We start from the raw sequence: 112135 nt of genomic DNA, 5'->3' as shown, positions 1-112135 counted from the left end.
CTCCAAAAAATATATATATATTTACAAGTCTTCTCCCTTGTCAAATAATGCACGTCTCAGCATTCTATTTTGAGAGGAGTCCACCATAATTGGCCACATTCAGGGTACCAACGGAATCCAATGCTCTCTCTTTACCAGGAAAAAAAACGAAAGACAAATAAGCAAAGAAAAAGATTTCCACAATCCAATAAAGTTCAATAGCACAGGCGTCATGTCAAATAAGAAAATAGCAATTGTATCATATGGTTAAATTAGAGCTAATAATGAATTGATCTTGCCGTTTAATCAAACATTCCACTAATATTTCCTAAACGTCATATGATATCAACAAATTAAGGGGTGTTTTTATGTTTACATCTGAAACACTTGTTGCATCCGATCCAATTTTATCTACAGACAACTATGACAACTTAATTGGTTTGAAAGATGTTGTCCTTAATTTGGAGTAATATAAGAAGAGCATATTAACAAGCTTAATGACCTATCAATCCTTGTTTAGTATGAGGGAATTAACAAAACTCAGCTGCCCCAAATTAAGTAATCACATCTTTATTCTGCCATCTAAGCAACTCATCTTGTGCACTTGTGTCCCCCTCTTAGTAAAAAACAGATAGTTCAATTGAAGCCATTGAAACAAGTTGTCCTTAGTTGGTGAGGCAGAAGCTGAAGTAGTACATCACATTTTTATCATACTTTCTGATATATTTGTCAGTCATCAGCGTTCGTTAAAACTTTAAATTGATAAAAAAAAAAAAAAAATGTAATTATTTAATTATTATTTTATGAACATGTCTTTTCTGACCATTTCAATAAAAAATGTGAAATAAGAACCAAGTCGTACCATTCTATAAATTAAGAACAACTTGATTAGTATTCAATTATTATATATACATATATTCTTTTTCCTGGGCAATAGTTTAAGGGCGACGTGCTTTCCACCACTTTTGGCTTGTTCATTCCGATACAATATAAATAAAGAGCAATTTGATTGTAACAATGATATTATATTTGTTATCGATAATGATTTCACCACTACCAAAATGTTGCTACTGCCCTTGACGAAGACTTATGCCAAATTATGTAATTAAGAGTCTGGTTTGTTAAAATATCCCTTTCTGCATTTCTTATTGGTTAGGTAGGAATCTCTGACAAATATGACACCTTAATTTGTTTGATTATGTTGTCCTTAATTTAGACGAGTTTTAAAAATGTAGTTAAGCATTTAGTAAAATCTAAAAAAATAAATTATTTAATTTTTTGTTGCGCGAAATTGTTTTTAGAACATCTTCCACACACTTTCGAACAAAACACATCCGAGGTTTTTGTTTAAAGACGTGTGTTTCGCCTGCAAAATCACAAGCCCAAACAAACTCTAACACACGCTTGACCACCGTGCCCGGGGGTTGGGGGTTAAACTTTTGTTTAAAAACTCGCTTATCAATATTCTACTATTTTTGTTTGATCAAATGATGTCTTTGAAGAAGCTAATAGTGTCATAGAACATGTTGTTAGTTCTTGTGTTAGCTTAATTCAGTTCAAAAATGTAGAAGTTACTGTTCACACGCTCAAACACTGATATAGAATGCTCAGAACCCAATCTCCACCGTTCATAGTGTAGATTAATATGGTATGAACGTCCCCGCAAAATTTCAGCTCAATCGGACCACAAACGCCCATCGATCGGAGCTGTTGATCAAGACTGGACAGCATTTCCAGATTAATGCTGTTTCACCCATGTCCGGACATGCCTTCCCCGGGTCTGGACCACATTTCTAGAAACTAAAATTTTGCTCCTCAAAGCCGTGTCCGGACAGCCCATTAACATGTCCGGACACCCCGTAAGTTTTAGGCCCAAAAAAGTGATTTTAAGTGGGTTAGGTCTAGGATTTTGTCGGGGGTATATATACATCATTATAGAAGAGAGATGTATGAATTTTCACCCCCAGAGAGTTCGTCGGAGGCTGTGCTAAGAGAGATCATATGTGGTGAGCGTTAAATTGAATCTCTTAGAGTTTTAGTTATTTCTTTGATAAATCTACGGTTGAGAAGTCTATCGGAGTTCCAGTAAAAGGAAATCATATAGAAGAATTGTGCCAGATGTTCTGAAAATGGCTACTGCGGTAGAAGTCAAGTGGGTCGCTTGTCGTGTGCAAGGAAGTGTTAATTGCAAAAGTTTTGTAATCATTCTTGTATTCCTTATTCTTCTTATAGTGGATTGATTTCCTGGGTTTGGCTGCTTCGAAGAGGTTTTACATTTAGAGAGTTCTCTAAATGATTTCCTCTTCGTAACCAAATATCTGTGTTCTTGATTTTCATTACATATCTGTATTTGGTTGATTATTTACTGTTAGGTTAGATCTTATTCCGCATAATATTTGTGAATCACCTAGACATTTGAATAGGTGTCGTTTGGAGTCGTAGTTATATTTTTTCAATTGGTATCAAAGCGGGTTCACTCTGTTTGGATTAAATTCCTAAGTGAGATCTATTGACTCTTGTTTGCTATGAATACTTCTCAAGAGGAATATGATCTTATAAACTCATTCAACAATTTGTTGGAAAAATTCACTCTTTTGAGACATCAATACACAAATTGTTTGGAGGATTTTCAAGATCTTAAACATGTGAAAGAATCTATTGTTACTAAATTGTCTAAATCACATGTTTTAATTGATTCTTTAAAATCTGAAAATCTTATTTTAGGTTCTAAAGTTGATTTGTTAGAAAATAAATTAAAAGAGTCAGAAACTCAATTGGAAAAATTCTCTAGCAATTCCCTTGAGAATATGTTGCATACTCAGAATTCTGATTGTGATAAATCTGAGTTAAGTTTTGATTGTCATGCTGCTTTGTCTTCTAACAATGATTCTACTTCCGAGATAATATTTGTTGAATTAGAAAAAGTAGAAGATTCTTTGGTTAAAAGAAAAACAGCAGCTGCCTCGACCTCACAAGGTAAGAAAGTTAAGAAAATTCATATTAAACCTTGTGTATCTTACCCCAAGTATAGAGTCGTCCATCCTCCTAGGAATCTACCTCCTAAAAGGTTTATCCCTACTTGTCATCATTGTGGAAAAGTTGGTCACATTCGACCAAACTATTTTAAATTGAAACCTCATATGCATAAAAATAAAAATTTTGTTTCTAGGAAAGAACCTTTGGGGTTATACACAATGATGATGTGAGGTTTGTCTAGATTAGACAAGATTGAAAATGTTTACGTCTCTACACCTTCCTTCAAGAAGGTTTGGGTTGGGAAGGATTATACCATTCACCCATTGAAGGGGAGTGGCAGTGATCTCACCTAAAGTTAGGTGAGTCAATAACATGCATAGGATTGATTGTTTTGCTTATTTTTGAATATCCTAGAGCGTGTTATTTTTCTTTGCTTTGCATTTTTTTTTTTTTTTTTGCTTTTGCTTTATTGTTTATGCACTGCATTGTTTTTGTTGTTACACTTTCTGTATGAAGAGTGTCTACATGGTTGTTTTGAGATTCATGTTTTGAGGCATATTCATAAAGGATTTTTCAAGAAATTTATATATCATGATCTTTGAAAAGCTTATAGATGAGATGTTGTGTGCGGACCAACAAGATTTTTGTCTACTTGCTAATCAAATGTTCAGGAATGTGTAATGTCTTGTGAAGACCTAGAAGTAGTTATTAAACCAAATCATTATTTTGTAGTGGGACCTATATGATGTGATGAAAGTTTAATGCTAAAGGACATTCATGTCTTGCCTGTTGTAATCTCAATTCAAGCATGTTGTTTTATTTTGCATTGCATTTGTTTTTCGTTTGTGTGCATTTCTTTTGTGAAAATTTTCAAAAAGACAAAAATATGTTACTTTGATTGTTTTCTTTTCTTTCTTTTGTCTTATGCACCTAGATAATCCATTAATTTCTTATGTTGCTTTTTATGGATTTAATTCCTTGCGTCTTTGAATGTTCTTAATATGCATGAGATGAAAATTTGTATCAATGGACTTGTTTTTGTGGTTACCTAAAGCCTGAACTTATGTGGTACATTTTGCCTATGCTTTATCCCTTGTGCACATTTAAGCTTAAATTGAGGTTTTGTTTCACTTTATTTGTGACGTTTGTTAGGTAACCATATGTGGTTTTTGACTAATCATATTCTTCAAATTGACCATATGCTAGTTGAACCTATGGCTTAAAAATTCCTGCTTTTTCTTTTGTGATAAACACCAAAAGTTTAAGGACACTTTCTCAAAGAGAAAAATAAACAAAATAGTGAAACAAATAAAATCAAAAGCTTATATTCCAAAAGGAATTTATTTCACTGTGTCAAACTTGTGCAAAATGTTTTACAAAGAGAAATGTATAGGATGAGAGTGGCTAGGCCCTAGTATGATAAGGTTTGACTTTTGATTTGATATACTTGTCAAAACCTCATGGTGGTGAAACTTTCTCCTCATTTTGTAAGTTGAAAATTTTTCTCTTTGAATGACTTACACACACATCACACAAGCATGGGTTGAATGAAACATTTTCTTGGCTTGGGTTAAGCAATATGAGTTTCTAGTCATTTCTAGTCTCATGTATGTTTTGCATATTTGGAGCATGTTTGTGATATTCATTGTGCAATACATAAGTCATTAATGTCTTATCATTTGTGGTCATTTGACTTTTGAGGGGGAGAAACATGTTTTGCATTTTTTAGCTTCTTGTTGATTATTGAGTCATATGTTGAGGGGGAGTTTTTGGTGATGTGTGTTCATGATCTTGCATTCTACGTCATTTTTTTGTGATCATGAGTTTTATTTATGTATTCCTGTTCCACATATGCCTTGATATATTTTGTGAAGTGTTTCAGGAAATATGAAGACCTTTTGTCATTCTGTGACAAAAAGGGGGAGTAAATATGAGAAGATGATGGGATTGGCTCGGTATTTTGGTTTTGTCACTGAATTGCCAAAGGTTAGTTTGTTAGTTATTGTGTTGGCTTAATTCAGTTCAAAAATGCAGATGCTACTGTTCACAGGCTCAAACACTGATATAGAATGCTCAGAACCCGATCTCAACAGTACATAATGTAGATTCATGTGTTATGAACGTCCCTGCAAAATTTCAGCTCAATCGGACCACAAACACCCATCGATCGGAGCTGTTGATCAAGACTGGACAACATTTCCAGAATGCTGTTTCACCCATGTCCAGACATGCCTTCCCGGGGTCTGGACCGCATTTCTAGAAACTAAAATTTTGCTCCGCAAAGCCCTGTCCAGACAGCCCATTAACATGTCCGGACACCCCGTAAGTTTTAGGCCCAAAAAAGTGATTTCAAGTGGGTTAGGTCTAGGGTTTTGTCGGGGGTATATATACATCATTATAGAAGAGAGAGGTACGAATTTTCACCCCCAGAGAGTTCATCGGAGGTTGTGCTAAGAGAGATCATATGTGGTGAGCGTTAAATTGAATCTCTTAGAGTTTTAGTTATTTCTTTGATAAATCTACGGTTGAGAAGTCTATAGGAGTTCCAGTAAAAGGAAATCATATAGAAGAATTGTGCCAGATGTTCTGAAAAGGGCTACTGCGATAGAAGTCAAGTGGGTCGCTTGTCGTGTGCAAGGAAGTGTTAATTGCAAAGGTTTTGTAATCATTCTTGTATTCCTTATTCTTCTTATAGTGAATTGATTTCCTGGGTTTTGCTGCCTCGGAGAGGTTTTACATTTAGAGAGTTCTCTAAATGGTTTCCTCTTCGTAACCAAATATCTGTGTTCTTGATTTTCATTACATATCTGTATTTGGTTGATTATTTACTGTTAGGTTAGATCTTATTCCGCATAATATTTGTGAATCACCTAGACATTTGAATAGGTGTCGTTTGGAGTCGTAGTTATATTTTTCCACATGTCTTCATGTCAAAGCTGTTAAATTGTGTCACTTCTATTACATGTAATTTAAGTTAGGAAGGGTGGATAATGACGAATTATATTTGGTTATTTTCTCAAGATTTTAGGCCGATTCCATTTTGTTATCATCATTGGCATGCACAAATATCACAGCTTAGTTGGTTTGAAAATATTGTCCTTAATTCCCATGTCCATCAATGTGAAGAAATTCATAATAAAATAAAATAAATAAATAAAAAATGGAGACGAGAAAATTTTGGGGTAGTTTTATGTTAGTCGACACTCACGTCCATGAAAAGCCAAATAAGGTTGCATTTTTGCTCTTATTACTTAGTTGATTTACATGACAAACGATTCATATTTATAGAAAAATTGTACAGCTGTAACATGGACTATACTAATTGTACAATAATCCAAGTTTATTAAGATCCATCGCCTTATGAAAATGTCTTTTCCACCATTTGTAGCGCCACAGATTTTAAAAACCACATTAAAGAGATTTATTTGATGACAAATGCTAATTAATATTCATATTAGGCAATAATATTTATTTATAAGGATTTTAGAGATCATATGAATATTATAGGAATGAATATTGATTTGGGGTTATTATATCAAGAGGTGATCATCAAAGGTAAAATTATCTTTTATTAGGCCTTGATTCTTGTTTCAATTGGGTAACACCCCGATTTTCATCTTCCTTTTATTTCTTGTAAATTCGCGAGTGCTATGCTAAAATTATCCTACACAGCGGAAAACTGTACAATATTCTAGAACTTATAATTTATCAATAATATAAATTCAACCAAAATACTTTTGTATTAAATAATTATATTTATTTTTGAGGAATTTATGAGATCATATGAATATTATAAGTATGAATATTGAGTTGAGGTTATTATGAGAGATTATAATATGATAATATTATTGGGTGATTTGAGAGATATAATGATTTAATAAGGCAAATAGAATTTTAATTATTAATTTAGAGTATGATTAGAAATAATGGAGGATTGATGATCGGATTTTGAGTGGGATTAGATAAGTTTTTAATATGTGATAGTGGGGTAAGATTGGTGCAATAATAATACTTCAACCCCTTTCAAACGCACATTATTTCTCCTTTTTCCTTCTTTTCTTCCTCCATTCGCGCTAGCTGTTGTCCCCCGCTCGGTTCTTCTTTTCTTTTTCTTTTCCTTGTCTTTGCCGACCACTTCCGTTTCTTTATTATTTTTCTTTTCGTTATTTTCTTCCCCCACTTCCGCGCCGCCGTCCCTATCTTTTCCTTCTTTTTTCCTTTCTTTTCTTTTATTTATTCTTTCTTTTCTTCACACGTTTTCTCCCATTCAACCTTCATGCGTCTTCTTTTCTCCTTTAATTATTGGTTTCTTGTTTTACTCTTCCCTTCTTCTCTTCATCACAGAACAGACAAACACAGAGCGTGAGAACGAGACAGAGAGAAAGAAAGAAAGAAGAAGCTCATTGGTTTTACATATAGACAGATATCTTAATTTTTGTTCTTGATGAGCTTCTCATAACAGTTGAATAAACAAGCTACATAATTATCAATGTTAAGGTCTCCCATTGTTGGAAAGCACAAATCCATGCACTCTTTAACATGAGCATAAAATACGGCGTCCCTAAATTTAATAATAACAAGTGATTGGAGCTTATAAGTGCAGGAAAAAATTATAAATGAAATGCTAATTAAATTCTACGCTTCTAAGTGCATAGTTTCTTATACATTTTCCAAGGTCCTTCCGAATGCATTTCTCTAATACTAATACACCCCTACGACCCATAACATCAAGTTGAGAGTGATGAGAAAGGCAGTTGGGAAGTGAAGAGATGTAGAGAGAGGGTAGGCCAAGGTCAAGGTCATTAGCTTGTACTTCAAACGCTATCAGGATAATCAACTCCATTATCACCATATATTTTCAATTTCTTTCAATCAAAATATTATTCGTGCACTTGATCGCTCCTTCTAAATCAATGTCCACGAAGTTGCTCTCTTCCTTTTTCCTTCTTGTTTGATTTACATTTTCTCCTTTTCATTTTGCTACGAAAGGGCCTTATTTTTTTTCTTAGTTGTTTTCTGTCTTTTTTACAAAGAAATGTCCATGCCACCCCATCAATTGTGTTGGGTGGTCAGCGTAGAGGTAGAGAACCAAAATGGAGTAGTGGTAGAGAACCATCGGATCTACCGAATGAAACGAAAATGGGCGTATGAGCTTTCGAGTTGACTGGGCTCTAGAGTGGTTTTACTTTTGGAGAGACATTTAGAGGTGCCTGATATTGTGTCATGGGTCGCTTAAAATTAGAGTTTTAAGAGTATGTTTTTTTTCACACATTGTTTCAAAGAAAGTGTTAAAACCATTAACATATGTTTCAACAATACAAAACGTTGCTAAAAATAAAAAGACACAAATCCAATCCCCTGTCTCAAACTTCTATGAGACAAATTGCTTTCAAAGCAATAGGATGGTAGTGGTTTTGTTCAACCACTCAAAAGAAAAATGTAAACAAAAACTACATAAACAAGAAGTTATTAGCAGATGAGTATAACGCATAACCAAATAAGATTAGCATACTCTCAATCACCCTAAGAATACTTTAATAACATAAATAACTCCTTAATTACCCAATTCTAGGCCCATCGTGCCCAAAAAACAAAATTATAATTCAAACAAAATATCAAATAATAGTGTCTTTGCATCTTCATATCATTATAACTCAACAGAGACAAACAAAAAAAGCTATTAAACAAAGAGTTGTTATATATCTACACCAAGTCCAAGATCCCTCAAACCTGCAATTCCATCTTATTTCTGACCCTCAAATTAATCATCAACACAAATTGAAGGAGTTAGACAAGCTTAATTTATAAATTAATTCTGAGAAATGATCTTATTAAATGTTAAATGATTTATTCTGAGAAATAATCTTATTAAAAGAGCTGGCTGTTTAAAAATTGCGGCCTTCCAGATTTTGATAATACTCCAGTTAATTGACTTTTCATTCAAGTCATGCCTTCTAAGCAAGATCAATTAGTACACCCATAGCTTTTCTCATTTACACTGCTAATGTGACGGTCTACTGTAAAGAATGAGGCAGAGTGCTTTTGCTTTCATCAACAAGCTTTAGGACCTAGGAATCCTTGTTTAGTTGGAGAGAATTCACAAAGCTCAGCTGCCCCAAACATCTGCTTGTAAGCATCTCCTCTTGTGTCCAAAACAGATGGTGGAAGCTAAAGTGAGTAGGATAAAGGAAAAATTACCAAATAAAGTTTCTGTTTGGTGAAAAGTCCAGTTCTTCATTTAAAATTAAGTCATATGTTGAAATATATACTCAGGGAATGTAGACCTGTAGATGAAAGAACCCAGTTCTACAACTAGTATATATAGACCATATTCAAATTTTCAAATGGTTCTTTCATTACTAAAACTCAACAAACTTAATACGTTAAGGAAAAGAACACATCCAAAAATAGATAGATCTTAACTTAAGGGAAATTAGTCACCTGATTGTGATTGAAGAACAGCAATGTTCTCGGAAGATCATATCCCTCTAGAATTTATGTTGTAAAACAGTACAAGGCCACAATACGAAAAATTTGAGAATGCAGATTAGAAAGTAACAAAGCACAACATCATATAAAAAAATGCAGGTCAAATAAAACACAAGGTAAAAAGTTTATACTCACTATACATCTCTGTGTTCGCCTATTAAAATAGCAAACAAGACATTCATTAAAAATTGTGCCCAGCTGTGATATTGGGAAAATCTTTTTGAGTATTGTACCCATTCTTCATCCGAAATTGCTTGATTTGAAACCAGGACATTCATATTTTGGAATGGAGGGAGAAATGAAATAATCACAAAGTCGTCATGATTACAATCTCCCACACAACATTTATATAAACGTTGACATACTTTTCACAAAAATGCTTAAGCTGTTTTGATGCTCTCAGCAGCTTCGGAAGAACTTTGGCCCACCCTCGATGATCTAAAACCATTAGCTTTTCAAGTCCACACCTCTTACAATCTGCAATTTTACACCTAAAAAGGTCAGGATGATCTAAAAAATCAATGATAATCAAAAAAATTCACACAAACAGATATAAACAGAATATGATATAATGAAAAATCAAATGCATATTAGAATATGTCATATAAGCTACAAGCTAGTTAATCAATATTATTTTCCCTCCAGGAGAGTGAGCCATGTCATTAAGATGCTATTTATTCAAATTTTAATTGATAACACCAATGCAATGGAATGCGTTTGATTATTTCGCAAACAGATGAAAGACCAGAATGAGATATTCTTTCATTTTTCTGGTCCAAATCTCAAACATATTGGAAAAAAGCTTGATAATATGATTTTCTCTTCCTATTGGCGCAAAACCACTTACAAAAAACACTTCACCAAACTCAATTCACTAGAAAATTATTTACTATTCTTGTATCCATTAATGTATTCTTGGACTGAGGAAACAATACAGACAAGAAAATATCACGTTACATACCTTTTTGAAATGATTTGCAAATCTGTAAACTGTAATGATCAGCTCAGTCGCAAGTTCACCAAACCAACAAAAACATCAGCAAGAGGGTCCTTCCAACGCAAACATTCACAAGTCAATCAATTGAGCCTCCCATTCTGGGGATTGAGACCTTGAATGCATTGGAAATAAAAGAAGAGCCCCAATCAAAAAATTGCAATAAAATCAATTACATATTTTAACCAATGAATAAACCAAAAAAATAAAGGAGGACTCATTACCATCAATATTCTTTCCATGATCAAAATTTTCAACATTGAAAACTTCCGCTTCAACCTACAACGGTGTGATTCCAAATTATTGGAAAAAAAAGTACATATGCTCCTGGTTTGGCAATTAGGCTCAGAGTTTGGGATTTACAGGGTTCTTCCTGTTTTTTTCTCAAGGCAACAGATGCGCTTTCTTTCCAATCGAATACTCTGCAAAATGAACACTATTAACTGAGTTAACTGAATATGGTAGACCATTAAAAACTGTTCATAATTGGCTACTATCACAATACAGACTCCAACATTACCAGAGGATCAAAATTCAGTCACTTACCTTTTTCTTTGGGGGTCCCAATAATTCACTATCTCTGACAATCAGCAATATATAGTAATGAAAACTCTGCTTGGTTACTTGAACAATTTAATAAACACTTGTATGCTGTTAAGTGAAACCAGCAAGAAGAACATTAAGAAATAGGAGCAACAAGATCTCTCCAATGCCAACGTTCAGAGTCCAGACACAACGACAAGAGCCTCTTACATCTATGCATCACAAATGGCAAATATAAAATTCCCAAACAGGAAAATTAACAAATATACAAGCCCAAGTTCCAAAACATCCAAATTGTTTCTTAGGCAAATATAAAATCTACTTAATCATACTTGGAGAGATTACAAGTGAATTTGCGTGGAATGATGAAAGGTCTGTGGGCCTGGTTCTCCTGCGCTGCTAATGGTTAGAGGCCTCTTGAACAGAGTGATGAATGGATCATAAACTGTATCATTTGTAAATTGCAGGCATAGACCAATGTATTCTTCCTCAGACGGTGTCTTTAGCTTTGACGAAAATTTTGTGGAGGAAGTAGAACCGTTGCTCTCGGAAAACAAAGTAATTCCCTTTGGCCTAACTAGTGATCTTTTCTTTGATTATGAAATGTACTCTTCCTTTGCTTGACTTGGTATGAAATTGGCTCTGTTTTCCTAACTAATGTACAAAACATTGTTTAACATCAAAGCCTTAAATCTCTTTCTACAATACATAAACTGCTGCTCTCATTTACATCACATCTTTACTCTGCCTCCTAAGCATCTCCTCTCATGCACTTGTGTCTTTCTGCTGGTCAAAAGCAAATAGTTGAAGCCATAGTGAGTAGTATAATCTTAAGGAACATTACCAAATAAAGCTTTCTGTTTTGCGATAACAATTCTTATGCACACACTGTTTCAAATGGCACTCGTTGACTTACTAATATAACTTAACAAAAGAAAGAAAAAGGAACTCACAAGAAGAGAGTAGGAATGGGCAAGAGATGCATATCCAAAAAAGAATGACAACCTCCACTGTAATCTGCGAGACCTGCATTCAAAAATTAGGGATAATACAATTTTTGTGCAGCCAACATGTTCTATAGAAGCACAAATGCAATAGAATGTGCAGTCAGAAAACCATTCGATTTGTGTCATTGAATTCATTACAAACAGAATTGAAATCATGTTGTATAAGTAAACAGACATTTCTCGTCAACATGGATTGACTCAAATGACCATTAGACTTTCATTTTACTTCCCACAAAAACATTCATACCTACATGAGCTGAATTGCAAATGCATCGCTGACTGTCATTTTATCCAGGTCTAGGCATCTCTTGAAAAATTCAACGGAAAAAGAGCCATTAATGTTCTCTGCACATCAAATCCATCCATAATTTCTGTTGCGATTAAACCTACAAGGCACGGGAGAAAATTTGACAACAGTTATTATTAAATTTGAGAACAGATATCGTCGATTCAAAACAGATAATAATAATTCAACCCATTCCAAAGTAGCATGCAGCAAAAATCAAAGGACTAATAATAAATAGAATAAAAAAAAAAAGTTTACAGATACACTATCTAATCCAAAAGGTAAGAAGCACAACACCATATTCCAAATGAAGGTCAAAATAAGAAGACTCCCTATACATCTTTTCGCATAACACTTCACCTTCTTAAATAGCAAATAAGGCATTCATTAAAAAATTGTGCCAAACCTATGATATTGGGAAAATCGTTTCAAGTATTGTACCCATTCTTCATTCGGAATTGCTTGATTTGAAACCTGGACATTCATTTTGGAATGGAGGGAGAAATCAAATCATCACAAAGTGATCATGATTACGATGATATTCAGGACAAGGTTCAATCTCCCACACAACATTTTATACATATGGTAAATAGAAACCTGGCTCTTTGACATACTTTTTATAAAAAAGCTTAAGCTGTCTTGATGCTCTCGGCGGCTTCGGAAGAACTTTGGGCCACCCTCGATGAGATATATTAGCTTCAAGTCCACACCTCTTACAATCTGCAATTTAACACCTAAAAATGTCAGGATGATCTAAATTATCAATGACAATCATAACTTTTCATACAAACATATATAAACAGAATATACACAAAGTCTCTCAAATAGAACTGATTTTATGTTCAATCTCTCTCTCTCTCACACACACAAACAGACTTGTTTGTATATTAACTTTTCGAAGTATGATATAATGAAAAATCAAATGCGTATTAGAATATGTTATATACACTACAAGCTATTTAATAAATATTATTTTCCCTCCAATAAGAATACAGAGAGAGTGACCCATGTAACTAAGATGTTATTTATTCAAATTTTGATTGATAACACCAATGCGATGGAATGCATTTGATTAGTTTACAAACACATGAAAGGTCAGAATGAGATATTTTTCCATTTTCTGGTCCAAAGCTCAAACATATTGGAAAAAAGGCTTGATAATATGATTTTCCCTTGCTATTGGCGCAAAACCACTCACAAAAAAGCAATTCACCAATCTCAGTTCACCGGAAAAATGTTTACTATTATTGTGTCCATTAATGTATTCTTTGATTGAAGATGAAACAATACAAAGAAGAATAAATCCAGTTCCATACCGTTTTGAGATGATTCGCAAATCTGTAATGATCAGCAACATGGCAGTTACTGTTAGTGATGAAAAACTCAATGGTCGAAAGCCTTCCCTCTCTGCTTGGTCACTTGGGCATTTTAACAAGCACTTTTGATGTCGTTAACTCCAACAAGAACAGTCGCCGTTCATCAAACCAACAAGAACAGCAACAAGACGGTCTTTCCAACGCCAACATTCAAATGAGCCTCCCATTCAAGGGATGGAGACCCTTAATGCATTGGAAATCAAAGAAGAGCCCCAACCAAAGGAGCTGACGGACGTTTGGGTTTATATGTAAGGCAACCAAAAGAGTAGTCTTACTCATAAAACACATTAAATAGGTCGGAATCACTCATAGGCTGATTCTGCTCTTCTGGTTCTGGGTCATAGATGAACCTGCCATCAATTGTAACCCAAGGGATGTGGGCTATCTTGAACCAGTCTCGTCCTTGATCTTTCTTGCAGCGTTCTTTTGCAGTTTGTAAATTCAGATACAAAGAAAGTGGAAGATAGTTTCTGCATCATCAAAACTCAAGGTTTCTCATGAAAGATTGTGGTCAGAGAGAGAAGAGATGGGAGTACCTTCCCCCACCACAAAATATCTTGGGACTTGTTTACAAATAATAAATCTTGATGTGTTTTGTTCAAATATTTCCCAAACTCTTTGATTACATGATGAGCTTATGTGGACAATGGGATATAAATCCCATACTCATCATTTCATTCAATTTTTGAAAGCGTCTTGAGGAGCTACTTCTCTTTTGTTCTTATCACAACATTTGTATGAGAAACAGTAAGCTTCTAAAGCTTATATCATTGGAAATGAAAATTCTCTGTTTTGCTTGCTCTTCTATAATCCTAGACATTCTATTAAGGCTTCAAAACTTCCAAGACCTTTAATCTTCTCATTTCCCACCGTTTATGAAATCAACATACGGATAGTTTTATGTTTGCATCTCAAACTTTTTTTGCCTTTTAATGTGTGTCCAATTTTATCTACAAACAAATATGAAGGCTGAATTGATTTGAAAATGTCATCCTAAATTCAGATAATCATGCCATCAATTTCCAAATTGAACTGAACAAGATCGATTGGCTTAGCAACATGTCTTTTCCGACCATTTCATTAAAGAATGTGAAATAAATCCAAGTCCTGACTAAAATACAAAACATTGTTTAACATCAAAGCCTTTTTCTACAATACATAAACTGCTACTCTCATTTACAATATTGCATAATATGAAGGTCCAGAATAAGGACTAAAAATAGTAAAAAAAGGCAGTTGAAAAATAGGAATACAAATTCGTCCACAACAAGATGAATAAGGACTTCAAATAGTTCTAATCCGCCACTGATTTGATTTGAAAACAACTCACGCCACAATATTCCCACTAGCAATTGAACCATCACATCTTTAGTCTACCTCCTAGGCATCTCCTCTTGTGTACTTGTGTCTTTCTTCTAGTCAAAAACAAATAGTTGAAGCCATAGTGAGTAGTATAAAGCTTTCTGTTTTGCGATACCAATTCTTAAGCACACACTCTTTCAAACGGCATTCGTTTACTTGTTAATATAAAGTTAACAAAAGAAATAAAAAGGAACTCACAAGAAGAGAGTAGGAATGGGCAAGAGATAGAAGTGCCGGGTACATAATGACAACCTCCTCTGTAATATACGGGACCTGCATCCAAAAATTAGGGATTTATACAAAATTATTCACCTGATTGTGACTGAAAAATCTAGTTCTTCATTTAAAATTAAAGTCATATATTGAAATATATATACTTGGGGGTAACCCAGTTCTACAAATGGTATAAAACCACATTACATTTTCCAATGGTTCTTTTATAGCTAAAAACTTAAGGTTCCAATACATCAGGGGAACACATCCAAAAATAGAATTTAAGGGCAATTTTCACATCTCTAAGTCCCAAATGCACAATTTTTGTGCAGCCAATAAATATGTTCCTATAAAAGCACAAATGCAATAGAATGTGCAGTTCCCAAGTGCACAATTTTTGTGCAGCCAATATGTTTCTATAAAAGCACAAATGCAATAGAATGTGCAGTCAGAAAACCATCCGATTTGTGTCATTGAATTCATTATGAACAGAACATATTGAAATCATAAGTAAACAGACATTTCTCGTCAACAAGGATTGACTCGAATGACCATTAGACTTACATTTTACTTCCCACAAAAACATTCATACCTGCATGAGCTGAATTGCAGATGCATCGCTGACTGTCATTTTATCCAGGTCTAGGCACCTCTTGAAAAATTCAACGGAAAAATAGCCATTAATATTCTCTGCACATCAAATCCCACCATAATTTCTGTTGTGATTAAACCTACAAGGCACAAGGAGAAAATTTGAGAACAGATATAGTCCATTCTGAACAGATAATAACAATTCAACCCATTCCAGAGTAGCATGCAGCACAAATCAAAGGACTAATAATAAATACAATCAAAAAAATAAATAAATAAGTTTACAGATACCCTATCTAATCCAAAAGGCTAAGAAGCACAACACATATGCCAAATGAAAGTCAAAATAAGAAGACTCCCTATACATCTTTTCGCATAACTCTTCACCTACTTAAATAGCAAATAAAGCATTCATTAAAAAATTGTGTCCACCAATGATATTGGGAAAATCGTTTTGAGTATTGTACCCATTCTTCATTCGGAATTGCTTGATTTGAAACCTGGACATTCATTTTGGAATGGAGGGAGAAATCAAATCAAAGTGATCATGATTACGATGATATACGGGACAAGGTTCAATCTCCCACACAACATTTTATATATATGGTAAAAAGAAACCTGGCTCTTTGACATACTTTTTATAAAAATGCTTAAGTTATTTTGATGCTCTCGGTAGATTCGGAAGAATTTTGGGCCGCCCTCGTTGTGATATATTAGCTTCTCAAGTCCACACCTCTTACAATCTGCAATTTAACACCTAAAAATGTTTGGATGATCTAAAAAATCAATGGCGATCATACATTTCATACAAACAAATATAAACAGAATATGCAGTCTCTCAAGTAGAACTGATTTTATGTTCAATTTCTCTCTCTCTCTCTCTCTCTCTCTCTCTCACACACACACACACACACACTTGTTTGTATATTAACTTTGCGAAATATGAGATAATGAAAAATCAAATGCATATTATAGTATGTCATATAAACTAAAAGCTAGTTAATAAATGTTATTTATTCAAATTTTAATTGATAACACCGATGCAATGGAATGCATTTGATTATTTTGCACACGGATGAAAGATCAGAATGAGATATTTCCGCATTTACTGGTCCAAAACTCAAACATATTGGGAAAAGCTTGATAATATGATTTTCTCTTGCTATTGGAGCATTTCACCAATCTCAGTTCAACAGAAAAATGTTTACTATTCTTGTGTCCGTTAATGTATTGTTTAATTGAGGAGGAAACAATACAAAGAAGTAAAAAATCCAGTTACATACCTTTTTGTAATGATTCGCACATCTGTAATGATCAGCACCATGGCAATTAGTAACGAAAAACTCAATGGTGTGGAAAGCCTTCTCTCTTTGTATGGTCGTTTGGGCATTTTAACAAACACTTGTGATGCCGTTAACTCCAAGAAGAATAGTCGCACGTTCACCAAGCCAACATAACAGCAGCAAGAGGATTTTCCAACGGCAACATTCAAAAGACAGTCAAAGGAGCCTCCCATTCTGGGATGGAGAGCCCGAATGCATTGGAAATCAAATAAGAGAATGCAACCAAAAGAGTTGTCTTACATGTAATAAAACACAGAATTTAGGAGGTCTTGATTTACGGGCTGATTCTCCTCTTCTGGTTCTGGGTTATAGATGAACCTATCATCAATTGTAACGCGAGGGATGTGGGCTATCTCAATCCATGCTCGTCCTTGATCTTTCTTGCAGCGTTCTTTCAGCAGAGGACAGTTTACAATATGTAGTTGCTGGAGTGAGGGAGGCAGACCATCCTCTGTAAAGGATGTGAGCTTTTCACAGCAAACAATGTGAAGATACAAGAGTGAGGGAGGCAGACCGTCATCTGGAAAGGACATCAGCTTTTCGCACCAAGAAATTCTCAGAGTTTGAAGAGAGGAGAGGTATCGAAAGCCTTTGGAAGATAAGTATTTCAAATTCTGGAAGTTTCTGATGGAGAGGGTGGTTAGAGAGGCAGGCAGCATCATCTCTGGAAAGGATACCAGATCCGGACATCCACCTTCAATCTCAAGATATTGAAGAGAGGTAAGCTTGTGCAATCCCCACTCAAGCAACGACTCAATGATGTTGCAATCTCTGATTTGAAGTAATGTTAGGTTGGTGGGAAAACCTTCTTTTGGAAAGGATACAATGCCTGGACAATTGACTATTCTCAATTCTTGAAGAGATGTGATGTTATGTATGCAGTTGGGTAGGGCCTGCATTTTCTCACAATTCCACATCAGCAGCTTTCTAAGGTTGTGTATGCCCATGGGTAAGGATTTAAGGTTTTCACACCGCTTAATCCAAATTGTTTCTAAAGACGAGTTGTGAGGGACGTTTTTCGCCACTGACTCTAACATTTTACAACTATCGATATTAAGGCTTTTAAGTCTTGCAGGTAATTCTCTAGTGTATGTTAAGGATTTGAGGGACGGACAGTTACAAATAGACAAGTCCTCAAGAAGAGAATTGCTGCTACTACAATTGATGGTATTATCCCCGTCCAGCAAAATTTGCATATTCTTGCAATTCTCTATCGTTAGCTTCTTTAGAGTTGGAGGTAGCTGTCCTACTGCTATGTGCGTCAGCGAATCACATCCATTAATAAAAATTTGCTCAAGACACGTGTTGTTGTACACCACTGCCTTGGGTAAAGATTCCATGCCATTGCGTGTGGATGACGTACCCTGTTGTGGCTGCTCTTTCACTTCTTCTGCCACCAAAGATACTAGTTTTTGACAATTCCCAACAATCATATAACGAAGACGGGGGAGGGGTTCTAGTAATCCCACATCATTTGACCACAAAGGCGTTAGCTCCTCACAATCTTTAATAGTTAGACCTTCTACATTCATAAACCCTTCTACTGGACATCTGAATTTTGAAATTGTTAAAAGAGACTTGGAGTTTAGTGAGGTGAAGTCCACCTTACTTTTGCACACCACCCCTTTTGATCCTTCAATTTCTAGTTTGCAGAGCTCTGGAAAGCTTGAAATTGAAACTATCAACTGCTCACATCTTCTTATAACAACATTTTGTAGCAAAGGAAGGTGGTTTGGTAACGTCCCCAATAGCTTTGGACAATTTATAATAGAAAGCTCACGCAGGTGCGACAACTCTCCATTAGGGCTCCAATTCTCCCATTCTTTCATATCCTCGAAACACAAAGTCTCCAAAGATGTAAAGGTCTGTAAGCAACCTTCCCCATAAAACTCATGACCAACATTTTTCACACTAGCCAAGCCTTTAATGAAAAGATCTTTGAGCAATGGTAGTTGGCCAACTGCTGGCAATGTTGTGCACTTTCCACAATTTTCAATCCTTAGGAGCACCATATTAGGAAATGAAGGACCTTTTAACCAAGTTGAAAATTTTATACCACCATAGTGCCTGATAGTGAGCTCTTTCAAATTCTTGTGGGGCAATAACATGTTAAGTATGTCTAATTCACTTGTTGTGTCTTCTGAATCATCCACATTGACACTCCATTCCAAACACAAAGCAGAAAGATTGGGCTTTTCAATTAACTTAGCATCCCTGGCATCCTTGGATTCAGTGACATTCTCCAATTGTGAGATGATGAGTGTCCCTTGAAGATGCAACAAAGAACCTAGCTCTTTTAACGCACAGTAATTGCCTGTTCCCACAATTAAATTAGACAATGTCTGAAGAGACATTAAATTACCTATTTGAGGAGGCATTCCTTCTAGTTTATCTGCTTTGAGAATGTTGAGGTGGCGCAAGTTGACTAAGTTCCCCAACTTTGAAGGCAATTCCTCTAGATAATAACAATTATTCAATATCAAAGTCTGTAAGTTGCAAAGAGTTGTTGTTGATTCAGGTAGACCTCTAATTTGAGTGTAAGAAAGGTCAAGGTACCGTAGATGCTTCAAATCACCAATTGAATTCGGTAGCTCAACTATGCAGTACCAACTTAAAGAGAGCACTCTTAAACATAGTAATTTCGGCAACAATTTAAGAGGAACATCATGAGTCAAATAACAATACCCCTCAGGTAGCATAAGAGGCATGAAGGTTCGTAGACACGTTAGTTCAGAAAAAGCCTCAAACTTTCTAGTACTATCGTATCTACCACCCAAGTAAGAAGAATGTCGAGCTTTTTTAGAAAGTCTCCTTTCATTGCTACCCCCAATTCGATCCTCCATTCTGAAGCAAATATTTCCTGCAACCCATTTGGCCAACTCGTTAATCAGGTCATGCATCACAAATTGTGATTTCGCCGTGCTTGATTGTTGGAAAAAGGACCTTGACAACAACTCACGAAAATACTTCCTACCCAAAACTTCTAGTTGCCTGTCCCCTTGTTGTGATTGAATTAGACCTTCTGCCATCCACAACAAAACCAATTGTTGCTCTTCAAATTCATAGTCCATAGGCAGTATTGAACAATACATAAAGCACCTTTTTAAATGTGAAGGGAGATGATGGTAGCTCAACATAAGAGCTGGAAGAATTCCACTTCTCTCCTCTGGTATATCCCATATCTTGCTCATAAGTACATTTTCCCACTCATCACGAACCTGTGTAGTGCGCAAGAGGCCTCCGAGAGTCTTTGCAGCCAAAGGCAAGCCTTTACATCTTTTAACGATTTTTTCACCAATATCTTGAAGGTTTGTATGTGCACTAAAGTTGCTTGCCCCCAACGCATTTTGAGTAAATACAGACAAACAAGCATCATTTGACAACCCTTGCAAATAATAGGCTGGAATGGTACCTGTCGTTGAAGAAACTCTCTCATTGCGAGTTGTGATGACAATTGTACTTCCTGAAGCCCCTGCTAAGAAAGGAGCACGTAGGATAGTCCAATCATGGTATTTCTCATTCCAAAGATCATCGAGAACTACTAGAAACTTCTTGCCTTGCAGTTTCTCTTTTAGTTTGACTTGCAACCAATTTCGATCCTTGCCATCACAGTTCTCAGAAGCAGGAATGAGAGATTGCAAAATTGTTTTTGTGACTCTGTCAACATTGAAGTCTTCAGAAACACAACTCCATGCTTTCACTTCGAAAGAGCTTTGCACTTTTTCATCATTGTATACAAGCTGAGCAAGAGTTGTCTTTCCTATACCTCCCATGCCAAGTATAGGAATCACAGATACTCCCGCATCACTACATCTTTCACGCAGTAACAATTCAAGTACAACCTCTTTATCTTTTTCCCTACCAAAAACATGAGAATCAGTCATTACAGAAGTTGGCTCCAATGTGCCTCTTATTCTGTATGATCTCCCTTCATGCGCAATTTCATTCAAATTCAGTTGACCTTTCCGAGTCATGATATCATTGAATCGATCTGTGACCTTCTTTATCTTTGACAAAAGCCTACTATTGACCTTAAAATGACTAGAACTCGAAGGAGCAAACCAAGCAGATGGGGTGAGTTTCTGTACCTTATTTGGGCGAGCCTGACTTTCAGCAGCCATGGATGCATCAGTGGCGAGCTCATCCACAATGTCGTCCACATCGTAAGCCAAGTCTCTGAGATCATCCAGCCACTCTTTGACAGCCCTCTCAGTATATTGCTTCTCCTCCACATCATCAAGCATTGCCTGAATTGTTGACAGCATTTTCTTCCACTTTTCCAGATTTTCTTGAAGTCCCGCTCCGCCTACAAAGTCCAGAAGCTCGGGAACCACCAATCGATCACACAGCGACTGAATGAAGGAAGAGACAAGGAGCTCTCCCACTTTCTTGACTGAAGAGACAATCAACTCTTTCACGGGTTCCATGGTAGGAAGGAAGGAATGAAAGAGGAAACGATGCAAATTAAGAGATTGGAATCAATCTTGTGTGAGAAAGCTTGGGCACTCTCAAAACTTGTGTTATTGCTTTGAGGAAGTAGAGACTGTTTATGGTGTACGTGCTTAATTTGATGGGATCTTTCTCAAATTGCATTTTTCTTTTTTCTTTTTTCATGTTTTCGTCTTTCTTGAGTACGTACGAAAATACTGTATAAATTAGGCTTAAACTAGTATATAATTATTAATTATATTAAGGTGCTCTTTAAACTATTAAAAAAATATCAGTGTCTCCGCTAATTTATACAAGATCGACTAATTTGTTCAATAATTAATTATTGGGTTGTGTTTTGCAGTCGATACATTTATTAAATGAATCAAATTTATAAAGACAATTATCAAGCAAATTGTCCAAAAGACCTTTTCATTTATAACGTCGTACTCGGTCGGTACAAAGGATATTTTCACATATTTCACATACATTAGGCTCAAGTCGCCATTATTGTGGATCAAAGTAGTATCTCTCGATCGTACAGGAATCTTGCCTACCCTTCCCCCCTTGCTTGGTAAATCCTTTGTAACGTATGAAACGATTGATGGCAAAGTCTTCTCTCCTTGCCAAATAATTCAAAGTTTCAGCTTTCTATTTTGCTTTTTCTTGGATTTCTCACTACATCACATCACATGCCTGACTACTGCAGAACACCATAAGAAAAATAAAATAAAAAATCATAAGAAAGATAAAGTTTTTTTTTTTTGACGATGCAAATGCACAAGTAATTGAATTCAAAACTGCATGCTTCAAGGAATTTTGTGGCGTGCTTGCTGGGATATTTCTCAATTTTCCTTTTTTTTTTTTGTTCTAAGAAATTTTAAGGATAAATGCAAAATTAGTATTTATGGTTGGCTAAAATTAAAAATCACTCAATGTGATATAAAAAAATAATTTATAGGTCTCTATAGTTAGCATACATTACAAATCATTCATTGTGATATAAAAGATAATCTATGTCTTCAAGTTAGACCAAAATAATAATTTACTCCTTAAAATCAATTTTCGTTAAGTAACTTAACAGAATTCGTTACTTTGTCACATCCGGTGCCGGCAATAATTAGGCAATTGCTTAAAGCCCCCAATAAAAATAGGAAGATGCAAAGTATTGTGGGGAAAATAAACAATAGATGTATATATCTGTTGTTAGCACATGCAGTAACATGCATCTAATGATTTTTTTTATTTCAATTCATATCCCTTTCTACATTTCTTTTCTTATTGGTGAGGTAGAAGCTGAAGTAGTACATCACATTTTTATCATACTTTCTGATATATTTGTCAATCATCAGCGTTCGTTAAAACTTTAAATTGATGAAAAAAAAAATGTAATTATTTAATTATTATTTTATGAACATGTCTTTTCTGACCATTTCAATAAAAAATGTGAAATAAGAACCAAGTCGTACCATTCTATAAATTAAGAACAACTTGATTAGTATTCAATTGTTATATATACATATATTCTTTTTCCTGGGCAATAGTTTAAGGGCGACGTGCTTTCCACCACTTTTGGCTTGTTCATTCCGATACAATATAAATAAAGAGCAATTTGGTTGTAACAATGATATTATATTTGTTATCGATAATGATTTCACAACTACCAAAATGTTGCTGTTGCCCTTGACGAAGACTTATGCCAAATTATGTAATTAAGAGTCTGGTTTGTTAAAACATCCCTTTCTACTTTACTTTAATTTCGTATCTCAATGCAGTCTCGTGCTACATTTCTTTTTTACGAGGAAATCCGGTAAAATAACTTGGTATTCCCATTCAGCCTCGACAATTCTATCGTTCTAATCCAACGGCACATGCAGGAAGATGCAAAAGTACTGTGGAGAAAATAAACAATAGATGTATCTGTTGTTAGCACATGCAGTTAGTCAATGAACTCTGGAATCTCCGACAAATATGACAGCTTAATTTGTTTGATTATGTTGTCCTTAATCCAGACTTGAAAAGAAAGTTTATCATGCCATCCATGTACAGCTGTTACATGGATTATAATAATTGCACAATAATCCAAGTGAATTAAGATCGATTGTCTTGAGAACATGTGTTTTCTGATAAAGAATGTGAAATAAGATCCAAGTCCTAGCTAATATACACAAAACTGCTAAACATCAAAAGCTTTTTTACCATACATACACAAACTGTTCATCTCATTTACAAAGGTCTAGTGCAACCAATAAAGCATATTGCTTTTATTTTTGCTTTCATATATGGAAACACAACATTGAGGACCTATAAATCCTTGTTTAGTTTTAGGTGCATGGTTGGTTTTATATATGTGATTAAGGTCAGGTACTCACCCTCCTACTCAAGATTATCTATGTAGTAGTTGCCCACCGTACTACAAATTAAGATCAACTTGCTGTTTAATATTCAATAGTTTAAGAGCAATTTTTTTCTGCTGGGCAATAGTTTAAGGGCGAGGTGCTTATATATATATATATATATATCAAGTCCCTTAGCTTATTCGTCAGCTTATTTGTACTTTGACAACTAACTAAGTGTATGTCCGTCTAGTTCCCAAGAGGTAGTTCAATCGGATAGGACAACGCCTAATGAAGCGAAGGTCACTAGTTCGAATCTCCCTCCCCCCTCTTGTGCGGACATGTCAAAAAAAAAGAAGTGTATGTCCGTCTAGTTTATCAGTTTGCAACGTGTGATTTAAAAAAATAATGATCGTAGTTTGAAAAATAGCTATTTAAAAATGAAGTTTATTAAAAGATGAGTTTTAAAAATGTAGTTAAGCATTTAGTAAAATCTAGAAAAAAAAAAAATTATTTAATTTTTTGTTGCATGAAATTGTTTTTAGAACATCTTTTGCACACTTCCAAACAGAACACATCCGTGATTTTTGTTTAAAGACGTGTGTTTTGCCTGCAAAATCACAAGCCCAAACACACTCTAACACATGCTTGACCACCGCACCGGGGTGGGTGTTAAACATGCTTATCAATATTCTACTGTTTTTGTTTGATCAGATGATGACTTTGACGAAGCTAAAAAAAGCGTCACATGTCTTCATGTCAAAGCCTTTTTTTTATTTTTCTTTTTTTCTCTAATCAAAGCGGGAAAGGGAGAAAAAGGAAAATGTCAAAGCTGTTAAATTGTGTCCCTTTTAAGCTGTTAAAATCCAAATCCTACCTGATATAAAGAACACTGATTAACATAACAAATAAGATTTGCATACTCTCAAAAAAAACAATTTCAGGTCCATGATGCCCAAAAAACAAAATTACAATCCAAACATAACCTTAAATGATAGTGTTTCTACATCTTCATATCATTATAACCCAACAGAGACATAAACAAAAAGAGCAATAAAACAAAGAGTTGTCACATTTCTACACCAAGTCCAAAGATCCCACAAATCTGCAATGCCATCAACACAAATTGAAAGAGTTAGAAAAGCTTAATGTATAAATTATATATCAGGGAGCTTTGTGAACAAGTCCCGAAGGATAAATTTGTCTACGAAGAGAAAAAGAAGTAGTTAGGAATCTTTTACCAGACCTCGAAGCTCATTGGTTTTACATATAGACGACATCTTAATTCTTCTTCGTGATGAGCTTTTCATAACAGCTGAATAAATAAGCTGCATAATTATCGTTGTTAAGTTCTCCCATTGTTGGAAAGCACAAATCCATGCACTCTTTAACATGAGCATAAAATATGGCATCCCTAAATTTAATACTAACAAGTGATTGGAGCTTATAAGTGCACTGGAAAAAATTATAAATGAAACACTCATTAAATTCGACGCTTCTAAATCTATATTCTCTTATACATTTTCCAAGTTCCTTCAGAATGCATTTCTCTAATACACCCCTACGACCCATAACATCAAGTTGAGAGCGATGAGAAAGGCAATTGGGAAGTGAAGAGGTGCAAAGAGAGGGTAGGGCAAGGTCAAGGTCATTAGCTTGTACTTCAAACGCTATCAGGATAATCAACTCCATTATCACCATATATTTCTTAGCCATTTGATTTTCTCCCACTCAAAATTATTCTCGCTTTTGAGTTTTGTACACAAACAATTTATAGGAATTAAACTCTCTACTTTTTTTCTTTTTTTTTTTTGTATATATAAGAACTAAATGGCTTAAGAAACTCTATTAATATAAAGATATTTTAATTTGTTTATTGTTTTATTTTGAGAAAGGGTCTTCTTAAAAGAGTTGTTTAAGAATTGTGGCTTTTTCGGAATATGGTAATATTCCATCTAATTAACTTTTCATTCAAGTCATGTCCTCTAACCGAGACATAAAGTTAATTTACAAAGGTTGACGTATGATTCATGTGAAGAGTCAAGTACATACACCCATAAAAAGTGAACTTTAAAAGAACAAGTGAAGATCGAGTGTTGATCAAATATATAAGATCAAATCCCCCATTTTTAAGGTAACTTAAGAGAATTTACTGGTACAAAATGAGTAATAAGCATGTAATATTTGAGTATATGTAGCATAAATTATCATATTATTCATTCATTTGAAGGTATTATTAGTAGTGAAAGTTACGGATAGAAGTGACATCCCAAAAACTTTTGGACAAAATTTCTTCCAAACTATGGTAGTGGCCTACAACCATGTTTATAAAAAGTCTTTCGGTTTTCTAACCATGGAAATTCTTCTCAAAAAACTGATTAACCAAATGGATTTTCATATGTGGCCAAATCATTAACACATTTTTCAAAGAAAACTACAAAACTCTTCTCAAAACTCAAAACACTTCCTAAATAAAAATAAATAATAAAATAATAAATAAAAAAACATATTTTTAAAAAAAACAAAACTGAATATTGTTAAAAATAAATAAACAAAAAAATGGTGGTGCTTCTGGGTCGAGGCCACTCTAAAATATTAAAGTAAAAATATTTGGTCGCTTTGACATAACTTTCTTTTTTTTTAATAGCAAAGAATCATTCCAAAGCAAGGGACAGATGCATAAAAGCGTGTAAGTTGAGGTACTCACCCTCATAATAAAGATTATCTATGTAGTAGTTGCCAACCATACTATAAACTAAGAGCAACTTGCTTGTAACTATTATATTTGTTATAGATAATGATTTCACAACTACCAAAATGTTGCCCTTGACTAAGACTAAGCCAAACAAAAAGTAATTAAGAGTAAGGATGCCTCTACATATTAAAATTAGTCAAGATATGTCTTTCTACATTTCATAATGGTTAGGTAGGAATCTCTGACAAATATGACTGCTTAATTGGTTTGAAAATGCAGTCCTTAATTCAGATGTTAAAAGAAAGTTAATCATGTCTTATGAACATGTCTTTCTGACCATTTCAATCAAGAATGTGAAATAAGATCCAAGCCCTACCTAATATACATAGCCCTGCTGTTACATCAAAAGCTTTTCTACAATACATACACAATCTGTCCATCTCATTTACATTGCAGAACGTGAAGGCCTAGTGCAACCAATGAAGCATATTTGCTTTTGCCAAGTGAATTTACAAAACTCAGTTGCCCCAAACAAAGTGAAATATATTCCTACTAGCAACTGAATTGATCACATCTTTACTCTGCCTCCTGAGCATCTCCTCTTGCGCACTTGTGTCTCCCTCCTAATCAAAAACAGGTAGTTAAAGCCAATGTGAGTAGAAGAATAAGGGGGAAGTTACCAAATAAATCGTTCTGTTTGGTGACACCAGTCCTTGATCAACCCTAGATAATAAAAACTAATCGTGAAAAGAAATATGATTAAATAAATTAAACAAACAATTAGTTAGAACTGCTAGAACCAACCACACGAGGAAGGAACATTTTCTTTCAACCAATTAGAGGAGTAGAATGTCACCAATCAGACAGTTGGGGGTGCAGTTGGGGGTCACTAAAGCAGGGTCATCAAAATAACTAGACATGGTAATATCCTTCCACAAATTTTGATGAGCTGACCACTTCTCAAAATCAAACCAGCCTACTTGCACTTAACAACCGAGGCTTTTACACTTCATTTCTATTTTAATAGAGTGGTGGGGTTTTACAGTTCATTTCAACAACAGAACTCACAAGAAGAGAGTAGGCATGGGCAAGAGATAGAAGTGTTGGGTACAAATCCAAAACAGCAATTGCAGCCTCCTCTGTAACCTGTGGGACCTGCATTCAAAAGTAAAGGATATAACAGAATTATTCACCTGATTGTGACAGAAAAATCCTGTTGTTCATTTAAATTCAAGCCATATAGAAATATATACTCAGAGTTAACTTGTAGATGAACGAACCCAGTTCCACAACAGGTGTAAACCACATTCACATTTTCTCATGATTCTTGTATTGCTAAAAACTCATGACAAACTTAGGTTCCAATAAGACAAGAACCCATCCAGAACTAGAAAGATCAAAATTTAAGAAATAGAAAGATCAAAATTTAAGGCCAATTTCCCGTCTCTAAGTACAAGTGCACAATTTTTCTGCAGTCAATATGTTTCTACAAGTGCACAAAAGCAGTTAGTATGTTTCAATAAGTTCGCAAAAGCATTAGATTGCACAGCCAGAAAGCCATAGGATTCGCGTTCAGTAAAATCAATAAGAACAGTATTGAAATTGTGTTATACAAGTAAAGGGTTAAGGGTCATTGCTCATCAACATGGAAATTAGAGCCAGTTTGGTATTTCCTTCCCACAAAACAATTTATACCTGCATGAGCTGAATGGCAAATACATCGCTGACTGTCATTTTATCCAGGTCTTGGCACATTTTGATAAATTCATCAAAAGGAGGACACACTCCAGTGCCTTTAGAGCGGTCCTCGGGCACCACTGCTTTATAGTATTGAGATATTGCTTGGGTAAGATAACCATACTTCTTCAGAGTATCAGCCAAACCACTTGTTCTCTGCACATCAAATCCCTCCAAAATCTCTGTTGTAAAACAACTGCAAAGCACAGGATTAAAAGGTTGACAGGTTGGTTATGATGTTTTGATTTGAAACTGGTAAGAACTAATCTGGCTCTTAGAAATACTTCTAGAAAAATGCTTACGCTGTTTTGATGCTCTCGGCAGCTTCACAAGAATTTGGGTCACCCTCCACCAGATATATTAGCTTCTTGAGTCCACATCTCTTAAAATATGCAATTTAACACCCAAAAACGTCAGGATGAAATAAAATCAATGACAAACATAACAGAAGATGAGTTGGAACAATACGTTCACACCCTTTCGATAACTCTAACATTTTGAACAGAAAATATAACCGGATTTTATCCTTCAATATCTCTTGAATTCTCTCAAATATAGACAAAATATGCACAAAGAGTCTCAAATAGAACTGATTGTTTATTTAATATACTAACCCTTACAATTTCTTTATCCTGATAACTTTTTCATATACTTGAACAAGCCTTTTCTACACACACACATATATATGTACGTGCATGAATTCCCAGAAATACAATATAATGAAAATTAAAAGCATATTAGATATGTTAGATAAACTACAATCAAATTAATCAATATTCTTTTCCCTCCAGTCAGATTGCAGAGAGTGACCCATACAACCGACACTTAATTCAAATTTTAATTGATAATGGAATGCATTTAGATAAATGATAAGAAGATGATTAAATATTGTATCCATATAATATTCTGGTCCAAATTTCAAACATCTTGGAAAAAGCCTAAATAATATGATTTTCTCCCACTGTTGGGGAAAAATAAAATGCTCAAGTACATAGGCACCACAAATGCTGATGAAACCGATAGTTAAATTAACAATTCAAAGTAACTCTTACATTAAAAAAATAGGAAATCAGGATAACACTCTTGTGCTTTATGTGATTTTGACATTAAGACCCCGGTTTCCAATTTGATAAATGCAAGACCCAATTTTGGGTTACCGAAAATGCGAGACCTTCATTCACTTTTCCATCAAATAGCTAACATAAATAACATGAAAATACAATTATGTCCCTCAGAAATTAAAAAAAAAAAAAAAAAAAAAAAAAAGCGAGAGAGAGAGAACCACACCTCCATGGAGGTCGATCCCAATGGCCTAAAAGGCCATGGAGGACCAACCTCCCAGGCCTCCACAACAATGGTTAGGCATGACCTAACCATGACCATGGCAGCGCATGACCCAGCTACAACCGTGGCTGGGTAATAGCCCGATCCACAACCATATAGGTTGGGAGTCCATGACCATGGAGGCACCCAACCACAGCCCTGGAGGTCAATCCTCCATGGCCATGGAGGTTGACCTCCATGTCACCCAGCTCACAGCCTCCATGGAGGACCTCCACAAGGTTGGTCCTCCATGGACATGAAGGTTGACCTTCATGTCACCTTTGCTCAGGGCCTCCTTGAAGAACCACCATATTACCCAGCTCAAAGCCTCCATGGGAAGACCTCCACAGCCATGGAGGTTGGTCCCCATGGCACCCAACCCACAGCCTCCATGAAGGACCTCCACAGTGGAGGTCCTTCATAAAGGCTGTGGGCAAGGTGACAATGATCTCTTTTTTTTTCTTGTCTTTTTTGTTTTAATTTTTTAATCCAAAGGGGCATAATAGTGTTTCTAAGCCATTTCTATTATCTATTTGACAGAAAAGTAGATAGATGTCTAGCATCTACATCGAGTCCAAACTTGAGCCTCAAATTTCTCAAATTGAAAACTAGGATTTAAAATGTCAAAATCACATAAAGCACAAGGGGGTCATATACTGATTTCCCCAAAACAATTGCGGACGAGATTAACACTATTGTAGCCAACTCAGAGACATCCTCTATACTAAACGATACACACTAAACTAGAAAAAAAAAATCTTAATTTTCACGTTACTTCATAAAGGAACTTCAAATGCTTGTCTCAAAAATGCCCACAACAGCAATATTGTGTGACCTTTAAAATCGAGTGTCATATATGAATAACACTCACAGGCATGAATATACATATATACATTTAACATTTAACACCAAAACCAATACTAAGAATGAGAATTAGTACCAAGAGCCTCAATTTTTGATCCCTGTAGCGATTATCCCTGATGGAAAAGCGTAAGTCATCAACATTCTTCCTCTCAACGATAAAATCAAGTACATATTCACTGTCAACATATTTATGGTGAGCTATCCAGATTGCGTCTCCAACTGGTAACCGTCTAACCTGCAGAAGATTCAATATGTGTATCACTGTTACTATCAACTAGAACAAAAGATACCTGTTGAACTCAGAAGAAAATGTTTTACAAAACTCACAATAAAGAAAAGGCATGGGCTAAGAATTAGTAACTATAAATGTAATACAAGCATATGATAACATAGAAATCTACATGTGCATGTGCAGATATTCATGGGCGATTGTGGGTTTTGTACAAATATACTTACATATGTCTATGCAGATTTGTGTGTGTGTGCGTGTATATATATATATGAATAATAATTTATTAGAAGAAGAGGAAGACTCACGTACGTGAAAAGTATACAAGAGAAGCAACCACCCTACAGGGGTCGAAAATCTAAAAGATTAGAAGAAGCAAAATTAGGAATGAAAGTTACAACTCAATCTAAGAGGGCACTCAAAAAGGAGGATTTTAGATTAAGCACACTTGACTTGCGGTCCTCAAAAAGACGAGGATTTATTTTTCTCCCAATGCACCACATAAGTAAGGTAGGGATGACTTTCCATATAGCCTCTTTGGAATGCCCCCATCCTTGTGTCCTCCAACACTGAAGTAGCTCTACAATATTGCTAGGCATCCGCATGACCCACGAGCCTCCGAATAAAATAAGAACCAAATGCCATATCTCACTAGTAAACTCGCAATGAATGAGGAGGTGGTTTATGGTTTCCTCACTCTTCTTGCAGAGGCAACACCAATTGACAAGGGTAAGCCCCCGCTTCTTAAGGTTATAAATCGTAAGAATTTTATCCAAAGCCGCAATCCAAGTAAAAAAAGCGATACGAGGTGGAACCTTCACCATCCAAATGCTCTTCCAAGAATTTATAATAACCTATACCAAGCTATGCTGCTAAGTCACACGCATAGTGCTACATTCTTGGAAAACTCTCAGATAGGAAGGGTACAGAAATCCTGAAATGCGAGGTCATAGATTTAGGGGGAAACCTGAAAGATATATTCCAATTTGAACCCTTTCTAAAAAGTAATAGTTATCAAGCCCTATACTCTTAGTAATTTATAGTAACCACTTCTTTCACACCATTTTGATTCAGGAATGACCTCCGAACCAGGAAGTTTCAAGCCATAACAAGAATAAATGCTCAAAACCCATCTAATGACTACAGTATTATGTAAAAGTTCAAACTAAGAAGCTAATCTGCATGCAAAAGTCAAAGGATAATTACACAGACCAGTACTAAGCTATTAAATCAAGAAATCACTCCTTATAAGTGTTACATCTAGAATCACTGGCCATTTTAAATGAATTTTTTTTATGAAGTCGATATGACACAGCAAAATGTATCAAACAATAAAATACTAATCAAAAGGAAATATAAATGTATTTTTTATGAATTAAAAGGTAATATACATGTATTATATGCAGAGATATGTGAATGTGCGTATATAAGATGTATGTATGTATATCAGTTCACTGACAGGTGACAGGTTTTTAACAGCGGTGCCCATCATATAAATCCAACAATGACAAAGGAAACAGCAACAGTACCCATCAATATACAAGAAAGCATTGTGAACTCATAGATAGAGGAATCAAGAGAACTCACCTGTATTTTGATTTTGAATTGACTACAAATATTCTCAATAATTCTCCTAGACCGCGAACTAAAGACCACAAAATATAACAACTTTATCAGAATTATTATAAACACTAGTAAAGACAATACACTAAGAATAAAAGAGCATCAATAGCACAATAAATTACAAAACTAGCAACAAGCTATTAAAGAGCATCAATAGCACAATTGAGCATCATAGCTAAGAAAAAAAGCATATAAATAAAAATATGAAAACATTTATGTTCAATAGTAAAACATGGAACTACAAGATACTGAATTTTGATAATTGTGTTGCCGATAATCATAATAATATAACTTGGCACAAAAAACAGCTATAGTGCCGGTAAAAGTTTTAAAATTCAATCAAATTGGAGTTACTCTATGCTAAATATAATGCATATTACACTCAATTTTAGTGATGACAAAAGAAAAACTAACAAATAGTAAATATAAAACAGTCATAGCAGAAAATTAAATTTCTCAACAAGAAAAGTAGTAAAATCTGCAAAAACCATATAAACACATATCATCATCTGCATACAAGCAAACATCAGTCATCTTATGTCTAAAAAATTTTAAAAAAAAAATCCCTAAATAATATTTAATGCGTAAAACAAAGCATAATGAGTTTCAAACAGCACAACAAATTTTCCTGAAGCAAGAAGTTCACCAACCCATGAGTGGCAAACTGCTCTCGATCATCCAATATCAAGATCACTTCATATGCATCCTCAAATTTCTCCCCAAAGCTCAGAGGTGGCACACTTAAAACATTCATGTTTGCTTCCGTGCCATCTATCCTTGACTTTTGCACAGGATGATCCTAAGAAATTCAACAGGATAATGAAGCATTGAATTATTAATAACTTGCACAATCTTTAAGTAAATAAACTGTGTTCAACAATAATGAAAAAGGAAAATTTTGGATCTCGGCAAACCGTTTCAGATGGCACACTACTTTCTACACATGTGGCTTGCATATATAAACAGAGCTCATCACCATGTGTCTAACCATACCTCATTTCAAGATGTAACTTCAAATAGATAGGATGGGAAATTTTTATTTTGCAATACAATTTAAGGGGTAATTCCTATCAAGAAATGATCAAATATATTCCAAATGGTAGATTCAAAAAGATTAAAACCGAAATATCACCACAGTCAAGCATTGACGTCTCATAATTCATAAGTAGGTCCAAACTAAAGAGGTTCCTCAAGTACTTAAATTCTTTTAGTAGTCTTCCACTGCTTGCTATGTGCAATAAATCCAGATATATTATTTGAGAATCCATCATAACTATGTGAGGCACACACGTAAGAAGTTTGCAAAAGAAGTATTGGATTCTCACACATACAAATGCTGAGCAAGCTCTTAAGGTAAAAGAGTTTGGTGCAGTACTAGGAGCATAGAACTCTGGCATGTGTCCACCAACATGAGAATAATCGGTCAGTCTACTCTCGCTTCCAACATCTCCTTTACCTGGGCATTTATTTTTTTTATAAGTACCTGGGCATTTATATAAGACTTAAATTAAAATATAATGGCCAGTATCATCTGTTAACATATTAACTTAAGTTTATTATGTAAATATTTCTAGTTTTCATGTTTTCCTTGATTTTTTTTTTTTAACTTCTAGTTACGTTTTTCTCTTGTATGCTTCTTGTGTACATAGGTTGCGAATTTGCGCTTTTTTAATATATTTGTGATTACTTATAAAAAAAAATTTAAAAAAAAAAACATAAGTTTATTACCATTTGGATTGGTGTAAGTATCTGATATTGCATGACAATCCTCTCTTACAGCTTTGAACTCAGAATGCAAACCATAAATTTGATCCTCTCGAAGACGACACAAAACTGCTGGCCAAAGTGATGAGATCTCTTTTTTCTGAGAACTCTCTGAAACTTCAGCAAAAGCAGCAAGAACTTGTTCCTTAGAGTATCCCATGCCCATAAACTACAGCAACATACATTTGAAAAAGATAAACAAAATAATAATATATATATATATGAAGCAAGTCAAAATTATTAGTGATGTTACCACAAAGAGGAATAAATGTGAACTTCCATATTATTCCATAAACATCTAGTCCGCTGTTATGTTAAAAATGAAAAGGATAAAATAATGGACAAGGAGAACAAGAACAAGAAGAAAGTAACATATTGAAGTAGGTGTTTGTCTTTGCAAAAATGTATAGACAATAAGAGGATTATAATCCAAATAACTGGACGGAAAATTTTACATAATTTTTAAGAAGCAATTTCAACATGTACCCTCTCAAGTGATTCAAATGGAACATCAATTGATTTCTTCCGCCTACTCAAACCCATTGATGTGGATGTCATTTCTTTACCCATGCCAAGGCAAGCAAAATCCAGAGCTGCCGTACCATTCGCAACCTTATCAGGAAAGCCTTCTGCATTAGCCAAGCTCTCTGCTGGATCACCCAAACCAGATCTCATGAGACATTCACGTGCTACTTCCTTACCTTCATGGGTTAGCATGTACCTGTAAAATAACAAAGGTTATCGATGCCTGCATGTCAACTCTTTGGGTTGCCATTTTAGATTACGCCAGTAAGTGCACATATTGAAGCCCTAGAAGTTTTTTTTTCGCGGGGGGAATTAATTTAAGAAGCCATGTCATTTTACCAAAAAGCTACAAAAAGAACAAAGAATATATTTATCCTTTTATTAGAATAACTCAGTAGCAAGCTTTACAATGTCAATGATGAAATAAGGTTTGAAACAACCCTTTTTATAAGCTACAAATTCTAAACTAGACAGAAATTCCAAAGTTGCAGGAAGAGAGTAAAAGGAAATTAAAAAATAAAAACAAAAAAAAAAATCCTAAAGTTTCTAGGAAAACCCAAAATATATAGAAGTTTTAGAGTTGATAGGAAACCCCAAAAAAGGAAATAAAACAAAACAAAGGAAACAAAAAGAAAACTCCAACCATCAATTGAATTTAAGGCATATCCCTACTACATTACTACGAAAGAAATAACAGAGGTGAAAGCCATTGCATAAGACAGGTGCCATTCATCATTAGAAAAAAAAAATATATATCCAAATGCAGAATCTAAAGAAAGATACACTTGTTGAAAAGCAAATAGGAAATGTGCAAATGATAGTCTTACTTTGCAGGGCAACTAGACTTCACAACTAATCCCTTGGTTATCAATGTCTTCATGCAGTTCCATCCACTATACCAATCCTTTGGAGAACTACCAAATTGACCTTGTTTTCCTTTTCCCTTTTCTGGCCTAAGAACAAGACCAGTCTCAAAAACATCAATTGCACTATCTGAAACCACTAAAAATAACTGGGAAAGAAAGTCAGAAAACAGATCAAATGAATTAACATACGCAATGGGAACCCGAGAAAGCCCACTTGCTTCAGCTGCATCAATGAGCTCCTGCTTACGCATAAATTCATTCCCATTTCCAGTGCCCCTAACAAAGAAGTATACAATATAACTCACGGTTCAGTAAAAGTTTGAGAAACGAAACAAAATATTATCCAGTTTACCTGTAAAGGGCAATCAACAAGGCATATGCCACAGAATTCTTTTGCGGTACATAGTGTTTGATTCCTTTCTTTTTGTTACCTAAATGTTGATAATAGTTCACACTGAATTTATCAATGAACTTTTCCATGAATACCAATATAAAAATAAAAATGCCAAAATCCCAAGCATTAGCAAAAGTACCTTCTTTTGTCAAGTCTTCTGGTTCAGAGCTGCCTGAACCGGTCTCAAAAAACCCTTGCATAAGTCTCAGAATCCATTTTCCCACACCCCTATAACACAATTTTTAGTCATTTCACGGAAAAACGAATAAATAAAATAACATGGTATTAACTGAAATATACCGTAGGAGGCTTTTGAAACATTAATTTGTTCTTTGGTTGAACAAATTTTTTTTAAAAAAAAAAAAAAAAATCAAACTGCTGCTACACAAATACTTCTACTGGGTTCTCTTAAGTGTAGGTATTTATTTCTATTTTTTTTTTCAAAAAATTCCAAGAAAATAATTTCTCGCTTTACCATTTCCTAGGTATTTTCAGCAACATAAGTGAAAGAAATTTCAGAATTATTACCACAGAGAAACTTTATACAGTAAATTCAATCCCTTTGGCTTATTTTCTTTTCAATTGCTTATGAATCCAATAGCGTCATTCAGATCACAATCAAAGTTTAAATCTTTGCCCGGAAGAATTTTCTACTGGAACAAATAAAGCCTAGTGGCATGAAGTTTTAAGTTCTACTCAATAAACATAACCCAATTCAAGAAAAAAGAAAACCCAGTACATAATTTCTTACGAACACGCAAAAGAAAACCAAAAAAAAAAAAATTGAATTTCCTCTGCTGGATATTGAGCATTCATAAACCAAACACAGCCTTATCAAACTTGTTCCCAATTGTCAATTTACCCAAAAATATATATAAAGAGAGAAACTGAATCCAAAGCGCAAAACTTTCCCAGAAAATGCACACAGGATTAGCATCTTTCCCAGGAAATTGAATTCCTACGAACACTGAAAAAAAAAAAAAAAAAGAGCGAAAAACATGAATTCCCGTTGCTGGGTGTTGAGCATTCACAAACAAAGACAGCCTTATCAAACTATCCCCCAAAACCCCAGAAAGAGAGAGAGAAACTGAACCCAAAGAGCAAAACTTTCCCATTCACGCACAGACGATCAGAATTTTTTCCCGGGAAATTGAGCTTCTTCTGTTTTCAGGGAAACAAACAGAAAATAACACTTTACTTGATATGTGAGAGGTCTTTGAGGGTTCTGATTGGGTTTGCGGAGTTGCAGATGTTGGAGTAAGCCTTCGAGAGAGTGAAATCGACGTTCTCGGAGATCCCTTTGGGCTTCTCGGCCAATTCCTGCCTCTTGCTCCGCATGTACAACACGAGCGCCTCATTCTCTGGGCAAACCACCACCACCGAGCTCCTCTGATTGTCCATTTTGGGTTTGGATTGATTGATTGATTGATTGGTTAGTTGTTAGGGTTTTTGTTGAAGAAGCGACATTGAAGAATGTGAAAAAGAAGGCGAGTAAAATGGCGCTCTGGCCTGCTGGGTATCTTTTTAAAATTGTGAGCAAGCGTTGTCGTTTGGCTCGGCCAGCCTATACGCATTGTCGTTTGGACGAACCGATTCATGCTCTTTTGCAATTCGTCCGTTCCACATAATAACTTTCACATAAGTTCAAAGAGTGAAATATCTCATTAGGGCCTTAAGAAAATTAATTGTGTTGACTTTTTTACATGTAAATTTTTTTGTCAAATTTTCCTAAACAAAGTTTTAATGTTGGTGTATTGGAGAAAAAATTGATATTTCGCAGTCAATAAATAATAAATCATTTTTACACTTCATTAAGAAAATATTAGGTGTTCTTTTAGTATTATTTTGGTGTCCTTCTAACTGTGATGTGTCTTTTAAAATACCAATGGATTAAAAGTCAATAATGATAATCTCAAATTCAACGATAATTTTAAAAGTCATATTATAGTTGGGAAAACATCAGAATAACACCTAGTATTCCCCATTAACTAATAATGACCAATAAAAAAAAGCACATAAATATATAAACTTATAAATTATATACTGTCAAGTGTCATGTTAAGAGAACCGTTGAATTAGGATCTCTTTCATTTTTAAAGAAATAATAGATTTTTAAATTACGCAATTTTGGCTTTTTAAGCATCAAAACTATTGAAAATGTCACCTATTAAAAATGTAGTAAATTACAATTGAAATTTGAGTATATTTTTATAAGGTCCTTGCTTTCTATGTTTTAAAAAAAGCTTTCAATAAAAAAATTATCTTTTAATTTTGTAAGAAAAAAACGTTTCCACAAAAGTAAAGCAAAAACGTTTTGAGAGGAAAACTCCTTTTGGTAAACTTCGATAACATGCAATCTTTTTAGTAGTTAACATTTTTCAGCATATAGCCTACTAAATGACACGCCACAAAGGCAATCCTTCAAACAGGTTTAAGGCAGAAACACAACTATACAGTACTTGTGGTAGCAAGTCCCCCGGCTCTGAGCAAAGGGTGCTCCAAGCTCAAAAAAGAGACCAACCCACAAGACTCAAACACCCAATCAGCTAGAAAATCAAGAGTGCAATCAACCAGCCCAGGTGAGGTCTTTAGACTCTTGAAGCTTCGATCTTCACAATGTCTTCCAACATAGCCAGAACTCCCAAATCCTCTTCCCACCACAGAGCATCAAATGTGACTTCTGTGACAATCACTGCAACCGTCGTTCATCTCCTTCAATGAAGCAACCAATCAGATTCACGAGCCAATGAATCAGGCAAGAGAAGAGCAGCAAATCTCAGTTTTGCTCATCATCCCCAAAATACACCCATATGAAATTCAGGAATTGTAAAAATGCCAAACAGTAATTAGCAGAGTATAAATTAGAGAAGTAGACATGAGCCAGGAAAACTAAATGAAAATATTCCTTTTATAATTTCCCAAGCAAGAAATAAAACAAAGAAAGAAATTGTAGAAAAAAAGAAAAAGAAAAAGCCGTAATATTACACTAATTAAGCGAACTAGGAATATTATTACAATTCAGAAATCCTCATCCAACTTGAACACGTGGGTGTCGGCATTGCCGTTGATGCTGGACATCACGGAGGCCTTCTGGTACTCTCCGACCCTCTTCTCGAAGAAATTAGTCTTCCCCTGCAACGAGATCAACTCCATCCAATCAAACGGGTTCTGAACATTGTACACCTTCCCGTACCCTAGCGAGCCCAGGAGCCTATCAGCTACAAACTGGATGTACAGGCTCATTAGGTCCCCGTTCATCCCCACTAACGCGCACGGCAGAGCGTCGCATACGAACTCCCTCTCGATCTCCACTGCGTCGCACACGATGGCCTTCACGCGCTCCTCGCTTAGTTTCTTCCTTAGAAGCGAGTAGAGCAGGCACGCGAAGTCGCAGTGGAGGCCCTCGTCTCGCGAAATCAGCTCGTTGGAGAACGTCAGGCCGGGCATTAACCCGCGCTTTTTGAGCCAAAATATCGAGCAGAAACTCCCGGAGAAGAAGATCCCCTCGACGCACGCGAAGGCAACGATCCGCTCCGCAAAGGACTCGGAGCCATCGATCCAACGGAGGGCCCACTGGGCCTTCTTGGCCACGCAAGGGATGGTCTCGATCGCGTGGAACAGGCGGTCCTTCTCGACCGAATCCTTGATGTAGGTCTCCAGCAAGAGGCTGTACATCTCGGAGTGGATGTTCTCAATGGCGATCTGGAAGCCATAGAAGGCGCGTGCCTCGGCGACCTGGACCTCCTTCATGAAGCGTCCGCCGAGATTCTCCAAAACGATGCCGTCGGAGGCGGCGAAGAAGGCGAGCACGTGGGTGATGAAGTGGCGCTCGTCAGGGGTTAGGGCTTCCCAGTGGCGTTGGTCCTGGGAGAGGTCGACCTCCTCAGCTGTCCAGAAGGAGGCCTCCGCCTTCTTGTACATTTCCCAGATCTCCGGGTACTGGATCGGGAACATACAGAACCGGTCCGGGTTCGGAGCGAGCAATGGCTCTTCGGGAATGGCCGGCATTTTCGTTGACTTTTGTGATTGGAAAGCGAGAAATTTAGGATTAGGGTTTTGAATTCTGGATATGGTTGCAGAAGAATTGGAGGAAATGGTTGGATTTATATAGGGAGAGATGGGGATTTGAAACAGAGAGAGAGCGGGGAATTTGAAATTTTTTGTGCGAGGGAGAGAAGCTTGCGCGAGACTGAACTGGTGGGGAGGGTATTTTAGGGATTTTGTAGTTTTCGTGTGTGAGAGAGAATGAACCGGCCCAGGGGGGGTAGTTTGGGGATTACGAAGCCAAATTGGGATGCTTCAATTTCAAATCTTTCTCTTACGAACGTAGACTTGGATTTGGTTTTAATTACATATGGAAAAAGTGCATTTGGTGAGTAAATCTGATTGAGTGGGAAGGGTTTATTGGGAAGTTTGAGGAGCGTTTATGGCAAGGGTAATTTAGCGAAGCTTGAGAGGGAAGCTTTGCATTGGTGGCGGGAATTTCTTTTAGGCGCTATTTTTTGAACTTCCACTCAATTTACTAGGAAAACAACCGCATCATGTTTTCACCTTGGCTCCTTAATAATGTGTGCCGGGTCTAAAGTTAGGTCCTTAAATTGACTTAAATGGACCCCCCCTCCCCAAAAAAAATAATGGCCTCTGTACAGACTGTACTCACTATTCATATGTAAGATATTTCTATTTTTTCGTTTGGTATATTAAGAATATGTTTTAGTTTGTGTTTGAGAGGTTTAAAAGTGCGTTTAACATTTAAAAAGTTTGTCTTAAAAAAAAATACTCATTTAATAAAAAAATTTGAAAGCGCTTTTAAGGGTCCAAAAGGCTAAAAAATTGCCAAAACGTACTTTTGACAAAAGTTTAAGAGCATGTTTGAAATTGAGTTTGAGAAATAGACCTTTTAAGTAAAAAAAAACGTTTTTGGCTAAAAGCTTCATTTTTAAGTTTTTGTCAAATATGCGTTTTAGCTATTTTTTATGGTTTTTTAGACCCTTAAACGCGCTTTTAATTTTTTTTACTAAACGAGTACTTTTTTATTCAAACGGATTTTTTAAGTGTTAAATGCACTTTTAGACATCTCAAACTCAATCCCAAACAAGTCCTAAAAATAAAGCTTTTGGCAAAAAGTGTTTTTTAATTTAAAAACTCAGTTTTTCAAACGCAATCCTAAACAAAACCTAAATTAATGTATTTGTCTTTAAAAAATATGATTATTATTATTATTATTATATATTAAAATCATATGCGATAATCACATACTCTAAAAATAAAGATTATTTCGAGAGACTAAATTTTTTAAAAATATCTATATATATTCTTACCTAATTTTTTTTTAAAAAAAAAAAAAAATTATCTAAAGTTCTTTTAAAAAAAAAACAAAAACTAACTTTTATTAGGGATAAACATAAATTTCCTCCAAACCGGTATGGAGGAAATATCATCAAATCTATGTAAAATAGTGTCAAGTGTCTATAAAGATTTAAAAGACACATTAAATTTTTAACCTCATTAATAGCAGTTTACATATTTAGACTAAATTTAATGTGCATTTTAAATGTTTATAGACACTTGGTACTATTTTACATGGGTTGAAAAATATTTCCTCCATACTGGTTTGGAGGAAATTTCTGTCCATTAGGGATTGTGATGAGGGTATCATATGAAACTTATTATGCAATCAATATACATATTATTTAAACTTAGGGATAAATGCAAAATTGGTCCATGTGGTTGGCCTAATTTACAAATCACTCCATGTGATTTAAAAAATAATTTATAGATCCCTAGAGTAGGCCAAAATAACATTTTACTCTCTAAACTCATTTTCCGTTACATGACTTAACGGAAACCGTTACATTGACACATCACACCCAATAAAAATAAGATACGTTTTATTTTTTATTTATACTTTTAAAAAATGACAAATAAGCTTTTTTACGTCATTTTGAGGCTCCAACACACACTCCGCGTCAAATTAAATAAATATAATCCATCTATCTCTATCATGCATCTTCATCCTTATGTCCCACAGTGCGTCGATAATCTTCCTCACTAATTCACTTTCCCGAGTTGAAATCGCTGCAAGAGAACTGCCGGAAACATCACAATGGTAAGCCGCCTCACTTTCGAGCTTTTTTACTTTCGGTTTTAAGATTTTGGGCATCTTTGATCTTTGGGTTACTCTGAGATTTGAGCATTTGCGTTTTTTGGCAATGTTTTCTACATAAACAATCTCTCCCTCCGTGTGTTTGGTTTTTTTGTTTTTGTTCTATGGCAAGTGCATTTTGGTTTGTGTTAAATAGATATTGGGAAGATGGTGGCTTTTAAAAGCAAACCGTAGGTTCATCTTTTAAAAAGTGATCTCTTTTTTGAGATATGCTTTTAACTCATAGATCGAAGATGCCTAAAATCTTAACAGCGAAAGTAAAAAAGCTCCAAAGGATGGTGGTTTACTGTCGTGACGTTTTCGGCAATTCTCTGATGGCGATTTCAATCGTATTACGAAACCCAACAGCTCACCTGAAGATGAGTGCAAAAATCATTGGGGAAGATGAAGACAACAACAAGAATCATTGGGGAAGATGAAGACGACAACGGCATATGAGATATAGAGAGATTAGGTTTATTTAATTTGACGTGGAGTGTGTAGTGGAGCCTCAAAATGACGCGAAAAAGCTTATTTGTCATTTTTTAAAAACATAAATAAAAAAGAACACATGTTTTATTTTTATTGGGTGTGATATGACAATGTAACGGTTTCCGTTAAGTTATTTAACGGAAAATGAATTCAGAGAGTAAAATGTTATTTTGACCTATCCTAGAAACCAAAATGAATTCAGAGAGTAAAATGTTATTTTGACCTATCCTAGAAACCTATAAATTATTTTTTAAACTACAGGGAATGATTTGTAAATTAGGCCAACTACATAAACCAATTTCGCATTTATTCCTTAGACTTATAACTCTTTTACAATTTATATTGATACATATTAATAAATTGTAAAAAAACATTATTCGCGTGGCATTACAGCCATTACTCATTAAACAAATATATCATCAAGACTGTAATTGGGTAAAAAAAAAATATGATAAAATATTTGTGCGTATGCGGTAAGCACGATGCACACACACATTCACACACCCGTATCATATGCCATACATTCACTTGCGTGTGTTGGTCCTGTTGGAGCACATATTAATGTCTAGTGGCACGTGCTCTGCGTCTGTGCAATATGAATAGAGGGAATGAAATTGTAACGTCATTGAAAAAAAAATTATATAAAAATGAGCACTAGCAAATAGGGGTGGGTAGATTGACCGTTTATCGTCTACTGAGTGCCAACGAATCATCACAAACCAACAATTGTGTTTTTAAAAAATAACGATTTTAAAAACGAAGAAAAATCTACATTTTCAAATCGCAGATAATGATGTGCTTTTATATATATATATATATATATATATTAAAACAAAAATACTAAAAAATAATTCAACACAAAATACTGCTAAAATTTTTTTAAAAATAAATCTTATATTTATATCATTTCAAACTATTTTTTCAAAATAATAATAATAATAATCTCCAAAAAATATCCTCTCGCTTATTTATTTTATGGGTACTATATATCAATTGTCCCTCATTCGGACCCATGGTTAACAAGTATAATTGGTTCGACATTAGAAATTTTGTCGTTTTTTACTTACTCTCCTTTTATGAGTATTTTGCCGGCCCTTTTTCTATGGGTGTCAAAAATTACTGGGGAACCAAAACCGGAACCGGGAAACTGGGAAACCAGAGAGCCGGTTCTGGTTTCGGTTGCAAAAAAATAAAAAACCGGCGACCTCGGTTCCGGTCACGATTTTGGGCACCCGGTAAAAATTGGGAAACCGAAACCGGGTGCATTTATATATAATAATATTTTTTTAATATATATACACAAAAGAGCCAATGCCTCTATAACAATGATTTTTCTTTGATAGCGCTAAATTATTATTTTGCCTTTTGGTATTAAGCTCACCTAATTTAATTATTAAGGAAATAATGAATTTGATTTGAGGTTATTTTTTCTTTTAATACGCAAAGGTAAGGAAATAATGAATTTGAATTAGTTTGACTGGGTTTTTGGGTATTTCACCTCACTTACTTTTTGTATGATGGTGTAGATTTACAGTTAGGCCTTATTATTTCTCTGTCATAGTTAAATTAAGAGGGTTATTTGTGTCTTCTCATCATTTATATTTTCCTTCTTTCTTTCTTTTTTTCTTCCTCTTCACCCTCCGAGAGTCTCCTCTCTCTCCTCATTTTTTCTTTTTCCATTTTCTTCTCTTCTCCCTCTTCTTTTCATTTTTTGAAATGAAACCTTATGATTTTTTCATGAGGTTTCAATTCAAGAAACAATTTTTCATAAGGTTTCACAAAAAAAAAAAAAAAACAACAACAACAACAACAATTTTGACAAAAAAGGGGTTACCAAACCGGGTAAAAACCGGAACCGGCCGGTAACCGGGACCTAGTTCTCGATTCCGGTTTCCCAAATCCAAGAACAGGGGTACCCCGGTTTTGGTCCCTGTTTTGGCAAAAAACCGGAAAATCGGATCAGGTTAACACTCCTACCTTTTTGGGTTGCCCCTTATTCTTGTAAGGAGTTAGCATTAAGAGCCAGTTTGTGATTGTGTTTGAGAAATAAAGTTTTTAAGTCAAAATGAACTTTTGGGCAAAAGTTTCATTTTTAAGCTTTTGTCAAAGTGTTTTTTGGCCATTTTTAGGTTTTTTGGACCCTTAAAAGCGCTTTTAATTTTTTTTACCAAATGAGTACTTTTTCAAACGAGCTTTTTGAGTGTTAAAAATATTTTTAAGCCTCTCAAACGCAATCCCAAATAGGCCCTAAGTTTGAGTTGGTCACTTGGTACCTAGCGCTTCCAGTTTGTAGTTTGGCCTTGACTCTTGAGCTCTTGTCTCTTATCTTTGGTGTGGCTTAAGTGAGACAATATTTACAAACTACTTTTTAATCGTTGGTTAGTTGAAAGTGTTACCTTTTGGATGCATGGTCTCTTACAACAATGCAGTGGTGGAGTATATGTAGCGCCCTCGATTTTAAAAGTCTTATTTTAAAGATATTAATTTGATGCTAGGATTATATTAATATTCATATTAGGCAATGATATTAATTCTTGAGGAATTTATGATATTGTATGAGTGGTAATTAGAGATTGGTAGTTGTATAATAGCAAATGGAATGTGGAATAGTATTTGGAATGTAGAATAGTATAGGGTAGGTAGAATATTATTTGGTAGGTGAAATAGTAAATGGAGAGTAGAATTGTAAATGAAAGGCGAAATAGTATTTGGTTTTTTTCCTATAAATAGAGTTTCTCCCTTCACAAATTTCATCATTCCTCTCCCTTCTCTTCCACATATTCTTCCTTCTTCCGCTTTCTACTCGTTCTTTCTTCTTTCTGAGAGTGTTTACACAGAGCAGAGAGAGAAAGAGCGAGACAAAGCGCTACAAGAAAGAAAGAACATGAGAGAGAGAGAGAGAGAGAGAGCTAGCAGAGAGATGGAGAGAGGCAGAGTTAGAGGGAGAGGCAGTGAGACGAAGATAATTCAGAGAAAGATGGAGACAGAGAATCAGAGATTGAGAGGGAGTTTTTTGAGATAGTGAGAGATATTGAAAGAAAGAGACTGTGCGAAGCAGAATGAGTTTCAACAAGTAATTACTTTTGATTATTCATTCATGTAATCCACTGTAAGTATTTTTACTTACTAAGATTGATATTGATATTCAATAATACAGATCTTTATAGTTTTATTAAATGTCTGGTTTTTTGATATAATTGTTTCAACAATGATTTATATTATCGTGAATGAATTGACTCATTACTTTACAGTTTTTGTAGTGCTTGCAGGAATTGAAAGTTAAGGTAATTATGCAGTTGTGATCAGAGCTTCATATTTGAGATGTACAAAGATTCTAAGTTGGTGAAGTTTGTCTAGAGTTTATACTGTCAGATGGATTTGTATAAATGCCTTGTTTGGAATAATTGTGGGTATTTTGTATAAAGAAAAGTATTTTTAAGAGTATTGTTTTGTATTGATAAATTTCAAATTTTTCGTTGTGTAAGATTATTTCGGCTTAACACTTGATTTATTTACAAGATAAAAGAAGAGAAAGGGATGTTACAAAATAGTATCAAAGCATTGCCCAGCCTGAGATGATAGGAGCGTGCACAAGCCTATGAGGGCCGCTAGTGGACATATGTTGGTGATGCCAAAAGTGGGTTATATTATAAGGGTGTCAATCAAGACACGATGAAATGTATAAGGGTCAAAAGTTAAGGGCCGAGAATAAAGAAATTCCCTGAGGATTGCCAATGGTGACACTGGTGCCCAAGAAAAGTGCTTGTGGCGTCTCACATCGCCTGAGTATGGAACATGTTATGGTATTTATTCTATGAACGGATTGAATTTTAAAATTATACAGTAACTTGGATAAGTTATGGTTTAAGTGTGATTTGTTTTAAATTGGGTCGCTCAATTTGAAGATAAGTGATACATTGCAATTTTAATTTCAAGGACGAAATTCTAATAAGGAGGGAAGATTGTAGCGCCCCAGATTTTAAAAGTCTTATTTTAGAGATATTAATTTGATGCTAGAATTATATTAATATTCATATTAGGCAATGATATTAATTCTTGAGGAATTTATGATATTGTATGAATGGTAATTGGAGATTGGTAGTTGTACAATAGCAAATGGAAGGTGGAATAATATTTGGAATGTAGAATAGTAAATGGAAGGTAGAATAGTAAATGATAGATATAATAGTATTTGGTAGGTGAAATAGTAAATGGAGGGTAGAATTGTAAATGAAAGGTGGAATAGTATTTGATTTTTTTCCTATAAATAGAGCTTCCCCCTTCACAAATTTCACTACTCCTCTCCCTTTTCTTCCACATATTCTTCCTTCTTCCGCTTTCTACTCGGTCTTTCTTCTTTCTGAGAGTGTTTACAAGGAGCAGAGAGAAAAATGGCGAGACAAAGCGCTGCAAGAAAGAAAGAACACGAGAGAGAGAGAGAGAGAGAGAGAGAGAGAGAGAGCTAGCAGAGAGATGGTGATAGGCAGAGTTAGAGGGAGAGGCAATGAGACAGATAATTCAGAGAAAAATGGAGACAGAGAATCAGAGATTGAGAGTGAGTTTTTGGAGACAGTGAGAGATATTGAAAGAAAGAGACTGTGCAAAACAGAATGGGTTTCAACAAGTAATTACCTTTGATGATCTATTCATGTAATCCACTGTAAGTATTCTTACTTACTGAGAATGATATTGATATTCAATAATACAGATCTTTGTAGTTTTATTAAATGTCTGGCCTTTTGATATAATTGTTTCAACAATTATTTATATTATCATGAATTAATTGACTCATTACTTTACAGTTTTTTAGTGCTTGTAGGAATGGAAAGTCAAGGTAATTATTCAGTTGTGATTAGAGCTTCATATTTGAAATGTACAGAGATTCTAAGTTTGTGAAGTTTGTCTAGAGTTTATACAGTCAGATAGATTTGTATAAATGCCTTGTTTGGCATAATTGTGGGTATTTTGTATAAAGAAAACTATTTTTAAGAGTATTATTTTGTATTGATAAATTTCAGATTTTCAGCTGTATAAGATTATTTCAGCATAACACTCGATTTATTTACAAGATAAAAGAAGGAAAATATCGGGATGTTACAGTATAACAACATGTTAAAGGCGGCACTAAGACAAACCAGGGAAGCTCTCCCAAACGCTTCCCTCATATATGTTGACACTCATATTCTGTACAGCTAGAGCTTTTCCGCCATCCCACATCTCATGGTACGTACGATCAACGCCCAAGGTTTCGTATTTGAAAAATGCTACAAACACTCTACTCTCACATTTTTCAAGTATGCGCTCTTTGACTTGATGGTGAAAATTATTGTTTGATTCAAAATTTAATAGTGTTCTTACCATTTAATTAAATGTGTCGGATTATGATTGATCTATATAGTCTTATACCCGTACTTTGATACGACCTAAACCCGACACACGAAACGAAGAACTACCCCTACTACCAACCCATGTGACCTTAATATTAGTAAAATAAGCAATGTGATTGTATATGTTTCATTTGCTTTTGTAAAATGCTTTGAATTGATTTGAGCATCCAACTTTCTTTTGTTTTGGAGCAGGGCTTCAATATGGTACAAAAGCATGTTGTGGATATATATATATATATATATAGTTGTATGAATATTCAGGTTTTGTAGCCTTTTTTTTTTTTTTTATAAGGCTGGGGAAAGAAAAAAGTTGGAATGCAATTTCATTTGGACCACATGTACTTTTTTTTTTGTGTTCCCACCATTGGAAACGTATCATTCTTATAGACTGGATTGAAAGAACTTCCTTTAACTCAGTTTGGAGAAAAACTCTGTCCCTGTTTTTATATTCGCGTTTCTTTTTAGAAAAATGTTTGGCTTCATTAGAAAGTTCACCTTTTGGCCATTTTAATCCTAGGTGACACGACTCATTTTAAAATTAATAAATTTTAATAGGTCATGTCACAATAAAAAATGAAAATTGGTCGTGCCGCCTAGAATTAATATGACTAAAAGATGAAATTCAAGCATTTGCCATTCATTTATGGGCTTTGGCGCATTGCACGCCCAATAATTTGTTTGTACTCGAGGGCATCCCGCAGCCCAAGGAAATGAAGTAAAGTTCAACTAGATCTGTTGATTTTCTTTTAATTCGGTTTATAAAAATAAAATGTGTTTTTTGTGCACATCAAATTTACAATTTTTTTTTTTTTTTTTTTATATACCAAAAATAATGTTGAAACACACCTACCAAAATAACAGCAATAATTACGTGTAGAGAGTAATTCCAAATTTCAGATTCGAACAACACATAATTAATTCACCATGGTCCTAGTGAATGCATTTCAAGGTCCTACAACTTGGGTTGGTTTAACTATTCAAGGTATAAAGAAAGAAATATTTAAAAAAATTAAAAACCGTTCTTTGCACTTTTCGCTTTTATTTATTTATTTATTTATTTTGTCGGCTCTTATTTATTTATTTATTTATTTTTGTCCAGACTTCAAACGAGATGTAGAATTCATCTCTACTGCGAGACATTCAGTTTCAACAAATGACATATTTTGTGTTGTGCTACATATAATTGAGAAATGTTAGGTGTTCTTCTAGTGTTTTATTGGTGTCCTCTCATATGTGGCTTTTAAAATCACTAATAGATTAAAAGTCGGAAAAATTACACTTTAGCCCCTCAAAGTTTAGGGCGATTTTCAATTCGACCACCAATGTTTCAATTTTTGCAATGCACCCCCCCTCCCCCAAACTTGCAAATTTTTTTCAATTCGACCAATGTCATCCCAAAATTCTCATATTGCCCACAATTTATTTATTTAAAAATAAATAAAAAAAAAATTGAGGGTGCAAAAATGGCCAGATGGCCAAAGAGCCACCCCGAATATTTTTTTTTTTATAAAAAATAAAAAAATAAATTAGGGGCAATATGGGAATTTTGGGATGACATTGGTCGAATTAAAAAAAAAAATTGCAAGTTTGGGAGGGTGCATTGCAAAAATTAAAACATTGGAGGTCGAATTGAAAATCGCTCCAAACTTTGGAGGGTAAAGTGTATTTTTTCCTTAAAAGTCAATAATGATAATTTCAAATTCAACGATAATTTTAAAAGTCACATCATAGTTAGGAGGACACTAGGAGAACACTAGAAGAACACATTTTTTTAGATAGAATTTAATTTGCGCAAAAACAAAATTTACTTTATTTTAAACATTATTTTAGCGAGATTTTAAGTTTATGCAAAAGTATAAGCTTAGTTACTATTTTAAGGGTACCATTAATGTGACTTTTTATTTTTCTCTTTTTTCCTCTAAAGTCTCAAATATTGAAATTCAATTCTTAGTATTTTTTTTTTTATTACAAAATCTTAATTTTACAATTACTATTTAGATCCTTATTTCATTTGAGCCCTAAGTAATTCCTAATTTGTCTAGGCATTGAGCCGCCCTGATAGTCAACACATTGAAGGCACACATGATTAGTATCAATTTTTCATGTTTCATAAAAGCATGGCCAATAATGAAGAGGATATACGCATATATAGCGAGAAATACACTGCAAAATTCTTATAAAATATTCACCACCATAGGCAATATTAGGCAGCAAAATATTTAATTAAAATTTGTGGAGAATTACAAAGATAGGGTTCGAACTCAAGATCTATGCTCTGATATCACGTTAAATTATATTTTTATTTTTCAAAAAACTAAACGTATAGCAAAAAATTAATCGTTAAATTAATATTATAACATGGATAACGCTACTCTTCACACTCATTTCACACTTGTTAACGTAGCATTTTTTAAGTGGGTTTTTATGTCAGCTAGTTAAAACATCATGTTAGCCGGTGTAAAATGAGGGTAAAGAGTAGCATTACTCTTATAACACAGGATCTGGAACATTAAAGAAATGATATATACTTGTTCATCTATCCAAGTTGATGTGGCGAAGTCCTCACAACCAAACAATTCATTTCCATCCACAAAATACTATAAGGGAATCATGTCACATCAATTTGGTGGATGGAATGGGAATACTTGTCCACTAATTTATAGCATTTCTTGGAGCATTAACTTCATCAAAGAAATAAAATGGACACGAATGTACATAGTCGATAAATTAAAGCTGGATTCAGGCTTGAGCTGGCGAGTGATAGTTAATGGTGAATGTGCACTTCTCTAAAGCAGTAATGAGACTGACACCAATGGTTGTGGTAGTTGCTCTAACCTTTTCTACTGTTCTTCAACTTAAATTATACAGACAAGCATTCATTGTAGCACTCTCCTTCAAGTTGCTCTTCTTCTTCTTCTTCTTCTTTCTCCTGGTCTCCTCCGATTCCCATCTTTTTGGCTCAAATGTGCAGAGTACTTGGCACATTCTGAAATGGGCTTGCTCAAGTTTCTTCAACTGTGTGCTTGGAGTGCCATTATGGCGGCGGGAGTATTATTAAACTCAGCTGAACCAACGGCTCTGATCATTCGTTTTAGTCGTGTACCTCCACCTCAGTCAAGATTCTCTACCGCCATTTTCCGGTACTCACTTGAGAGGTTGGATGGTTCCAATGCATGTAAAAAGAATGGTTGTTCTATTCACTGCGAGGTATCATTCCCCTTTTCTCTGTGCTTGGGTTGAGAGGTGACCGTTGAGCATACACGTGTGAGTGTACAAAAATTGAGTCCCGTACCTGCTGTACGTTAGAAAGATGGTACAAGTGTGAGTAGTTAATATATATAACATAATTGGGTCTAAACATATAGGCTGAAGCGTTTTAGTTGAGTGGTGTCCTACCATGTTATATTAAGGTATTAGTGACTAGTAATGTGCATATATCTTAATCCAGCTTTAATAATCTTGTGTCCCCTATGATTTGGTTATGTTGCATGAGGAAGATTCTTGTCTCTCTGTATTAGGTTAATTGAGCTCATTACAATGTAGGACATCTTAAATATTGCATGAGAAAGAAGAAACCATTTCTATATTTAAGATTAGAAATTTCTGTACATTGGCATTTTTAAAGCATAGCTTATGGATATTAAAGTATTAATTAAATAATTAATTTTATCATATCTTATCAACTTAAGCTTTTGGAAAAATTTGTGATTTAACATGACATTAAAGTGAAAGTCTTGATTTTAAACCTTTATTTGTTGAGGATAAAGTCAAGGCTTGAGGTAAATCCTATATGTGTTGTGCCGAACTTATTGAGAGAAAGTTTGAGAGTCTACACGTGAAAAAGGAGCGTTAAAGTATTAATTAACTAATGTTTCCTAAAAGGTTTTTCAGTAAATGAATGCTCTTAATAGAAATGGTGTAATGGTAATATTTGATTATCAGTTATCATTTGCTTAAGTTATAAAGGTCTCCATGAACTTAATTAATCAGTTTGCTCATGGGGACAACTTGATTTTTGGACAGTTAGATGGAGGAGCTTTGAGACCTTGTCCAACTGATATTATAGTACTGAAAAACTTGACTGTAAACCGTGAACATATTTTTCTTCTCAATGTCACAACCGGGGATGGAGAGAGAAACTCATCAGCTTATTCATGGTTCATTGGTAAGCACTTCTTTTCCATTTGTCAGATTTTTCTCCATTTTCCCTGCACAAAAGTTCTTGCAGATGTTGAAAATGTTGGTTTGGAATAATGATTATGTTGGTGTTCGTTTAGATAAGTTTTATAAAGAGACAGTATTTTGGATGAGTTGCTATTGCAGAGCTCAAGAATAAAATCAGAAAAATGCAGAAACAAATTCAATCTAAAATGATTTCATTAAGCTTTACACAGGAAGCATTACAAAGCATGTATCTATAGACTCATTTGGACAACTCTAGAGACATCACTGAGAACTAAACAATCACTTAAGTTGTATCTAGATATAGAACAAGTTCAATGGATATGGAAAGGTACATCAAAGTGCATTAATTTCTAACAGAAAATACTTGTCCATCTAACAGATACAGAACCACCAACTGCAACGATTCATAGCAAGCAGATTTATACCAATGCAGACAAATTAGCCATTGATGTTACATTCAGTGAAGCTTGCAGTGGACAGAGTGGCTTCAAGTGTGTGAACTCATCTAACTGTGATGTAAGTGGGAATCTCGCTTGGAAACTTATGTGTATGGTAGATATTTAAGGGGGAAAAAAAAGATCATATAATTATTATGGGTGATAGAAGTTTGGTAAAAATCATGCCTTAGTATTAAGACTTTTTGCAGGTCATAATAAAAGGTCCTGCCGATGTACGTGCATCATCACTACGGGTTATGGAACCTGGAATGAAATACAGTCTCAATATAATTATCTCCTCGAAAAGTATGTATGGGCGCGTGGTGATCACAATGGCAGAAAATATTTGCACAGATCAGGCAGGAAACCATTTCACACGAACAAATGGTTCCACTATAATTATTCACTTTGGTGAGTCATCAATCACTCTTTTCCTTCAACAATGTTACCTTGTCAAGTGCCACTTTTGACTCTTGAACTATTTCAATCTAATGGCTGCCTTAGATAGAAGACCAGTGCTGCTAGATTTATGGACATCTGTACCATCCTATGAGTTGGTGATTAATGGGGTTCCAAGAACCGTGCTTGCGACTAACAAAATGGAGGACATCAAATTGTTCCTCGATTTCAGCATTTCCATAATAAATTCAACAGAACAGATCCTAAAAACATGTCATGTGAACTCGGGTAACTTAATACCTGTTCATGGTCAAATTCATGCGAACCGCCGATTCGTTTTTGAAGTAAGCAGCTAATTTCTGGTATGTTATCATTGACATTTGATTAAGAATAATCAATTGCAATGTGACAAATGTGTTCCTTAATTTTCATTTTGCAGCTCAAGAACATATCAAAAACTGAAATCATCACAGTTGAACTAGAAGCTGGTTCAATACTTGGTAGAACAGGCACTCCAGTCTCTCCTGTTGCCCCAATTATGTTCCTTTATGGTATGTTATTTCACATTTTAGTCACCAAAATAGTTCTGGAATGCCTTCATGGGCATTATTATTTGGCTAATTGCTAAATTTTTCTCTTAGATTCCACAAACCCTGGTGTCGTGTTAAGTACAAGCTCACCAAGCATCACGAAGGAGTCCAACATCAATGTGATGGTCGAGTTTACAAAGCCAGTTTTTGGCTTTGAGGCCTCCATGGTAAAAGTGGTTGGGGGGACACTAACAAGGCAGGTGCAGATGGTGACTCAGAACTACTCACTACATATGTTGTAACATTCATGTTGTATTAGCCTACTGCATAAACGAAGGATGACCAAAATTTTGATTAAAGGGCTTCAGTGATGTCAGAATTCTTTACTTTGTTTAATGTAGGTTTAAGGAACTTTCAAGAGCTCTATACTCATTGACTGTCGTGGCAGAAGCTCAGAATATGGTTTCAGTTACCATTCCTGCGGGGAAAGCAAGTGATATTTCAGGAAATCTAAATTTGGCATCTAACCATCTTGAAGTGAAACATTGTATGAAAATTCATGTCTCTTCTACCTTTTTCTTCCAGTCCTTAATAATTATTCATTATTAACATTTTAATGTTGTTGGGCATTCAGTGTTAATGTGCAGGATTTTCTCTTTCTATTTTATTGACATGCTAATTCTTTGAAAAATTTTCTAATGACAAGCCCTGTTAACGGAAAAAATGAAACTTTATGGAACATAAAAGCATTAGGACTTTGAGAGATTGAACAAATACCTGTCTGTATGGCTTCTTCAACTCTCACAATTCTCAAGTTTGCACAGACTCAACTCCGGCAATATCCATTGCACTATACTCATTTGTGACTGCGGGAACAGTAGCAACAGCACTAGCAGCTGCCATTCTTTCAATTTCCTCTGCAAATCTTGAAGCAATAGGCACTGTTGCTTCTGGGAGTACCAACGTTGTTGCTTTGCACCCATCACTGAATTTACATGTAAGTATCAAAATGTTTAGCTGTGCCAAAAATCCATTCAAACAACTTCTGACATATAACTTAATGCTTAGTCATCACGTCCTCTATAATCATTTGAGGTTCAGTTTACATATATTACAAGTTTTTATTACAGGGAATGGTTGGACACCTACAGGTGTTTGTCCTTTCGGACTGGTTCACAGTTAACCAACCAATTGAATATTGTGAGACAACAAAAGGTCTTAGGTGGCTCATACCTCGTCAAAAGCTTCCATGGAGTAGGGATAGCGCTTCAATCTCTCCCAAACATGTATATTTAGCTGAGGAGAAGCTTGCTTGGAAATTGCGTAGCTTGGCTACAGGATGGTCTTCTCACGAAATGACAAACCAGCCAATTGACTTAAATTTTATTAACTCATCTTATATGCACAGCATAAGCAGTAAAAGTACTCCTTATGGGTTTCCTCTCAATTCCAATGAATATTTCATCAATTTCTTGGTAAGTAAATATTTTCTACAGTAGTTATATGAATTCCAACGGACATTTCACATTTGAATCATTTTTCTTGTAGAGAGGAGAGCCAATGTCTGCTAGCAATGTTGTCAAGAGAATGGAGAATTCTAAAGGGTAGCTCTGCAATTACTTTTATATTTAGAATTTGAACACTTGCTTTAGAATACTGCAACTTGCACTAGATTCTAGGCCTGTAGTATCTGCAACAGACAAAGGAGTTAAGTCTTTATCAGAATAACTTGCTTAATTTTTTATGGTGATCATAATATTGCTGAGGTTGTTTCCTGACAGGTGGCAAGATATGGAAATGAACTTATTCTGGCTTGGTGTGGGAGGAGGTAGTTTAGTTATAATCCATTTTCTGACACTAATTTTCCTAAGATGGAGGACAGGAACACCAGCTCATGGGATACTTTCAGTACCCAGGTTTGAGCTCTTTCTTCTAATTCTGATGCTACCTTGTATCTCTCAGTCTTCAGCATTTGTCATAAAAGGTAACAAAAAGAAGTTTTTCTTCTTATTTTCAATTTCACTGTCTGTTAGGCATGTCATCAACTGAAGACTACTCTTATTTGCAGGTGGTACAATTGGGGGAATCATCATTGGGGCCTTGTTGCTAGCCATCCCTGCAGTCTTTATTTTATCAGTGAGCCTTTTTCTCATAATTGCAATCCTCACTGGCAGTTTTTCACAGTACAAGGAAGTGAAGCATGCAGCTATACAAGAACCATGGTGCACAAAGGTGTGGTTCTTCTTTACAGGTAAGCCTACAATTGGAAAGTGGTTTTATAGGGAAGGGCGGCGGCGTTCATCTTTCCTCCTGCGCTTTGGTATTCTATTTGAGAGTTGGAAGGGTCCTCCATTGTTTGTCTTTGTCAATCAGCCTGACCCAAACACCATATCCAAGCACACTGAAAGGGGCAAAAGTGGGATTGGAAGCAATGAAGAAACTAAAATGCTCACATCTGAGTGGCTCTTGGGTTGTGCTAGATCCTCCTATATTATCCTTGATCTTTTAAGAAGGGCCAGTTTGGGATTCATATCTGGAGCTTATTCATTGCCAAAATCAAGCCAAAGCCTTTGCGCGTTGACGATCACACTGGTACAGTTTATGTATCTGTTTACTCTAAAGCCATACATCAGAAGGGGAGTACATGTGGTGGAGAGTGTTTCTCTCTTATGTGAGGCAGGCATCTTTGGTCTATCTATCCGTGTCAGTAGCTCTGAACTGATTGAAGCAAAAAAATTGGGATTTGTAATGTTGGCCCTCCTTTTCCTTACCTTTATTGTTCAAATTATAAATGAGTGGCATGCTCTGATCAAATCAATATTAAGACTCTCTCAGCCTCAGAAGAATTCTTTCAAGCTTGGATTGAAGTTTGCTGCAAAAGGTCTAGTCTTGCCTTTCCTTCCAAGGCAGCATTGGTCAAAAGTAATACCTGCAGGCTCCCAACCAATAGCTGGCCTAGCTCCAGTGCTTCCCACAAGTCCAGAGACAGAATTTGAAAGAAGAGATACAAGAAGGGCACCATCAGCACACCCAGTTAGTTCCATGACTGCAACAGTAGTCCCTGTGCTCAGTCCTGGCTCACCAGGCCTTAATGTCATGCAAACGACAGGGCCCACAACTTCAGACATTACACTCGGCGGGCAGAGATCAGGGGAAGGAAAACGGCTGAAGGGACTTAAATTTGAGACCAAGAGTGAGATGAAGAAATTAAGGGAGTTGGCAAGGGCTAGTTTCTCAGGGGATTCAAGGGGTGAGGAGGCTAGTACCAGCTATGCTTTATGGCCACAATACTTCTCCGGTGAAGCCTCTTTGGAAACTCCATAAGTGTTCTACTTTTAAAATCAAGAAGTAATTTCTAACTTACAATTGTAAAAAAAAAAAAAAGGGCATTTCCTTCAAGTTTGTTTAACAATATTGATTCGTTGGAATCATTTCCCAGCTTCTATGTCAACAAATCAAAGCTCTCTTCTAAGTAAGGAAAATAATCAAATACATAACGGGCGCTATGAATCAAAGATTTAATCCATGTAAGCATGCAATGTAACTATGCCTATTTGTTCCCTCACAACGTATAAAGACCACTCAAATACAGCAACGAAACATGCAACAATTATTCATATTCACTTATATTTACACTCGTTTTCTTCATATCTAATTTCACCATTCTATACTTCTATAATTCTATTAACCTTGTAAGATCGAGCATTTAACCATCTTATCTGAAAAACTAACTGGCGTCCAATGAGAGAAGCCAAAACCTTTTAAGGCATTCAAAATCGCACCTTGCAAGGCATGTTTTAAAAGCCGTCACATGAGTAGAGCGGCACTGTTGCATCTCAACAAACCTCACCCTCCCCTCTCCACATCCCCCATTGTGCATGTGTCAAATGCACCATCACAACTACGCATGGTTTTGACATGCCTCCCACGAGTCATCCTCTTCACCTGTCTCTTTATTTGAGTGGAAGATTTAAAGCTTTTGTGTTTTTTCTCCTCTTCACGATCCTCTCCATAACGGATAGAGATCCCAATAATTTTGCTTCCGAGATTGCTAACAATTCGAACAACAAATATGAGAAAGTTAACGTAGGCCCACCTGCCCAAAAAAATTTTAGGTTGCCTGTCCACTTGCTTGAGCAGATAGGCCTCATAGGTATTCTTCCCTGCATCCGATTATTTGCTAGTAATCTGGATAACAAAATTGTTGAGGATTCGAACTGGAGCCTCCCTTTTTTAAAAAAATGAAGTTTGCAAAGTAAGATGTCTCATGCTCACCAACCGACAGACACCTTTATACTAGACATCAAAGTGGAGTTCTTTTGTGATGACTCTAGCTTAGTTGATTTCAATACAATCCTTCCCACGGAGCCAACCAAGACTCCTTACTATCGCCCTAAGTGTGCCTACTAGCAACCAATCTTTTGGTTTTTTACAAAATTGCCTTTTTTGGGGACAAAGATCCTCTCCATTTCAAATGAATGAATGGTATTCATTTAATTGATCAGGATTTCAAGTTTGTGCATCTAACGTTGTCCATGATGTCACATCATTTAATATTTTTTTTTAAAAGTGTCAACATTGAAATATGTGCATGGTTTGGTGTACTAACTTTAAATCATAACCATAAAATGAATGCTATCAATTTCATTTAAAATGAAGAAGATCCAATCCCTTTTTCGGTGGCCATTTTCTTGGCGGATGGGTCGAGATGCTATTGGACCAATCATTTATTTGGTTAATTTTTTTGTCCCCAAGAGGTAGCTCAATCGGCTATGACCACACTTAATGAAGTGGAGGTCACTAGTTCGAATCCCCCTCTCCCCCTCTTGTGCAGACATGTCAAAAAATAAAAAAATAAAAAAATAAAATAAAATTTAATCTTGCCTTTAGAACAAAGTAGATTTTGCTGAAAATTAATTTCTACAACATTATTTCTATTTCTAGCCGTTACCAATATCTTTCCATATCAAACGCCACAGGGTTTTCAACGTGTATATATGTTCAAACCTCATGCCATCAAGCATTGGTTTAGCAGAAAAATGGTGGATGCAAAGCAAACAACTTTTTGCTTGGATGCAGCTTTAGCAGGAAGAAAGAGATACACATAGTCGGTTCACATCACATGCAACCCATTTACACAAAAACAGTAACGCATATATATATTTCTGCAGAGCATGAACCCTTTTCATCGCCCAGATGCAAAGTGTCACCTTCACAACTCTCTCCAAAACCCCTATATAAACCACTCACCATACATCCCACCACACCACACATCCAAACCCAGAAAAAAATTAAGAAAGTGAAAGAAAAAGATGAGAGCTTTCAAGAGTAATACCCTGCTTTTGGCTGTGTTCGCCGTCGCCGGGATTCTGTTTTCCGGTGACAAAAACATGGTTGTCGGCCAAGCTTGCCGAGGTGACATGCAGGGATTAATGACTCAATGTGCTATGTTCGTGCAGAAGAATTTGCCGAAGACGATCCCGTCTCCGGGGTGTTGCGAGGTTATCAAGTCGGTGGACATTCCGTGCGTGTGTCAGCATATCACCAAGGATATTGAGAGAATGATTGACATGGAGAAGGTGGTCTTTGTGGCTCAGTCCTGTGACAGGCCACTCGCCCATGGGACAAAGTGTGGAAGTAAGATACTCTTTGTCAATCTCTTTTGTTTAACTCTTTAAAAAACTTTTAGAAAAAAACCTCTTTAAAGAGCCTTTTCTCCAAAATTTATTTGACTAGATCAAAATTTATTTTAAATTTAATAAAGATTTTAAAACTCACGTAAGAAAGTATGTGTAGCATTACTGTTTAATTTGTGTGTGTTTTTCCTAGTGATAATAAGATGGCGGATAGATCGCCTATATAAAAAAACTGTATTTGACTCTAGTTTGTGTTTTAATTTTTGACTTGTTATGATTCATTAGAGATCAAATGGATCAAGATTGACGGCAATTTATTGACCGAACTGTGTCATGTTCGAGCTCCAAATGAGATAAAGATCCTATGAGGTCCACTTGTTACAGCAAATGTTCAAGTAACTTGCGATCCGGGATCCACCTGCTCGGACTGGTGGACCCCATCGAGGCCCCTATCAATTGACCGCAATTTGACAATCAATTGCAAGAGATCTTAATCTAAAATGAGTTGGATTTATAGGCTCCTAAATATTGAATTTTTATTTCTCAACAAATTTAGACCTCACTTGATAAATCAAAAATACTCTTTTTTTTTTTTTTAAATTATCGACAAACAATTTAAAACACAAAACACCTTTTAGATAATAATATTACTCTTTTCACCTATTTCATACCAACTGATATGACATGTTTTAAGTGACTTTCTCTATTAGTTAATTATTTTTTTTTAAAAAAAAAAACTATTTAAAACACATCATGTCAGCCTAGATGAAATGTGTGTAATAAATAAAGTATCATTTAATTTTTTTAAAAAATATAGATCTTATCAAACATTTTTCACCGAACATATTTTTTTCAACATAAAACATTTTTTTTTAGTTAAAATATTTTATTGAGAAGTTATACATAAATCTAGTGACTAGTGCCCATCACGATCCCACACTTTATTATTGAGATGGAAAGAATTGCCATTAATTTGAAATAAGACTTAATCAATTAATTTTAATTGTTTATGGAGTCAAAATTTAGTTTTAAATATTTTTGGCTTTTCTTGCAGGCTACACAGTCCCCCCTTGAAGTTGCAGAGTGTTGCATGACGATACTTCCTACAAATCAATGAATTATGAATCATTACCGAAGAAAAATATGAATAAATTCAGATAGCATATATATGCTTCATGTTGTATCAGCAAAAAAAAAAAAAAAACTTATGGTTATTAATGAAAATTATTTAAACTTAATCTATGTTCTGCTATGGAGTATTGATTTTGGCAATGGAATGAACAAATTATAAAGATCAAATCAGTGGAATTACCATTTGCCAATATGTCTAACCCCAGTTGGACTAAATAAAAGAATCCAAATTGCCTTTGAAAATGTTCCCAAGGTCATAACAAGGAATTATAATATTAATTAAATAATTAAATTTATCTTTTTTGATCGATTTAAACTTGTAGAATAATTGACGATTTAACATTGACTTAGAACAAATTAAAGTAATTCTATAATTTATATTGGTATCCCACAACTATCCTATAACACTGTTATAGCAGTCCTAACTAACTATTGAATCATTTTCAAGGAGTAACTCAATCAACTGAAGATCACACTTCATAAAATAAAATTCTCTAAAATATTAATTAAATGATTAAATTTACTATTCTTATCGGCTTAGCCACTTAGGCTATTTAGAGTGCTACTTGGATAATTTGTAATGTGTATTTTAATTTGAAGGTGATTAAAGAGAAATGTGACTTCAAATTAGCTGCCAAAATTGGTATGGATAATGGATCCTTATCCATAAAGCTTCCATTATCTCCTCGGTCTTCCCGAAGCTTTATATTTAATTATTTATGCTAAATCTAATCAAGGAGAACCCAAAATATCTCCCACAAACTCCCTAATCCAACCGTCCAACCAAAGCCCTCCATCTTTTGACCGTTGATTGTACTGCTCTCCCACCCCAGCTTGCCACCTCACACGGGCCTTTTAAAAGCAGACACTCTCTCACTCTCCCTTTAACCACTTCCATATTTGCTCTTGAAGCCCCTAAAGCTGAAACCTTGGACTGCACTTTCGATCTTGGTAAGTACAGCATCAGTGAATCTTCGTTTGCTTTTGTTTAGAAAATGTTGCTTCTAATGTTCAGTTCTGCTATGATTTTGGGTTTTGTTTTGCAATAATTGTTTTTAGGTTTTGTTGTTGTAAATATTGTTTGTTATGGTTCTGGTGATCTCAGTATGATTTTGGGTGTTGTTTTGCAAATGTTGTGATATTTTTTGTTTTAGTTCGGGGATCTTGGTATGATTCTGGGTGTTGTTTTGCAGAAGTTGTTTTTATGTTTTGTTCTGTTATAAAGTTGTTTGCTTTAGTTCTGGGATCTTAGCATGATTGTGGGTTTTGTTTTGCAAGTGTTATTATTGATGAAAGAAAATATTTTTTTGGTTTAGTTCTGGGATCTTACTATTTACTATGATTTGGGTTTTGTTTTGCAATTTTTATGTTATGTTTTGTGATAACATTGTTTGTTACAAACAAGGTAATCTTTTAGGATCCCCCATTAAGGTCAAGCATGATATTATGTTGCAAGCATGGGTAGCAGTATATTGAAACTGATCCCAGATTCTAGGGTTTGATCGTGCGTGCACCTTTAAAGTTTAGAGGGACATTGCAATTGACCTCATAGTTTAGAGGGGGAAAGCACATTTTATCCTCTGCTCTGTTGGATCCTTCTTAAGAGAAAGAAATACTACATTCTTTACTTGACATAAGTTGCTGCAACACTGGACTTGTGTTACTACCCAATGCATTACATCATTGGATACGGATTAGGATCCCCTACAATTTCAGATTCTCAAATTAGTTTTTAGGTATCAAAACGTTTGAAAAGTGCTACCTATTAAAAATGTTACATATTATTGAGGTGACAAAAAAAATAAAAATTTCTCCCAAAAGGATTCCTCTTCATTTTTGCAGAGACGCACATTCTTCATAAAATCAAAGGACAATTTTTAGGTCAAATCTTTTTTACAAGATAGAGAGCAAGAACTTGATGAAAATATACTCAATTCTCAACTGAAATATATCACTTTTTTAATAGGTGACATTTTCAAGCATTTCGATGCCTAAAAACGATCAAAATTGCGTAATTTGAGAATCTACAATTTTAAAGAAATTGTAGACGATACTAATCCATTGGATACTGCGTTTATGATATCTTTTTGGTCTGATTTGGACAGCAGGGGTGAAACTAACTAGCCAAGTATGCAATTTGTATCATTTTTTTTATTATGCCAACGTGTATTTTAGATAGAGTGCACCACTAATAGGACCGACCACTACATTGATTTATGAATAGGGATGGCATTAGTCTGTGGAGAAAGATCAACTCTGAATCCCAATGCCCCACTCTTCATCCCTGCTGCTTTCCGGCAAGTGGAGGATTTCTCACCTGAATGGTGGGAACTAGTGAAAACTTCGACATGGTTTCGTGACTATTGGCTAAGCCAGTATGAGGATGAGGATTTTGAAGGCAATGCTGATGATGATTTCAAGGCTGATGATTACATTGCAAATATGCTGCCAGAAGCTTTTGATCTTGGCATTGTTGAAGAGTTCCCTACCGTGGAAGCTCAGTCCGAAGAAATGGTCCCGTTGTCTGTAGGTGAAAGAAAAACTGGATTGGATTACATTATAGATATGCTGCCAGAAGCTTTCTTTGATCACATTGTTGAAGAGTTCCTTACCTTGGAAGCTCATTCTGAAAAAATGGTCCCGTTGTCTGAAGGTGAAGGAAAAACTGGATTGCCCCTGCTCCTAAAAGTGGAAGGAGGCCTCTTGATGCTATGCTTTAATAATACTTACGTCATATTATTGCATTTCTTAGTTCTTTATGAGCAATCTCTTGAATGACATCTTCATTTTACATAATGGCCATGTCTTTCAAATGCTAGGTGAATATGCTAGATATCTCATATACATACTCGCATTAAAACTATGAGAAAGACGGTGGACTTTGTATTTTCCTTCTCTTTTTTTTTTTTTTTTTTTTTTTTTTTTGATTATCTCGCATGGTAATATCCATAGGTAAGAAAGCATCCAGATGTCAAGCCAAAGCTTCTTACATTTGTGGTTTTTATATGTTTTGCTATGTTTTTCTTTTTCTAATAAATAAAAAAGAAAAAAAGAAAGAAAGAAAACGGGCATAACATATAAAAACCACAAATGTAGTCTATTTGACATTTGAATCTTGGTATTCCCAAGTCTTTGTTTTAATGGCATGGTCAAGAATGACTCATTTTCTATCATGTGAGGCTTCAGGAAGAGTGAGTATGTCATTCTTAAGGGTTTGGTTTCTGAATTCAGGTGTTAAAATGGATGCTAAAGCTTTACTGAAGAACCTGAGTGTATCCAGAATTCCTAACGAAAGAGGTCCCAAGTCTCCAGTAAGGCCTGCAAAGTACCAACAGAAGCCAGCCAAGTATGTGAGCCCCAAATGCTCTCCCAGACAGATTCATCAGCCTCGCTGAAAAGGTTCTCACGAAATATCAGGTTGCGACTCTTGCAATTGCGTTGAAAGATTGTTCTTTCTTCAAGTTATGTTTTATACATGGGTTGCATGCAACTCTTCAGTATCTCATGTTGTAGTGCGTTTTCCTTCTGCCCAGTTGAACAGCTTGACTAAAACTGTGTAAAAAGAATGGTTCAACTGTTGAGAAGTTTGTAAATATTTCGAACTTTCCATCTTCCTTGTGTTTAGTACTTTGTTAAAACATGATGTGGAGTGCACCCTCTGATTGCTTGATTCAGTGTGAGCATTGTAGCTCCCCTGTAAAGTTTTCTGCTAGAACTGTGCAGTGGCATGCATATGTTTGTAGTGGATACTACTACTACCACCTGTTGTGGCTAACTATTAAGATGTGAATGTCTATTTAGATGAGACTAATGGCTTGTTTGGGATTACGCTAGATAGTTTAAAAATACTTTTAGTACCTTAAAAGTCGTGTAAAACAAAATTTGGCTTGTTTGGTAAAATTTTTTTTTTTTTTAAAAAAAAAAAAACTTTAAAAATGACTAAAACGCACTTTTAATAAAAGTTTAAAAATAAAGTTTTTGTTAAAGAGTTTCTTGAAAATTGTATTTTTTAAACGTAATTTTAAGTAGGCTATAAAGCTCGATTGATTTAAGGAGAAGCTGTTTGTTTTAAATGTTATGCTAGGCACACTTCAAGGGTTTGAAGTTAAAACTGGTCATGATGCCAAAGCTAGCAAGGGTGGAATCAGGATTTTATATGGGGGTTTTGAACCTACGTAAATAAATAAATATATCATAGATATATATGGTCTCTCTATGTTGATCAAGAGATATTGACTCTATATCTGTAAGGATTCAAAGTATATCTATGAGTAAGAAACTAGGTACAAGGCTGAGCTTTGTGTAACTTCTTGAATCAATTGCAAAAATTGGGTTTGGTTCCTCCAAAGCATTCAAAGACACATCTACAAGTGATGCTATTTATCTGTTAAATCCAACTTAGTCAACGATTATTATGTATTTTTACTCCAGAAATGGTCGTTGGCGAGGCAAAACTTAGATGGAGCTTTCTTCAAGTTGCATCTCCTGAAAACGACAGCTTTTTCAAGTACAAGTTAATTCAAAGCCAGGCTTGACTTATATCTTCAGTACAATTTGAGACATCAGTCCAATCCATGACAACACTTGCATGCCTTGTGAAATACTACAAAACGACCTCACCAAACCCACCAACTACACGTATATGCTTGGGGGATTAAGCTAACTCCAAATTTTCAAACATTTTGCCAATCACATCTTCGAAGGTAAGAATACTTTGTACCAATGCAAAGTGCAAACTAATCCTGGACAGCTCCCAAGGGGAAAAAAAAACTAATCCTAAAAGAGTAATCTTAGAAATCACATTTTTATCTATTGTTATCATATTTTGTTGATGTGATGGTACCAATCAGTCTTAAATTTTTATTTTATTATTATTATTTTTTAAAATTTTATTGTGATCTAGTAACTGATTAGCATTGCTAAATCAGTAGAATGGGATAGTAAACCACCCATGGCCATTGCCACCCCCAAATGGCCACTAGAGGGTGGTCAAGCAATTTTTGCCTAATGGGGAGTGGTCGAACCATTACATAGCCATTAGGGATGGTTTAACCAGCTCTAAATGGCCAAAAATAAATAAATAAATAACTTGAGAGGGTGGGTAAATCACCCCCAATGGCTATGGGGTGATTCAGTTACCCCTAGACACAGGGGTACCTACCTTAGTAGTTCGGGAATTTTTGACAACCCCAAAATTTTTTAAAATCCTTATAAAAATATTATTTTTTATACTATGTATTCCGTCAATGATGACTTTTTCACCTCCTAGATAGCTAAATGATTTACCTTTTTGCTCTACTACTCTTTGTATATATGTATTTATTTATTTACCTACGTTTAAGCCCCTACACAAAAATCCTAGTTTTGCCCTGCTTCTTGGTACCCCTCTATTTTTGCTTTCATTTTCTTTATTTTTTTATTTTTTTATTATAAGTAACATGTGTCACAACATGATTGGTACTAATCAAACACATTAACAGAATTCTGTAAACTTTTCTAAGGGATTAACCTCTTTTGTGCGTGTGTGTTTAACTTTTTAAATCGCATGGATCTATTTGTCAAAACCCCAAACTACATAAACCAATTTAGTATTTATATCATGAATTTTTATAGAGCCAATAATTCTCGCATGTAATTTTAAAAACGCATGTTAGAAAATTACTTCCTCTTAAAATATACATGAATTTGAGAAAAACTTTTTCTGTGTTTTTTTTTTTTTGTTACAAAGTGGTCTAATATGACAGGCATCCACCGCCCCCTCATCCCCTCTGCCATTCTTTTTTCTTTTTCTTTCACCGCCATCCGACCATGCATGGCTTGTATTGCACCTCAAGACATACAAAATTAGGCACTTTTCTTTCCAAATACAAGTAAGAGCCTTTATACCTTTTTGAGTAATGTATGTCTAATTTGAATATTTGTTATGTGAGTAATTTATGTAAAAATTGTAAGGGATTAGGATCCTCTGCATTGTTTGTCCCTGCAATCTGACAGCCAATTGAAAATTTGAGTACTTATTTGTTTGGACAAATGAAAGTGCATTTGGCGTTGCGATTTCCCAGATCAAAGTGTGATCTTAAATTAAATCATAGAAAATGAATTGTTTTAAAGCGTTTTTTTTTTTTTTTTTTTTTTTTTTAAAAAAAAAAAAGTGATTTGAAAATGTAAAAAAATTCACATTTTCAAATCGTAGTTATAAAAGCGTGTTGTTAAAAATACATAATTTTAAAGGTTAAGCTACAATTTACGCTTATGATTTCGTTTTCAAATCATAAGCCCAAATTGACACCAAGTTTCATTAGAAGTCTCTCTCAATCTAATCCTGGTCCAATTCTAAGAACCTTTGTAACCTTTTGAGTAATTTATATCTAATTGATCCTTTCAAATTTTTAATGACAAAGCCAAAAGAAATAATAATAATAATAATAATAATATTCTTTCACTTTCCTGGTAGCTTCGAGGTCCAATTTTCTTGGGAAACACAGTTGTTTACATGTGATTAGTTTAGGGGGCCAATCATGAAAGAAGATGGTGGAGAGCTTAAGCTTAAAGTTGTTAATATTTTATATAGTCATAATTGTAGATAAAAAAAAACATGTTGTAGCCGACCACTTTAACTCTTTGTGCCCAAACATGTTTTAAAAATTTGGTGCAAAAGCACAAAGAGTGGTAGTACATTAATCAGGATTAATATTATACTAATCATACATGGTGGTGCCAATAATCAAGAACACCTAAAAAAGCTTTAGATTATATTAATACTAATCTCTCTCTCTCTCTCTCTCTCTCTCTCTCTCTAATTAGGTGAAAAATAAGTTGTGATTGGCTTGTTGATGATCATGAGACTCATGTGAGCTAATGAAAATTAACGTTCTACCAAACCCAATTAATTATAAGCCTTTTTTCCGTTACCTTTTTTCTTCCTTTTTTCTCTTGTCCCTATCACAAATTGTTCAATTAACCAAGTTTTTCGGAATTATTAATATACAAAAAGAAAAAAAAAAAAAAAAAAAGAAGAAGACAGTTTTCTTTCGAATTAGATCCGTTAAACTATATCTATTCTTGCTTAGAAGAAAAAAAAAAAAAAGATATATGTTTTTAAAGCATATGATTCTTCAACCCAGTTTGACAAAAAAACATTGTTCAAACTTGGACTTTTTTAGCCGATAATAAGCGAAATATCATACCCTATAAACTCCAATCCATGTTTTGTTTTGAGAAATTGTTTGCAATTGAAAAGTTATTAAGAAATTAGCAGTATTGCATTCAAGCAAAATTAATATATAAAAACTAAAGCAAAAGAATGGGCCAACGTTATTATTATACTATAAAGGTGGGAATATATTCAAAATTAAAAAAAAAGAAAAAGTTACCCAATAATGTGAATGAATATATGCCGAGCCATTCACATCTCATTGGGCATGAAGGATAGATTTGATTCCATGCCCTAGAAATAGGATTTTTCAATATGAAAATAGCCACTTTTTAAAGATATTTCAATTTCTGCATAAATTCGTTTCTAGGGTTTTCTAAAGCACTCATCTTGGCAGTCCACCTTCTTTATTTTTTATGTTTTGGACGAATAATGAGTTATTTGTCCCCCTTTCATTGTGACCAACGAATGTTTTTTTTTTTTTTTTTTAAGGAAAATGCTTGTTAATTAGTTGTTACAACAATTTTTATTACAACATCTTTATAAATTTATGTGGCAATCCATATAAGCGTAACATGATACCATGTTGATGAAAATAATCAGTGAGATTTAACGTGTAAATTTTATTGTTTAGTAGCTAACGTAGTGGACAGAACAAATGAATGAAGAAGAACTATTTGACGGTTCATATTGAATTTTATAGTATCTAACGATGTATATAGTGTCATATCATTTAAAACTTTTAAATGACATAGTAACATAGGCAACTCCTACACCGATCGATATATGTTGTGAAACATAATATGGACCATAAAATGGTTCTCTCCATTTTACTCGAAATGAAGATAATCTTGTTTTAACTAAGTAGGTCGTTTCCCATCTTTATTTTGGAAGCATTTTCATAGAGTCTTCCATTCTCTCTTCCATTTAGATCAGAGGTAGAAAATATCCTCCCCTGTTGCCTTCTCCTTTACTCAATTAAAAAAAAAAAAATGGGTCTTTTTCCGTATGTAAACTACCACATTAGTTTATAAAGAACTTATAATAAAATTTGTAGTATTCTTAACATCACTATATATATATATATATATATATATATATATATATATATATATAAGAACAAGAAACAACCAAACCAAACTACATGGGGAAGAAAACAATTGGGGAGGAGGGTCTTTCCTGCTTACGATAGAAACATAAGGAATTAAAAGATCTGATTGCGGTCCAACATCACTGTATTTTTAATCCGACTGAGGGGATTAAAATAAAGATGTCTTCCTAATTCATGGTCAACTTGGCTTGGATTGGCTCAAATAGCACTAGGTCCAATTGGAATATCATGTAGCCGTTTACATATATCACTTTATATTATTCCTCTCTATGGGACTATGACATAAGAGCCTTAAACCACTCCTAAATTGCAGTTTCTTATGAGCCCCCAGAAGATGAGAATTTGCAAAGATACTCCGTCTTATACGCTAAAAAAATGTATTAATAAGGAAATTACTTGAATGGGCACAACCTTTGGACCAAAAAACATCTTCTCCCTTAAAAACAGGATGATGATCTTAGAGACCCAAATCTCTTTAAATATTGTGAGCAAATTAATTAAACAAAAAAGAGAAAAATGATGTGTATATATATATATATATCATGAAACATGTTTGACCTAAAAGGGCAACGACTCTTTTACAATTTTTTTTTTAGCTTGTTGACACATGTCAACATATTGAAGGGTGTCTAAAAAAATATTTAGTGGCTAACACTGCTCTAATCACATGCTGACACATCTCATCACGTTGTCAAAGATGTGCAAGTGTAATATTACTCTATCTCATATCTATATTCTCAGCAATTTGTAGTTAACAATTCGTATAACAAATATGAGAGAATTTGTATGAGACTTACTTGCCAAGGGAGAGGCAGATTGTCCAAAATTTATTGTTTAAATTGCTAGCAATTCAGACAGCAAAATTGTTGAAAAATCTATCCCTCTCACATGAGAAAAGCCCTAGGCAAACATCCTAGGCATGCTGATTTGGCAAGCTATAATTGGTCAAGGGAACACCATGATAGTAAAACCTCAACAACAGCTCAATCCTCCATAGCTCCTGTTAAAGTGAACCCTCCAATAACCGACTTTTGCATGAATATCCTATTTGTCAAAGTAGCCGTTGCAACCCCCACTCCCTCTCCCATTTAAATATATAACACCAAACCTTTATTTTTTTCCAACAAGAAATCCGTGTCCCTCTTTATTCTTCTCTTTACAACCCCGCTCCCCTTTTACTCTCCCTCTTCTCTCTCTCTCTCTCTCTCTCTCTCTCTCTCTCTCTCTCTATGTTTTTCGTATTACCCTTTTCCATTATAGACTCAGCGAGAGAGAAACAGAGTAATCCAATGGATGCTGTAGCCGGAGAAACCGTTAAACCTTCAACCCCTTTATTGTCTGCAGCAACAAGCACCAGCAGCCTTAGTAGTACCAGCAGCGAGGCCGATGATAGCCCGGCAACATCCCACCGTTTCGAGCTCCTGGATGTTAAGGGTCAGTTATCTTGTGTAACTGTTTCTGGGTCACACTCATATCGACCGTTGGCGGTTCTTTCCGGCCATATTGGCTCTGTTTCTTGTCTGGCCTTATGCGGTGAATTCATATTGAGCGCTTCACAAGGCAAGGATATCATAGTTTGGCAGCAGCCTGATTTGAGGTTGTTCACAAAGTTTGGACAGGGAGATGGGTCTGTGAAGGCGCTTGTAACGGTCGGAAACAAGGTCTTTACAGCGCACCAAGATAGCAGGATCAGAGTTTGGAAGGTGTCAAGAAGCTCAGAGAATGTTTTCAGGCTTGTTGACACCCTTCCGACAACTAAGGACTATTTGGGGAAGTTCATGAAGCAGAGCAATTATGTTCAAACTCGGCGGCATCACAAGAAGTTGTGGATTGAACATGCGGATAGTATTTCTTGCTTGGCGGCCGAAAATGGGTTAATTTACTCAGGATCATGGGATAAGACCCTTAAGGTGTGGAGGCTATCAGATTTGAAGTGCTTGGAATCGATCAAGGCACATGATGATGCAATTAATGGGTTGGTGGCAAGTAAAGGGATTGTGTATTCTGCTTCCGCGGATGGGAAGATTAAGGCTTGGGGAAAGGAGGGGAAGAGCTCACATTCTTTGAAGGGAATTTTGGAGGGTCATAAGGATGTTTCACTGAATTCAGTGGTGGTTTCAGAGGATGGAAAATGGGTTTATGGAGGAGGATCAGATGGGTTTGTGATGGGGTGGGAGGGGAGTGGGAATTTTGCGAGTTGGAAGGTTGTTAATGAAACAAAAGCACATCAAATGGCTGTTCTGTGTATGTCTCTAATGGGGGAGATATTGTGCAGTGGCTCTGCAGATAAAAGTATTGGTATTTGGAAAAGAGAGGCTTATGGGAAGCTTAGTAAATTTGGTGTCATAAGCGGCCATGAAGGTCCAGTCAAGTGTTTGCAGGCATCACCTAGCAATGTTGGTGGTGGATTCTTGCTTTACAGTGGAAGCCTTGATAAAAGCATAAGAGTATGGTGGGTTTCCAAGCACTCAGTTAATAGAGATGATGGCGCCTCTCCAAGGGAAAATACAGTGAAGAATTCTATTGTTTTGTGTTAGGAAATTCTTTCATGGTTTGTGTAATGAAGCACCGGTTCCCTTTTTCAGTGTCTGCAGTGCTTCCAAAATTGGTCTTGTAGTTTCTTCTTGTCTATAGTCATACAAACATCAAAGAGTGGAGAATCAAAGGCAAAAAGAAGGGCAGAGTTGAAGCCTAACATGTCTTAGAGTTGGTTTTTGGGGTTTGAGATTTTATTGTGTAGTTATAGGATAAAGTCTTGTTTGTTTGTTTGTGATTTTGTTTTTGTTTTTGTTTTCCTTTTTTTGTTTTTGGTCTCTTACAATCTTTACATTTCTTATCAATTGTAATTAGGGTTTGAGGGAATCAATCAATGAAAATAAATTATATTCTTTGCTATGTTGCAGCTTTTTGTAATTTAGTGAAGAATAATCATGTCTTATTGGATACCTGTTCTTGCTTAAGACAAAATAACATGGCATTGCTACCCTTGAAGATGACAAAGTTACCCCACTACTAATTTTAGGAAAGAATACTATGATGTTCTCAAGAAATGCTAGAAGCTTTACCAACCAGAGAACATCATGACACAGTTTGCTTATTGGTAATGGCCTAAGGAATCTTTTCTTCCATTAAATGGTTTTTTTCCTTTCTCCTATTCCTAATCTCCACTTATATATTCTTCCCTTTTTTCCCTCTAATATCTGTGGAGACAGGTGTCTTCTATAAAGAAACTAGTCAACAGTTTAAAAGAGAATAGTTAAGATCAGAACTAGCTAATAGTGTCCTCTATAAGGCTCCATTAGATGATGGAATATTGCAGTTGTTCAATATCTAGTGTTTGAAGAATATTTAGGTTTCAGAATATTGCAGAAGTTCAAAATTTTTTAGTTGTCAGCAACTTTCAAAGGGTGGAAATGAAAGATGCAATGAGGGATTTCCTCTGCCAAATTGTCATAAAGGGTTTAATTTAGTCATCTCATTTTACTTTCTGCAAGTTTCTTTTCTGCTCCGTTTACTTAATGAGGATGTAAGAAAAAACAAAAGAAAACAGTATTTGAATCTTACATCTGCAATTGCTAGTAACCTAAGAAACAAGTAACCTCCCCTCCAATGGGACTCTTACCTAAGCTAACTTTAACTTTTCCAAAGCATCTTTAACTTATTCTTTTCCTCTTCCTTGGGATAATCCCCAATCCTTAGTTAAGAACATTCTAATGGTTCAAAATCAAACTGTAACATTGTTGACCACCCCTTTTGCTGAAATTGTCAGTTTAATATAAGGAAGCAAATCCATAGATTTTCCTTCTTTTTGCCTCATTTTACTCCAAAGGGTTGAAGGAAGGTAGTGCATTAATCTGTTCTTGATCAACTTGATTGGGCCACAAGTCCTAAAAAGATAAGGGTGGTCCTTTAACTCCTCTTAAAGCAAACATTCAGCTTGTTGAAGCCGCAGGCGGTGTACCAATAGTACAGTCTTCTATGTTCAACAACCGGTCAGCAAAAGTGACCCATGATCCACTGTATTGGACCACCAAAGGCCATAAAGGAGAAAGAACACTGAAACACTCTGGTTCGTGTGAAAGCAAGCAAGCTACTATATAAAGCAGCAGTTACCTTCTACCCATAAAAACAATGTAATAGCATACTTAGGATACTATAACTTTTACTACAAATTCTTTACAAATTGATATAATGACATTTACTATATCAGCTACTAAAATGTGGACTGGCACAGTCCACATGACACTTAAAATATGACCTGTCACGTGAATTTGTAAAGAGATTGTAGTAAAAGTTGTAATACCTTAAATGTTTACTTTCTTTTACAAATTGTTTGTAAATTGTTGGTGGAGATTCTATATTTTATTTAGTATATATGTTGTTATAATAGAAAGATCAGCTACCCTCTAATCTAAATTGGACCACCCTTTACTCTTGGGAAGAAACATTTCTAGGGCCAATATATATACATCAATGAAATCAAAGCAGTCATCTCGAGCAACTATAAGAAAACTTCAAAAGTGGTACAGCCAATCCGCACCATCCATTACTGCAGGTCTCTTGTAGGCTTTGAGGGACCAACCCAAAAGTTAAAGCAACTAGGCTGGGCTATTTCTAGGGAAGAAAGAAACATTTATATATTCAGTTGAATGAAGCTGACCAAACTCAGAACTTTTGGAATATGAATGGCAATTTACATTGGTTTATTATTTCATGTATAACCCATTTAAAATGAGTTGGGAATTGAAGGATTTAATAAGTAGTAACAGGATAAACAAAACCATTCATGGAAGCAAAACGGAAGAACAATGGAACTTGAGCTTTTTCAATTCTGAATATACTAAAAAACAACACACGGTTAACATGCCATATACTACATATGGCAGTCTTTAATCAACCCTTAATTTACGGTTGGTAGAAACTGCCACGTTAACACTGTAATAACTGTGCAGTAATTTCTAGGGTTATCAGAACTTTTTAGCCAAAGATTCAGTAGAAGCCGTCAGACTCAGTAATAAAGGGATGTCAGTATGACCTTTTTTTTTTTTTTTTTTTTTGGCGTAGTTATTTCTTTGTATATTACCACCACTAAGAAACACACAGATGCATAACACGTACAAAAACTACTAGAGAAAATAGATTAAAAGAAGTATTAAAAACTTAAAATAACGAAGTCTCTTTCTAAATCCAAATTTATTCAAAAAGGAGAATACGCATGCCTTCATATGCATAGAAAACCAGATTATATACCAAACCAAAAGAAATCACCCTTGGTTTTCAATTCAAAAACTCAGCTCATACGGGGAAAAAGAGTGAAAGAAAGATGTGAACTTTCATAAACCTTTGTACAATAGAACGTATCTTTTTGAGAAGAGAGAGATTGTATAAATATTAAGCATCCACTACATTTAGCAATATGGCATCAACTTCAATACATGTTCATTACAAGGACTCCAAAACTGCATGACATGACTATAAGCCAAAAGAATAGTTACAACCTTTACCACTCCATCCATCCATCCTCATACCGAAAATATCCAAAGCACTCACCAACCTTCATCAAAAGATGGCCTTTATCCTGTTGGCACCTGACTAACATGTCAAATCTTTTCCATAAATTACACAAATGAGACTAAAACTCCTCGGTTGCCTCACTATACTTGTTTGTAGAAGAGGACATACGCCTGGTCATGCAACACCTTATTTGCACCAATGGCATTGACTGATGCATCATCATACCGTAGCCACTGACCGTTGGGATAGCGAGCATCGGCTGTATAGTGCCCCTTTGAGGGTTCCCTCCCATGGTGAGTGATTGTAGCAACAAGTTCATATTTTCGACCCTGTACAAAGCAAAGAAAGAGAAAAACCATTTAGCCTGTAATTCTATTACAAATATCCACATGCTTGCTTCGATTTGGCAGTCAAAATAGAATTATTAACCTCAAAACTTGATTGGGATATTAAGAAAGAATGTTACATGATAAATTTTGACGATTTCATTACAACATGATATTATAAGGAAATCGTTAGCAGAACATCCTAAAAAGATTATGTTGTGACATTTGTTCTCGAGATGCACAAGTAAAATACAGAGTAAAAATCACAATATCCAACCCCATCAAAAAATCCTATACAGTAGGTGCACATGCACAAATCAAAGGTAAATTCAAGGCAGGATTGCAAAGTAAAAGTAGATGCACAATTGCCCAACTTTTCAGCACTCCCATATAATTAAGTCATTTGCATAACACCTACACGTGTGAAGCATTAATATTTTGATTGGTCTTAGGACTTCTCTTCCCTAGGTCAGGTTCAAACCAAGCACCTATCTCAATCACAACCCACCACTCTACAACCTTAGCCAAGGGAAGGGAGGAAGATCAGCACCTCTTAAGACCAGTGGATCAACAAAAACTATAGGAAAGAAGCCACAATTATGTTGAATACACTTCCTATCAGTAAAGCAACATAAGAAGACATAAAGCAGCAGCTTTAGCCCAATACAAAATTAATCTACACTCTCTTTACCTCTAAAAAATAAAAATGGTGAACACCCAGCCAAGTTGCATGAAAAAATTATCAATCAATCTTAAAGGAGAAAATAGATTTATGCAAAGTGATTAACAAAGGAATAGTATCCATTTTAAAATTCTACGTGCATCTTCTTTACTAATTACTGTAAATCGGTGGCTAATGAATTAGTTTTCTATGATATATTTTCCATACAAGGGTAACTATATTTATATATATCCAATTCATAATAAACTTATAACTGACCAATGGTATATTAGACCATTACCAAACAGCCAAGGTAAAAGGATGACAACCACAACAACGGCTACTTCTAAAATAACTGACATCTTTTCTAATTATGCAATGGTCATAACTCCAGTATTCAGCACCCAGAGGAGCTAGATAATACCAAAGAAATTGTTCATAAAACAGAAGGGCATCATGCAGAAGGCAATAACTTCAATTTAAAAAAACAAACGACAACAGCAGAGTATTTATGTGTAATGATAACATAACACTAGGAGCATCACCTCAGTAGACGAAGAAACAAGTAGTTCACGACCCAACACCAATTCAAGAGGAAAGCGTACAGGCTTATGCAACTTCGTGCTTCCTTGGCTTCCATAACTAAAACGCATGAGGTGCAATATCAATATCTTTGAGAGACTCTGTATCTTAAAAGATTTGCTGGCAGTCACAACACCTGCCTGAAAACCATCAAAATTAAACAATATTTTAAAATCTGCAGCAAGAAGCATATGACCTAAATAGGTCATTTAAACTATTTAGCTAAGATCACAGATAAACATGCATGTACGCATGGAGACGTGTTGTGAGTGTATGCCTATGTCAGCAAAGGGCAGAGAGAGAGAGGAGTCTATCATTCTCAAACTAGCGATGGCTGTGCAGAGCTCTTGTTTTCTCTTCTTCCTCACTTATGCAGTCACTGATCTTGCAGATTCTTACCATTGTGACCACCCAACTGCATCTAATGCTTCATACAAAAATGCACCAAGACCCACACACTGACCAAAAAGACCAAAGAAAAAAAGTTACCTTTCCAGTTGTTGACGTTCGGTACCCCTCAAGAGATTCTGGTGCAGAAAACAAACGAAGTGCATCCTCAATAGTACGAACTGCTTCAGGATAAATATCAAGGTGCAGCAAAAGAAATGGTTGAACAGTAGCAGAAGCTTTATTTCCTGCTCCACACACATCGACATCAGGAGAAAAGAATACATAGAACTCATGACCAAAAGAAAAAGAGCAAGATATTTAATCCAAACTCTCTACAGAAATTAAAAGGTCAGATATGACAGATGTACAAGATTGAGGACATTTCTCAGCATTTCAATAGAACTACTATTTTTTTCCACAAACATATATGGGAAGTGAAAAACAAAATTAAGTATAGATATTTCCAGAGTAGGCCCAGAAAAAGACATCACTTAACTATTATTTTGCTTTTGTGATCAAGCTATTAAGAGTGAGTCATTTGGCATGGATTTTTGATGAATAATAAAAGCCCTCATACACTAAGAGTATTCAAGAGAGCCAAACACCCTATAGGCTTCTATAATCTAAAAAATTAATCAGATCTACCAGATTCACTGAGGCAAAATTAGGAACATGTACAATAACCCAATCCAAAAGATATCTTAGAAAAGAGGATTCTTGAGAAAGCATGTTGGACTCGCATTCCTCAAAGAGGTGTCCATTCCTTTATCTCCAAATGCTCCACATTAAGAAAGCATAAATAACTTTCTAGATTGCCTCTTTGGGCTGCCTCAACTCTTGAAATTTCCAGGAATGAAGTAGTTCTAGGATGTTACTAGGTATCACCCAAGAAACCCCGAATATGTTAAGAAACAAGTATTAGAGATCAGTAGTAAACATGCAATGGATGAGAAGGTGATTAATAGCCGCTTCTTTCTTTTTGCATAGGCAACACCAGTTAACTATAAACAAACTCCGCCATCTAACCATGAGGATTCTACCCTTTGCTGCTGTCCATAAGAAGAAAGCAATGTGAGGAGGGGCCTTAACCTTCCAAATACTTTCCAAGGGAACGAACAGTGCTCACCTAACTGTAACATTTTATAATAGCTCTTCACCGCAAAATTGTGGCTGCTAGCCAGTGTCAACAACATACCATCCCCCTTCTTTTGAATGAGTTTCCATGGAGTATAATAGATTGAAAAAGGAAACAGGAGAAAGGTCTCCACAACATACTATCCACTTCTCTCGGACGACTGTAACATTTGACATAGATGAAAACCAAATTGGTCCAAAAACCATGCACAAATACTTGAAAATAGCATAATATCTTAACTAAACATCTGGAATTGAAGAAACAAAACTACCTGCTTATCTAAAAACAACTTGGATACAACGGATGAGCTTGTTAGAGACATTTAAGGTGTAGTTTATAGAAAAGCTATCTAGCATGCCCAATTGTGCACATTCACTTTGAAGATCACTTTGTAAATGGTTCTTAGAGTGGAGGTATATTGGATAAAATGGTCATTGTGATTTCACATACATTTTCTTTTAATTTTAATTTTTTTTTTTGTCTGCATTCTGATTAACATACGAAAAGAAAAGATGAGAAAGAGATATAGCATTCTAAGGCAGTGAAAATGGAAAAGAACAATAACCAGCATACCCAAGTCGAGGGAACATAGAAAAAATTAAGACATCAAAAAAGAAAATCAACTGTAGTTGCATAAATGACAAAACTGCCCTACCTCTTGCCTTCACCAGACTTCTCAACTGTCCTCCAAATATATCACTTAGTTCTGAAGGAACAAAACTTTGAGTTCTTGTTACTGCTGATTTGTTCTTTCGGCCAACTGTCTCCCATTCATCATCTTCAGCAGAAGAAACTAGAGATGATTTGTTTCCATTAATGCTTCGAGAATGTCCTTCAAGTTTAAGTAACTCATCATGCATTTGATCCATGATGAAGCTTAGAAACTCCTGAGCATCTTCCTGCCTGAAAACGATAACACCAGAGACCAACTTAAATTAATCACAAACACCTAAAAATAAAATCACAGTTGACAGCAACCAATATCAGGCATAAAGATGATAAGCATGCTAGATTTACCATGCATTTTCCAACCTCTATTTATATTAGTCTTATAGGCTTCTTTTCTTTTTCCCCAGGGCTGACAAAATATTTACCAAATCAGCCAAACAAAAATTAAGATTTTTTTACCAGTAGGCCATTAACTTCTAATTTTCTCACTTATCAGCACCATATCTGGTATTCTCTGGTAAAAAAAAATATTGACAAGAATAGCATTAAACCATGCACCATGTCCATATTAGGAAATGACAGCTTCATAACAAAAGCAATAACCCTCTGACAGCAGAAAAACTTTCAGAAGTTGTTTAACATAATGCTAAAGTACAAAAGGAAAGCAAAGGAAATATAAAGATAGTCATGTTATGTCCAACAAGCATCAACCATGAGAAGGCACCGTATTTCAACAACATAAAGTTTTTGACAACCTAAACATGCCAATACACGGCTAAAAGGGGTCAAAGATGCAAACATGTCACTTGGTTACTATTCATTAAACTACAAGAAAAGATATAACTCCATAAAAAAGATGGAAGCAGGGGAGAAAAGAAATTCCACAGAATGACAGCAGACTTTATGTCTGTCTAATTATCTTCTTTTTGCCATAAATTTATCGACATGTTATTTCCATGCCACATCGTTGTCACTCGGTTACTATCCATTAAACTACAGTAACAGATATAACTTTAAGGAAAAATACACCATAAAAAAGAAGATGGTGGCAGGGGAGAAAAGAAACTCTCACGGAATGACAATAGAGTTTACGCCTGTCTAATTATCTTCTTTTTGTTATGTACTATAAGATTACAAATTGATAAGAAATCACCAAGTGTATATAATTATACTATCTCGCTGTGGTATTGTTACATACATCACACGAAGGATTGAAATATCCAAAGAAATTGTTATATTCAATCCAAATCATCACGCCAAAAATTGGATATGGATAATTTAGTCCACTCCAATCTCTGGATATGAAATGCAATGCAATAAAGGAACAAGCATTGAAACAGAACACGCACACACCTTGGTCTGCCTGAGATGCTGCTTGGCACATCTGGAGTAAAACATTTCAGAACCCCTTCAAACATGGCAGGCCTAAAAGGTCTACCAGTCTCAAGAATAACCATATCTTTCTTTAAGCTTGAATCATTTGGCATGTCAAAGTCAGCAATAAATTCGGCAAATGCAGTTAATGTCGGATAGCCAACCTAAAAAATCAAAGTACAAGATGGGCAGATTAGGCATGTATTGGAGACTATATTTTGACAGCATAGACATAACATACACAATTCCTGCAGAAAATATTAACATAAATGTAGAAAGAATAAATACAAACAATTGCATCAAGAAAATAGACCTTAGGGATGTTGCGAGTTCTCAATTCCTGCAGAAGCTGAACAAAAGGAGAGCAGGATAGAAGAGCCTGTAGTGTTGCATGAAGAAAGCACAAGTTCCCCGAGTTTATTAAACCTCTAGGTAATAGGTTTCTGGAAGACATAACAGGCCCATTAGATGTCTTCTGGAAGTCGTCTTTGGCGAGAAATACAGATGAATCAACATAATCTCCATTCAGCTCTGTGTTCTGCAATTTCAAGCTTAAAAACTGATTTGAGGGGCCATCCTCATTCTGGGATATAACCAACGAAGTTGAACCAATATCGTCTGGTTTCACTTCTTCACCATTAATATGAGGCGATCCGTGGCTGGAATCATCAATGGTTCCATTTTCTTTTGGAGTTTGAAGTGCTGCCGGTAAATGCTCGTTTGATATTTTAACACTCTTCAGCTCATTGTCCTTCTTAAGCATATTTGAGAGCGGAAGCACATTCGGATCTTTTGGAGAATCCAACTGTCTGCTTGATTCACCATGATTACCATCCAAAGATTTTCCAGGAACAAAATTCACTGAACCAAATTGCAATTCTCTCTTCTCCACCGGCTTTTCGGCATTCCTAGACGACTGCTTTAGCAGCAATGACTTGGTTTCATCTTCAGAGAATGACCCAAATACTAGCACCTTCTAAAGTGAGCAAACACCATGAAAAACAAACAGTCAAGCAAGAACAATAATCATAATAGCTTCACAGATCATACAAAAATCAGTATGAAACAAGCATTGGACATCTAATTACACATCAAACCATGTTATTTTGGAATCACATAACAAGTTAACAATGTTGCAAAATAAAAATATCACGAAAATTTGTAAAGACAGATGAACTGTTTCCTCATGCTTGATGCTTAAATCTTTTAAAAAAAAATGAATCAAGGGAGTTACAATAAAGGAAAATACCATTCAAGTAGGTATAAGACACTCAAAGAGAGATTGAAATCTTAGCCATACATGTCTTAATCATAATTAAGCAGGATAGATTCACCCAAGAGATCAACTGATGCCACATGAATAATTGATACTAAATCACCAATGCACTGGGTATCATCTGCATAGAATTGCATTCCACAAATGTCCATTTGCAATCTAGAGATGATATAAACTTCGGCGCACACCAACAGGTTTCCCCAATCATATAGCAGCCTTCACCAAAAGCAGAAGACGCCGATTGGCAAATTCTAACTCTGCATAACCAAAACCATATTCAAGTCTTTCCCTGGAATGCCGCTATATGCTAAAAGCTACGCTAACAGTCCACACAACTTGGAAGCCACCTTCAAGAATCTATAAACAACGACGATTTCTAATGCAAATAGCATTTGTATCAACTAGTTGAAGACAATTATCATTCCCTCAACCTCTTACCTCTCCTTCCATCTTCCAAAGGAAAAGCTTTAAAACAGATGTAAAAGCTTAAGCCAAAGTTACAACCTTATCCAATCAATGGTCAAGAACGACCTGCTTCAGGAGTTGGTGACATACTGCCTTTAAACCCCCAAAAGGTAACATGGTTGCCTCAATCACACAGTTGCTATAGCACATTGCTTGCCATTCATCTCATGTGTACCGCACTTATATGGGTACATGAGCTTTCTCTCTAGATGGAATCCATCAATGCCAATGTGCCATCATACCCGTAAAACATAAATTCAAAACCAAAAGAGCTATAAACTTGAGAATATTTACATCTCAGTAATCCACAATAGAAAATCGCAATTTTCTATTCTTTCTTATCCAACAAAACTTCCTAGGCGCAAAACCTTAGAACCCCTCCAATTGTCCTTTCATGCATGAGATAATCCACAATTCAAACATGAAAATAAAAATCCTTCTTCCAACTACATCTCATAAACTCAAACACCCACAAACCAAAAATACAAAACCAACATAAAAATTCAATCTTTAAAGAAAGAAAAAAGAAAACTCACCTTAGAAGCACTCATATTGTTGCTTAGAAGACAAAATATCCGAACCCAGAGCAGTTGAACAAAAAATAGATTTTAAAGCAAAAAAGTTTTGTATAGGAAAGGAAAGGAGAGCAGAGGGGACAAAGCTTAATGGGGTATTAGGAGGAGACCCTGAAGGAGCAGAGGAGGGAGAGGCGTCGATTGAAGACATGAAAAGAAGAGATAGCACTGAGCAGTGGCGAGAGAGAGAGAGCATTTAACGAAGGAAGGCTCCCTTCTTTGGCCCTCCTGATCAAGCACAAGCTTAAGCATTCCACTGCACACGCGGAGAAGAGAGATAGAGAATGGAAATTTTGTGGTTTCCTTGATCGGTTAGGGTTAGGTTTTCCTATTTTATTCGGAGTGATTGTGTTTTTTTTGACTTTTTGTTCAGATTACAATGACAGTAAAAATAAGCAATTATAAAAATAAATAAAGACAAGCATTAATTGGTATTCCTAACAAATGTCTACTAAATAATTATTGATATAATTGTTTGGTAAAGAGTTTTGTTGTGAATTTTGTGTGTGAATAATATTAATAAGAAGTGATTCATATAAAGTAAATATGAGTTTTGAATTTTTTTTAAAGAAAAGTGAATAAATTTTTTTGGTAATAATTTTAAAAAGATGTTGATTTTTTTCTTGGGAAATTTGAAAATAAGGCGAGATGGTTGCCAAATGGGGGTTTTTTGGAAATTATTGTGCAAAAGATTTTAGAACTTTTGGCTTTTCAATCTCTAAATATTCTTCGCAGATATCAATTAATCAAAAGGATTTTCGTGTGTCTTATTATTAAGATGAATACTATAGCTTCATTTGGCTTGTGGAATAATTTATTGGAATGGAATAGTTAATCCTATGTATAACTATTCTTTTGTTTGGTAAAATACTATTTCTGGGAATAGTTTATTCTCATGGGACTACTAATTCTATACACACAGAATTAGTTAAACCACTAAAAAATAAGTGGTTTAGCTAATCCTTAAGGAATGGAATACATTTTTAAAAAATACCAATATAATTTTTTAAAAAAATAAAGAAAAATAAAGTGGGTGGCTGGGGTGGTCGGCCACCCATAGAAGAGGTTGGGGGTGGTGTGAGTCCGTGTGACCACCCCCAAATGCCTTGAGGGACCACACTTGTCACATTTTCGGGCAACCACCAACGAAGCTCCTCTGGGGAGGTCATGGCCACCCCACAGGTCATCAGGGGCGGCCACTTCCGTGAGTGGCCAACAACTCATTTCAGGTTTTTATTTATTTATTTAATTATTATTTATATATGAGTTTGAAAAAAAAAATATATGGAGTTTTTCGTAATTTTAATTGAATTTCAATTTTTGCATGTATGTTGTTACCAAACTAAGGAATAAGAATATCTCTTCTATTTCTTGTTGTAACTATTCATTTTCCAATAGACTAGACATTTCACAAAGGAAACAAAGTAGTCATTTTTTATGGTGTTTTCCTTGTATTCTTCTCATCCTACGTAGATATTATTTTATAAAAAAATAAAATAAGAGACCAGTGTGTAAGTTTTTTTTTTTTTTTTTTTTTTTTCATAAAACAATATCCAATATTCACATAGGATGAAGAGAACACTAGAAATAACCATAGTGTTTCTTTATTGTTAACATATTTAAAAACAAATTACATAACTGATAACTCTTTAAAAAAAAACACTTCTCATAAATCACTTTCAATAAATAAACACAAGATATTTCTTTTAAAAAAAAAACTAAACTAAAACACAAGTCAATTTGTTCAACTATGAATGTTCCTTATTAGATATTAAAAAAAAGAGACATGTTACCCAACAATTTTCAACAATTTGTAAACCATCTTTTTTTTTTACAAATTCAATAGACAATCATTAAATTTGTAGACTCATGTAGTTCTACACAAATTTAATGGTAAATTCATTTATTCAATATGAAAATAGTTAAAAGGTGGTTGAAAAATAATGAATTATATCATTTATTTTTTTAAAAAAATTATTCAACTATCATGGTGGCTATCAAGGTCGTCTCACAACCGCTATGAGTAGGGACGGAAGTCACGGAACTGGGGAGGCATGGCCGGTGTACCCCGCCCCACACAAGGTACCTAACTCTAACTCCGTCCCTGATTGCAAGACCACCAAATCACCACAACAAACTTTTATTTTACTTGTTTTTTTTTTTTTTTTTTTTACTATGTAGATATATTTCTCGGATTTTTGTTTTTCAAAAACTATACCAAATTTATTTTCTTTGATAGACCCACTTACAATACTTTTTTAAATATGGCCTTCACCAAATAAATTCTCAATTTTTATATTTTTTGAAAACTCTTTACAAAACCCAAATTATTTGGTATATTTGGCAAACTTTTAAAAAATTATGTTCGTTTTTTAAATGTTAAAATTTTTTCTCAAACATCACTTATTTAAACCGATTTCGAATCTGGCCATATCACCCCCAACATAATTTTTTTTTTTTTAAAAAAAAAAAAAAAAAAAAAAAACCACAACTTTTTAAAAAAAACAAAACAATTTTCATAAAATGACAGAGTTTTTCTTTAAATTGGGTTGACGAAATTTCCTTTAATTTAGTTTATAAAAGTGACATGTGTCCCTTGAACATGTGAGATGCACATTTTTTTTAATTGCAGGAACAAAGTTTGAATAAATTTTATTAAAAACTCGTGCATCTCACATGTTATTAAAAAAATGGATACATGTCACTTTTATTGACTAGGTTTAAAGAAATTCCTCCAACTCAATTTTGAGGAAAACTTTGTCCAACTTTGTAATATTATAAACAAGAAATTTCAATAAATTTTTTAACATTCATATTTGGAAAGTGTGTTGTTCCAGAAGACTCACAGAGTAGGACATTTCTTAACAAAATCAACTCTATGGATTTTGCTATGGACTTCCTTAATCTGGTTGATCAATGATTTGTCATAACGTTATCTGTCTTAAATTGCCATATTTTTATAAATAACCATCAAAGGAAAACTTTTTTATATAAGAAAAAACACATTTCTAATTCTAATTTTACATATTTCCTCTAAAACAAATAAAAAAAAGGGACTACACGCGCAAACGACCCTTTTGGTCTTATGCAGCACGTGTGAATTAAGTATAACAAATAGGTGTGGAGAGTAGTACTACTCTTATTATTAAGAAAAAAAATAGTTTGTTTGCTCTGTATTTTTTTTTTTTTTTTAAGGAAAATCATTCTTATCTCATTAATAGAGGAATCAAGAGCATTAAAACTCTTACAATCACAGAACATAACGTTCTGAAAGATCCTACCCAAAGCTAAAAGATCAAAGTCGTAACTAAAAGATTATACATCAAAGACGCCAAACATCCGCTAACCTATAACTAATCTTCAGTTGGAATAACAGATCTGCGCTAGGCAGACACAAACTAATGCATAGGTAGCTCTTATTCCTTGACCCTGGGATCAAAAGGACCCCATGCCGACACACATCCTCCTGAACCCGAAAGCTAGGATATCGTTCACATTCACAACCCCAGGGGTCTGGACCAAAATAACAAGCGAGGAGATCAAGAGAGAGGACATGACCTTATTACAAGCGGCAAGAAAAACAAGAAAAATATAGGGAAAATCAAAACAATACAACTGAAAATTTAAAAATAGGAGCACACTAGGTGGATGACACCAGCCGGAAGAAAAGCCAATCGCGTGCTTGCTGGAAACCGATGCGTAGATGGCGTTGGAAGCACATCGTGGTGGGGACACGTGAAAAGACCCAGCAGACGACAGTAAACGGCAAAGCTGGCGCGGAGGAGATCGGGGGCGCACTCAAAGAAATTGGGGGGAAGTTTGAGTGAATTCCCCATGAGCGGCACCCACAAAGTGTGCCCAAACAAACACCTAGCAAGAAAAAATAAACAAGCAAACAAAGAACAACAACAGGGAAAAGAAAGCGAAATCCAAAAACAACCAGAAAAAAGAAAAGAAACACAGATCGGGGAAGAGAGGGGGGGAAGGAAAATGGGGAATGGAGAGGGGAACAGATCAAGGAAAGAGAGGGGGAAAGAGAGGAGGGGGGGAGGGGGAGAAACCCCTCCCCCTCAGCTGTGCGGCTTTGTTTGCTCTGTATTGTTTCTGGTCTATGTTATTTTCTGTTTGTGTTGGCTTTTGTGTGCGTTTTAGTTTTTATTGTTATTTCTTACAATTTTGTAAATTTTGTAAATTTTCAAATTATGTAGTTTATAGCTATAGGTATCGAAACGCTTGAAAAATATCATACATTAAAAATGTCGTATGTTATCCAAGTAGCTACAAAAAATTTCCTTTTCCAAAAGATTTTTTCTTCACTTTTGTCGAGACCCTTTTTTCTTTGGAAAATCAAAAGATAGTTTTTAACCGAAAATTTGTTTTTAACATAGAGTAAAAACTTGGTGAAAATATATTTAGAGCCTATTTGAGATTGCGTTTAAGGGGTCTAAAAGTGCTTTTAACACTCAAAAAGTCAATTTGAAGAAAAAAGTACTCGTTTGATAAAAAAATTAAAAGCGCTTTTAAGGGTCTAAAAAGCTTAAAAATGACCAAAATGCACTTTTGGTAAAAGCTTAAAAATGACCAAAATGCACTTTTGATAAAAGCTTAAAAATGAAACTTTTGCCCAAAAGCTCTTTTTTACTTAAAAACTATATTTCTAGAACGCAATCCCAAATATGCTATTAGAGCATGTTTGAGATTGCGTTTTAGGGGTCTAAAAGTACTTTCAATACTTAAAAAGTCTATTTGAAGAAAAAAATATTCGTTTGGTAAAAATATTAACAGCGTTTTTAAAGGTCTAAAAAGCCAAAAAATGACTAAAAAAGCACTTGGCAAAAACTTAAAAATAAAGCTTTTACTTGAAAGCTTTTTTTGGCTTAAAAATTATATTTACCAAACGCAATCACAAACAAGGCTCTTAATTATCATGTGTAACATACAACCTTTTTAATAAGTAGGGTTTTAATGTCTAAAAATAGCATAAATTTGTTCTCTAAAAATAAAGAAAGAAGCCGAAATTCAATAATTTGAGAATTGATTGGAGATCCTAAATCCCTGATCCTATATATAAATATTTTGAAAACTATGATCATCTTTATACCATTTAATGCCCCTCAAAATCACCAAAAGAGAGAAGGAAAAAAAAAAAAAACAAGAAAAACGGCTAAATTCATCTTCATCACTTCAGACTTGCAACTCTTTCCTTCCAAATTTCAAACACACGCACGCTCAACATGCCCAACCACCACCAGCACCACCTCCAGGCCTTGCTCCGCTCCACCCCACCTTCTTCATCCTCCTCTGCCCACTCCTTCACCTCGAAGCTCCTCCTCCTCCTCACCATCCTCCCTCTTACCCTCGCCGCCTTGGCCTTTGTCCTCCAATGGCGTGGTGGAGGCCTCACCGACCCCACCACCCGTTGGGCTCCTCCGGGGTCCCAGCACCTGTTCCCTGGCATGGACCCCTCCCCTCTCTCCCCCACCGCCCACCGCCACTCTTCGTCGTCTGATTGCGTCAATCTCGGCCGTGGATCTTCCCCTTCGTTCCCGTACTACCAAGGCTGGAAGTTCGACTCCGTGGCCAATCTGAGGCCCAAGGTTCGGTTTTGTTGTGAAATTCTACGGTTTTTTGTTATGTTCATGTGTTTCTGTATTTTGCTCTTTAACATCCAATCTAAGATCGTAAGTTTGATTCGAAGTGATATTTTGGTTTCTGGGGTTGTTTTGTTTCTGGCTTTTGCTCTTTATGCTCCATCCTAGTAATAAAAGTTTAACTCTTAGGTGAATTTTGGGTTATGGGATTGATCTGTTTCAGGGTTTTGCTAATTTGCTCTTTATGATTCGGATTTTAGTGCTAGTACTGGTCCAATTTGAGGCCTAAGGTTCAATTTTTTTTCGTGAATTTCTTTTTATTTTTTAGAGGTTAGTGTGTTTCTGGGCTTTGCTCTATATGCTCCAATGTACGACCAAAAGTTCTACTCGTTGTGATATTTTGATTTATGGGGTTGATCTGTTTCAGGGTTTTGATTCTTGTGATTCGGATTTTAGTGTCGGTATTGGTCCAATCTGAGGCCCAAGGTTCGGTATATTTTTTTGGGTGAAATTCTTCGCTTTTGAGGTTGATGCGTTTCTTGGTTTTGCTTTTTATGCTCCAATCTTAGACCAAAATTTTGACTCTTTACTGATATTCTGGGTTTTGGGGTTGGTCTATTTCAGGATTTTGATTTTTGTGATTCGGATTTTTGAGGCAAAGTTTGGTTCTTGGTATTTGGTAATATTTTGGATTTTGGGTTTGGTGTGATTCTGGGTTTTGCTCTTTGTGGATTGGGTTTTTGTGAATAACTGCTAGATTTCGTAATGTGAGGTTGTTTATTTCTTGTGTGAGTGACTGACAGTTACCATTTGTTTGGTTGCTGAGAAAAAAAATCGAGGTCAAGTAAATGGGGTCAAAGTGTTGAAGTTTTTGCTTTACCTTCTTGTGGTTGTTGGAACTGAGCTCAACCGAGGTCATTAGTATGTTATGCTTTATAGAGTGGTGGGTCATTTGCTGGCCATAAGGTTGGTTCTTGGTGACATTGTTGGGTTTGGAAATTTTCTGAATCTGGGCTTTATTTTTTAACTGATCTTTTGGCGGGTATGAGTATTTTAGTTGCCTTCATTATGAATGTTTTAGTCGCCTTCATAGTGGGAGACCGAGAGATTGGTTATGAGTCTGATATGGATTATTGGATCGATCTGATATTGGGCTTTGCTTTCCGGAAATTGGTATTTGAGTCAGAGATTAGTCCAATTTACTACTTCTTAAAGTAATATTATGGATTTAATGTAAGGTCCTATTCCTTTCCATGTAATGCAAATAATGCAGTTTTGCTTCTGAATGTGCAGATATGTATTACGACAAGCACTTCAGCTGGATTAGATCAGATCTTGCCATGGATGTTTTATCATAAGGTTATTGGAGTCTCAACCTTCTTGCTTTTTGTGGAAGGAAAGGCTGCATCTCCGGATGTGTCGAAAGTTCTGGAATCTATCCCAGTAAGTCAATATGTACCACTGCTCTGGCTGCTTGAGTTCGTTTAAGTCAATATGTTTCTCTTGCATATTTTTTGAAGTTGCTCTACTCTGATTTATATATGTTTATTTTCGAAACCTCTTTAAGCATGATTTTTTTGTTGCTTTCTCAGGGAGTAAAAGTGATTTATAGAACAAAAGAGCTGGAGGAGCAACAGGCTAAGAGGTTTGTTGACTTTTACTTTTGTGGTTGCATCATGCATGTTTGATTTGAAGTTCTTAGGTACCTTATCTAGGTATTTCTTCACTAGTTTTCTGTTATCCTCGAAGTTTTGAACAACTATGGAGAGGAGAGATGAATATAGATATATGTAATTTCTTCTTCTATTAATTTTATCAAATTTTATTTTTTCCTTTAAAGTTTAGTGTTATATTACCCTTTTCTATGTGTACTTAGCTTTTAGATCATTTACATTTTTGTTTTTAGTTTTACTTCTGTGTCTTTCTTTCCTTCATCTTGCTGGAACATTATTGATGTATTTGATGTGAGTAACTTCAAATTTCCAGCATTCAATACAAGATATTTGTTTTTAATTCGTTGATATATTTCTTATACTGCCTCTTTTTAATTGTTTTTAAGATATTTGTTTCTTTTAGTTATTTATCTTTTTTGCCTGTTGTTTGTCGTATTGTCAGCCGGATTTGGAATGAGACATGGCTTTCAAGTTTCTTTTACAAACCTTGCAATTATGAGCTATTTGTAAAGCAATCTCTCAATATGGAGATGGCTATTGTAATGGCACGGGTATGGAAGACAATATTCTCATGTATCTTGTACCTCTATTTTTAGTCTTACGTTTGATGAATAAATTGAGTTAATTTTTCTCAAGATGCTCTCTTGCTTATTAAATATCAGGATGCTGGCATGGAGTGGATAATTCATCTGGACACTGATGAGTTATTACACCCAGCTGGTGCTCGGGAATATTCCTTGAGGCAGTTGCTGCTTGATGTGCCTGGGAATGTGGATATGGTTATATTTCCAAACTATGTGAGTGAAACTGTTTAGATTTGTTATAATCATATGGACGGGGTAATATATGAAATGCATTACTTATTAAAAAAAAATATATATGGACGTGGTAATATGCAGTTAGGGAACTTGTAAAAGATGCTTTAACGTGCTAGTCCTGTCATTCTTGCATACTATCTTCTTCTATGAGCCATGTCATTTGTTACTTGTATTATAACTAATTATGATAATTGTAATTTTTAGGAGAGCAGTGTTGAAAGAGAGGATGTTAAGGAACCTTTTAGTGAGGTAAATCTTCTTTATCATTCAATGTCCTTGCTTTCACTTGGTACAGTAGATTTCATTATAGAACCCTGAAGGTCAGGTGACCATGATATACCTTGGCCTTTATGAATATTGTGTGTTCATGTTCGTTGTTGTTTTTTTCCTTAAGTAAACTAGACTCATATGTCCAATATTTGCATGTTCATTATCATGATGAGTTCACAAATTTATGGATTATTCATCAGTAATGCCTAGAAGCCAATATTCCTGATTGATTGATCTGCAGGGAGACATGGTTATTGCAATATGTATATCTAATGATGGTTTTATATCTTTCTTTTTTGGTTATTTACCAATGAACATCAGAGCATTTTAGAATGTAAACCTAGTTACCTTGTTGCCTAAACCTATGTTTTCCATTGAGCCTGTCAACGCTCCAGTTTGTTAGTTATATCATTTCTTAAAAACTAGTCTCTGGTTTGGTAAAATTATTTTCTGTGGAGTGCGTGGGCACAATATTGTGTATCAGATTGGATTTTAGAAGATAGTTAAAATGTGTGCAAGTTATAGGCAGTTAAACGATGGAGATAGCTCTGATTGTCAAAAGATATAAGGCATTGTGGAACATCAAGTAAATGGGACAAGGCTTGGTTGGAGATGATGATTCTTCAAAACATTCAATATTTTAATTAATATTATCAGCATTAGGTGAATAAAAGTATAATTACGTTATAATTTATTATTTGCCCCGAGTTTGGTCTTCTTCAATTTAGTTGCTTGCTATGTAACTATAAAGAATGTGTCCACCTTAGCAATGGTCTTCTTCAAAGACTCACTATGAAATTTCAAAGCACCTTAGCAATTAAACTATATTCCAGAATCAAACAAATGCCATATTAGTTGACTTCAATTTGGTTGTGCTTGTATAGACTTATCAAAAAAAATTTGGTTGTGCTTGTATAGCTCCAACTAGCTGTATGACCCCTTCCATGTTAAATTTCAAAGCACTTTAGCAGTTGACATATATTCCAGAATCAACAAACACCAAATTATCGACTCCAAATTGGTTGCTTGTATAGCTCCAACTAGCTGGGTGACCCCTAACTCAACCTTGCAAAACGATATGTAATGAAATTTTCCTGCATTTAGAATTTTCAATTGGGTTCTTTACAGATCTAAGCTTGACACACAAGGAAGCTTGTTTGTGGATTTTTTGGTTTTGGAATTCAAGAGTTGAATCGGATTGACCCTCAAAGTGGTTTCTTCAATCGGTGCTTTGTCTATAGCATTTTATTTTCTTTCCTGTTTACTGATAATTATTTATCTACATAATTTTGCGTTGACCTCCTGTAGTAAAGTAACACAGTTAATGTGATAGATTGGTTCATTTATTAGGAACTTTTGATTAGTTTATGAGATTCAAAGCTTGAGCTTCATAAGAGGAATGATATTGTGATCTTTGTTGATTGGAGGGCATCTTGGTGGAGAGGAAGTGGTGGGCTTAGGTTAGGGAAAGGAATGCATGGTAAGGAATGCACAATGGACAACTTCCATTTTAAAAAAACTGTTTTGTAGTAATGAGTTGTCACATAATTCTATTTGCTGCTGTAGTTAGACAAATGTGGTAGGAGTCTATTTATTGTCTTGCAAAATGTTGTGTCATATGTTTGCATGTCTTTGAGGATACCTGTGTGGTATTTAATGTAGGTCTTTGCATGTTCTTGTACACAAACAGGTATCAATGTTCAAGAGGAATTATGACCATCTTCCAAAGGACACGTATTTTGGCATGTACAAAGAATCAACTCGTGGCAATCCAAACTATTTTTTGACTTATGGAAATGGCAAATCAGCTGCTCGGATTCAAGACCATCTTCGCCCTAATGGTGCACACAGATGGCACAATTATATGAAAACCCCAAAGTATGTTAATTTCATAGTGGAAGAAAAAAAAGCAGTGTATTTATAATTGGCTTTCTGATATCAATACTTTATTCATGTTATTTCTGCTAGTGAAATTAAATTGGAGGAGGCTGCTGTTCTACATTACACATATGCCAAGTTTTCAGACTTGACCTCTAGACGCGACCGGTGTGGCTGCAAGCCTACGAAGGAGGATGTCAAAAGATGTTTTATGTTGGAATTCGACAGATCTGTGAGTCTAGTGATTTTACTTTTGCTTCTTTTTTTCTTCTATTACTAGTACCATTAATGAACATAATGAGTCGCAAGAAAAGGATTACAGATTTTTTTATCACAGACTACATAGTTTGTTCATGTGCAATGTGGAGCAGTGTCAGTGACCACTAGGAGGTGCTAAAGTGCACATTGTAAGCACTTAATCTAGAAAGCAACACCAACCATACAGATTAAGTTCGTGTGAAATTCTAGAAGCCTAGCAGAAGCTATAAGGGAAAAGGGGATAGATGATGTAAAAACTAACCACATATAAGTAAATAATAAGGCTCAAGTGAATGATGATGCTACCTCTTGTTAATGGTTAATTTTAATACAAACCAATTAGTGGGGGAATGCTGGATTGACCTGGGAAAGTGGTGACTACAATGCATAGTTGTTAGTTAACTTTGAAATCCTGGAAAAGGAGGCTTCCAATACTGCTGTTGGATGAGGCATATATATAGTTTATTGGTTTTGATGTTAGTCTGCCATGTCAATGTTGATCTCCTGTAGCTTGAGTGAATGCCAAAGAAGGGCTTAGTTTGTAGGAGTCATCCTGGCTTCCAGTAGTTGACTATGTTTTGTTTTGGATTGCATTTCCTTCATCATACTAAGTAAACACAATACATTGCAGGCATTCATAATTGCTTCAACTGCAACAGAGGAAGAAATGCTCAACTGGTAAATATTTGAATGGAGAAAATAATTTCGTTCCTTTCCCCATTTCTGTGTTCTATTTTCATTTTGTACCCATTGTAGTTTTTTGAATTTTCAAATCTCAGATTTCTGAAGGAACTCTGGGCATGAGCATACATACATCTTTTTCGTCTTTGCTTGTGAATTAATATATTTTTTGGCCTTTTTGTTCAACTAGGTACCGGGAACACATTGTGTGGGGTGACAAAGATATAAAAATGAAGCTACTGAGGAAGGGTATCTTAACTCGCGTATATGCTCCCATGGTAAGCATGGTTCTTCAATCTTAGAGAAAGGGTGGAAAAACTAGAAAATTAAATGAAAAAAAGAGAGAAAGAAAGCAAGCAGGTAAAGACAAAGTTGTAAATGAGATTTATCAATTTCCCCCATTCGGTGCCTGGCAGAAAATTGGTGTATGCCTGTTTTCTTTTTCCTTCAAATGACAAGAGCTCTTTGTAGTTTTGCTTGTTGATTGTGTAAAAAATGAATTTGTTCCCATAGCTTTGTAAGGTTTCCCCCTCCCCAAATGAACCTTTTAATATTAATATTAGTATATTATTATTATTTTTCTGCACCCGGGTTCCCTTATTTATTTATTTTTTTATTTCTTCCTTAATTTTAATGTTATTATGCGTTTCAGGCCATAATACAAGGTTTAAGGGAGTCTGGTGTCTTCAGCTCTGTTATTGCATCTGCCCCAACAACTCTTTCCAAGGAAAAATTTTTGTCGTCCATTGTTAGTAGCAACTCATCTAGAGCTGTTGCCTCTGAATCCCTTCCCTCAAGAAAGATCGGTGGACGCAAAGGGTATCAGGCTACACTTAGGAAGATCTTGGATATTGAATCTGCTGCATCTTATGAAGCAGCTGTTCCACCATTGTCCCCCCCAGGAATGGATGATGACCACCACATCTTAGATGTGTGACATATCTCCTACAACGATTGCTTCTTCTTCTCCTTCTTCTGCCTATTTGGATGGTTTTTCGATCATGTCCATGCACTTTCTAGGGAAGAATCAGGAGAGAAAGAAAGAGCAGGCAGACTTGTTACAGGGGTGGTTTCATTATTTTTTCCCGATCGCCGTCCAAGCACTAGTTTACGATTACGAAATTGATTTGTGGGTCAAGCCTTGAGTTGGCAACTTGGCTGTAACCAGAAATCTATGGTCTCTATTCTTGTGTATAGAAAGTAAAATGTTTACAGTGCCAAGGGATATTTTCAGGTTACTGCTGTGTGTATGTATACCTTGAACTCTATTCTAACTGATTTCTTATTGGAATCTGCTTTAGAGAGCCATGCAAGGGGGAGTTAGAACCTCCACCTCACTTATAATGGGGTTTAGTTTCACAGTTGAAGTTCTTTTTTGTATCCAAAAGTTAATACAGAATGGTTGTCTTCTCTACTGTACTTAATGGAGAACGCCAAAATTGAGAAAGCTCTGCTGGTGTACCAATAGAAGTACTACTGTCGAAAGATAGGAATGCAGGCATCTTTTGTCTATCAATCGATAATAAGAATTGATTCAATATAACTAAATGCTGGGATTTTGCCTTTTTTGGGTGTTATGGAGTAATTTAATGAAGATTCTCATCAAACTTGTAGTGTTTTCTATGTGATTTTTATACAAATATTCTTCTGATGATGATTCAAACAGCTAGCAGTATATATTCTGCACCAAAGGAGAGCGGTGGAGTTTCATATGCCTATTTTAGTCACTTTAGTAGGGGTTCACCTCATATTCCGATCTCCTTACCATTATCTTTTTCAAGTGGTGGGGCTTCATGTTTCACGCCAGTCATTCTTCTAATCTTAACAATAATTGTAGGATAAAAACTGTAGGACAAATCTTATAAGCTATATTTAGTAAAGCTTCGTGTTTGATGCTTCAGAGGTTTTAAGTTGGAATATTTGCACAAAAATGTCTAAAATGTCATCTTTACTGATATAACGAGTAACAAATTTTAAGAAAAACGTCAATTTGTTAGATTATACTAACCTAGTTCTTGGTTTAGTGGGAATTCAAGTTTTAAGAGTAGTCATTATGGAAGTGAGACTAGGGGTCCGTTTGGGATTCTGGTTTCAATAAGTGCGATTTTAAAAATAGCGTTTTTGAAATCGCTACTTTTTAAAATCGTAAAGACGTTTTGGTAAAACATACTAAAAAATATTTTTTTATTAAATATTTGTTATGCGAATTCACGATTTTGGTTTAAATTCGTACTTTTTCAAATAAGCATCCCTAGTCTGCTTATTGAAATTGCAATTTTTTTTTTCTTATTTTAAATTAAGTGTTTTTTAAATTGTAATGCCAAATGCCTTACGTTTTGCCATATCTTTTAGAAATGTAGATTATTCATGCGAAATTGCAATGTCAAACGCCTTACGTTTTGCGATATCTTTTAAAATCGCAGATTATTCTTGCGAAATTACAATGCCAAACGCCTTACGTTTTGCGATATCTTTTAAAATCGCAGATTATTTTTGCGAAATCACAATCTCAAGCACACCCTAAGAGTGTGTTTGATCCCGTGATTTTGCAAGTCAAAAACACATTTTTAAACAAAATTTCAGAAAGCGTACCATTTGGGAGTGGGTTTGGAAAATAAAAAAGTGTAAAAAAATTCACGTTTTAAAAAAACGCAGGCTAAATCAACTGAACATACACCAACATTGGACCCTTTTTAGTTTTTAGCTAGTTTTGAGTTCAGCCGACACAATTGAGAACATGCCTAATCTTACTTTATATGGATTAAGTCTAATCTAATTGAGATTTAACTTTTGATTCTGATTCTTGAAGGTGGGCACATGAGAAAAAGCTAGCTATGAAACATTAGCCCACCCCAACAAGAATAGCAAGTTTCCACATAGAAATTCCTTCACCCATATGCATGCATATATACACTCTCCGAATGGAGGGGAGCAGGATCAGTTGAGTGCAAATACATCTTTGACAAGCAAAGGTGCTGCTTTTGCTCTTCAATGGCGCAGGACGGATACAAGCATGTTGTGCCACAGGAAAAAAGTGTCAAGCACCAGCCCCAAGAGAAACAACTGCATTTACAGACACAGCACCAGCCAGGAACAGGTCCTCTCTCTCTGTCTCTCTCTCAAATACACAGAAACATGTTCTTGGCATTTTTTTTTTTTTACTTAATTTCTTCCATCAGGATATTGAATTGCTTGTGTTGTGCTATGTTGAATGATGCACCAAAAACTCCCAACAGAAGAAGCTGCAGTTCCCAGAAAGGAGGGTGGAATTTCTGTTGATGACCACCACATACAGAGAACCTTTTGTGACAACTTGTAAGCTTAGTGTTTGTTAAACATTATCATCATCATCATCATCATCATCATCATCGTTTTTCAATTTAAATCCACCAAAAATGTTGTTCCTTCTTGTAAGCTAGTTTTGAGTCACCCCAAGAAACAGATCTTTCCATAATGTAATTTTAAATTCTCACTATATTTTTGTTGAAACAATTCTGTTTCTTTGTCCACTTTGCAGCCTCTATTATCTATCCTGTGGTTGCATCTGCGATGCTTACTCTAATGTTCAGACAAAATAAGAAGTTGCAAGATGGAGACATATTTCTTCCTTGGACATTGCACAAATAAGAAAATCTATTGGACAAGGAATTTATGTATGTTATTGTACTGTCAAATATTGAGTTGAGAATAAGCATTGTTAGTTATTGTGTTTTGGAGAGTGTTTTTTGTTTTTGGTTTGAAAAAGTGTTACGATGTAAAAAGGTAAATACTGTTTTCTTATTTTTACTAGTTTTTTGAGTTTGAGTTGTTTGTTAATGTTTTTATTTGAAAAAGGGATGACAACAAAGTCTTTGAAACACAAATTTGCACCTTTGAATCAGAAAGTTCACAAGCCATGAGCCATATTTAGTATGCTAGTACTTTGTTGTGCAAGAACATCCACTTTGTATGAGTAATTTATAATCGTTAGAGGAATAAGGTGCAATTAGATTGCTTATTGCACGTCCTCACGTGAAAAGGCATTTGAGCCCTATCTTGTTTGAACAGGTGCCCGAGTTTCTTCCCGAATAGGAAAAGGCCCGTTGAGTAAATTTTGCGGACATCTATTTTATTCTTTGGGTATAAACCTAAATGAGTTGTGCAACAACACCTTTTGAATTATTTGTTAATGCTTTTTAGAGTATGATTTTTGCTTGTAAAATAATGTTCTAATGTGACATAAATGTGAAAATAGATTAAAGTGTTTTAGGTTATTTGTTAATTTTTTTTTCAAATAAAAAAAAGAGATTTTCAAAAACAAAAATGAGAAAGAAAATGATTTAACAATCAAAGCCTTATATATATATATATATATATATATATATATATATCCACGTGGTTTTAATCCCAGCACGTATAAGAGAGTAGAATCCAATATCCACCAGCGAAAGGCTCGAAACCATGGCGAGCCTCATCATCTCCAGCTCAGTCTCACTCACACGCTCTCAACCTTCCATACCCACACGTGCTTTCTTCAAACCTCCGCACGTGTCAAAACCTCCTGCAATTCGCTTTCTCGGCGACCCATCTCGACGGAGAACCAGAGGTTTGACGGCGGTGACGCGTGCGGGTCCCAGCACGAGCTACTACATCTTCGCTTTTGCGCTCCCATTCTCTCTTTTGGCTATCACTATCTTCGCCTCCATCAGAGTCGCTGATAAGCTCGACAGAGACTATTTTCAGGAGGTATGTGAGGCTCTGTGAAATGGCGTTTTTTTTTTTTTTTTTTGGAGTTTTGTGTATTTGATTGGTTGTGAATGCTTCTGGGTTATGTGGGTTTGAAGGTTTCGGGTGAGTGATATGAAATTTTGTGTCCGCATATTTAGTATTTGATGAAATTCCGCAATTGGGTTACACTAAACATGTTTAGTCAAACACCCAACAGCTATTCACTCTCGAAGCTTGGCTTATCTAACACAGAAATGAATTGTGGGAATTGGAGAGGAAACTTTTATGTTGAAATTTGTATTTGTCCAAGAAAAAAAAGCATGGATTTTTATTGTACTTTTTGGTCGCTTCTTAATTCTTGTTTCTTACAACGGGAAGGGCAGGGGGATGATTTCGGTGTGTGCCATATTTTGGATATCAAAAAATGAGGTGGTTTCATTTGTTCTATAATCAAGTTTACCGCAAGGTAACATATTTAGGGTGCAAATTTGTTATTTGCATGCAAATTCATAGTCTTGAAGGGAAATGTGGGGGAGGAGGGGGAGAGGAACTGAAAATGATAGCTTTTCGCACACAAATATGACAGTTAAACTTGAACTGGGGTTCTTAAAGATGTGGCTAATGGCCAATTCTGGCAGTTTATATCCTATGCAACATTGGTGGAGCTAATTTCAGTGAAAATATCTATCTTTACTCACAATGGATATATGCTTTAAAATACAATTTGAAATTCATATTTTTTGTTTTTGTTTTTTAAATTTTTAATGTTTACTAACAAGAGATTCTAATTCAAGACCCTTACAGAAAGCCCCGCTACAATGTTTCTTAAACAAGATCATTTACCATGTGCTATGTGCAAACCTCAGCTTTTGAATTTTGACTTTCAATTGATAAAATCAACTGGCTTAATCTAGATGCTTGAGTTTCTCAGTTTCAGCTTCAAGTTTCTCTCTTTCTCGGTGATTACTTTGTGTTTGTAGTCTCACATTCTTTATGATCAGACTCACTTTAATGAAGCAATTGTATTTAGAGAATGTGCCATAATTCTTGTTACAATGAAGTTGCTCTGTGCAAAAAGATTTCTATCCCATACGTACGATTTCTGAATTCTTTTCCTTGTCTTGTTCTTGAACTAGCTTGAAATTAATCAAGCAATCAGAGAAGCTAATGAGGATGAAGACGACGAGGAGGAAGGGGAAGAGGATAAGGAGGATGTTAACATTTCCTTCAAAAAGGAACCTGCCCTTCAACGCACTCGAAACCGGCCCAAAAGGGCAGCCTAGACTTTATCTTTGTAGATCCATAATGTATATTTTTGTTTTAAAGATCAATGACTTATTGACAAACCAATTGCTTGAAGTTTCCAGTCATTGTTCTCATTGTTTTAGTAACAATTTTGAAATGTATATCAGTTGGACTTCATCTTCCAAAGAGCACAATGTAGTATTCATCATTGGATAATTACAAACATACTGGGTGAAGAAGCACCTTCTTAATGGATGTAAAAATTAGGAAATAAATATTGTTATACGATTGCCATATAATATCTGTTACGTCCCAATTATATAACAATCGTATGGGTTCCAGTCTTAATTTGGATAACTGGTCACATACCCTGCTGCATGTAAGAAATGATAATCCTGAGAAGTCCATGACAATTTTTTTTACCATCTAACTTGAGTTCACAATATCGACCAATTTAGAGATTGCAGTTAACAAAGCAACAAAAGAGTAAATACCAATTTCCCCAACTGTTTAGACCGAAATAAACATTACGAATTCCACATATCACTTTTAAGGGAACTTAAGGGAATCCAGGGAAACAGGTTTCCTCTTGATAGAAGAGATATCACTATAACAAGGCTGTATGAAATTGGGAAATAACAGAATCTGCTGGAAGATCTCAATTAACAAAAAACTCTCGCAACTCTGGCAAGTAAAAGAAACACAAGCCACATTGATCATGTGAGGTCCAAAAAATCTATGTGTTCTTTTAAAACTACAAATATGAGATTCCCTTGCTCTTCTACAGCTCCTGGACTCTCATATTTTATCCCTTGTAGGTGTTGAAAAAATAGCATTTCACAAGCGCACCACTTGCCCTTTTGCTTATGAGGTATGAAAACAACACAAGATACATAGCTCCATAGCATATCTGCAAAACCCACTTCTCCCATCTCCATGGACAGAATTTTGCAATATGCGATAAATCAGCAATTGAAATATCTACTAGCAAAAAACAGAAGGCCAAGTCTCCATCACTTACTACTGATCAGGGGGCAAAACTGACCCTCTTCTTAGTTTGCCCCCTCCTCCAGCAATCACCTCTTTGGTTACCAATGCCTTGAAACTTGGAGCTTTTTGTAGCTACATATGGATGAGAACCTTCCCTCTTCCAGGAACCCTCAACCCTGGTTTCCCAACCTTCACCAGTTCTTCTAAATTCCCCATGCTTTAGCTCATTATTATAATTATTATCATTGTCCCACTGTTTCCAATCCCGTGCATTTCCCCCACAATCTCTCCATCCTCTATTTGGATTTGGATTAAACCTGCTTTCCCAAGGATGGTTACTATTATACAAATTCTTTGGCTCCTGCTGGTTCCAGCCCCAAGCTTTATTCCCACGATCACCCCATCCTTTATCCTTCACTGAGACCACAGCCTGACAGCCATGCTCCCAAGAATTGCCACCTTTGTCCCAATTCCTTGGTTGGTTGACATGGTTTCCCACCTTATTCCAACCCCATGACTTGTCGCCACAATGAGCCCATGCGTTGTCCATCGTACCTCCATTGCATTGAGCGAGGCCGGGTTCCCAAGGATTGTCGCCATTATTCAAATTTCTTGAATCATTTTTATTGTCTTCCCATTGGTTCCATCCCTGTGCTTTTTTTTTTGAAGCTCCACTATCCTGCATATTGTTGCATTCCCAAGGATTGTCATTATTTTCATGGTTCATATTGTGCCCTTCTGAAGGATCAGACACTGAGTTTTTTGTCTTTTTGTTTTTACGCCACCCCTTTGTATTCCTTTCTTCCTCATCAGGAGCAAACCAATTTCGATCCAATTCCTTAATCAGTTCAGGATCAATGGTAGGGTTCCAATCTATGTCATCAATATAAACATCCGGATCAGGAAGAGAGATATCGCATTGGAGTCCATTGATCTTTGCCCAAAAACGTTTTTTCGCATTTTGAAATGCCTCTTCACCCGCAGAATCATCCCAACTAAGTATATTGTTGTGGCAATACATAAACTTCTTGGCGTCTACTACCTTCCCCCATGGTATTGATCCAACCAAAGTGCAAAATTTCTTTTCCCATAAAGGCACACCATCTTGTAATCCTTTAGAAAGAAAAAAGAAAATCAATTTATTAGTCCACTCAAAACATTATTGCTTGGAATAGGTAACATATATGAAGAAAAAGAAAGAAAGAGACCTCATGAACTACAACAACTTTCTTGACCAATAAAACATCAAGCATTGAAGCTCCATGTTCCTTGTTCAACATACAAAGAATATCATGAGAAGCACATAACTATCCCCTTAAAACTTTCAAAGAATTCCCTAACACCGATAACATGCTAGACTGAGATACAAGGCGAGCTAGGACACTTCTGATTAAAAAAACACAAAAATTCTATCCATTGGCCAAGCAATCAAACCTAAAATCTCTGACCTATTCCAACACATAAAAACTGTTGATTGGCTAATTAGACAAAAATATTAATAGCAGTAGAAAAAAAGAAAGATCTGCAAATGCAGAAGTATTCTAAGGAATCTATATGTATGGAAAGTGTATGAAAGCATGTAAATTTCAGTGGCATTGGATCTGCAAATATAGGATTCTGAGGTGATAACAGACTTCCTGGCTTCTTTCTAGCTACTATGGAATGAAACAGTCGATAACATTAATACAGTCAATGTCTAAACAACGTAAAATTCAATATAGAAGAATACAAGAAAAATTCAAGGAATTAGAAGAAATAAGTAATGGAACTGAAATTTCACATGAAACCCATCAACACAAAATAACAATGCTAACGATTCTACAAAAGCACAAAACCCAATTCAAAAAAAGTTTTCAAAATCTTGAAAAATGAAATTCAACAAATTAGAAGAAATCTGTAATGGAACAGAAATTCAGATAAAATCCATCAAGAAACATGACAATTCCAGTGATTCTGCCAAATAAAAAAAAAAACCCCAATTCAGTAAAGGGATCAAAATCTTTTGAATAAGAAAAACCCAAAAAATCAGTAATGAAACTGAGATTCCAGACAGAACCCATCAAGGAAAATACCATGCCAACGATTATACATTTTTTTGATGAATAATTATACAAAATTACAAACACCAATTCAATAAATATATCAACATATTGAATAAGAAAAATTCAATAAATTAGAATAAATTAGTCCTGCAACTGAGATTTCAGATAAAACCCATAAAAAAAAAAAAAAAAAAAAACAACTACAACAATTCTACAAAAGAACAAAACCCAATTCACTAGAAGGATCAAAATCTTGAATATCAATGAACTAGAAGAAATCAGTAATTAAACATAGATTTCAGATAAAACCCATCAAGAAAAACAACCACTCCAACGACTCTACAAAAATTACAAACCCAATTCACTAAAAGGAACAAAATCTTAAGACAAATTAAAAAAAAAAAAATAATAATAATAATTTAAAGTTACCAGGAGGAGGACCAGGGTCGTGCGGTTCAGGGGGCGGCCATGGAGCTCGTGGTTGACGGAAAATTCTACGCGGGGGACGATTTCTCCAATTGCCCATTACACCCAAATGCACGCAAAACAAAAACTTCTCCTCAAATTCTCTCTTTCTTTTCGTTCAAGATGAGAGACAGAGAAAAAAGAAACAAAGAAACAAAAGAGAACGAAAAACAAAAGCAAAAGAAAAGATGTTTCTCAGAAGCAAACCTTGTACTTGTACGAGCAAGAACCAAGATTTGCCTTCTGTTTCAGAAGTGAAAGATTTACCACAGAGGAGTTCGAAAGTTTCTATAAATATCTCTTATATTTATAAGCATGTTTATTTTTATTTTTATTTTTTTATTTTTGGTAAGATTATAGGCATGTTATTATCTCGGTGATATTGCATTTTTTTTTTCTTACATGTTCGCGGAGATAATTATATAAAGGTCGGAGAGAAATTTGAATTAGTTGATTTTTTCTTTTTGTGTGTGTTTTTTTAATGCATTCAGGGTTTTTAGTTGATTTTAATGAAATTTATAGGTTCTTAATTTTTACATAATATTTAGGGTTAATAACTTTTTTGGTTCGGTTTTAAGGTTTTTATTTTTTTCTCTACATTTTAAAACCAGGCAAATCTGGTACCTCACTTATGAGAAAAGACAAAATTAATACGTCTGTTAATTTCTGTCGGTCTCAATTAACGAAATTTCACATCATCTTCACTAATATCGCGACACATGTCCCAAAAATTAAAAATAAAATAATAATAATAATAAAAAAACTAAACCTATAAAAAAATAAAAAAAAATAAAAATTTTATGGGGTGACCAGCCACCCCTAAGGGCCAAAAAGGGAGTGGCTCGAGCCACCCCCAAGGCCAAAGGGGGTGGTTTCGGCCACCCCCCTTTTTGGCCCTTGGGGGTGGTCGGCCACCCCCATTGGTCAAAATAGCCACCCCATAAAATTTTCATTATATATATATATATATATATATATTTAAATTATTTTTAATTTTTAGGACCCGTGTCGCGATATTAATGGCGATGCCGTGGAATTCCGTTAATTGGGATTGACGAAAACTAACATAAATTTTAATTTTGTCTTTTTCCATAGGTGAGGTTTCAGATTTGTCTAGTTTTAAAACCTAAGGAGGAAAAACTAAAAACGTTAAAATCGAGGTACTAAAAAAGTTATTAACCCTAATATTTATATACCCATAAAATACTTTGTTGTTTTAATTAAAAAGACTATTTTTTCTTAAATTTATAAATAAGTAATATTATATACCACATTTTTCATTAAGATATATCTCATAATGATAACATTATAACTTTAACATCTCCTTAAATCAATTCCTATTTTAAAAGAATATATTCAATATTCAATATTTAGTTATGGGTGTCATGTCATCGTTATAAGAAAAATATAGTATATAACATTACTTTTTATAAATATACTTATACTCAAATCCTACATTTTTAATTTTTTAACCAATAATTTTATTTTGTTTAAATTAAGTTTCTATTAAAGTCGTAGAATTTTAGTTGAAGAAAAGCTTTATCCTATTTGAACACACTATGCATTTTATTTTTTTTAAGGGGAAACTTCACTAAAGACTCCTGAACTTCTACCTGTTTTGAAATACCACTCCTAAACTTCAAAATCTCTCAATTTAGTTCATTGATCTTTCAATTGCTCTCAATTTAGACCTCTCCATCAATTTTAACCGTTAAAAAATGCCAAAAAGACTAAATATCCAAATTTTTTGTTTTTAAATAAAAAAAAACATTTTAGAAGTTGAAATTTTATATAAAAGTCAGGGGTATAAATGTCTTGTAACGTTTAAAATCTGACGGAATGATCCAAATTGAGAGCAATTGAAAGTTGAGAGGACTAAATTGAAAGATTTTGGAGTTTAGGGAGACTTTATCAAATCGGGTGAAAGTTTAGGGGTCTTCAATAAAATTTTATTTATTTATTTTTTTTAATTTTCTTACTCTCTTTTCATTTTCTGTATTTTTCTTTCTTTTTGGGTAATCTCGCCATAGCTCTTTCTTCATATTGTATGTTCAAAGCCCACAGATGGAAGAAACTTTTAAGTTTTAAGTATTGGGGTTTACAATGGGCTTTGGCTCCATTGTCACCCACAACCAATGGCCCTAAACGACAGCTCACTTGGGCCCTTACTGATCCAGAAGGCTACTTGTATTTTTAGGCATCTGCTTTGTCCTTTCAACATTTTTTTTTTTTTTTTGACTAGAACCTTGAACCGTCAACTGCTTACAAAAAAAAAAAGAAAGAAAGAAAGTTTAGAATATGATATAGTTTTTACAAACTTACATGACAGTATAGGAGTCTACATTTTAGTGAGTTTTACAAGCCCACCAGACCCTAAAGCTTTTCAAGCTTAAGCATTTACTTTCTAGTTAGCGAGAGACCTAAGTCTTAGAGCTAACATGGGATCAGCCCAAGGACCTATTGCTTTAGGTAAATATTTAATGCGTCCACCAACCAAAGTGAATTAGGATCCTCTCCAATTTAAATGAACAAGAGAATATCCAATTAGTTATAATAGATGCGTATTTTTGTCGACTCAAAAAGTGAAAAGATAAAAATACCTCTCAAGTATAACTAACTGGATATTATCTCGTAGATTTGAAATAGGTACGATCATGTTCCAACCGGAGAAGTCATCTTTGAAGGAAAAAAACAATGTGTTTTTTTGGATTTGTGTGCTTCCTGGTTAGAACCCATAAGGTTTTAGGGCTGACGTAACAAGCGCCACATGAACTGTCAAGTTAATTTGTAAACAAAGTGTCATGTACAGATTAATGACCCTTGTAGTTTTAGTTTAATGAGAAGAACATGAAGCTAACCTTAGATTGTGGGCCTTGGATGCTTCTAAATTATGTATGGGCTGTATGCAGCTATTGTTGAATTATAAGAGTTGCAGCTACAATAACATGCATTTTCTTCTGTTTTGTACCCATAGATGTACTATAACCAGCAGTAAAGCACTAAAATGGTGCAGGTACTCGCTGGAAAAATGGTACCAGTATTTACATTCTTCACTGTCTCCAGTATATTGCACAATGTGTTCATAAACAGTAGCACTAATTACATCTTCTGCAATAGTTACCAAAGAACATGTAATGCAGGAGAGAGAGTTCTTTAGTAATACTAAGTTTTGGGAATCGGGATCAGCAGTAATTTAATATAGTATTAGAGCATAAGTTTGACCATTGACTTTGTAGATCTACCTGTTTAAGCTTTTGGAATTAGTGATGAGTTAATTAATTGTAAATACTCTAAGACACCAACTTTAACCTTACAGGTTTTGGTTTCAAAAGAGTTTTAAGAGAAGCCAGAGAAAGTCCTCTCCTCTTGTGTAGGCGACACGCACAAAGAGAGAATTATCTTCATTCCTTTTAAAAAGATGAGAGAATGTATTATGACTACTCATCTCTAGGGCCCTTGCACAGCTGTCTTCACTTCTCACAACCCAAGAAGGTGCTTTCCTTCCTTCCCCACATTCTCTCATCTCTTCCACATTTGTGACTCCCCCACTTTCCTCAATTATAGCCCTCGGCGCATGTGTTTTGGAACAGTGGCCATGTACTTCCTTAATTTAGAACCGTCTATATATATACACACATAAAACAAGTACTCTTTTGACTTTACTGCTAGTGGCAAATAATATCAATGGTATTAACAAGGAAGCTGCAAAGTCTATGGATGCCCTTCCTCCATCCAACTTGAAGGGGACTCTCTCAATAAAGGCTTTCTGTTCACTTATTAATGGCCGCTTGCCCGTCTACTCATCCTTGAAAAGTAGACCGTTTTGAAGATTTCAAGATGTATTAACTCTCGTGCACACCTAGTGGTAAAATAGGCCGCTTCTTACTTTGTGTTTAAAAACATTCCCGGTAATTCTCTTTTTTTTTTTTTTTTTTTTTTTTTTAAAGGATTAAGAATGGTAAAAAAACCTCATTTCTAATCCCTTTTGCTCTTTCCCCACATTGAATAGAAAAAAGAAAAAAGAAGAAAAAAAAAAAAAAAAGGAAGTGGAAAAGTCTTAAGGTCTTGATCATAGCTAGTTAATGTTGATAGGGACTGGCCAGGCGGCCGGCTTAGCCAGCAACATTAGTTACTAAACATACACATTTTTATTGGCATGCTCAGGAAACAAATAGACTGATCATCAAGTGAAGATTAAAGATTTAAATGCAGCAAGAGTGGATCTCCATCATACATGATGGGCTTCCAATGCATGTTATACTTATATCCTCAAACTAAAAATAAGTGAAGGGCAGTTCTGTGATTTGACTCCCAACAGACACATGAACATGTCTGTTACAGTCGAGAAAATGGGAAGTAGGAAAAGGAGAGAAGAGGGCCCATGAGGGAAAAAAGAAAAAGAAAAAAGAAATCTTCATTATTCATAAAAGGTTCCCTCCAGGACTACAAAATGCCTCTGCCTCTTCCCAAGAATCACTCACTCAAAGGCCCACATAATGAACAGAAGAAATCCATCATCTAAAGGAGATAAATCTGCATGATTGGATAGATGTACAAACATATGTTCCAATTTAAGTTGTTTTCAACTAATAAATTTAACAAACTTTTGGGTGTTTGTTTGTGATATCAGTTTCCCAAGAAAAAAAAATATACCCATCCCCCTCTTCTTGGGATTTCCTTTTCTGTACTTCCATACCATAACATATAAACAATAGTTTATCAGATTTCAAGGCCATCTCTCTGAAAGAAACTTTTTTGATGCCTTGATTCTTGTTTGATCTGTTGAATATCAGGAATACAGAATTTGTTGCTGTTGGGTAAGATGCTATTTCCAATTTCATTCACATTCCATTTCTGATGTACAATTGCTAATCAGCCTCATATTCTTCTCTGCTTCCAGCTTTCAAATCTTATATCAAGTAAAAATTTTGAGTTAGTTAATTGTAAATCAGTTCATGACTAATTTACTTTGTTGATAACCAATCATGTTGGTATAATTTTTAACCATTTTTTTCCTTAACTGATGCGTGTATATGCTATCAGAAACACCCCACCAGCATAGTTCCAGAACCAATCAGAACCTTCTTAGATCAATGTGATTTGTCGGTTCTTCAATGGCTAAGAAGAAGAGCTGGTTCAATATATTGAAGAGGTTCTTTATAAGAGAGACGCAGTTGAAACCAGAAAAGGTAAAATAGTTTGCTTTTTTGTTCAGCTGGGCTCTTTGATTCTGTTCCTCATTGCTAGAACTATATTATCAGGAGAAGAGAAGGAAATGGATGTTTGGAAGGCTTAAGATCAAAAGATTGGCTTCACTCACTGCACCATCATCCTTAAGTCTAGGTGAGGCAGAGGAAGAAGAAGAGCAAAGCAAGCATGCTCTCACAGCCGCTCTTGCCACCACTGCTGCTGCTGATGTCCTATCAGTAGATGAAAATGAGAAAGAAGAGTTTTCAGTCATCAAAGTTGAAGCTGATGCCCCTCAATCCAACCGTGAAATCCTTGAATTTGCTGCCACTAAAATTCAGACAGCCTTTCGGGGTTACCTTGTGAGTTTAACCAACCATTTTCATTAGTTTCTGCTAATTGATTCACTGCTAAAAGATATATAGATCTGGTAAGGAAATTATTTTGAGTAACATGGTATTTTTTAGTAAGTGTTGGAAAATCTATGTATGTGATAAAGTAATGCACATTAGTAGAAAACATATTTCAGGAATTTGGGATTGGGAACTCAACTTATGTGGGAGAATTTTGTAGGCAAGGAAAGCTTTGAGGGCATTGAAGGGAATAGTGAAGCTTCAAGCTATTATTAGAGGCAGAGCTGTGAGAAGGCAAGCTATGACTACCCTAAAGTGCTTGCAGTCCATTGTAAATATTCAGTCACAGGTCCGCACAAGAAGATTTGAAATGGCCGAAGGAGATTGGAAGTATGATGGAAGTAAAGAATTGCAGACTTTAAGAGACAAGATAATAAGGGTATGGGGATCAGCATGAAAGGACTCATTCTAATGTTTTCTAAAATCTCTAATTAGCTAGTTTAGTTAATATCCCTTAATTTATTATGTACTATAGATAATTTGACTGATGTGCAAATTTATGATTTTCAGATGGACTCGAATAGTGAAAGAAGGTGGGATGATAGCATACTGTCAAAGGAAGAGGCAGAGACATTGTATTTAAGTAAGAAAGAGGCCATGATTAAGAGAGAAAGAATAAAGGATTACTCATTCAGTCATCGGGTAATTAAACTCCTATGCATTGTGTTCTTCTGATATATATTTTTCAAATTTAGGCTCTACTGCTGAGTTTTCAACTGGAAATTGTTTTTCAGAAGTCAGCAGAATCAGAAAGAAACAAGGTAAATGGAAGATGGAGGTACTGGTTGGATGAATGGGTGGATACCCAAGTTACTAAAAGTAGAGAACTTGAAGATTTGGATTCAGTTTTAACTTCAAATCCAAGGCCAGGAGTTACAGGAGAGAATTTTGGAAGGAGACAACTTAAGCTAAGAAATATTCAAGTACAGAAGAACTTTGAAGGATTGGATTCTCCAGTATCTATTTCCAGGAGCTCATTTCATCATAGGAGGCAATATTCACTGGGAAATCATAATTCTTTCTCAAGCTCCCCTGTTGTTCCTGCTTACATGGCTGCTACTGCATCTGCAAAAGCAAAAGCAAGATCCATGAGCTCACCAAAAATAAGGACCAGGAGTCTTGAAACATGCTCTGAGAGCTATTCACCATGTAAGAATAAGTTGTCTCTCATTTCTCCTATGACTACTGAAATGCCAACCAGTGGTAGGATTGGCAAGATTAATGGTTACCAGCAAAAATCTCCGAGCTTGAAAGGCATTCTAGGTCCAATAAAATCCAGTCGGACAGTGAAGGATCTCAGCTTTGACTCAGAGTACTCGATGCAGATTTGGCATCAAAATGATTGCTTCAGATGATTTCAAAAGTTGGGTGCTAGAAGAGAATTTGGTTAGCCTGTAATTTAAAATAGTTTGAATAGGAAAACAATGGAAAACTATGCCATCTTGTCATTAATTGAGTAGCTCATATTAATACTACACAGTTGATTAACACACAGTCTATCTTCTCGTCACGACTTAATAAAGGACACCCAACAAGTGAAATTTTTAGTTGAACTAGAAGGTGAATGACCGTAAAAACACAAAAGATTTGAGGTATTTCGGCCTTAGAGGCTTATGTCCACCACTAATAACTGCCTTAAGGCTGCATTTTTATTGTATTGAATTGTATGATACAATGGAGTTATATTCTCAAGAACTGCTTGTGAGCAACTAACAACCCCCTCATCCCCCAGAATCACCTAGGTATATATTGATAGCATTGAGTAATACTTTTTGAGCTTATATTTGGATCTTTAATAAGTTCATGCGTTTATGCAGCATGTCACAGAATTGTTCTGAGTTTCTTGGCACCCCTGAAGTCTTCCATGCCATTTTTCTTCACCAAAGTGAGAGATACCAAGCCTTGAGACCACATTCTTGAAGCAGTACATCATACAAACCTTTTGGGCATACATCACTCAAGGCATGAGTAGTTAATGACAAAATATGACATAAAACATTAACATGGGCTTATCGGTCCCAAAAAAACAAATTAAAGAAAGTGTTAAATCACCACTTATTTTAAAAGTTTAAGTTAATAAAAATTTGAAAATTTAATCACTGAGTTAACATTCTAACATTCCTCTGTAGGCTCAAATTGCTCAAACCGTAAAATATTTAATTGAAATGGGATGAATTTAGAGTTAGGGTTCGAATTCAAAATCTTTGCTTTAATACTATGTTTAATTACTACTTATCTCAAAAGTTCAAGTTCATAGGAAATAGTAAATTTAATTATTTGGTTAATATTTTAATAATTCATTCAATATGTAAGTGATTATTCGTATATTTTAGAACAACATACCCTCACTAAAAAAAAAATTATATATATATATATATATATATATATTACTAACTGCACAAAAGAAACTGTAAGTTACAAGCTCATTCTCTATTACCTAGTGCTGAAGATGCTTGCATTTGTAAACTAAATTGTTATTTATTTTGTTCTTTAAAAGTTTCCCATGGACAAGATGTACTACAATTCATGTGAAGAAAGCAAAAAAGAGAAGTAGGAGGCCCAAATAGGAGGTGATCGAGTCTTCTCCAAGTAACCAAATGGGATAATACAGCTCAGCCCAAGAAAGTGATTGCCATGATATGGAGAAACAATGCACAACCACCCTAAGCTCTTTTGTACACAAATCTACTTTTTCATTGATGAATTTCAGCTTATGAACATAAAATCTAAGCGTATGGGGAAAAAATTTCTTACACATGTCTGTTCTTGTTGGGAAAAAAAACAAAAGGCACCATCATTATAGTACCTTTTGACTAGCAAGAGAGCTCCTTGTGACTCCACTAAATAGACACTGCCAACTTTCCTTCCTCCATGCTGCTTCAAGTCCCCTAATCTTAGGACAGCACATGATTTCTGACACTTGATAGAAATCCTCTTTACAGAAAATATATATATATATATATATATATATATATATATATATATAAATGGAAAGAATATATATGTGTGAGTGGTTAATTTTATATCGTATAATTGGACTCAATTTAATATATTTAAGATTTTTAATTAAGATGAGGTTCAATTCTAACATATTATATCAGAGCTCGACTTTGATATGTTCGAATTGTTCTTGAATTGGTTTGTATATTTCCATATTAATAAATACATGAAATATGTGACCTCATTCTTGTCTGTCTGACGAGGCAAGGTGATGATGATACTTATAAAAAGAATAATGTTATTTAGTAAACTGTTATATGAATGTCATACAACTTGATAATGTGATAGTAAAAATTAACCTTTGGATTCATACTTTAAAAAAAAAAAATGTAATGACTAATTTTTACTGTCACGTCATCCTAATTGTATGACAAGATTTTATATTTGTGAGAGACCAAAAGGCGAATTACAAGGAAACGTTTTAATTGACTTCTTAAGAAGGTATTAAAGCAAGGTTTTACTATGAAGAAAGGAGAGAGACTTTTAGTAAAAAGGGGCTCACGTTTCACACAACACGGCTTGTTATCTTGTGAATAGATTGATTGTTTGCTATACTTGATGAGTTGTGGATTCACATTTTCAGCTGTAAAATATTGATTTTACATTTATTTAGGATCTGGAGATGAGAACCAAATATATATATATATATTTTGTGACATAATAAACATAATGAGTAGTAATTAAAGTTGCTATATATCCTGCTACCTCACGTGCGGCATGTTATTGCACAATTTTTATTTTTTATTTTTTTTTAATTAAAAAAGAAAAAAAGGTTATAGAGAAGAATCCTTACCACTCTTGATCCGAAAGGAAGAGGGAGTGGAGGAACTAAAAACCGAAAAGGGGGTCATGAGTTCCCCAATAATAGACCAAAAATGAAATAAAGCAGTGCAGCAAAATATATAAAGGCTAGGAAATAGGTCAAACAAATGACCCGGTCATCTCAAAGGGCCGCATGAAGCGGTTACTGAAGTAAAATGGGCATAGATTAAGGCAAATCTATATGAATCCCCACATATAGGAACAACAACAACCACCCGAAAGTAGCTGAAACGATAAATACATTGTCAAAGTCCGAATCTAAGACTGAAGAGAAGAGATGCACCAACACAAAGATCAGATTAATTAGAAGTCTCCACCACCATATCAGAACAAAATACAGCGAGACATAAACCCAAAACAAAATACAACAGAATTTGTTTGAATCGGCTAGGGACCACGCCTTATGAAGCGGAGGTCACTAGTTCGAATCCCCCCCTCTCCTCTCTTGTGTAAACATGTATAAAAAAAAAAAAAAAAACAACAGAATTACAGAAAATACACCCAAAAAAAAAAAAAAATAGCGAAACAACCGGAGAACTGCAGCAGCGGCTGAAACACTAGAGGTGGAAACGTATGCAC

At 35.1% G+C, this 112135-nt stretch overlaps 12 protein-coding genes and 2 long non-coding RNA genes across 19 annotated transcripts; 8 read left to right on the top strand and 6 right to left on the bottom strand.

The window, feature by feature from the left end:
* Positions 1-11081: 11081 nt before the first annotated feature.
* Positions 11082-21585, bottom strand: LOC132173351 (putative disease resistance RPP13-like protein 1). Its single transcript, XM_088512516.1, has 10 exons — positions 19107-21585; positions 17400-19016; positions 17100-17121; positions 15818-15849; positions 15211-15285; positions 13591-14120; positions 12889-12994; positions 12236-12374; positions 11935-12007; positions 11082-11767 (listed from the first exon to the last, which is right to left on the bottom strand). Exons 1-6 carry the CDS (start codon positions 21422-21424, stop codon positions 13922-13924), a joined length of 4263 nt encoding a protein of 1420 aa, XP_088368642.1. The 5' UTR covers positions 21425-21585; the 3' UTR covers positions 11082-11767; positions 11935-12007; positions 12236-12374; positions 12889-12994; positions 13591-13921.
* Positions 21586-26930: 5345 nt separating this feature from the next.
* Positions 26931-37415, bottom strand: MUS81 (Restriction endonuclease, type II-like superfamily protein). Of its 5 annotated transcripts, none has more exons than XM_059605979.2 (15): positions 37142-37415; positions 36083-36171; positions 35902-35980; positions 35739-35825; positions 35511-35636; positions 34645-34879; positions 34123-34327; positions 33720-33877; positions 33045-33193; positions 32359-32416; positions 30619-30777; positions 28658-28737; positions 28314-28551; positions 27687-27773; positions 26931-27241 (listed from the first exon to the last, which is right to left on the bottom strand). In XM_059605979.2, exons 1-15 carry the CDS (start codon positions 37342-37344, stop codon positions 27137-27139), a joined length of 2058 nt encoding a protein of 685 aa, XP_059461962.2. In that variant the 5' UTR covers positions 37345-37415; the 3' UTR covers positions 26931-27136. The 5 variants fall into 5 exon arrangements, with proteins under 5 accessions (XP_059461962.2, XP_059461969.2, XP_059461973.2 ...); XM_059605986.2 differs by having other exon boundaries at positions 33726-33877; XM_059605990.2 differs by having other exon boundaries at positions 33720-33850.
* Positions 37416-38833: 1418 nt separating this feature from the next.
* On the bottom strand, positions 38834-40105 carry LOC132190994 (ribonucleoside-diphosphate reductase small chain-like). Its single transcript, XM_059606019.2, has one exon. The coding sequence runs from the start codon at positions 39949-39951 to the stop codon at positions 38962-38964; it is 990 nt and encodes a 329-aa protein (XP_059462002.2). The 5' UTR covers positions 39952-40105; the 3' UTR covers positions 38834-38961.
* A 10407-nt stretch (positions 40106-50512) lies between these two features.
* Positions 50513-56951, top strand: LOC132179363 (uncharacterized). 2 transcript variants are annotated; one of them, XM_059592437.2, is made up of 13 exons: positions 50513-51174; positions 51991-52132; positions 52532-52668; positions 52799-53000; positions 53094-53332; positions 53428-53539; positions 53630-53774; positions 53920-54065; positions 54343-54515; positions 54649-54993; positions 55067-55122; positions 55300-55502; positions 55587-56951. In XM_059592437.2, exons 1-13 carry the CDS (start codon positions 50959-50961, stop codon positions 56840-56842), a joined length of 3372 nt encoding a protein of 1123 aa, XP_059448420.2. In that variant the 5' UTR covers positions 50513-50958; the 3' UTR covers positions 56843-56951. The 2 variants fall into 2 exon arrangements, with proteins under 2 accessions (XP_059448420.2, XP_088369007.1); XM_088512881.1 differs by having other exon boundaries at positions 55300-55434; positions 55587-55860.
* LOC132180843 (uncharacterized) lies at positions 51082-54384 on the bottom strand. Its single transcript, XR_009440223.2, has 3 exons — positions 54296-54384; positions 52013-52175; positions 51082-51262 (listed from the first exon to the last, which is right to left on the bottom strand). It is a non-coding gene; the product is annotated as an uncharacterized LOC132180843 (long non-coding RNA).
* A 1815-nt stretch (positions 56952-58766) lies between the features above and the next one.
* On the top strand, positions 58767-60364 carry LOC132167922 (Bifunctional inhibitor/lipid-transfer protein/seed storage 2S albumin superfamily protein). Its single transcript, XM_059578968.2, has 2 exons — positions 58767-59155; positions 60209-60364. Exons 1-2 carry the CDS (start codon positions 58831-58833, stop codon positions 60226-60228), a joined length of 345 nt encoding a protein of 114 aa, XP_059434951.2. The 5' UTR covers positions 58767-58830; the 3' UTR covers positions 60229-60364.
* A 765-nt stretch (positions 60365-61129) lies between these two features.
* On the top strand, positions 61130-63925 carry LOC132167823 (protein EARLY RESPONSIVE TO DEHYDRATION 15). The gene is made up of 3 exons (XM_059578854.2): positions 61130-61236; positions 62510-62938; positions 63517-63925. Exons 2-3 carry the CDS (start codon positions 62512-62514, stop codon positions 63678-63680), a joined length of 591 nt encoding a protein of 196 aa, XP_059434837.2. The 5' UTR covers positions 61130-61236; positions 62510-62511; the 3' UTR covers positions 63681-63925.
* A 5804-nt stretch (positions 63926-69729) lies between these two features.
* Positions 69730-71307, top strand: LOC132167662 (Transducin/WD40 repeat-like superfamily protein). The gene has a single exon (XM_059578675.2). The coding sequence runs from the start codon at positions 69779-69781 to the stop codon at positions 71084-71086; it is 1308 nt and encodes a 435-aa protein (XP_059434658.1). The 5' UTR covers positions 69730-69778; the 3' UTR covers positions 71087-71307.
* A 2569-nt stretch (positions 71308-73876) lies between these two features.
* On the bottom strand, positions 73877-81863 carry UBP24 (ubiquitin-specific protease 24). Its single transcript, XM_059596502.2, has 7 exons — positions 81478-81863; positions 79514-80176; positions 79180-79364; positions 77813-78060; positions 76122-76267; positions 75596-75772; positions 73877-74392 (listed from the first exon to the last, which is right to left on the bottom strand). Exons 1-7 carry the CDS (start codon positions 81490-81492, stop codon positions 74204-74206), a joined length of 1623 nt encoding a protein of 540 aa, XP_059452485.2. The 5' UTR covers positions 81493-81863; the 3' UTR covers positions 73877-74203.
* A 4796-nt stretch (positions 81864-86659) lies between these two features.
* On the top strand, positions 86660-94249 carry LOC132188284 (glycosyltransferase-like KOBITO 1). Its single transcript, XM_059602707.2, has 11 exons — positions 86660-87113; positions 88401-88550; positions 88700-88752; positions 89223-89331; positions 89443-89577; positions 89803-89847; positions 91559-91746; positions 91837-91978; positions 92636-92682; positions 92876-92963; positions 93338-94249. Exons 1-11 carry the CDS (start codon positions 86751-86753, stop codon positions 93620-93622), a joined length of 1605 nt encoding a protein of 534 aa, XP_059458690.2. The 5' UTR covers positions 86660-86750; the 3' UTR covers positions 93623-94249.
* A 1355-nt stretch (positions 94250-95604) lies between these two features.
* On the top strand, positions 95605-96390 carry LOC148587255 (uncharacterized). The gene is made up of 3 exons (XR_015911362.1): positions 95605-95782; positions 95922-96000; positions 96203-96390. It is a non-coding gene; the product is annotated as an uncharacterized LOC148587255 (long non-coding RNA).
* Positions 96391-97094: 704 nt separating this feature from the next.
* On the top strand, positions 97095-98825 carry HCF153 (high chlorophyll fluorescence 153). Its single transcript, XM_059578012.2, has 2 exons — positions 97095-97410; positions 98529-98825. Exons 1-2 carry the CDS (start codon positions 97126-97128, stop codon positions 98673-98675), a joined length of 432 nt encoding a protein of 143 aa, XP_059433995.2. The 5' UTR covers positions 97095-97125; the 3' UTR covers positions 98676-98825.
* A 299-nt stretch (positions 98826-99124) lies between these two features.
* LOC132184740 (uncharacterized) lies at positions 99125-102396 on the bottom strand. Its single transcript, XM_059598481.2, has 2 exons — positions 102099-102396; positions 99125-100740 (listed from the first exon to the last, which is right to left on the bottom strand). Exons 1-2 carry the CDS (start codon positions 102193-102195, stop codon positions 99665-99667), a joined length of 1173 nt encoding a protein of 390 aa, XP_059454464.2. The 5' UTR covers positions 102196-102396; the 3' UTR covers positions 99125-99664.
* Positions 102397-106542: 4146 nt separating this feature from the next.
* Positions 106543-109228, top strand: IQD11 (IQ-domain 11). The gene is made up of 6 exons (XM_059574800.2): positions 106543-106951; positions 107178-107323; positions 107396-107683; positions 107895-108113; positions 108245-108376; positions 108469-109228. Exons 2-6 carry the CDS (start codon positions 107249-107251, stop codon positions 109087-109089), a joined length of 1335 nt encoding a protein of 444 aa, XP_059430783.2. The 5' UTR covers positions 106543-106951; positions 107178-107248; the 3' UTR covers positions 109090-109228.
* The last annotated feature ends 2907 nt before the right edge of the window (positions 109229-112135 follow it).

The sequence above is a fragment of the Corylus avellana genome, chromosome 2 (assembly GCF_965113065.1).
Source record: "Corylus avellana chromosome 2, dhCorAvel1.hap1.2, whole genome shotgun sequence".
Classification (NCBI taxonomy): domain Eukaryota; kingdom Viridiplantae; phylum Streptophyta; class Magnoliopsida; order Fagales; family Betulaceae; genus Corylus; species Corylus avellana.
This window is presented reverse-complemented; position numbering and strand designations above follow the sequence as displayed.

Excerpts from the sequence above, each read along its gene's own strand:
- LOC132173351 (XM_088512516.1), bottom strand. The coding sequence starts at position 21,424 with ATGCTGTCAACAATTCAGGCAATGCTTGATGATGTGGAGGAGAAGCAA. Across the intron at positions 17,122-17,399 it reads AATTCTGTGTTTTATTACAT|ATGTGCGAATCATTACAAAA; the intron begins GTAAGACAACTC and ends TGATCATTACAG. Across the intron at positions 15,850-17,099 it reads GTGCGAATCATTACAAAAAG|TCAGCGATGCATCTGCAATT; the intron begins GTATGTAACTGG and ends ATAAAATGACAG.
- MUS81 (XM_059605979.2), bottom strand. The coding sequence starts at position 37,344 with ATGGACAATCAGAGGAGCTCGGTGGTGGTGGTTTGCCCAGAGAATGAG. Across the intron at positions 35,637-35,738 it reads CTTTCTCGGGTTCCCATTGC|GCCAGAAAAGGGAAAAGGAA; the intron begins GTATGTTAATTC and ends TCTTGTTCTTAG. Across the intron at positions 32,417-33,044 it reads GAGCAGTTTGCCACTCATGG|TTCGCGGTCTAGGAGAATTA; the intron begins GTTGGTGAACTT and ends TGTGGTCTTTAG.
- LOC132190994 (XM_059606019.2), bottom strand. The coding sequence starts at position 39,951 with ATGCCGGCCATTCCCGAAGAGCCATTGCTCGCTCCGAACCCGGACCGG.
- LOC132179363 (XM_059592437.2), top strand. The coding sequence starts at position 50,959 with ATGGGCTTGCTCAAGTTTCTTCAACTGTGTGCTTGGAGTGCCATTATG. Across the intron at positions 53,775-53,919 it reads GTTGGGGGGACACTAACAAG|GTTTAAGGAACTTTCAAGAG; the intron begins GCAGGTGCAGAT and ends TGTTTAATGTAG. Across the intron at positions 54,994-55,066 it reads AATATTTCATCAATTTCTTG|AGAGGAGAGCCAATGTCTGC; the intron begins GTAAGTAAATAT and ends TTTTTCTTGTAG.
- LOC132167922 (XM_059578968.2), top strand. The coding sequence starts at position 58,831 with ATGAGAGCTTTCAAGAGTAATACCCTGCTTTTGGCTGTGTTCGCCGTC. Across the intron at positions 59,156-60,208 it reads CCATGGGACAAAGTGTGGAA|GCTACACAGTCCCCCCTTGA; the intron begins GTAAGATACTCT and ends CTTTTCTTGCAG.
- LOC132167823 (XM_059578854.2), top strand. The coding sequence starts at position 62,512 with ATGGCATTAGTCTGTGGAGAAAGATCAACTCTGAATCCCAATGCCCCA. Across the intron at positions 62,939-63,516 it reads AATGGTCCCGTTGTCTGAAG|GTGTTAAAATGGATGCTAAA; the intron begins GTGAAGGAAAAA and ends TTCTGAATTCAG.
- LOC132167662 (XM_059578675.2), top strand. The coding sequence starts at position 69,779 with ATGTTTTTCGTATTACCCTTTTCCATTATAGACTCAGCGAGAGAGAAA.
- UBP24 (XM_059596502.2), bottom strand. Across the intron at positions 78,061-79,179 it reads AGCATCTCAGGCAGACCAAG|GCAGGAAGATGCTCAGGAGT; the intron begins GTGTGTGCGTGT and ends TATCGTTTTCAG. Across the intron at positions 76,268-77,812 it reads AAGTCTGGTGAAGGCAAGAG|GAAATAAAGCTTCTGCTACT; the intron begins GTAGGGCAGTTT and ends TGTGTGGAGCAG.
- LOC132188284 (XM_059602707.2), top strand. The coding sequence starts at position 86,751 with ATGCCCAACCACCACCAGCACCACCTCCAGGCCTTGCTCCGCTCCACC. Across the intron at positions 88,753-89,222 it reads GAGGAGCAACAGGCTAAGAG|CCGGATTTGGAATGAGACAT; the intron begins GTTTGTTGACTT and ends TCGTATTGTCAG. Across the intron at positions 89,848-91,558 it reads TTAAGGAACCTTTTAGTGAG|GTATCAATGTTCAAGAGGAA; the intron begins GTAAATCTTCTT and ends GTACACAAACAG.
- HCF153 (XM_059578012.2), top strand. The coding sequence starts at position 97,126 with ATGGCGAGCCTCATCATCTCCAGCTCAGTCTCACTCACACGCTCTCAA. Across the intron at positions 97,411-98,528 it reads ACAGAGACTATTTTCAGGAG|CTTGAAATTAATCAAGCAAT; the intron begins GTATGTGAGGCT and ends TTCTTGAACTAG.
- LOC132184740 (XM_059598481.2), bottom strand. The coding sequence starts at position 102,195 with ATGGGCAATTGGAGAAATCGTCCCCCGCGTAGAATTTTCCGTCAACCA. Across the intron at positions 100,741-102,098 it reads CGACCCTGGTCCTCCTCCTG|GATTACAAGATGGTGTGCCT; the intron begins GTAACTTTAAAT and ends TTCTTTCTAAAG.
- IQD11 (XM_059574800.2), top strand. The coding sequence starts at position 107,249 with ATGGCTAAGAAGAAGAGCTGGTTCAATATATTGAAGAGGTTCTTTATA. Across the intron at positions 107,684-107,894 it reads CAGCCTTTCGGGGTTACCTT|GCAAGGAAAGCTTTGAGGGC; the intron begins GTGAGTTTAACC and ends AGAATTTTGTAG. Across the intron at positions 108,377-108,468 it reads ATTACTCATTCAGTCATCGG|AAGTCAGCAGAATCAGAAAG; the intron begins GTAATTAAACTC and ends ATTGTTTTTCAG.